At 33.0% G+C, this 144,179-nt stretch overlaps 7 protein-coding genes and 1 long non-coding RNA gene across 11 annotated transcripts; 1 reads left to right on the top strand and 7 right to left on the bottom strand.

The window, feature by feature from the left end:
• Positions 1 to 9,888: 9,888 nt before the first annotated feature.
• On the bottom strand, positions 9,889 to 13,286 carry LOC139906168 (protein FAM200C-like). The gene is made up of 3 exons (XM_071890523.1): positions 13,158 to 13,286; positions 10,207 to 10,847; positions 9,889 to 10,162 (listed from the first exon to the last, which is right to left on the bottom strand). The coding sequence occupies exons 1-3, from the start codon at positions 13,284 to 13,286 to the stop codon at positions 9,889 to 9,891; spliced, it is 1,044 nt and encodes a 347-aa protein (XP_071746624.1).
• Positions 13,287 to 52,395: 39,109 nt separating this feature from the next.
• On the top strand, positions 52,396 to 64,699 carry LOC121123020 (adenylate kinase isoenzyme 1). The gene is made up of 2 exons (XM_040718098.2): positions 52,396 to 52,684; positions 64,083 to 64,699. Exons 1-2 carry the CDS (start codon positions 52,633 to 52,635, stop codon positions 64,604 to 64,606), a joined length of 576 nt encoding a protein of 191 aa, XP_040574032.1. The 5' UTR covers positions 52,396 to 52,632; the 3' UTR covers positions 64,607 to 64,699.
• A 1,449-nt stretch (positions 64,700 to 66,148) lies between these two features.
• Positions 66,149 to 71,493, bottom strand: LOC121123390 (F-box only protein 39). Of its 2 annotated transcripts, XM_040718515.1 has the most exons (8): positions 71,140 to 71,493; positions 69,469 to 69,603; positions 68,486 to 68,810; positions 67,161 to 67,334; positions 66,886 to 67,100; positions 66,652 to 66,816; positions 66,428 to 66,594; positions 66,149 to 66,352 (listed from the first exon to the last, which is right to left on the bottom strand). In XM_040718515.1, exons 1-8 carry the CDS (start codon positions 71,491 to 71,493, stop codon positions 66,205 to 66,207), a joined length of 1,683 nt encoding a protein of 560 aa, XP_040574449.1. In that variant the 3' UTR covers positions 66,149 to 66,204. The 2 variants fall into 2 exon arrangements, with proteins under 2 accessions (XP_040574449.1, XP_071746684.1); XM_071890583.1 differs by lacking the exon at positions 69,469 to 69,603.
• On the bottom strand, positions 70,758 to 72,326 carry Jra (Jun-related antigen). Its single transcript, XM_040718517.2, has one exon. It carries the CDS (start codon positions 72,324 to 72,326, stop codon positions 71,640 to 71,642), a length of 687 nt encoding a protein of 228 aa, XP_040574451.1. The 3' UTR covers positions 70,758 to 71,639.
• Positions 70,758 to 74,939, bottom strand: LOC121123392 (N(4)-(Beta-N-acetylglucosaminyl)-L-asparaginase). Its single transcript, XM_040718516.2, has 3 exons — positions 74,367 to 74,939; positions 74,033 to 74,217; positions 70,758 to 73,967 (listed from the first exon to the last, which is right to left on the bottom strand). Exons 1-3 carry the CDS (start codon positions 74,865 to 74,867, stop codon positions 73,622 to 73,624), a joined length of 1,032 nt encoding a protein of 343 aa, XP_040574450.1. The 5' UTR covers positions 74,868 to 74,939; the 3' UTR covers positions 70,758 to 73,621.
• Positions 74,940 to 74,991: 52 nt separating this feature from the next.
• On the bottom strand, positions 74,992 to 78,517 carry Spg7 (SPG7 matrix AAA peptidase subunit, paraplegin). 3 transcript variants are annotated; one of them, XM_040718514.2, is made up of 5 exons: positions 78,370 to 78,517; positions 78,066 to 78,274; positions 76,567 to 78,002; positions 76,232 to 76,507; positions 74,992 to 75,629 (listed from the first exon to the last, which is right to left on the bottom strand). In XM_040718514.2, the coding sequence occupies exons 2-5, from the start codon at positions 78,254 to 78,256 to the stop codon at positions 75,238 to 75,240; spliced, it is 2,295 nt and encodes a 764-aa protein (XP_040574448.1). In that variant the 5' UTR covers positions 78,257 to 78,274; positions 78,370 to 78,517; the 3' UTR covers positions 74,992 to 75,237. The 3 variants fall into 3 exon arrangements, with proteins under 3 accessions (XP_040574448.1, XP_040574447.1, XP_040574446.1); XM_040718513.2 differs by having other exon boundaries at positions 78,066 to 78,277; positions 78,370 to 78,480; XM_040718512.2 differs by having other exon boundaries at positions 78,066 to 78,474.
• Positions 78,518 to 82,967: 4,450 nt separating this feature from the next.
• LOC121123507 (uncharacterized) lies at positions 82,968 to 85,211 on the bottom strand. The gene is made up of 4 exons (XR_011781481.1): positions 83,877 to 85,211; positions 83,436 to 83,818; positions 83,224 to 83,361; positions 82,968 to 83,168 (listed from the first exon to the last, which is right to left on the bottom strand). It is a non-coding gene; the product is annotated as an uncharacterized lncRNA (long non-coding RNA).
• Positions 85,212 to 91,645: 6,434 nt separating this feature from the next.
• Positions 91,646 to 118,633, bottom strand: LOC121122910 (glutamate receptor ionotropic, kainate 2). Its single transcript, XM_040717988.2, has 13 exons — positions 118,482 to 118,633; positions 105,076 to 105,220; positions 104,898 to 105,021; positions 103,757 to 103,900; positions 103,601 to 103,691; positions 102,325 to 102,504; positions 102,170 to 102,260; positions 100,063 to 100,215; positions 96,612 to 96,753; positions 96,471 to 96,548; positions 96,278 to 96,411; positions 94,102 to 94,376; positions 91,646 to 93,042 (listed from the first exon to the last, which is right to left on the bottom strand). The coding sequence occupies exons 6-13, from the start codon at positions 102,435 to 102,437 to the stop codon at positions 92,760 to 92,762; spliced, it is 1,269 nt and encodes a 422-aa protein (XP_040573922.1). The 5' UTR covers positions 102,438 to 102,504; positions 103,601 to 103,691; positions 103,757 to 103,900; positions 104,898 to 105,021; positions 105,076 to 105,220; positions 118,482 to 118,633; the 3' UTR covers positions 91,646 to 92,759.
• Between the last annotated feature and the right edge of the window lie 25,546 nt (positions 118,634 to 144,179).

Here is a 144,179-nt window from a genome sequence, read left to right as displayed (position 1 = left end):
GTGGTAGTCACTTGGTGCCAAGTTTGATGCATAAGACCTTTCCATCAGAGCTCTTGGAGCTTCTGGCGTTGTCTTGTTGCCTCCACTTGACCAATGCTGGTCGTTTTTGTTCATTCGAAAGCTTCAACCGGTGGAGTTGTTCACTGAAAAGGGCAGAATTTAGCTGGAACAAAAATCACTCTAGCCACTGTCGTGCAACACTAACCGAAAGTGTAATAACTCCGTATACATTCTAAATTTTCTTGGTCGCTTTTGACGCATTTTTACCTTTCATCCCATTTTTTTTCCACGAAATCTTATTATTATTTTTTCATTATTGAGGAGAGAACCGGTCATATAAATTATTATATGTATTGAGCATTTACATATGAGCTAGCCCATGAAAAACCAAGTTTAAAACCAATAATTTTCGGGGAAATTAATATTTTAAAGCAAAATTTGTCTGTTCATTGACGCCTAACAGCTCCCCCTAGTATTTTAATAAATAAATGAAGAGAAGAAAAGGGAATAAGCCCGTTTGCAATTTAATTTCTGTACTCTTTGTAGGACTCTTTGCAAATATAAAAAGAATAAACAAACTTAAAACAAAGAAAAGCAAAAATCATGAATGCTCAAGGACGACTTTGTACTATACATGTATGTTTGTATATTTTATATACCAACTAGACGCTGAAACAAAGAATAGACACAATAACCCTGACGAGATAAAGAGGGGGGGGGGGAGAAAGATATATATTTTTTATATAAATGATTTCGCAAATCCACGTAATTGGCAAATACATTTATATCATTTCTATGTTTTATGCGTCATTACTTAGAAAAATAGAAAAAAGGCCAAAACCAGTGGGGAGCAGTTAGCTAATTCGAACTTTTCCAACTATGGATTTATGGAATTCAAATTTAACCAATCAACATTTAGAACCATATTTGAATATAGAAATAATATAATCTGGCGGTATGTTATAAAAAAAAAAAAACTGAAAATCAACGTGGTCACCCCAAAGACAATATAAAAAGAACAAGAAGACACGTTCTTACCTATATTGTATTACGCAACCTTTCCTCTAGAAAGAAACAGAAAAAAGGCTGGATATATAGTGGGCTGATCTGATCTAGTGGTACAGATTTTCTTATTTTTTCACGTGTAAAATTTAAATTAGAGGTTTTATTAGGACAGTATTTAACAAAATAATCTGAAAATACAGCTTGGCACAACTTGTATTCATTATGTGAGCCCTCAGCTCTAATAATTGCCTCAATACGAGACAGACCTAAGTCCCATCCAGACATTGATTATGTAGTCAGACTCAAGCTTGGTCCACTCCTTCTTGATGGAGACTGTCGATCCTCTAGAGACTGGACATTCCTATAAGGAGTAGCACACATCCTTTCATCCAGATGTATCTAGATATAGTAGTCCAAGGGGTTCGTGTCTACAGTGGTGGGCGGCTACATGTTGAGTCCCAAAAGTCGAGAAAATTGTCTCCCATGATGGCCAAGGTCTTAGTGGTCTGTAGAGGGCTGCTCCTTCCTCTCCACAAAGATGGAAGGGTAGACTTTGTTTCTGCTGATCACTTGATTTTTTAGATCTGTCTCATGGAGCTGATACATTGTATGCATATTTGGTTGACACTAAAAAAATATATAATCTTCTTTGCTCTTTCCAACCGTCTAAGACTGCTCTGTTCAGAGATAAGATGTCTTGTTGCCCTCCTCCTTGATTTTTGCTGCCATCCCGGATTGAAAATAATAAAATATGTACCATTATATAAGATCAACCCTGTAATTAATACGTTCCAGAGCAATGAGTTCTTACTTGTGATCATCAATGCATCATTTAGGACTCTTAGCAGTTACTAAGGCTCTCAAGAAGTATATTTACTAAAAAATCGATTGTTATGCTTCAAATCCTTGAATGAATACTTCCCTGGGATGTTAATGGACTGACAGAGAGAAGTTGAAATTCATTGATCGCAACCGTTTCTTAATAAGGAAATAACTTTTATTGCTTTTTTTTGTATTCTTTGGACAATTAACACTTTAGATAATAGTCAATTTTCCAACAGTTGTGGACAATTCGCTAATTACCATATAATTAAGTAATTGCAAGTCTTTTTCCTTTTTTTGCACTTGAAGTTCGAGAAATACAATAAAAAAAGTTATATGTTTCATTAATTTTTATCTAACTTAAAGCTGTTCAGTTATAGAAACTTTATATAAAACAATTGTTGAGCCACATGCCACCTCTGAGCCATAGTTTACCACTCATGTACTACAATTTTCTATTTTATGATTAACTTGTTGCCTTTTCTTTTCTTTTCTTTTAGATGTAAAGTGATCAATCGTCTTCTTTTCAGTGTACACATTTAATTTTTACATCCAGTCCAGAGCGTCTCGGAACTTTTTTATAAATTCATGATATGTCCATTGGAGTAACACTGTACTTAATGTATATGGACATCAAAGACATATCTAAATTTTTTCTAAATTAAGTTTTTTTGAAAAAAAAATCAATTATTAAATTTTTCGGAGAAAAATTTCAAAAATCCATAGTTATTCACAGACATTTAGCTAATATATAAAGATTAAATATTTTGAAAAAAAATTATAAAAATAAATTTCAAATATTAAATTTCAAAAAAAAAAAAATTAATCATTAAATTTTTCGGAGAAAAATTTCAAAAATCTATAACTATTCACAGACAATTAAATTTTTTGGAAAAAAAGTTCAAAAATCAATACTTATTCTCAAAAAATTAAATTCTTAAAAAAAAAATTTCAAAAATCTATAGCTATTCTCAAAAAACTGAAATTCTTTGTAAAAAAAAAATTTCTTAAATGACATTTCATGTGATGTTAAAAATAAACCGAAAATCAACATGGCCACTAGGGGGTATCACGGGGTCCTCAAAATTGAGCTATCACACATTCTGACACCTCCAAATTTGCAAAAGATAAATAGAAATCATTTAAAAAAAAATCCCGGAGAAAAAAATTACTCCCCCCTTTTTTGTCCGGAAAGGTTTCTGTATGAAGTAAAAAAATAATTATGAAATAAACTTTTTATTCTTATCTATAAAAAAAAACTTTATGTGCTTTAACAAACGATATTAGAGAAAATTCTGCCAATATCTTATTTTTTTTTATTCTATATAAGTTAGTATATAGTAATGTGATAATTATCCTTAATCTTTGCTGAATGCTATTTTTAAACATATTATATGTAAATATATCAAACTGGGTACTGACACTTAGTTTTAAATTTCCTTAGTTTATATCTTGATTTTAAAGTTGACAAAATGTATCCAAGTCCTTGTTTATATCCGTGAACCTTACAGGAAGCCTCTGAAACTAGTTTCACTGCCCTTTCTACAGATTGGGAATGACATGGATATTTCTCTAATTTCAAAGGCTCATTCTTTGCTTTCATAAGTTATTTATCAATTGTAAGATTGGAGGAACTGAAGTAACTATCTTAGACCTATCAATCAATCATATTCATGAAATGATTTGATCCATATTTTATTTTATAAGTACTTTTAAGTACTCCCTCACGCCATATTGATTTTTTTTACTTTATTCTTGAGGAGAGAACATCTAAGTATTTATGTTCAACGCGTGAGTGTCCTTATGAAAGACTAAGGGTAGCCCTCAGGATTTGTTCTGGAATTATCTTTTATACAATATTAGGAAAAATGCCTGAAGGAAAAATTGACCGTGGCGGTATATTTTAAGCAAAAATCATATTTTTTAGGTAGCTCTAGACATTAGAAGCTACTTATAAATGCACCCTTGCCACTATTGAAATTGACACAAATCAGTAAAGTCTAGTTTTAAGGACAATTTAGTTTTGTTGAAAATGTATTTTCGTCTTTTACTTTTATAATTCAAAGGCTTGATTTACAATGTTCAGCTTGTAATTACATTATTGTGCTTTGATATTTTGGATAGAGTTTGATTGAAAATATATACATATAAGTGGTGAGAACTCATATTTACTTTAAACTACTGATAAGAACAATCTTATATTTATTTTTATTTGGAAACTCATAAAGGAGTCAATTTTCACCATTACATTTTGGCCGCAAGTAAGTTTCCCTTGAGGAGATATACCGAATGAAATATTCGCCGCCTTTTTATATTATCGGTTCACCAATTCGTATTTCTCCATTCACTCTCCCATCCTTCGACTACGCCATCGAGAATAAAGCCTGTGATACGGCTCACTCATATTGGGATAAACACAAGGTCTCCGTCGAGTAGCAGTCGTCGGCCATGTCCGATGCCTTCATCAAGAGGTGCTGTGGCGCCTTAAAGCCTAGGTTGGAGACCATGGTAGCAGCCAAAAGAAATTTATTTTGAAAAACTGAAAGATATGTGTAAATAAAAAAGTCTATGATAAAGCCTCAATTTTTTACTCCTTTTCATTTTTATAAAGGTTTACCTTATTTCTTCCTTGTCAAAAAGTCAAGGATTGTACCTCGCACAAAGTACATTAGATTTTAATTTGAAAGAGTGTTTTATAACTCATATCAAAGGATCATTTCTTCAGAACTCTGTATTTTGCAAAGTCCTGGAATCATCGTATAACTGTTGGCTTTTTAACTGCACATAGTCATGCATTTACACTCACATAAAAAATACATTTATTTGAGTGCAAGGAAGAAAAGCCGGAATAAATAAAAAATCCCATGACATTTTAGGGCATTTTAATTCCCTCTCGTTTCGCCATATTTCGTCTTGTCCAATGTTTTTAGTAGACATGAAAATAGTTAGCATTTTGGGCATGTAAAAAAACTAAATGTTCCCTAATAAAAACGCATAGCCAGGGTATTTATTTCAAAAACAGATCCAGACTTTAAACATAAAATAAAAGTTGTTCAAAATTCTGAGATATACATATACCCAGGTCTATGTTCACTCTGATCAGACCAGTTTCTTGGGCTCTGAAGGGCAAGTTTGATTTTTCACAAATAAATTGATATTTTTCATAAAACAAGATCCATTCCATGGGACTCAAAGTTTTTTTAAGGTATGGGTTGTAGATTCGAAAGTGCACCAAAAAACGAATTATTCTACGGACGGAAAAACGGAGAACGTATATTGAATACAAATTAGGAGGATAATCGTAGAGGAGATCATCTTAATATGTTTCTTCATTATAGTTGAAGGGGGAACATATTTCTAATTATAATGGCTAAAGAGATGAAATAACTTTTAATGTTGTCTATTGGCAAGTTTGACTAAATTCTGGAGGAATTTAAAAGATTAATAAAATAATAATAAGTTTTTTTTTTAAAAGCTATGGGTTGTCCCTTTGAAAATGCACCAAAAATTTAAAATCCAAAAAAACGAATTATTGTACAAACGGAAAAAGGGAGAGTGTATATTAAATATGAATTAAAAAAGGGGATTAAGTAAATATAGATAAAGAGGATTAGCGCCCTAGTCTTAGTATGAATTTTCATTATAGCTGAAGAAGGAAGATGGCAAGTTAGCAATGACAATGATAATAAATAAATCACAGGGTCAAACATTTGACAAAATTACTTTATATTTATCAAAATTTAATATTTTCACATGGTCAATTATACGTTGCATTTTGAAGAGTGTCAAAAGGGGGTGCAGATATAATTATATTTACATGAAATGGACAGAAAACGGCAAAAAATGTTATACACAAGGAGGTTTTACAATAGAAATATGCATATTATACATTCATAGTAGTTTGTTTTAGCTTAGAATTTTAACATAAACAAACTAAATATAAATAACATCTGATTAACTTTTTATTGGCTATCTTTAAGATGGTGTGTTTGCACAAGTATAATATAATAAAAAATATTGAAGAAGGTAAATGAATGCATTGTATAATTTTCCTGCACAAGGTCTAAATGTATTTTAAAAATATAAATTAAAAGTCTAGATAATTGAAGACAATTGCGAGAAGGAGTGATAAATAATTGAGTCTATATTCAATTTAGGGAAATTAATATATTTTACAGCTGTGTAGCAAATTTGTCGTAATCTGTGGTTAAGGGTTGCATAAAGCGTTTCGTTAAGCATCACTTCTTATTTCAATTAAGTTCTTCATTACTAAAATAATGAGTATCTAAGTATTAAATGCAAATGTCTGTGTGTATGTGTTTGTCCGAGAATCACTCCCAAAAAAACAACGAATGGATTTTGCTGATAATTTTCATGTAGCTTCTCAAGGCCATATTATTTTTCTAAAAACCAATTTTTTGACCAACAACCGTCTATTTCATATATATAAAAAAATAAAGAACATAAAATTGTAAGAATTATTCTCGCAGCATGCTTCTATGTATATTTGAACACTTTTTTAAAGGAGATTTTAAGATTTAGAGAAGAAGAAAAAAGAAGAGAGATTAAGACAAAAGATTTTTGATAAATCTCCTTTAAACATGCAGCAATAATAATTCTTAAAATTTTACGATCTTAATTTCATAGTGTCTCGGACTACAACGAGGAAAACGACTCTAGTATTATTGAATGATTAAATTTGGGTATAAAAAAAATAGAATAAAAAACTACCTCATATAGATTTTTTTTTTTCAACTTTCCTCGCGATGAGCTTGCTTCAAGATGAACTTATCTTGGGATGAAAAGAAGGAGGTGAATTTCTTGGGTGAAAAGAGCGCGAAATAAACAAAGAAATGGGTAAGAATTACTCCGATGTCTATCTTCAATTCTTCTACTCTAAGTACAACTCTCTCTCTCTTTTTTTTTTGGACAATGATGTAGCTGAAATCCTAAAGTATACATTAAAATAAAGAAATATATTACACGTATCATAACCTTTATGAAAAGTAAACTGATTCAAATCAATGTATCAAATAATTATAATTTTCTCAACAATAAAATATTTGGTTAAAAACAAGTTTGAAAGTGAATTATAATGTTCGAATTACTTAGTCAGAAAATGAACGATTTTATGGTGACTCCAAATACGTTTTTAACATATCTACAAAGGTACATATTATTTTTTGGTATACTATTGATGAAGGTCTACAAAACATGCCGCGCTAGAAGCTCCGAGAGCTCGGATGGGAAGCTCTTATGCATCACAACCTCCCACCTCCCACCAAGTGACTTCTATCTGTCCCTGTCTATAGTCAACGTGCATGTGGGTAAAAAAATTGGCTTCAATAGAGGCTATAACATTGGTTATCCGAGTTTTTTCCGCATAGGAAAAATACATTATGAACTTAAATTATCCTTGGCAACAAGTTATCAAACGGGGCATAATTGGTTTAAATCAGAAGATTTAACAGTTCTTATAAAGCATACAAAATTAATTTTACCCCAAACTATTATTAAATATCATTTTTTGGCATAATGTCCCAAAAGGTCCTATGGCAAAATGTAGATTCTGCAAATGGTCACTCGGCAAAATGTTTTTTTTTTTGGTAAATTCTCCTTCCTAGATAGTCACATATTATTGCAGCATGAATAATTATCAAATATATGTATGATTTTTTTCGGAAAAGTGTTCGTTCAGCAATGTAGTCATTCGGCAAAGTATTCTAGAACCTATCAATAACTATAAAATAATGGTGTTCCTTCAAGCAAAAATACCATACACTATGGCATTAAATTGGTGCCAAAAGATGAATAGTGTTTCGAACTTTGCAAAAAAAAAAAAACCTTTTACATGCTGAGTAATATGGGAAAAAGTGAATTACGTGCCAATTAAGTCCTCTTTTTTACCCCTCCTACATGATATCTGTATAAATTTGCACATTTTGATATTTGGGTACATGAAGATTAATGAAGAAAGAGGTGGTTGATATTTACAAAAGCAAAACAAACAAACATAAATGTTAAAATTGGGTATTTATTGAGGACATCATAAAAGAACTTGAGAAGGACAAATATATTGTCTGATGTACTTGATTAACGATTGATGAAGTGCATCAGATTTCCTTTTTTAACTCTTCAAATTAATGCATATGTATTAGTGTTGAGACTCGGTCCAAACTCGAACTTTTGTGTCGGTTCGTTCATAGTGATTTTTCTACGCGGATTTCGGTTTTTCAGACCTGGAGCTCCGACCGGGGACAGAAAATTGATTGTTTTTAAATTGTAAATCAATTTTTACTTTCTTTACCTTTATTTATATATTGTATCCTCTCCTTCAAACAGAGAAGTAAAAAATCCCCAAAATCAGTTGCTAATTGATCAATTCTTCCCAATTGTAGATCTATTATTCAATCATTTTTGGGGATTGCTCTCAAAAGGTAATTTTTTTTGACCAATCAACGTTGAGACACTCATTTGGGGAAAAAAAGGAGAAATATTAAAAGTTAACCACAAAATTACAGTGTAAATGATTGATTTAGTGAGGTAATGCCATGGACCCACTCCTGATTTATTATGAGTATTAAAAATATACCGCCCCAAACTGACAAAATTAAACAAGACCGGACTGATAGAACTAGAGTTTTTTAGATCGATCTAACCCAGACTATCTTAGATTTGGTGTCAAGGAATTTTATTCCTAGGTCAAAATTAGATCGTTTTCAAAATATGGAACCATATATTTTGTCACTATATACCACGTCCTTATCTTTATTGTATCACTCAACCTTTTCTCAAAAAAAATAAAAATAAAAAAATGCCCCAAAATTACTTCCAATCGATGGAATTACTATTTAATGCTTGGTGGTCAAAGCTTAAAAGGAGCTCATTTTAATTAAACCAATAACGGATGGAATACTGATTAGGAGGAAAAGGTAGAAATATAGATAGGTAACAACAATTTACACTGTGTACTTTTTTGCTTGTAAGGTAACGCCTTGATATTAAACTGATTTTATTCGGTCTCAATCTATGTACCAATTTTCCCTCCACTCCTGATTTATGAGCTGTATTATTATAATTATATTATAAAACATATTTAACTTCATATGACGTCACTGTAGGTTCATGTTAACTATTTTGAAGCACTGCTGACGTCATCAGCAAATCATATATAGAATCCGTTTCACTGAATTTTAAATAAAACCCATATTGCCCGAATTTCTTTAAAGGACCCAATTAATTTAGTCTACTATAAATTTTGGGGGTCTCAGACCGATCCACGATTTTCGGACCGAACTCTAACACTAATAAATATATATAGAGGGATTTATGAACATTTGTAAAACATGTGAATGAATCAATTTCATATTTAAATAGTTCTGATTAACTAACTAAGCCATTGATTAATGCATGGATATATTTATTTAATGCGTTAGCAATATTTATTTAATTCAAACTTTATCAAATTACAAAATGAAGTTACTCGTACATGCATACATGATGCACCTAGCTATTAGTGACTTGTTTGCTCCCCCCCCCCTCTCTTCTATCCCTTATAATAATAATTCATATCGACACTTTGGGTAATAAGATTTCTTATTTTGCCCATAACTTTTTTAATTTATAATAAATTTAGAAAAATTCCATATTCCTATAGTTGTTTTTTGAGACGCCATTTACTTTTTGATTTACAGCTCAACCCCTTATTTCAGTAGTTCTTAACCTTATTGGAGGTACTGAACCCTTCAAGCGTCATCAGTGTATTCACCAAACCCCTTCATGATTGGAAAAATATAATAAAAAAAATAAAAATGATATCGTTGAATATTAGTTTCAAATGAAAGCGTCTTTTACTGTTCCCTTTCAGACACAAGTTCAGAAATCCGTGGCTTCACCTTGGCAAGTGGCATTTCGTTTTCACAACAGAGTCTGCTCATTTTCTTTATTTCCATGTACACCATCCTCAAAAAAAAAAAAAAATATTTTGTCACAAACGGTCCAGGGATTTCCTTACAATAAGAGGGTATGGTACGATTTCATGACACCAAAACGTTGACAGTGTTATTTTCTGAAGAGTTGCAGTTGAAGCTGGCTCTGCTCACGTTCAATGATTTCATCCAGATATTCATCGTTCACGTTTGCTGTCGCAACACTAAACGTGAAGAGATGTATCACCCATGCTGGATATGACCCTGTAGTGGGGAAATATCCCTCGAGAGACTTTGTAAGATCTTCTAAGTGCATGGCAATTACTTGCTTCAGCTCAACAGAAGTACCTCGAATTCCGAGGTACATTTCCTTACACAGCTCTTTGAAGAGACGGTGCTTCATAGCACTATTTTTCACGTAGTTCACCCATTCAACAACAACTTTTAATACTTGCGTATGGTTTTTGTTGCCAACGAATGCCTTTGCAGAACACATTGCGTAATAATGATTTTTAGTACATCGGATTTCAACAGCTCTTCAAAACCAGAGTGTCGTCCCAGCATGGCTGGAGCTCCATCCCAACAAACTGCTGAAACCATATTCCATGAAAGATTATTGCCTCTGAAGAAGTCATTCACGAATTTCTTCACATCGACTTCCTTGGTTGTTGTACAAAATAGAAAATTTTCTTGTATCACATTATCTTTCATATAGCGCACAAATACGACAAGCTGCCTTAGATTAGAAATGGAAGTGGTCTCATCGAGTTGGAGGCTGAATTTTACAGGGCTTGAAATAAGATCTCCAACTACTTGAGCCAAGATGTTATTGCTCATGTAGTTTATTCTCTTGCTGATAGTGTCATTTGAAGGAGGAATTTGAGATAACTTATCTTCAGCAGCTTTTTCCTGCATTATATTCGCCATCTTCAACGCGGTTGGTTTTACCAGTGTTTCACCAATGGTGTGTTGTGTGTCCTGATTTGCGATGAGGTAGGCAACTTCGTACGATGCTTTAAGGATTGGTTCGTCGATGGGTATAAAGCGGAGAACAGGCAGAGATGGCTTTTCATCAAATTTAGATCTCTTCACCTTGAATTTGGCAAGTGTTGTGTTCTTTCATTTCCCATCTCCATGCAGCTTTAGGAAGTGTTTCTTCAGTTTTGCAGCTGCTAGACTAGAATTGCTCAATTTGGCTGTGCAAATCATGCATTGATGAAACTGACTCCCCTCACGTTCCTTTATACACGTGAATCCAAATTTTGTGTATTCATCAAACCATTTTTTTTGCTGGAAATAGTATGAGGGGATTGAAAGATTATTCATTAAGTGAAGATTTTTCTAAATGGCTATTTATACAAATTTGAACATTAATATTAATATTTGTTGTTTTATTCATAGGGAAAAGCTAAAAGTTAGGCGCACCTAACATTTTTAACGTAGTGTGACGACATTGTTTCCTTTTTTTTTAACCATACTTCTTTTTTATTTTATACAATACATTAGAAAAATAACAAGGGCAAATATTATGTACAAATTTTGAGACTCGAAAATACATTTTTAATTCAAAAAATATCATTTTGATATGAGGGAGGCTTAATCAAATTTCTTCTTGTTTAAAAGTTCCATTAAAATAGTCTCTTCTGTAATTACAGTCAAGTTAGTTAGTAAACATGGGGCTTGCCAAACCCTTGAGAGTGTCTCACTGAAGCCCTGGGGTTCGATCGAACCCAGATTAAGAACCACTGCCTTATCTAGTCCTCTTGAGCTCCAATAACACTTTTTGTGTTTTGGGTATAGAAGAAGCCCCCTTCATCTAACTCCCCCTGAGAATCTTTACTCCCCGTCTTTACCTGGTCAGATTCAAAAGAGGTATCTACCCAAAGTTTCAGCTCCGTAGGCCCAACAGTATAAATGTTCAATAAGACACACGCATAAATTGAATTATATATTCAAGATGATGTTCAGTTAGTAATTACAAAAAGAACGCGATTTTTAAATTTCATATTGTTTAAATCTCTGTTGATATGGTTTCAGTTGTATGTATGGAGTAGGTGAAGGAAGTACACTCCACAGGAATGAAATAATATTCATAACATCCGTGGGAGAAAAACAGTCTACGGGTTGCCAGCTCCAAAAAAATGAGCAAGATAAAAATGCAACCGATAAGTATAACTGATAATTATATTTATGATTCCCACACGAATCCAATTAACTCTATGTAGAGACGATTAGATGTAAAAATCCCCAATCAAATATTTCGTATTAATAAGCATATGTCCTTAATAAATAACTCAGATACACTTATATAACTACATATTAGATTGTGTTGTTTGTTATACTGGTACCAAGTATTATACCGAACCGGAACGGAGGCCATGACCAGTGATGCCACTCCTTGGGATTTATTATTCCAAGATCTTGAAATATTGACTTTACGTTAGGGTTCATTTGTATCAAAATGTGGAAATCTTGGGATTTTATACAATAATTGATTACTTTTGTTTGATTATATCAATTACATCTCTAAACTTTGTTTGTCTAAAGTGTTGAGACTTTACTACTCGTTTGGTCGTCTTCAAATCCTACAGTACTCGTTCTCGATTTATTCTGATTTTAACTGCAGCAAAAAAAATATATTAGAAAGATCGATTGAACATGTTTGAACTGTAGGCCTGTAGGACTTAATAATGAAAATTGAACAGGGGAATGGTATTCAATTAATCAAAGATACGCTTAATACGCATTTCAGAAAATGATTTTAAACATTTATCTGCAGATATAATTGAAGGTGAAGAAGAAAATGAAATATATAACTGATTGAAAGTGAGTGTCAATTCTGTTGTCGTTTATTATTTTCTTGGGGTTCCAGTGTTGATCCTTGGGATTTTTAGGGGATAATCTAGGGACTTAATTAAATTTGGAGTTGCATACCTGGTCATGAGTAGGATTTGTCTTTGTGGACACAAATTTTTTTTAATATTAATCGAAAAAATATTAATGAGGTCGTATTAATGAAATACAGGGTGCTGGCAAAAAAAAACTAATATGGTGTCTTGGCTACTCTAATCATAGATGTAGCCCCCCTCGGTGCAGCAATGATGGTACCCATTGTAGATGTAGTCCTTAGACATGGCATCCCAGTGCTGGTTGACAGAGACCTTGAGGTTGTTGATATTTGGATAACGAACGGTGCAGACCTTGGAATCAACATGTACCCAAAAAGTAAAGTCCAACCAGGACGGTAGTGGGCCAAAAGTGTCAAAAAAGAGTTCCAAAGACTCAAAAAAGTCTTGCAACGTTGGAGATGGGTCTCTTTTATGGTTGGTGTTATCAGGAGCCTCTCCAACTTCACGAGACTCTTGCCCCAGCCTTTATGATTGTTTTTCGTTCGGTTCTGACCGCAACACCAAAGTCCTTATCGTGCTCCCGTATCGACTTCAAAGGGTTGGCCTGGGCAGCCTCCTTGACTTCTTTTAGATTCATTTTCCTACCCGTCTCAAGCTTCCTATCCACCGTCTCCGATTTCATAACGGCATAAACGGTTCGCTTGAATCTCCATTGGTTTCTTTCCAGCGTCCAAAAGTGAGCGTACCGAAATTATTTGGTCAAGTTCAGATAGCATTTCTTTGACTTCTAATACACTTAGGAAGATCTAATTTTAATTCTATATTTATTTTTAGTATTTGACCGTAACAATGTTATCACATTCACAAAAATCTTTGATTTATATAGCAAAAACGAAGTTTAAAGATTTTTTCGACGCACCCAGTATTACAAGGGTATGCATTTACATAAGGAGACTGCTTCTGTTAGTTTTTGTTAAGGGTCTCTTATGTGGAAATCATTTATGTTCATTTTCAGTGTATTTCCAGATTTGAATCGAATATAAGCGATGTTATTCTAAAATGAATTCTGTTTGTTTTTATTAGTGATCGCTCTAAAGACTAAAGAACTCATCAGTCATCCCAGTTATTCGATTTTTTCAATTAGCCTTTCATTATTATTCCTTTATTCTTTCAATTATTATTGTATTGAGTAGTTATATGTTAATTATTAGTTAATTAATAATTATATACTCACACTTTATTTCTCTCTGAGTTACTTGTTTTGTCGAATTAAAATATATACTTTCCTCTATATAAAATATAACAAGAAGTTTTTCTTATTTTAAAAATGACAAAAGTTCCTCTTTTTTTAAATGGATTTCTACCTAAATCGTTCAGCTTAAACATAATTTAATTTTAGTTGCAAAATGTAAGTAATAATTTTAAGATGTCAACAAATTATAAAAACATTGAAAAGGTGTCAATTTTTTGGTTTACAGACGAACAAGTCTAATACATCCATTTGATCCCACACATGATTTTTTAAACGTGTACATGACCTTTGTTTTTTAATTTAAGTTTTTCTATACTATTTTTTACTTACTAATAAATGCTGCTTAGGTGAAATTAAGGGCTTGAAAAGTTCACTTAATTTCTTGTGAACTTTTCTCTAAACCTACAAATATACATTTCAAAAAAGACATTATTGAATTAACATATGATTATTCTTGAACAATACTTTTTATATATCAAAATTTAATAAAAAGTATTATTCAAAAATTATCATATTTTAGCTTAATGTTTTTTTGGAATTTTATAAGAATTGTTCCATAACTAGTTATACTATTGATTAGATAATTATACAATGTAGCTCGTGAGTTGAAAAATTAGATATAAACTAGAATTTTCCTCATCTCCCCCCCCCTATATATATTGTGGTTTTTTATATCCAGGAAGGAGATTTTCTTTATAAACTAATGACATATTCGGTTTTATGAAGGGCACATGATGAATGTTAAAAACTTCCATAAATAGAAAATAAAATATGGAAATAAGGAAGAATACAGCTTAAAAATATACAAATTCAAGGTTCAAAATATTACTTGTAAAAAAAAAGTCATATTTAAAATATATTTTCATAAAAACCCAAAAGAATAATGCTTTAGATTTAAATATTCCAAATATTAACTTCTCCACCTTAAGGCAATTTTCATCTTTCTTGAAAATATAAATAGGGCCTAATGGTTTTCACAATTCAGGTTTTGATTGGAGTATTGTAAATGTAGGTTATTTTGGAGGACTCAACAATCAATTTAAAAAATTATTCTCACTGCATGTAAATAGGTGTTGGTAAATATCTTTGCAGTCTTTTTTTATAAGGTGTTAGGGTAGAAAAATAGAGAAATTGAAATTAATTCTGAGCTCTTCTGCTTTTTTTAAGGAGATCATTAGGCTTAGAGAGGAAAAATATTCAGTTGAACTTAAGTTCGCTCCTCTTTCACGTTATTGTCAAAAATCCTTTGTCTTGTTCTCTCTTCTTCGAATATTATAATTTCCATTGAAAAAAAGTGCACAAAGATAAAACATCTTACAGCAATAATCCTTTGTAAAACAATTTGGGTATTTATTTTTTGTTGTATGTATACGAAATAGTCGTTTGTTAGTCAAAAAATAGTTTTTTTTAAAGAAAAATATCAACTTTAATGTCCTAAGATCCTCAAGAATTGAAGAATACTCATAATAGCCTGAGAAATGATTTTTAATATGTGATGAACAGGGTAGTATTTTAGTCTTTAGAGCACTCACTGTCTCTGCTTTACCTACACACGCCCGTTTCTAAATCTAATCTGAAGTCATATTAATTTTTTTTTTTTTCGTTTTATGTGTACTTTTTTTTTTTTTTGAGGTCTCGTTGTTAAAAATGAGTCATCATCCGACACACAAACAGAAAGACAGGCATAAAGGTGAAATACTTTCAGTGTGTACTTATCGTGACTTGTAATTTCATTCCCTGTAAAGTTCATCCCAAGATATTTCATTTCCACTTTGAAGAGGCATATTTAGAGACGTGATATGTTCAAACTCGTTAGCCGTTTTTGTGTAAGGCTGTACAGGGAGGCAGGAACCTGGAGAGGACTATTGACGGATGAGAGACAGCTATGTTTGATTTATGGTGTTTATGGATTATAAATGACGTCACTACATCTGCTCCTCCCAAACATTCTTCAAATTGTGAGAGTGATTCGATTTCTTTCCCTTTAACATAACGGGAGGTCCTGTTATTTGAATCAATGATTATTTGTATCTAAATATTTTTAAATATTTGTTAGACATTATTGGTTTTTGTGTTGTAGGAAATAATATTATGTGGATTGAATGTATATCAAATCCCTCATCTTTTCCTTCCTCCCTCCTTTCCTTCTCCACCCCTCATCATTAATTATAGTTAATAGTAATACTCGAAATGGGTCGTATAACGTAGCGACTCACGTCCATGCATAACAAATTGATTTTTATTAGAATGACACAAAGAGCTCTCTCAAAAAGTAGGGTGAGTATGTGAGTCAGCTAAAGTGCAAGATGAGAAACCCTTTCACAAAAATACAACAGAGTGACAGGTGTTGTCATACATAAGATGTTATATTCACTTAATGTATCAACCGAAACCAAGATTTACGACTAACAGATACTATCAAAATCACTCCTTCCGAGCAGAATGAGACTCCATAGGGTTCCCTTGTATTTCTATTTCCATTACAGTTCTTGGTTTTCGGAATTAAAAAAAATGAAAATATTGGAAGGTTAAATTTTCAGAAAAATTTGAAAAATAAAATTTGAAATTCTAAGTCTTTACGAAAAAAAATTCAAAATTTATAGATACATGCACAAAATTGCTTTTTTTATGTAAAAAATTTCAAAAACCTTTTTTCAAATATTTCTTTTTTCAAAAAGTTCAAAAATTCATAGCTATTCACAAAAAAATTAGAAAAAATAAATTAAATTTCAATTATTAAATTTTTTTAAAAATAAATTAAATTTCAATTATTAAATTTTTTTAAAAATAAATTAAATTTCAATTATTAAATTTTTTAAAAATAAATTAAATTTCAATTATTAAATTTTTTTAAAATAAATTAAATTTCAATTATTAAATTTTTTTAAAAATAAATTAAATTTCAATTATTAAATTTTTTTTTAAATAATTTCATATTTAAAATTTTCTAGTAATAAGCACAAATTCCTTTATTGGGGGAGGCTACATCCCCTCCAGACAACGCCCCTGAAAGAGGACACTTGGGGCTTGGAACCAGATCTGAAGTATCCAGGTACGGTATAATTAAACTTTGTTGCTATTTTGTAGACTTCTGATAACTCGATTGTGAGGATTTTTTTAAGGATTGAATTAGAATGTAATATATGGTAAAATTACGTTGAAATTTGCTGTAATAAAAAAGTTTTCACCAATTGTTGATTTGTGATAACTCGATTTGGAACATATACCGTTTTATTGACTCCTGATAACTCAGTTAAAATGCTTCTAGAGCACTGAAAGAAGCTATAAACGTCAATCCATGGAATACTCCTCATAGATCGTGGGAACCTTCTATCTCCAGGAGGTTATATATCTTCCTCAATCGAACCACGGAGAATTCTTCTAAAAACGTCAGCTATCATGTTTTATTGAAACCGTATATTACCTTGATTCGAAAAAAGGCTACTGCATTCCATGGCACGAGGCTATAGCTCAACAGGGAGCCAATGACTTTAGCACCGTAACATAAGACAGGCTGAACATAAGGATGAAGATGGAATTAAAAGCATTGCCTTGTTCTATGACGGGTGTCCGGAACAAAATATGAACACAATATTGCTTGTGATACTATATACTACTTCGTTCAGCAGGTGGTACATGTCCACACTGTCGAACTCTTCTTTTATTAAGCCCAATATGCCAACCCGAAGGTAGTAGGATGCATTCTACTATGGCGCAACCCCTCAAGGACACACTGCTACCATAAACTCCAAGCTAGGATTAAAGGCGCCACAGCACTTCTTAATAAAGGCCTTGGATATAGCCGCCGACTGCTTCTCGATGGAGGCCTTGAGGTCATACTAATTTCGTTGAAGGATAGCACAGACTCTCCTCTCTACTAAGCCCCGAATGCCCTAGTTGAGGGAGGGACAGTGAGGGGGAAAATGAGAACTGTTGACCCATTATGTTAAAACCAAGTCAACAATATATGTCCTTTATTCACGTGGTTGGCCTTGGTTACTGTTGAAAGCAGTTGCCGATGTCACCGTATATAACAAGACTTCACTAAATCATTCATATACCTCCTCACTGTCTAATCACTGATATTGAGAGCCTTGTCATACAGCCTCATCGACTTGGCCAGACTTCTAGATATTGAACCCTCCATGATCATAATTTGACGACGTCTATCACTGCCAGTGGACGTTCAAGGCTCTACCTTAACCTACCATGCTTTAAATCTTGTAAAGAAGACTCTGGGAGCACCTTATAACCTTGATAATCTCCTTCGAAGCCCACTTGGGCGTGGAGGAAATGAGACATCCTTTGCCTTTTCCCCTACATTGTGACAACCGTTAATTTTTGAAAGTTTGTTTTTTAACCGGAATCCAAATTGATTTAAACAATTTTACCTTGCACACTGTAGTACTAGCTTAATTGCTAGAATTTTAATAAGCATTTTTAAATCCTCTTAATTAAATTCTTGAGTTATTTTAAGTATTTCCTTAATGGCTGTGAAGATAAAAAAGAATACGAGGAGAACCCAAACATAAAACAAATTATGGACAATTATTGTCCACCTAAAATCTAAATTATCTAAAGCCCCCTTCAAACAAAAGCAACATACATAACGCATAATACTTTAAACAGGCATTTTTTTTTGCATTGATATAAATTACTATATTTATTTTGTTAATCGTTTATTCAAAAACAATCGTATATTAGCTTTTATCTCGTTATAATAGAAAAAATGATGTAATCTGAAGTTAAGAGACAATTCATAAATATATATATTACAAATGCAGGCGTTATTTGCTGTTTATTTACCACTGTTTCTAAGACTGTGTTTTTATCTACATAATACATATATAATTCAAAACAAGAATGAATTGGAAAGTTGAGGGATATATAGTTGTTGGGGATAGATATCAATTATACAATTGAAGGTTAAAGGAACAAGTTAAAATATTTTTCTGCATGATATATTGGGATTTTCAAAAAAGTGGTAACTTTTAGTGACTTAACAAATCATGCTCATGATAGAGATGTTCATGAAGTTTGACTTGTTTTTTTGCAAATACTTGTTGAAATTGAACATATTTGAATAGAATTTAATCAATGTATGTGCCATTGATTTCAATGGCACGTTCCAGGGGGGCCCTTGAAGTACTATTGCTCCTTGATGAAATACTAAATCTTCTTGGGTATCCATAATTTGTTTGCTACGCCTTTGAGATCCTCAATATTGGTGTAGTGATTTATGTTGGCGTTGGACTCTACATGGCACCAGATGCTGTAATCCAGAGAGTTGAGGTCTGGGCTCTGGAGGGGGTTGGGCAGAATTTATTGGACCAAAATGCTGATATTGTTGGCTCGCAAGGGAATATGGTGAATGAGAAAGTTAATAATTTATTTTTAAGAACTTCTTTACTGTTTATGAAACTTTAGATTGTAATATAGTTGAAGATGACAGTCCATTTGATTGTCCTCAGATGTAAAACAGGTCATCTGAGATATAGAAAACAGAGAATGTAATTTCTCATAGAATTTCAAGGAAAGAAAGGGAAATGTAAAAAGGCCATCGAAAAAGTTAGAAGGGATTAGGCTTATTCTTCAAATACCAAGGAATCTCCAACACATAATTTCTTAAAATGTGTAATAGTTGTGACGTGGTTGCACTATCAGAAATGTTATAAATGTACTTAGTCATTTGATTTATTTGATATTGGATATCCTTCGAAAATTAATTATATGTAAAATAACGAGAAATTTCTAAGAAATTTTAGTATTTGCTTCAGCATCTCTACGGAGTCTAGGGGCGTGTACCACACCCAAAAACCAGCCTCAATCATGGTGTGGTTTTCCATTCCAGATGGGGTAAAAATCAATAAAGACATATAACTGGACTTCTTAAAAAGCAAGGTACTTAAATTGGTCCAATAAGATTACAACATATTTTTTTTTGCTTCCAACAAGATAAGGTTTTTGCTCAAACTTCCAAAACCGTCCAGGAATGGTATGCCTCCAAATTTGATCATTTTCGGCCTAAATAATTTTGGCCTCTTTCATCACCTGATTGCAACTCCCTGGACTCTGCAATATAGACGACCGATTGGCTGCATTTGAGGCTCCATGCAGGGATATGAAGGAGGACATGGTGTGTGTCTATACTGTCAAGAGATTTCGGAATAATGCCAGACATTTACAATCAAACTTTAACATGTTCTACTATTAAATATTTTAATTATATAATGTTGTAATTAAACAATGTTTTTCACTAAATAAAACAACCTTGTAAAGGTAACGAGGTGTACAGGGTGGTATTTTTAAATACAATAAATTTACGGATAATGTATATTACAAATTATTTCGAGAAATTAATGAAAGTATTCATTAATATTTTGCTATTACATGTAGGGATCCATTATAGTGAAGTCACTCAATCAACCCAACCCCTTCCAGCTTCAAAAACAGCCTCCATCCTCTCCCTGAACCTGACAAGGTCCCTGAGAAGGAAGTCGTCCCTGTCAATGTTGCCACTTCCTCAAGAATGGAAGCCCACAAGGAGTCAACAGTGTTACGTGCACGTTTATTGGACTTTCTCTCCAAAACACCCCACACAGTGTAGTCCAAGGGGTTCAGATCCGTCGAACTAGAAGGCACAAAACCTAAAAATATGTGTTTGTCACGAATACATCCGGTTCCAATTATCCAATTTGCACAAACCGTACCCATTTAAAATTATAGCATGACGCCTGATTTATTAACTCCAATTTAAACGCTCTAACATTATTATTTATGGAGTAATTGGTGTCCTTGGGCATGCACCTGGCACAGGAAGTATAGAATAATTGACACACTACGTTCGTATTCGGAGGACATCCCAAAAATTTACTTTCTTTTCTAATACAATTTTGTTAGTTGAATCTGATGAGCACTGTTTCATTAATATAAATCTAAGTGTTATCAAGATATTGAGGTTTAAACTTTAAATCCTCACCCTGTATAAGGCCATTTTATTAAATGTTCCTATAATTGGTCAGATAGAGTCGTACTGATTGAGTATTAGTAAATATTATATGGTCCTTTAATCAACGGCATCACCAGGATAATATATATACATTTATTAATTTTGGGAGTGGCTAGGTTTTGGGATTTTTTTTTGTTAATTTGAAAAATTAAATTTTTCACAAAAAAATTTCAAATCCAACATTTTTGAATAAAAACGTACAATATTAATTTTTTTCGTATTTTTATTTTAAAACCCACAAACATTAAAAAAAAACTTTAAAAATACATAACTGTTCTCAAAAATTAAATTTCTATATAAATTTTTTCGATAAAAACTCAAAAATTATTATTTTTAGAGTAAATACATCCAGGCCCACAGGTTTTTGCAGGTGAACTTCTTGGCTCCAAGGCAAGTTACTTTCTAATGCCGCTGCTTCCTTGAGCATCAAAGACCCCTTCTAATACTCCATATCCACCCTGGCTCTAGGGTTTTGCAGGGGACATTCGATGGGGTCTCTGACGGCCAGTGAAGTGGGAAGGGGGGTGGAATTTATCATCTCTTGAAGCCAAACAGATCTCCCACCACACCCCGAGGGCTGTGGTGGATGATGGGGTATTAGAAGTAGTCTTTGATGCTTTGGGAAGGAGCGGCACTTCACATTCATCGTTCAAGTGTTTCATTGCCCCAATATAATATAAATTGCAGTCAAATTCGCACAATAATATTGGCTTCCAATAATATTACTCACAATTATCTTGCTCACAATGACTTTGCTTCACAATCATATTACCCACAATCATTTTGTCTCCCAATCAAAATGTATACGATGATATTACCATACAAACCTTTTTACTGCAATCATTTTAGAGTGAACCTAAAATATCAGTTAGAGGGAAGAGTAAACCCTAATTACGGCAGATTGAAGTGTCGCGTAAACAAACAGGAGAAAACAGAAGTGATTAATAAAATATCTCATGTCTAAATCCAATTTAAAAAAATGTTATATTTGTATAATATATAATGTTTTTTAAAAGTTTGTTCATATTTCTACACCTGCTTTAAATATATTTTGAAGTCAATCGGAAGTATATTTTCGACTATAATGGAGCAGAGCTTTTGTTTTTCGTTACGGAAGTAAGTATGTTCATAATGTGTACATACATACATATATGAATGAAACCCAGTGTTTAATAGTCTTAAAACTTGAGACATCTGTGAGCATTCTTTTCTAATCTATTTTCCCTGTATCGTATATATACAATATGTATATTGCACACACGAATACATACATGAAGAAAGTTAAGTTTTAATGATTCCAAATACGCATCTCTTCATTCAAGGATCAATAATTCCTGGGCCGTCAGAGGCTCTCAAAGATTTTCAGAACAGTGTGTTCCTTCAAAAAAATGTAAAAATAGAAATCGTGTTCTCCTACAATTAAATATAAGGAGAATAATTCGAGTTGGTTCGGGATATTTAAATGGGAATATTTGAGTGAATAAAAATTTCTGCGGCCTATTTAATATTATGTAGAAATATCAATTAAGAAGCGCTAGTATCCGGTATTGCCAGAAGCTATAAGGGGTCGGCTAAAATACAAATTTTGCCTTAATAATATACCAGGTGGTCCATTAAAATCTCAACAATTAGAATTTTAAACTTTACCAAGAATTTATTAATTAAGGATATAATTTCAAGGGAAATATTAATATAAGCTCCCTTAATCATTAATGTAACCGTCCTTTGCGGCAATGATGGCTTCCAGGGCGTGGCAGAAAGCCTGGTACCCACTGCAGATGTATTCATCTGTCATGGTGTCCCAGTGCTGTCTGACAGTGGCACCGTTATGTGTTCCAATCATAAGGCAGTGACATATACATTGTACTCTAGCAAATCGCGACCTCCACTTTGATTGCGACTCGGAGGCCTCACTTGAGAACTATGTAGGTTTCTAGATTTTTATCATAATAATCCAGTGAATATTAACGTTCAAATGAGCTATAACTGAATAAATTCGGTTGTTTCATTGTAGAGATGGTGGCCAAAAGGTAAAGTATAGCCGATCTGTTTTGCGGCCAGCAATGAAACAAGACAAGACCCGGTTGATGAGGTTCCGCCCGTCAACCAGACGAAGTTCCCAGCCTCCACGATGAAGCTGGGAATCAGACGGTAACAGGATATCCCCGTATTGATTCCTGAAAGCCCAGAAAATTGTGACTTAGGAGTACCAGGACGTCCTAAAGGAGGTGATCTTGCCCTGTGTGAAGTCCAACATCCCAGGAGAAATTATGTATTCGAGCAAAACTCCACCCTGGGGCACAAGAACAGAAACACGCAACGATGGCTCGAGGAAATTTTTTTGATTTCTGAAAATACGATTTGTGGCCTCCTTCCTCTCTTGACCCTAATCCTCTTGACTATGGTACTTGGGCAATGTCAAAATTAGGGCTTGTAATGTCTTAATTACGACAGTTATTCAGCTCTCTTAGAGGAAAATAACTTCTAGCGGCATTGGTATTATAAACGCTAATTAGGGGGAAACTATACTGAGGCCTTTGAAAGATATGAGAGCATAATTTCTTATTTCTAGTCGCCCATTTGCTTAAATTCCCATCCAAATGATGAATCTAAAACCCCATGATTCAGAATTATTGAACTGGTAAAGTTCATATGTTATAAGTTAAGGAAGATCACTAGAAACTTTCATATTCGATAAGAATCTTCAAAAAGGATTTTTAACGTTCAGCGTTTAAAAAAAATCTGAACCGTTAAGCGTTCCGTTCATTGAACGCACGTTCGATGGAATGTCGTTTAATTTTTTGTTCCTTTCACAAGTCTTCCAATATCTTAGTTTGTCAATTATTTCTAACTATATCATTATTATTCAATAATTGTTGGTAATTGGTCACAAGTTAACAATAGCTAACTATAATTCAACCAATCAACGCTCTGAAACCTTATAGGGGGGAACAATTCGACAGCTAACACGAAAATACACTGGATATCTTTGTGTTATTGGTGTAATACCATGCTACACTTTGATTGATATGGCTTAAACTATATATTTCTTCATTTTTTTAAGACATGGACCGTTTTTGGACTATGAAATCCCCCCCCAATATTTGAGAAAATAAATAAGAGCTAGTATAATGTAGGAGGGGGGTCGTTTCAAAAGTAACAGAGAGTGCACTACTGGCCCGTGTTTAGGTTATTTTTAGTTAGTACCCCCCTTTGGAAGAATACACACCAACTTTGAGCCAGATCAGTTTATTTCTGTCTGTTTCCATCACGACAAAGCAACTGCTCATACCTTCAGTTATCCACATCACAATATCATGGATTTTATCAATGATTCGAGGATTAGTAGCCATAAAAGGGTGTCCAGAACGTTCAACGTTCTATTGTACACATATGGCCACACCCAAAATTTTGGAACCAGTTATAAACTGTTCTAATCGAAGGTGCAAAGTCCCCATTTTGTTTATCAAGCTTCTTTTTAGTCTCCAGAAGCGTTTTGCCTTTCATAAAGTAATGTTTAATCAACGCAGGAAATTATTATTCGTCTATTTTTTGAAGAAAACTCCATATCCCTGTTTCAAAGGAGGAAATGAGAAAGAAATAGACTAATATATAGCTAAAATAAATAGATGCTACTAAGTAAACGTAACCTCAATACGCACCACCTCTTTCTACTTTGTACGGACTTTTCAAACCACCCTCGAACAATGTACCTTTGTATTGTAAGTGAAGTCATTGACTAAGTGAGGTTAGAGATAAGTAGAAATAAAATTTGCTTCCATTTACAAAACGGTGATAACTATGGAATGTTTTATTATTTTCCCCTTAATGGCACAATGCCTAATAAGTAGTTACTGGGTAAATAGAATGAGTAATGACTCAAGTAGAAAAATGAAGTGTACCTTTGATGTGTATCAAATATATATTTCATACTAGTGTTGAGACTCAGTTCAAGACACAATTTTGTTTTCGGTTCGGTCTAACATAATTATTTCTAGACAGATTTGAACCGATATTTATGGTGGACTAGACTGCGATCTCAGACCGTAGACAGAAATCAAACCCTCTTCAAACGATTTTTTCCGTGTTTGGTCTTTACAGATTTTTGTATTGTAAGTTGACATCTAACGTCATGCCATAATTACTAAAAAGGAATTTTTATGGAATCAAGAAAATACAACTCAAAACCAATTTGTGAATTGTTTAAATATTATATTTCGTTAATTTTTTTATTCAATAACTCCTTCTTCAGAAACAGTAACTGCCTCGACACGCCAACGAACAGATTGGCAGCTCCTGACGATGAAGGCCATACCCATAGCGGTTCATGTAGGATGTTTCATCTCGGAGGGAATCTTACCTTGGATGAGAGGTTTGACAAACATTATTCTCCTAGACGTCTCGAACTGCAAAGTCCATGGGATGAATGCCAGGGCAGGAGAAGGGTCACATGGAGGCAGGCCACCAGTTAGCAATATGTTTCCATTTCTTGGCTGTATGGGGCTGTTATGAACCTCTTCATGTTGTAGGCAGTTTGGATTGAGATCATAACGTTCTCTGTAGCCTTCTTGCCACTGACACCGACGTGGAGGAGATCACAAGGGCGTTGTCTTTTTTGTTGCTGCTCCGACATTTTCATATTTAGAGTCATTGGACACAAAGAAAGCTTGTTTATTTTTGTTTCAGCTGTCGTATGGTTGTCTAATAAAACATTGTAATTAAATGTTACTCAAAGTTTAGGGTTCCCATTCTGTATAGAATCGGTCTAGACCCAATTTTTCTTTGGGCCAATCTAAACCGAACATCTTTTAAGGGATCAAATTAGTTTGTTCTTCTAAAAATTAAAAGGATCTCAGACCGGTCTAGATATTTCAGACCGAAAACCAACACTAGTAAATAGGTATATATTGTTTGTATATTTTTATATTCTGCGGTTTTTTAAAAATATTAATATATTGTATGTATTCAATGAACGCGGTCATTATGTGTATTTAAATAATGAAAATATTTTATTCTTATCTTGTTTTGTAAATTAATATTTGAGATTGTCATTTGAGAAAAATGATACATCGTGGATACTTTTTAAATTTTTATATCACTATTATTTTACTGTCAATTATATATAGGGGGAGTAATCCATCTGTACCACGACTTTGACACGCTCCCTTGTGCAAACGCAGTAATTAGGTAGGGGCTTTTTTGTTTTGTGTTTATATAGGTTGATTAAACCATCAACAGTTTGGAAAAAATTGAATCAATGGACAAATTCGTTGCCCCAAATACTTGGACAAATCACCTTGAAATCTTCGCTGGAAGCAACAACATAACGAGATGGGGAGGGAATTTGAGTCGTCTAAAGGTAATTTTAAGGTAACAACAATGGAGGTTGAGGTGAAAGGTTGAAGTTCATGTCCCTGAAAGCCGGAATTCGTTGACATAATCCAACAAATTGACAATGAGGATCCAGGGAAGTCCATTAGAGAAATTGCTCGGGAAGTTTGGCTGTAAGATTCTGTATTCACTAAAACCTATGAGACTAGTCATACAAGATGAGGAAGGGCCAGATCTTGACAAAAAAAGCCTGTAGAAAAGAGTTCCAAGACAATTTTGACCACTTCATTTCGACGTACTTTTGGTCACCAAATTCATCGGATCTGAATACGATAGATTTTTTTTTAGACCAAAGACGAACTCATCAGTTGAATCAAGAAGGATTTCTTGAGTTTGCTAAGGGACAAGGTGGCGAAGGCTTGCTCGCGCTTTCAGCCTCTTATAGAGACTGTAATTGAAGCATAAATAACCAATTTATATAGGAATTTGAAACCCTTTCCATAAATATTAAGGAAAATGTTGAACTATAGCCTTTTATTTAGATGTCAAAATAGGAATTTATCTCATAAAACAACTTAAAATTCACTGTCTATCAAAAATCTATCCTTCTAAGGATTCAAACATTGTAACACCAGATTTAATTTGAAATGAAATATGGTGACTGTGTCTATCAGGGACCACCCGTGGCTTATATTAGATCCTAATATGAGCCAAAAATAGACCATTCTTACTTTCATACTGTAGACCATAAATTAACTATTTCGTTTGCAAAAAAAGTATATATTTGTTACTAATTAATTATCTTACTTTTCTCTTCCCGTTAATAAATCTCAAATAAAACTAATTGTACAAATCTTCCACTTTTCATAGGAATTTTCAGTCCCAATTAATGCAATTTAATTCAAATACTATTGTCTTCATTAATAATTGTCATCAATTATTTAGTATTCAATAGATATGTTAAGTTTTTCTTATTTTTAAAGTCATTTGATAAAGTTTCTTCAAGTATTTCAGGAGGTGGGGAGGGAGGAGGCTTGGTTTTTGGAAATATTTTGAAAAAAATCCGAAAATCCATAACTCTTCACAAAAAAATAAATTTTAAATATTAATTTTTTTTATAAAAAAAAATTAAAAAATTAATAGATATTCACAAAAAGTTAAATCTTTTGGAACTTTTTTTCTAAAATCCACAGCTGCTCAAATAAAATTTAATTTTTATGGAAAAAATCTTAAATATTAATTTTTTGAAAAAGTACTTTAAATTTTTTTTAAGCCCATAGCTATCTACAGAAAATAAATTTCAAATATGAAATTTTTTAGAAAAAAAATTCAAAAAATCCACTGCGTTTTATAAAATATTACATTTTTTGGAATTTTTTTTTTGCAAAAATACATAGTTATTTAGAAAAAAATGGATATTTCGGAAAAAAATGACAGATATTTATATTTTTTTGCTTTGCTGCATATTTAGCTCAAATTACTTTTTTAAAGAAAAAAATTAAAAAATTCATAGATATTCACAGAAAGTTAAATTTTTCGGAATTTTTTTTCTAAAATCCACAGCTGCTCACATAAAACTTAATTTTTGGAAAATATCTCAATAGCTATCTACAGGAAATAAATGTTTTGAAAATAAATTTCAAATATGAATCTTTTAGAAAAATAATTCTAAAAATCCACTGCGTTTTATAAAATATTACATTTTTTGGAAAAAAATAATTCAAAAATACATAGTTATTTAGAAAGAAATGGATATTTTGGACAAAAATGACATATATTTATATTTTTTCGCTCTGCTGCATATATTGCTCAAATTACTTTTTTTTTTTTTTAAATAAAAAAATTACCCATATTTTGCTTAAATTTTTGTCATCTTGACAAAAAATTTTTTAGTGAAAATAAAAATTCCTTCATTTGGTGAGGGCTACAGCCCCTCCAGCGAACCATTTTAAGAGGCCCATGATTTTATCAAAATATCAACAGAGGTCCTCGCTTTCAATTATGATGCAATAAGTGGCGTGATTGATACCACTCGTGTCGTATTCTTTCATTTGAGGTCTGCATTGTTGAAGTCAGCTATTTTGGAGCCTAAACAACCAAGTTTTAATATAATAAAAACCATTTTTTCATTTATATTAAGGAAAATAGTGAAATATTGGATGTCAAAATGGGACCAAAATCTATAATTTTGGCATTATCTTAACAAAAGGTATACATCTCTTCCCTAGTTTTATTGTTTATTTGAGGCCTAAACTGTATTTAAAACTTGTTATTATTAGAGTTGAGCAGTTTTTAATTTAAAAATACTACCTTTAAAAATTAGAAAAGGAAAAACGGTTGTTAAGTGTGTTTTTTTTTCTCTCCTTTTTTTATTCTTTAATGATTCTTTATCAATCGTGGTGTTAGCATCTCCCGCTGAAAGAAGAATTATCCCCTATTTTTGGTGTAAACTGTTTAAAAAGCGAATAATAAAATTAATATATATATGAATTTTTTATGTTATACCAGTAATTTATTTTTTACCTCCAAAATCATATTTCAGACACCTGATATTGACAAGGGTCTTAATTCAGTACAACCATATGTAGTGACGTTAATCATCAATATCCTCAATATTTTTTTAGAATTGTTAATCTGAAGAATTAATTTTCTTTTCCTTAGCTTTTTTTATTATTTTTTAACCCCTGAGTGGTAAACTTCCTTTCCTACTACATTCAATTACATTCTAAACCTGATTGAATATTTGTATGTGCTCATAAAAGATAGAGAGTAACTGTGAGGCTTTGTTTCAGAGTTATAATTTTAATTTCCAATTGGATTTAGAGTACAACTGGGGATCAACATCGGAATAATTCTAGCAAATGTCCTTGTTTATATTCTTTTCTCTTCCTCCCTTGTTACAGCTGATTGTAGCTGTTCTAATGAAACGTCATTACAGCTAAGCTTCTCTCCTCCAAAACATTATTCAAATTGTTAGGCTAACCTTATTGATTTTTTTTTAACATGCCCAAAATACACGCGATTTTCATCTCCATGTCCTCTTTCTTTCCTTACATTTCAACTCTATTTATCATATCGTTTTTCAATCTTATTTCCATAGAATAGATAAAAATTACCCATTACAATGGAAAATAAAATATTTTTCTTTATTTATTCTACTTCTTTCCTACTTAAACGATAAAAGTTTTTAAGGATTTTTTTCACTAGATATTACCTTAATTATACTCAAATATCATTGTTTACCATTGGCATTTAGTAATATTCAATACAAATGTCATTCTTTTTTATTTTTAAAGTCATTTGATGGAGTTTAATCAAGATGTATTAGAAATTTGTCCATTTTATTTAGTAAAAATATCAACTTTGATCCCATAAAAATGGCATCGCTTTTAATTATGATGCAATTTCTGACGCCAGTAAAAAATCTTTTTTCCCCACTTCTAATTTAATGTAGTACAGTTCAACAATAGGGAAGAATGAGCTAGTTACCAACAGCTTCTTTTTTTGCTTCTCTTTTTGGATGAAAGGTTGAGTGATCAAAAAAGATAACATCATGAATGTTAAAAATTTGGAAGCCTCGTAATTTTTCTTTCTCACAACCATTTGAAGGTTTGATACGATTCCAAAATCATTTATAAATCCAAGTTATGTAAACAATTTTCGTACATCAAAACAATTTAATGAGGCACCATTGAAGGTAGTTTCTGTATTTACTTCTCATGGGATCATCTCTATTGACAACAACAAAAAAGTATTTTTGTTCAAAGGAATGCAGTTGACAATTACAGGGACAAGTTTTTTCAGGAGCTTCCTTATTGCATTTAGACTTAGAATATTTTTATCGGGATGAATGTTGTTTATTTTCATTAGTTTGTAAATAAAAGGACAGAGAGTGGCGCCGTCTTCCGGCAAAATAACGCAACTCCCTGAATGGCAATACATTTAACTAGAAGCAGTACTCGGCATTGTCCAAAGATATTAGGCATCGGCTAAAAGACAGATTCTGCTTTAATAAATAGTATAGAAGATAACTCTCAAAGAAATCCTCAGTGTTACTCTCTGTTTTTCAAGAATGAAGGAATAATAATTTGAGTTTGTGACTAAAAGTTTAATATGATGGGATGAATGAGGAGTAGAGTTGAGTTCTTGCATCTGCTTTTTCTTCTTTTTTGTTCATAATTTAATATGTCGTCGTGGTGTTAGCATCTCCTTCTGAAGGGAGAATACTCGTCTCTCTTTGGTGTAAATTGTTTTAAAAGTTTATAATAAATATATACTAATTTAATTACAAATTAAAATATTTTCCCTGCACTAATCCTATTTTAAATGTAGATGGTTCTCCTCTTTATAGCAATAATTCATTTCCTACTCCCAAAATCATATAACAGGCAGCTGTTATTGTTATGTATTCTTGACTCCTTCCCTACCTTTCAATCTAATTGTTCACGTTATTATTATTATTTAATCTATCCTTTGTCTATGTGTAAGTACTGTGTGTGTCTTATAGTATAAATACCCTGACATTATTGTAAATACGTAAATATCTCAGAGCAGTAATGATTATGTATTAATAAGAATAAATACATGTTCCTATTAAATAACATGGTTGCCTTATTCCTCCACGTCATTTCTCTCGGGTTCCTTTATTTAATAGTGTGTGTCTCTTCAACCTCGTCAAGACACAACAGTTATTAACAAGGGTCTTAATTCAAGTGTACCATATGTTTCTTGCTCTTGCCTTCACTTCGCTCTCTTTTTTTCTTTTTTTACAAGCTACTCTACTCTACTCATGAGTAGTTTATTCTTTAGAACGCTCCCTAACAAAAAATAAAACCCGTGCTCCCCGTATGCTAAATACAAAACGCCTACGAGGTTCAATTCATTTTTAAATGCCAGCCTTAATATTTTATTCAAATCTTAACATATACTGAAAATGCATAAGAGATCAATAACAAAAAAATACAGAATCAGAACTGCATATTAGATGGTGTATCCACACGCCTGCAATATTTTATTAGCACGAATACATTGTCTTCCTTAAATCATGTCATATGCAAGGTTAATTGAAAGACAAGGTTATACCATAACGTGTTTACGACTGATGTTTGACTTCCACCACGCTTTTAATAGTGACGTAATTGTATACAAGTAGTTGCGTTTTTTGTTAACATTTTCCATCCTATTCTTGATTCTACATTTTGAGATGGTCTTCATTTTATTAAAAGACATTCAAATCCAACGAAGATCTTCCACATCGTAGTGAAGCATATAAAGCTAAGTCTCAGTTTCTACAGAGGCTCACTTTGCCATAGTGGACTACAGTGAGGAACGAAGAAGATTGTCGGATTTCACTCAAATCCATTAGGAAAATAAAATTGAAGTCTTATTAGTTATTCTGTATTAACTATTCAGCCATCATTCAATCCAAGAACAATATAGTCAATCCATATATACTGTAATTACTTATAAGTTATTTGTATTGACTGTCATTTGTTAGGATGGCTATAAATTATCATAAGCATTCTTTATCAAATAGAAGATACTAGATGAAAACTCCTTGGAGAATGTGTGGAGTTCAATCTAACAAAAGATCGTGTTACTTCGTCACTCCCGGCATTAAAGAATAGGTCATTGTGATAAAGTCAACATAATTACATATACTAAGGATCATGTATTTAAAAAAAATAATAATGCACATTGCCATGTAATATTTTAATTAACTTAAGTATCTTAAAACGAATACTTTATTGAAATAAAACTTATTAATCCACATTCAAACAGTTCCCATATTGACTCTTTGTGGATTTGGCACAAGAAGAAAACTTCGCTCCTATTAATATTGCATTTGTGTTAAAGAAGAACTCTTTTACTTCGAAAAAAATGTTGACCATCCAATTTCCGAGGAATTGCTAGACAAGGTTTTTAGACTTAGGTAGAACACAGGCACTCACATTTCGAAAGTTTATTGTTTAACACTAAATAATGAGCCTAAAAAAATATGTATATATATCACTTCCGTCTCTATTTTTTAACTAATGAAATCAGCAGTTTTTCGCACGTTACCTGCTATTTTTCTTTTTATGCTACTTTTGTTTACAATAATAATATACTAATAAATGTACGAGTGCAAATAAATTTTTTAATAATTTCATATTCTTCCTTAGGATACTTTTCCACAATTATTCTGATGAGTCGACATATCACATATGGTTCTGTATAAAAAAAATCCCTCGAAACTTAATGAAATTCTTCTATATTTTTTTGCAAAATTCCAAAAAAGATTCCGATGGTTGAAGCAGTCGCCTTCTTAACAATGTTTTAAACTATTGACTTGGAGGAACTTGGATGCTGGAAGTATTATACCCCAGAGTGCAACGATTTGGCCACATACCCAGCAACATAAATAAATCCTTCATCTTCACAGATTTTAGGAAGATGTAAATCATTAAATGTTATTGTATTTTCATAATTGTTTGGATCTTCCTCAATCTCACCTTTAATGATTTGATGATAAATTATATCATCAAAGTCTTGATAAAATTCCATGTTCTCTTCTGAATCTGCTTCGCTCAAAATAGGACCTAAAAGGAGATACAGGATTAGTATATATACATTAGTGCATTGGTGATACTACAACCTGTAATTTGTTGAAACATAGAAACAATAAATTGGTCTCCTTCAGCATCAGGATGAGAGTGGGTTCGTCCAAAATATCTTCTTCTTGAAAAAAAGTTTCCAAGACAATCTTGATTTAAAGGAGATGTCAATATATATGGAATGCCAATTTCATTATTTATGTATTGATCTAATTATATCAAAGATTTTTAAGAAATACTTATGCCCTTTTGGTAGGGATTCAAAGCAGATGACTTAGGCAACACCACTTCACCATTTTTATTTCTCTTAATTTGCTTCATTGTTCCAATCAAATTTATCATGCTTTGGAGAATATCCTTTTGTAAATCATAATTTACTCCATAGGAACATCCAAAGTCTTTTTTTGATATTGGTCGGAAGCTTTATCTCATCAAAGTACAAGACTGCTAAGTTTCCATTAGGAGTTCCGTTGGATTTGATTTGTTGAGCTATAATTATAATAATATTTGATTGTATTCCAGGAGCTGTTTTAAAATTTCGGATCCACCGTTTGAGGGTTGTTACACTAGGAACCGGAAGTAGACCACTGGATTGAATGTAACGGTAGGCTTTCGAGGAAAGAGACTTGAGTATCAGCCCTTTAACAAAATCCTCCTCATTCCATTTTCCAAACCTCTTTCCACTGATAATTAGTTTACATTGAAATTGAGTGAATCTCTTTTCCAATTCTCCTTTCATCGCTTCCTTAAATTTAAATTTGGATTTTAATAATCTATTTTTCGATTGAAAGATTTTCACTTTTTTGTCAAATCTGCATTCTGTTTCCTTAGTGACTCAAGTTATGGAATGAGTGGATCTTTTTTGGTATTAGAAGCCCTACTAATTTGTATAATCCGAGATGCACATGCTTGATTAGATGCGTTAACCTTTTCTAACACAAGTGTTTGAGTTGAGTTTACGTTAGTTTGGGAGAATCTGTCTAATATTTCCAAATATATTTCATTAGAATCTTCTTCAAAATGGTCCACTATCTTAATTCATTTCGTTTTCCTTGGAGCTTGCTAAAATCCTTCTCCAGGTATGAGACCTTCTTTCAATTTTCTTTTTCAAAGTAACCCCAGGAATTCCCCTTTTAAATCCCTTTCATAAGCATTTTCCTCAAAATGATTCTCACAAATTCTAGGGTATTTTCCTAAATGGTCCTTCCGACGACAAACACTTTCCCATTTTTTCCTCCTTGAGGGATCCATCCATAGGAAAATGATGATACATTGTGTTGTTAGGAAAACCCCAAATGGCAAATGCACAACTGACAGTTTCATTGTGCAAATACATTATACTTTTTCGGAATGGCGAATAGGTATTAGTATCGTAATAATAATAATCAATAATATATATATTATAAAATGTAAATAATACTCCAAGGATACCAAACTTTTCTCTCTTGGTCCAGAGTGTAGTCCCAGTTCTAAATGTTGGCCTTTTGTGACTTTGTATTTGGTAACCTTTCATTTCACAATGATGTCAAAATCTCCCTCCCTTGCCCAGCAGTCGGTTCGATACAGGAAAGTGAAAATTCTAGCAAGCCCGATTACATGATGGTCTAACCTTGTATTTCTATTAACCTTTATCATATGTAATTAATATTCATCAGGAATCACTATATACAGTGCACCTCATTCAGAATATATTTGCAGTCCACTCTTAAGACTGTATTTTTGTTTTGGGCGTATAATAGTGCATTCAAGTTTCATCCACTGTAATTAAACGGCACAAAAACTCGGATTTATTGCGTTTAAACTGTGGCAACAGTTCAATACTCGATTCTGTCCATTTTCACAAGAGGACAAACATCAACTCACTCAAACGATGTTACATAACAACTGCGCGTCCAAAATGGCTGATACTTTGGTGAGTAACTTTTAATAAATCATATATAGATGTGGCTAGTTTTTATTAACAAGTGCTACCATCTTCACGTTGAGGTCAAAAACTTTTCAAATCAACCTTTTAGATATTTTCTTACATATTTTTTGCACTGAAAACAAGGTCAAACTTTCAATTTTTAGGTAGATCATAAGGAAAATATGGAAAAAGAGAGAAGGGAAGACGTCAGAGGATTATTCAGACATATATTAACAATATATCTACATATATTTTGAAAATGGATACAAAATTGGTTATTTGATATGTCATATCTTATCAAATATTAGGAAGATTAGTAATGAATATATTAAATATTCACATGGTTCTATTTCCAAAACTTCAACATCTTATATGTTTTGCTTTTGTTGTTTTTTTTGTACAAAAAAGGCATTTAACGTCATGTGTACACAGACTTATGTCTAAAGAAGGGATCCGTGTAAAGAAAAAACTAAGTATAACGATCAGAAAAGGAAAAACGATTGAAATGTGTATGCTCTTGTTTAGGGTGCAGGATAGAGTAAAAAAACAACTTAACATACTTGTATGTAATATTTGCCGTGACGTGTTTGTTTGAACTAAAGTAATTTACTTAGACATTGTATCTAGACTAGAAAAACAACGTTAGCCTTACATGTAAATTATTGTACTGTTTTAGGGAAGTATATATTTAAAAAATATAATTATTTTTTGTATAAACCATAAAAAGTATCTTTCCTTGTTCTAAGCCAAAAAGGGGTCTTAATATTATAATAGTTGATCGACTTTTAAATCTTGGCGGGACTCTTACAAATCATCAAATTATTGGAAACCTTATTTTTCTACTCAGGAGTAAAAAGCGATGACAGCATTAAAATTATGATAACAGATAAATAATTACTTTGGAATTTCATTTATTGAACGCTTATATGAAGAGAAAAAATAAAACCCCTCGATTTTTTCATTGGTCTCAGTCATAAGAACAAAATTGTTATTCCGTGTCACTCACGTAAATTGGGAATAGAAATACTCGGAAGACTATGGACTAGAAAGAGATTAAGAGTTGAGGCAAGTTTGGTTATTCTACAGTCAAACAGGTATCTTTATAATTAATGTGAGCTGTCTCATTTGTGAAGACAAATTCAACTTTCTTAACCAGTAATTCGATTAATCTTAAATAATAGTTAAATGCAAATAAAAAGTTGCATGGTTGTCCTCAGGGAGTGGGCTTGAGAGCCCTTCCCCAGAAATATATTTTTTCGGACGCCCCTGTGTCAAGATAGGGGAATGTATCTAAAGAAAAGTAAAAACAGACAAATCAACCGTAATTGAAAGATGATTAGGGAGAGGCAAAACTTCGGAGGGCATATCCTAAGGGTACTTTTGATCTGTCAAAAAAAGTTACATTTTTGAAATCACAAGACCTCATATTACATATTTTAAGGGGAACCCTAGCTGTCAAAAAAATCTGTTTTTTAAATAATCAAATTAGCTGATTTCTTTCAATACCTCCTTTCCCAAAACCAAGACTTTGGAGAGGCGAGACCAAGGCACCCCCAATATTTTATGGGAGACAAATGTTGATTTTGATAATATTCTTAATTTTGTTCTTGATCTTGACAGCGAAATCAATCATTTCTAGGATCCATAACAGGACTAGACCATGCCCATTATAAATTGACCTCTAGAACCACATAAATACTTATTGGTATAAGGCTTAGACCATTTGTCTACAATAGCTCAAAAATGACCAGTTATATTTGTTTATAGATTTTATTATTCTATAATATGTCCAACTGTCACATTAAAAAAAAATAGCACACTTCATGTTGAACAATGCTATTATTCAAGTCTACATTGATTCATTAATTCCGCATGAGTGACTAACGGATCCATCATTTTCAAACACGATACAATAGGGCTTAAATGCATATATTTTTCCTTCTTCAAGTGATGCAATCTTTAGGGTTTTTTTTTTTGTTTTTAAATGCTAAAAGCATTGACATTAATTGCTATTAAGCATATTCTTCGCATAAGTTCATAACAAATATATTTTGTATTTCTCATAGTTGAAATCAAATTAGTACATATTGATATGCACTATAACACAGGGTGTTTATGTAAAAATAAAATAGAATCATAATGAAATTGGTCACCCTGAACGTGCTGTCATGACATTCTATTAGATACGTTGAAGGCACCATTGTAAAGAAGAAAATAAACACAAATCCCACACTGTACAGAGTGCACAAGCTATGTATGCTGCCATTTTGACGCGCTCTCTTGGGCAAACGCGGATTCTAAGGCAGCTAATTTTTATAATTGTTAGATAGATTGTTCAAACTTGCATCAGTTGAAAAAAAAATTGAATCAATTGACGCATTGGTTGTCTCAAATATTTGGAAAAAGTAAAGAGCCTTCCTTGGAATCCACGCCAGGAACGACAACCTGGACGCGCTACAGACCAAGGTAAAGCCATGGATTGACATGGTTGCCAATGGGATACTTTACATGTGGCAGGATGACTCAGCTCCCTGCCATACCTCAAAGCAAGTCTCCAAGACAATTTGGACGACTTCATCATGCCGAACTTTTGCCCTTTAAACTCGCCGGATCCAATACTTTTTTGTGTGGAGCTTGATCAAACAACAAAACAACCAAACTCCTTGCAACACTAAACACGAAATTATCAGTCGGATCAAGAAGAAATTCCAGGATTTTGCCAAGGGACCAAGTGGTGAAGGCAACCACAATCTTCTTTAGATTCTTAAAACCTTTTATCATTCATAGTGATAAGAATATGATAGTTTATAGTGTTGAGAAATATTAAATGTTTAATTTAAAAAAAAATATCAATTTAAAAAATATACATCTCCAAGGATTTTTGTTCGATTTTGAATTTTTAAAGTGATACTATTTTTTTATGGGAATAAGTTATGAAAATCTCAAGAAGAGTATTGTTTTTCATCATTTTTCATGATAAAAAAGAAATATATCAAGTTCAAAACAAGATACAGAATCAATAAAAACACTTTGATAATGAAAAAATACACTTTTACATAAGTTTTATGATTCGTACTATTCATTTGGTTATTGACTTAAGGGTAAGAAATGACTCTGAACGAGAATTTCAAAAATTATATTTCCGAAATATTAGATTTTTTCAGAAAAAAATTCAATAGAATTAGAATTCAATAGGACGTAGAGACTGGAATTACTTGGATGTCAAACCACAATTATATCTAATAAGGACTCACACTTATAACCAGCAATGCTAAATCATTAGATCAGCTACAAAATGCTGATACTAGGGGGAGAAGGAAATAAACAAGGACAGAGGCAAGAATTACTCCGACATTGATCCTCAATTCAACTCGGAGTCCAACAAGGACTAACAAACTTTATAACATATCCTCAGAATTTATCTCCGTTTTTTAGGAGCCCCACAAATGTTCAATCCGGTTTTGTATGTAGTCAAAAAAGAAGTTAAATCATAGGAATGAAATAATAAGGATAACAGCTTATGAAAAGAAAATAAATTATTCAGTAGTTCAATTCCAAAAAATGGGTAGCTAAAAAATGCAGCTAATTTGCATCACTGTTTATAACTTGTTGGACTTCACCCAGGGCAAGCCCACCTCTTTGAGGAGGTCCTGGTACTCCTTGCCTCCATTTTCAGGGTTTGGGGGAACCTATACAGGGGAATCCTCTTCCCGTTTGATACCACGATTCCCAGTACCATAACAGAGGCTAGAAACTTAGTTTGGTTGACGAGCGGCACCTCATCAACCGCGTCTTGTCTTTGCCTTTTGGCCTCCATCTCTACAATAAAACAACCGAATTTAGTCAGTTTGAACTAATTTGAACGCTTATATTCACTGGATTATTGTGTTAAAAAATCTTGAAACCTAGTTCTCAAACGAGACCTCCCTAACACTATCTAAGTGGAAGTCCCGATTTCCTCTCGTACAGTGTATATGGTACTTTACCTTATGATTGGAACGCAAAACGGAACATAAATAATGGGTGAACGTTGAACAAGAAAAAATTAAATTGAACGGAACGCCCTAATAGCAAAAAGCTGACAAGCCTGATTTTAGGGATGTTAAAATTGTGATCATAAATTTATAAAAACTATTAAAATCTGAAAATTAATGTGCTCTTATGAATTATGTCTCCCTTTTTTGAAAATTCAATCGTATTAGCGAGCAAGTATCATTAGTTTTTGATAGTAATTTCTGTCAACAGATATATCGTCTATCAATGTTGTCAATATACACTTCTCTCTTTTATTTACACCCACTAGGATTTAAATAAATTTTACGTACCTACTCATTGATAACCTCCGTCTTTCATGAGCACACGCAACAATAAATAATTTATTCTTATACGTTCTGTGATCAAAAATTAAATCATAACAGTTTTGGAAGATACAAACCTTATAGAAGATTGTCAACTGCAAAAAACCTCTCCCGTTTTCTAGGACATATTTTATGCACCTCTGACATTATACTTTGATTTAAAAATTTTGAAGAAATTAATCATGTACACATATTACAATATTTTTTCGATTATGACTAAAAAAATATGTCATAATGTATCACTCAACAGTTTTGAATGCACAATATTACTGCAACTCACATTTGCAATGATAATGATATTAAATAACTAGTTGCTTTATATAAAAAATTCGCATATCTTCTAGTTCAAATGCAGACATTCCTCCAACGCAAATGTATTTCCTATTTGGTAAATAACTCCAAGTACATCATGAAAAACTATTGCTCCATTAGGAGATGAGCCTACTAAAAAATGTATTATTTGTAGGGTTGTGTGACAGTTCTATGACAACTGGCCGAAAACATTTTTGGCGAACATTTGGGAAATTTGGAAGAAAGTGATATTTTTACCTGATATTATACTTCTTAGTTAAGTCGCATAGAATCATATTACATTCGAACCATATGTCTTTATACATATAAGGATCATTAACGAATATAATTAATTTAAAATATTTTTCTGCAAAGGAACACTTTTTATTTTACATACATAAATAGTTGATCTTATCTATTGGTACACATATTATTATTTTCAATCCAGTATGGCATCCAGACAACGTGTCACGTTCAGTAAGACATGTTTTCAAAACAAAAAAATCCATTCAGGGCCATGGTGTTGATGTTGTGTAGTCAGCCCTCCCATTTTTGTGGAGGGGAAGGAGTGGATCAATGTCGAATGCTTATATCGAACTTCTCGGTATTAAAGTGCTACCTTGAGCTAGAGAAAAGTTTGGGGACAACTTTGTTTTCACTCGAGACGGAGCTCCGTTTCATCATGCCACTAAGGTCCAAGCCTTTCGGAGAGACAACTCTGCGGAATTTTGGTACCTCAACATGTGGTTACAAGCCCCTTGCTCTACTTTATCTAAGCACGTTTGGAGGAGAGAGTGTGTGCTACTCAGCCTAGGTGTGTCCAGTCTATAGAGGCTTCCATCAGGAAGGAGTGGACGCAGCTCAACTCTGACTTTATAGTCAAAAGGTCGCCAAAGGATTTAGATCTCCTATTGAGATAAATTTCATAGCTGATGTATCACATATTGAAAAAAAGTTGTGCCGAACACTATTTTCAGATAATTTTTTTATATAAACTCCTCACAAATCATCTCGTTTAAATTTTACTCTTGAAAAATTGAAAAAAATAAAATGTGTATCACTAGAAATGATCCCCCTTATGTTACGGGATGTCACGGGTGTGCCAGTCAGTCGCTTGTTTTTGAAAATATAAATTAATAATGATAACAAATAAAAAGAATTTTACCATGGATTTAATTTATTAAAGTTTTTCTGAAAGTCAAAGCAGAGCTGCATAAAATATGTCCTGCCGGTCAGTAAAAATCAAATAAAAACGAAAACTAATGTTGTTATCTCACAATTTGAGGATTTTTTGGAGGGATAGTAGTTATTTATCATGACATTTCATTAAATTAGCTTATTAGGAAAGACATATACAAATATCACCCTTCTTATATAGTAAGGACATATATATATATAGGCATAAATTGGTCCAGTATCAATCCTCAATTCTACTCTGAGTCCATGAAGGAGCTTCACTTACAGCTCCCCTATTAATCCTCAGAGTTACCTGTTTGTCTTTCATGCACAAGTGTTTACTTGATACTTATATGTTCTCTCTTCAAGAATAATGAGCATAACTTTGCAAAATAAAAAACAGTAGAAACTACAAAAATAATATTATTATCATCCATGGTGTAGACTATAAATACTTGTAATGAAATCATCACAAAGGCATACAATTCATTAGATGTCAGTTTTGTTTTTATAATTCATATTATGTATGAAGTATATATTTGGTCAACAGATGTGACAAATCATGAAAAGTGTTGTGTTTTTCTTAGTAACACATTATTGCAAGAGAAGGAGCCGCCCATCAGGGATCAATCATTCAAATATTAATAGGCATATTCTATGCCATTTAAGATACACACACAGAGAGAGCTGTACACCTGGATGACGATGAGTGTACTCGTCATAAGGATGTTCTATATTTATTATTATTATTATTTATGAAAGCTCACGTTTTTGCAAAATTATATTTTAATTAAATACTACATGGGGAATGGGATCATTATGTTTAAACACGTGGAGAAATGTGGGCAAAAAGACAACGTCGTCATATATACGTCTTCACAACTTTATATTCCCTCACAACTTTTTTTCCTCAATAAAAAAAAAAGAGGCCCCAAAATTATTTGGTAGCAGTTTGCCAAATCTTCTGTCAACTATGGAATAATTAATTATTACCTCCGCCAATGAAGTTGAAAGGAATGTATGTTCTTGCCTCTGTTTGTTTGTTAGATTACGGCAAAAGTTACGTATTGATTTAAATCAAGCTTTGTAAGAAGATTATGTATGGTCACACTAATAGGTCCTTAAATTTTTGATAGGTCAAGGTAACACAGAATGTAAACAATGCATAATCGACCATAACTTTGTAACAAATTTGATTTTAGGGGAGGTTTTGCACTCTACGAAGCGCCTATTGTAGTTATTACATACGCCAACGAAGTTGAATGGAGGGTTTTACTCCTCCTTGTTTATTAGTAAATACACCTTTGTTAATCGTTTTCTTTCCTTTTAGAGGCAAGTATGGGCTTAATTCACAACACAAATTATTAGTGGACTGCAAGTATGATTTTATTAAATGTGACTCGTTTCAACTTAAACACATACACAAGTAATAATATGGACAATGTTAAAGAAATATAAGGTTAGACCATCACGTAATCCGGCTTGCTAGAATTTACAATCTGATGTATTGTACGGACTTTTAGGGAAGACAGGCAGATTTTAACAAAACACACAACCACTCATCTACTATGACGAATATTAATATAATGAAGTTAAAGTTGTAAATAACCAGTTAGTTTGTTTGTTTGTTAGGCACCAGGATTACGGCAAAAGGTAGAGTTCGATTTTGATCAAACTTGGTACGACGATGATATATATTAAAAACCAAGTCAGAAACACCACTCAATCTTATTTTATGTGGAGGTATTGCGCCTTTTTTTCTTTTTGGAGGAAAGTTTGCGTAGTACAATTAATATAACGACGTGTGAAGAGAAGATGTGAGATTAACAGAGATGGACAGATACATCGAAAGGTAAGAGGGAATGTATGTTATTGTTATTTTTTCATTTTCGCTTAAACACAGCCTCTTAATAACATCGGAAGCCAAAAAAAAATCAAAAAAAATCATAGCAATGCGCCTTGTTATTTAGTCGTCTACTTTCTTAATTTCAGACAGATCTGTTCCACCGTTTCGGACTCCATGAAAGAAAAAAAAAAATAAGCAACACCATAACCATATATTTTGTACTGCCTATGACTTTTTGTTGCTAAGGGTTCTTGTAGTATTTGGTTAGTTTCAAACAAAGCGTAGTGACAAAAACATCTCTCCAACTTAGAAAAAAAGGACAATGTTTTAATAAGAGAGATCGAAGGTCCGCCGTTATTCAACTTATACTTACTGATGATCCAACTTTTAAGAGCATAGAGATTTCTTACATCCTAAACATGCCAGAACAAACGGTTAAAAGCAGCATAACGAGCCCTAAGGAGTGGGACAGCCCCCTGGAGGCCGTGAAGAGGGAAGTGCACGACCCCTAGTGCAGCAGGACGGTAAGGAACAAGGAGTTCGTCAGTAAAGTCCAGGAGATCATATATGCAGATCCCACCACCCCTAAGCGGAAAACGCGGCTAAGATGCTGTGGGTATGGTAGTAGGAATCCGTCCCCAGCCATAAGTCCAATGCCACCCAGGAGTGCCGTACTGTTCCCACATTGGCCCCCTCCTCACCAGATTTGAACCCCCTTGATTACTTGGCATGTATGGTCCTATGTCGAGAATAAACACACATGACCCCTCAGAACACCAAGTACAGCCTGGTTGCCGCTATCCACCACACATTCGCCTCTCTCCAGCCGGTGTAAGTTCCAAAGGGCGTGCTCCCGTTTTCGAACCCGTATCGTTGTGGTTTTGGAGTAAGAAAGTGGTTTCATAGAATAAATGTCTTCTCTATAACCTATTCAACAATTGATTTCTTGATTTCAATAAAAGCTATATATTCAATTTTTTTTTTCATGCAGCAGATTTAATCGTTCCACTCTGTATATAATTTTTTCTTGGTTCTTAATGTACTGGCTATGTGTAAGAAAAGTGGTGTTGTGAAATATGAAGCAAAGTCTGTAGTTGGCATGTATTTTGAGTACTGACTAGTTGTATCGTTAAAATTTTTCCTAGATACATTCCCAATAAGTAGTATTTGATTGATCTATAAAAAAACTAAAAAGACTGCAGTCCAATCATTTTTGGTAAACAGCAGAAATGACGTAATTACTATGTCCTTTCAAATGTTTAACACAACTTCTTTCAATAGAAAATATAGCTGAAATTTAAAGTACATCTTTAAACCAAGAAACGAGTTACTTTTATTCTCAGTTAGAGGAGTATTTATTCATTATTTTTCTACTTTCAAGAAAATAACAACTGTAGCTACTAGCTGGAAACTAGAATACATTCATGTATTAATGATTATAAAACGAGAATTGTGATACTGGAATGATAAATATTTCAATTATTTTCAGTGATAAGATTAATGTATCCAAAAATGGTCCGCTTTGACACCTCTTTAACTTTTCTTTGAAGGGAGAAGATGTTTTACATTTTCCGAGGAGTTTCATTGTAAAATTAACCAGAAATCCTTGAGGAGGATGAATGGATCTTAGACAATTAAGTTGAGGTAGGACATTTATCTCCTTTCCTTCAGAAGTCGTTTTTTGAACGGCAAAAAAGAAGTATGGGACACTTGGCGCTCTCCTCCTCCTAAGAAACAAAAACATTCACAAGGCCCTTTCCATTATATTGGGACTAAAGAACTGGTGGTTCTTTCTGGAAAAGTACTTGGGTTTTATTAAAAATATACTTCAAGGCTCCATCTTTAAAACCATCATGCTATAATCTGTTGGGTGGTCTCTCCAGAGGTGAAGACATTGATGGGGTTCAATCGGAAGTTGGGATGCCTCAATACTGGTCTGCAAATAGAGTGCTCGGATTTTCAGACGAAAAAGAGGGCAAATGTTGGCCCCAGACTACAGGCGATAAGGATTGATAGAACCTCCAAGAGACAAGAGGAGGCTACAGATGAGGCAGTTTTGAATTCGGAATTTATTAAGTTTTTAGGTTTTAACTCGGATGAATGATTTACAATACACATATATATTTATATATTCCATAATAAATTCAAAGAAATAAAGTATTTACATTATACTTAAAATTTTATGATAATAATCAAAATATCTTTATGAGGTTAGGACAACCTTGCATTCCTTGTTTAACTTTCCTTTCAATGTCAGGGCTCCTCTCCTGCTGCCTGTTCATAGCAATGGACAGTATCATTTTATTTTATTCAACAATATCCCATGCTCCGTTCAAGCATGTCTTCACCTCAGCTTTCATACCATAGCTATGATCAGATTCCGATTTAAAGACAAAGATTATCATTGGAACATCATCGGGTTTTAGACACTTTTGGGCCTTTGGTCAAGTTCCAGAAAACAGAAGAAAAAACTCATATCAAATTTATTGCTCAAAATGTTGAAAACCTAAGCTAAGTAACTGAGAGATGACATTGTAATTCCTCAACCTAACATTCGAGTTTTGTTACTTGGTTTAAAGCTTTAGAAGTGTGTGACTTGAACTTATTATTATATCATCTAGCTATCATTTATTATACATTTCAATTCTAGCTATGATGGAAGAATAGCTATCTTAATAGCTAGAACCGTAAGAGCAACTTATAAGTCTTTAGGACCGTCGAATTGTAAAAAAGATCGGACCCATAAAAAAAGACGGAAATTATTAGGACCGATCCAACAAAAGCAATAAGTAGAATTACTTGATGGACAAATAATATAATTGACATGTCAGGGACACCAGAATCAAATTAGAGGTGTCAGAACAACGATAAGGGAGGGAAAGAAGTAGAAAAATCAACAAGTTACTACAACAAAATAGATAGTAAATGTGTATGTAAGTGGGATTACGTCGTGATATAGTCACATTGTACAAATGATTCATTTGAAGGAATACCTAAATATGTACTCAAAACAGGTTTAGTTACCATGAAAAGAAAATAATGGGAGGGATAGATGGGGAATATTGACCACTTTATTCCTAAAAATATCATTAATAACTATATACAGGCGCTTATATTTATAGCATACTTGTATTTAAAAACAAATTACCGGGTGTATAAGTGAAAAATATAAAGTTTGAATTTTAATAATCTTAATTTCAGAAAAATAGGGGAGCTACATTAACGAAACTCGGTACAAATGTTGGTAACTATGTTGAACTCATTTATAATCTGCAATATAGCCTCAATTGAATTTGATAATGACCTGAATGCTCCAACGGAAGCTCTGACGGTTGGTAATAACGTAATTGGGGATCATGGAGCTCCAATGCTCATTAAAGGAAGGCTTGAGAGCCCTTGTCTGCCAGGCCCTGGCTTCTTCATGTGACCAGAAAAAAAAATTGAGCAGGCTGGCATCAAGTGAGTATGGAGCTCACAATGTCTTTGGGCAGTACGGAATGTGTACACTTTTCTGTATGTGTACCATCTTGTTGAAGTAACACATGCAGACCCAGCCCCTCATCCCGAAAATCTGCTTAGTCCTCAACATGTCGACGTAGTCAGTAGCGTTAAACCTGTAACCTGTTTTGAACCATATGAGTGACATACTAACTCTATTGGATGAAACAAATCCCAAGCATATCCCTGATACTGGTTGCTTGGTACTCATTAGGGTGCAGGTTTTTCCTAGATTTCAATACCGTCATAGTAAATAGTCTGCCTGCTTGCCTAAAGTCAAGTTTTGGAACTCTGTTGGTGTGTTTCGCTTGAAGGACAGTAAAAATCTGGATTATTTTGTCTCTCTGTGAGGGCATTTTTCGATTGATTGTGTTAAATTTTTGTAAGGGGACGGGGCTCTATAAAGATAAAATACATAGAGTAATGGTACTGAGAAATAGCTAGGGAAATTCTTTGACGATATAAAAATGAGATTTGACCAAAAAACAATCCAAAATATAGTATTTCCCGCTATAATTAAACTCCAACAATTTTATAGTATTTCGTATACCCGTTGTAAAAAAATATCACTTTTAAGAACAATAATTAGGCCTTTCAATCTATTAACGATCATGTCTTTGATTCATCTCCAGAATCAAAACATATATTCACAATAACTATGTAAACCTATTTTGCAGGCATAAAATTATATCATTTGAGCAAACGAAAAAGTTACAAGATTCAAGAAACTAAAGTTTGGAGCATAATCACGAACATTATTCAATTTAAAAATCAATAATGATTTAATTAGAGTCAGAATAATCACTCAAACCCATTACCAACATCTTGAAAGGCTAAATAAAAGTATATTTGAATTTAAAAATTGGAATAAAATATTAATATACTTCATAAAATATTATGTTCAAAAATAATTTATTAAACTATTGCCATCTCTAAATTCATATAATTATGGTAATAAATTATACTTATTACAATAAACATTTAAAAGAATAAAAATATTTGAAGCGGCCTCTATGTTTATAACATAACTATTATGATTCGAATGTTGTGGTGTTTCTTTCTTCTTCTTTTTTGACTGAGTCAACTACTTCTTCACATATTGACTGTATGTATTTTATCTCTACGGGGGTGTTAATTAGAGCTGTAGAGGCGGTTCATAAAATGTCCAACTCCGACTGCAGTATTTTGAATGTCATTGACTCCAACTCATAATTTTAATATATTTTATAGCCTATATAGTTATATTGAGTCATTCGAGTTTAGAGACTATAAATATATATTTGATTTATAGCTATAGGTACTTAAAAGATGGAATATCAAATATTTGACATGATGAACAAGAAATTAAATGGATCAAAAGTTATACGACTTATATCTATAGCTCGTTATTTCATAAGTTTCTGAGTATTACTTATGCACTAGTAACCAAGAAACCACAGTTCACACAATCTCTCACTTCAACGTTACACTTGTCACTGATAAGATTAACTATTCACAAGACTTGGACGTAACGAACTAGCATGGCTAGTGGCCACCCTCTAATTAACAATAATATATACTTTTAGAGATGTTGGGGAATTGAGATTGTATAGACTACACCATGCAACAGCATTTTGGCCACCAGTCTCAATATACATTTATTATTGTTATTTAAGCCGTAGAACACAAAATTGACCATTACAACTTTCAACCTTTAGAGCATGGTATTTAAAAATCAAGTTTTAAGGGTATAACTACGATTCATACCATATTTCGACATGAAAAAAACTACAGGGTGCGGCGAAAATTCTATAAACTTTCAATCTAGAACTTCATCAAGATGTATTTGAGCAAACAGTTGTAATAGGTTATGTCAATAAAATAAAAATAACTAATATGATATATTAGCTACCATAATCATCGATGTAGCCCCCCTTGGTAGTAACGATGGCTTCCAGCGGCCATAGGATGCCTTGCACCCATTGCAGATGTAGTGCTCAGACATGGCATCCCAGTGCGGGTTAACAATGTCCTGAAAATTGTTGATATTTGGGTGACAGACGGTGTAGGCTTTTGACTCAACATGCACCCAAAAAGTGAAATAAAATGGGTTGGCATCTGGTAACTAGTGGACACACATTTTATTTGACCAGAAAGCCAAGTTGTCCTCCAACCACTTCTTTGTGTTTTTAGACGTGTGTGCAGGCGCACCATCCTGCTGGAACACCACGTTCATGTCCGAGTAGTTGGTTTGAACCCATGTTGGTTTCTTACCAGCGTCCAAAAGTGTGCGTACCGAAATTTCTTGGTCATGTTTGTATATTTTTAGTATTTGACTGGAACAATTTTACTGCATTCACAAAAACATTAATAAAGGTAGCAAAAATGAAGTGTAAATATTTTTTTGTTACACCCGGTATATAATGAAAATCAAATATATATTGCAATAATATCCCGGGGACAAAATTGAAGTTTATCTGAGTTTTTAACTAATTAAATATACTAACATGATTAATAATTTAGGTGTAAGGGGATTAGAACAAGTTTATAGATGCTTCATATTCAAAGTAATTGATTAATTGATAGATGTAAATGCATAAGCTATTCAATTTTCCCCCGTAGTATTATTGTAAGCTACATTCAACGCAACCTAACCATCATATTTTATGAAAATTCCTTAATACATATTAAAAACTAAATTGACAAAAAATCAATCAAAATCTACCTTTCTTTATAGGCATTTTTTTAAATTGAAATATAAGGTCTATATTATAACTTCAGCTAGGATATAAAGTACTTAAAAATAAATAAAAAGATATTAGCTGTTAAGTAAAGTCCTTATATTTAATCGATTTTTTGGTGGTTATATAGATTTTATAATTAATTGTAAACAAGATAAAGTAATAAATAATTCATTTTTCAACAGCAGAAATGTTTACATCAATTGGTTATTTATTTTGATTTACATCTATATAATTCTTTGAAGGGGAAAGAGGGCACTGAATCGTTGTTATATCCTAGGAACTTGATTTTTAAAAGCAAAACTTTTAAAGGTTGAAATTTTTTATATTCATTTTTGTGTTCTCTAATAAAAGGGGGTGTTCATCCAGCGTGCGTTCCAAGACCTTCATTTTGTTGCATAGTCTTATAGAACACGTCTGAAATTTGTTAAGTAAACCTATAAATTCGTTTCAACTTTTAAGTATAATAAATTAATCGTCCTTATTAAATAATAACTATTATTTATATTCAATTAAAAAAAAAAAAAAACTTTTCGAACACTCAGTGTATGCCTTAGACTATAAATAAGTTTTAAAATTTATTTAATTTGTAATTTATTAATCGGTACAAATTATGGTACTCCTGACTTCACGACTTCGAATTTGCAGCTCTACAAGTGGTAAGCTAGAAGGGCTGTATCCCCTCAAATATCCCCCCCCAAAAAAAGGGGGAGGGGTAAATCCTAAAAATTTAATTTTTCAAATTTTTCCCAAATAGCTATGGATTTTTTGGTTTCTTTCCAAAAAAAATTTATACATTTGAAATTAAATTTTTGAATTTTTTTTTAAATTAAATTTTTTGTAAATATCATTTGATTTTTGAAATTTTAAAAATAATTTTTTTTTTTCCTTAAATAGCTCTAAATTTTTGAACTTTTTTGAAAAAATTCAATTTTTTTGTGAACAGTTATGAATTTTGAAAAAAATTACCCCCCTCCAATATAATCCTATGGGTGCCCCTGTTCTTGTGTAATAGCTTGTCAGCTGATGAGAGGAATTATCAATTCCTTCCATGTATTTTTGTCTTATTAATCTCCTTTATAAATGTTCAGATTTCCACTACGCACTCGGTATGTAAAAACAAGATTATTTGTGTGTGTGTGATCTTTTAAAAACATATTATTTATTTGATAGATTTGATGATGTTAGCAATGAAAAAAACAACATTACAACGAGGAGAGATGATCAAAACGATAAGTGTGTATGTAGCTATAAAATAATCTTTTAGAGAACATTTCGTGTTTCTTTGTTCATTACGATCAATTTAATGCGAGATACTTACAAAGATTCATTTCCTCCATTCCTAAAATAACTCAAATAAAATGGTAATATTTTCGTATGGACAGTACACACATGTACATGCAGTGTGCACAAGCTATCTGGACCACGAAAATGATTTTTTCAATTTTCTCTCCTACCAGTTATCAGATGTAAATAAAAACACCAGTTTCTGAAAGCTTGATGTATTCGAAAATAACATTCAACCTCAATTACAGCCTCTATGCGAGGCCAAAAGTATGAGCAGGCCTTTACTACTTCCTCTTTTGGAAAGTTCTGGAATTCCTTCATGATCTGACATATAAGTTCATCCTTTGTGTTTAAACAAATTCGGTTAGTTTGTTGTTCGATCTCACCCCACGCAAAAAAAAAAAAAAAAAAAAAATTACATTGCCTTCAGATCTGGCGAGTTTGGAGGCTAAAAGTGCAGTGAGATGAATTCGTCAAAATTGTTTTACACACATTTGATACTTTTCTTCGAGGTGTGGCAAGGAACCGAGTCCTGTTGCCTCATGTAAGGCCTCCCCTTAGCAACAATGTCGTTCCTGACTGACTTTGGTGCCTAGCATGTCCAGGTAGGCATCACTGTTGACTTTGAGGCAATGCAGAACACATGAGATGGTATGACGCGGCCTTTGACCTCCGTCCACATTGCAGTTGCCTCAAAATCACCTTAGAGGCCCAAAATTCCCTCCTAACCTTTCAAACGAACGCCTTACTGAGTCTCAGAGTTAGAGCAATTGTTATGTTATCCCTTCCAGTGCGGATTTCAAGGCGGGTTCCATGTCTTTTCCAAATATTTGGAACAATGAATTTTTCAAATGATTCCATTTTTTTCAAACTGTTCCAAGCTTTCTAACAAAAAAAGAAGTTATGTTCCTAATTGCTCGCGTTTTCTCAAGAGAGCGCACCAAAGTGGTAGCATAGATTGCTAGTGTACCGTCTAGATGAAAATAATATGATAATAGAAAAGGGAGCTGAATATATTTTTTTAATTTTCCAATGCACTCATCATTATTTTTTTATTCTTTAAGAGAGAACATACATACAAGTATATATTAATCAGAAATGCGTGAAAGACAAGGATTAACACTGCAGATTTATTGCAAAGTGTTAAGTGCAAGTCCTAGTTGGACTCGGAGTAAAATTAAGGATATCTGTGTGATGTCTTCCAAACTTTACTCTCTAAGACACACTGAAGTCGACGGGATTGAGATCAGGACTGGAAGAGGTCCAAAAGCTTTTGTCCCAGAAGTCAGCAAATTGTTTCTTGCAGGAGTTTTGTGTGTCTTCGAGACCATATGGCTGAGGGCACCGTTTTGGGTCCACACACAGTTGTTCTCAGAATAGTTAGCCATCAGCCAGGGTAACATTTTCCAGAGACTTGACAAATGCTTAATCTAACTTAAAAACATTTCCTTCACTTCCTGCCTTCCTTTTGACTCCTTTTCCATTTTCCTTGGACACCCGAATGTTCCGGACTGTTCTCACAGTCACGCCGACAATGTCTGAAATTATTTTTTCATCAACGCCCGCGTCGAGAAGATTCGAAACCCTTTTTGCCTTTTTGATTCTTGCTCACTCATTTTTCGTCCAATTTTGATCAAATCAAAATAATGCACAAAAAAAAAAAAAAAACCTATGTATCGGAACATTGTTACTTGAAAACTTAATTAGAGCAAAAAAATACACCTCTTTAACAATTTAATACTCCTAATAGAAGCAGAAAATTCACTCTTCCGTTTGTCAACTCCAAAAAATATTAGCAGACGAGCTAAAAATAGAGCTACGAATAAAACATTTTCACTGACGTTATAAATTGCATCATAATTGAAGGAGAAGATTTTTCAAGGGTTTAAAGTTAATCATTTTACTACATGAAATCGACATATTTCCAATAAATGAAAATTCATTCTTATGAATAAAAAATACTTACCACTTCGTGTCAATGGTAAACCGTGATACTTGAATATAATTAAAGTAATTTGAAGTGAAATTCCCATTAATATGACAAGATTTGTAGAATTATTATTTTTTTAGATCAATTATAAACACGGCAAATAGGATAATTATAGAAAAATATCCTATTATTTCCAACTTTCATAGTTAATTTTTTTTCTACAAAATGCTAATAAGATTGTATAACGATGTAGTAATATATTTTGAACACATTTAAGGGTATAATGGGTATATATTTGACATCTAAAAGTTGACTATTTTCCTCAATATTATTGAAAAATGGGGTTCATTGTTATTAAACTTGGATGGGGATGCCTCTCTCAAAATGGCCGACAACAACAATGCTGACGTCACGTGAAAAAGTTCTATTAGCATCACTATTTATCAATTTGGCTCAAAGGGGGTCGATTCTGACACGAGGATAACAGTGTGAGAGGATTTTTGAGTAGCAACATATTGATATAGATACAAATGTCCGTCTATCACATTCAGTGTAAGAGACAGTAACATATTTTCTTATGACAATAACAATAGTAAAAAAAGAACAATGCATGAATAATGTTGGCCAGAAATCATTGTTTCTAATATCTTATCACTCTAATTGACATTAATGTAGTAGAAAGTCGAAGGAGGATTAAAAATAAATTGAAAAAAATAAATACGTGAGAGATTTTCATTCTTAATCAATTCATCTCTCTGAGTAAAAAGATTTTGATAATCATTTAATACTTTTGATTGTGCGATAATTATCTTGGAGGAAAAAACAAAAATGGCTTCTGATAAGTCTGTTTTGAACAACATAGCCATTGTATGGATCGTTGGTAAGTTATACTCACATCATAAATAGATTATTAACTGTTACAATGTACGTCCAAGCGCCAAGAATATGCCCTAATATGATATATATTTTGAAGCTCATATTAATTATAAAATAAATGAGATGAATATTATTTAAAAACATATTCATCACTCTAATACACCTGTAATTTTCAAAGACTTATTCCCCTAGTCCACCTATGTACAGTGTGTACGGAATTTAGAGTAATCAAGAAAAAAGTTAAGACATAGTTTATTTTTGAAATTATGACATTTCAAACACTGTACAAATAATTTAAATTTAATTCTCTGTAACATATAATAATTTCATCCATGATGGTCACCTAAATCCTTCACAGTTTCCGTCAGACAGCGACGAAAGTCCTTCACGAATAACTTCATGTCCGATTTGGTGCATCCCTTAACCAGTGAAGCCTTCAGGCTCACGAAATTCTTATGAGGCTTTCCACATTCCTTTGTCTCAAGAATGGGCTAAAGGCATACTCTGTAAGATTCAAATAAGGGGAGTTTGGACGTCATTCTTTGACTAAAAGTTTGGAAAATTCCCTGTGAGCTTGTCTTGTGTGCTCTTGTTGGTATTTGAGGGGTCTCCGTCTTCTGGGAAGATTCAAGGTTCGTTCCCAAACTCGTGCTCGGCCCAGGGCTTCGTTGAGCATTGGAAACGTGCTCCAGGTAATTATTGCCATTTACCTTGACATCAGATGTATTATCACACATACCTGCCCCGACCATTACAGACACAGGTTTTTGGGATCCGTAGAGACATTTGGCATCATTTTTCCAATCCTAGCTCCATACACAGTTATTCTGGATGTTGAAGGCCATTTCCACGTGAAATTCTTTTCGTCCATGAAAACAGCGTGGAGTTCGATTGAACCTTTATATCATTGTGACCTCAAAAAGCATTTGGTAGCGCTATAACCATCAAATTCTTCCTCAAAAGCTTTATACTGTGCTTCTTCACCTAGGTTCGGATGCACCTCTTGTCAATCCTTCGTATCTTCTCTCTCACAGCCTTGATGCCATTTAGCACCCTTTTAGATCATGCCGACCCTTACCAGGAGCATTTGGAATCTTCATGTCAGTTAAAACTTCTTCCAGATCCTACAAATTTTTACTTTGCTAGCTTTAATGAACTTTGAAATGACAATGGGTTTTTCCATCTTGAATTAACTGAACCATCACTTTCGACTGGTTCTTTGCTAGGGTCATCTTCGTCCAATAATGTTTTTATGACTGAAAGAGATCAACCGGCCTTGTCAAAATGAATACGTAGAGAATGCACCTGATATGACGAAATCTCGATATATTTACAATTGCCATAAAATTTCCGTACACCCTGTGTATATAATTTTTAATGTTGAAACTCAACTACTTATAACTTATAGTTCACCTGCAAAAAAACTGACATAATTTAGAATGAAATATTAACACTATTAAATAATTAACACTAGTATTTACATATATTATATTAATATTGGATTTCAAATTAACTTCTTTTAACCACTAATAATCATTATCATTTATCAAAAGAACCTAACGATATTTGATCCTTATTTTTTGTGTGAGTGATTCAATCTATAATAATTAAGTCTCCACAATTCAAACCCTAATTAAGGGATATTAAATATTTTTTGCACCTGTTTACATCCATAGTAAATTTATATAAGCTTTGATAATAGTCTTAATTTTAACAAATTAGAATTAATTTGTTCAAAAGTTGGACCTTAATTAGAGTCAAACAGAAATAGATGTACATTATTAGACCAGTTTTTTTTCCAACTTTTTTTCGCTTTTTTGGTTTGGCTAGTGCTGAAAGGTTGACATATGGTATAAAAATTACATAAGCCAAATTTTATTGTCTTACAAGGTCATCTTTAGGTCGCACATCTCGATCAAATTTTGAAAAAAGACAAAAACTCTTTACTTAGTGAATATAGATACTAAAAAAATTTTTTTAGTTATATTCTAAGGAATATTTTTGATAGACATTTTTCTAAGCTATAAAGAGTTATTTAATTTTTTGAAAAAATAGTTCTAGGGGGCAAAAAAAGAAAGGAGAAATAACTTAGTAAAATTTGATGATCCACGTAAAATGTCCATCATTTTTTATTTTTATATTACATTTTCCGAAATAACATATAAAATTTTTATAAAGTTATTCTCTTTTTTTTGCTCCATTGGATAGCTTTAGAAAACAGCTTCCTTTTTACCTTTTATAGTTTAGAATAATGTCTTAAATAACTAAAATATACAAAATAAAGATTAACGCTGTATTTTAATCCTTATTGACGAAATAAATAACTTTTGTCTACTTTCGAAATTTGAACTAGATGTAATTGGATAGATGTGATCCTAAAGATGACATCGGAAGAAAATAAAATTTAGCATATTTCATTTTCTTACCAATTTTTCCAATCTATCCGTAATCGAAATGGGAGAGAAGTTGAAAAAACACAAAAGAAACAGCCTTGATGTACATTATTTGGTATTTGTTTCTGTACAAGCAAAATATGCAATTAGCAACTCAAAAATGAGATTGGTAATTTTAAATGTGTTTTTTTTTTTTGTATTTAATTGTAATGAATGTTATTGTAATTCAATATGTATTTTATGAGCTACTTTATAACTTACTAACACACATGACAAATAAAGGAGGATCAGTGGATTAACGCTTTAAATTTAAGTGAATAGGATTTTCCAGCCAAAGAACCTAATGATAGCATAGACAGAGATGAGTAGTTTGTATTGACATTTTTTTAGTAAATTAAAATTATTGTTGCGTGTGCTCTTATTCTTTTTACTTCATTATTTCATCGGTTGTCGTGGTGTTAACTTCTCCCTCTAAAGTAAGCCTTATTGCCTATCTTTGGTTTAAATTGTTTTAAAATGTATAATTCATAAATATACCTAGTGGTCCATTAAAATCTGAACAGTTTGAATGTCAAACCTTCAACAAGATATAATTTATTAATTAACAATAGAATTTCAACAAAATTAATATTGTACATGGGTGTGTATCTGAGCTCTCTTGATTATTAATGTACCCATCCTTAGCGGTAATGACGGCTTCTGGATAGTGGCAGAAGGCCTGGTACCCGCTGAGGATGTATTCCTCTGTCAGGCGTACCATTGCTGGCTGACAGTGGCTTTGAGGACCTCGGTGTTTGGATGACGTACAATAGAGGCCTTCCCCTGGACATACACCCAAAAGGTGTAGGCTAAAGGGTTGGCATCAGGGTTGTAGGGGTGCCAAAATTGTCAAATAAGAGTTCAAAAGGCTCGTTCAAAACTAGGTTAAAAGAGTCTTGCAACGGAGGAGATAGGGTTCTTTCATTGCTGCTATCAAAAGTGGCATCTCCACCCTCGCAAGGCTCTTTACACCCACTTTTTTGATAGCTCTCTGGACAATCTGGTGTAAAATGAGACGAGATATCTTGCATGGGGTCTCATAGACTTGAGGGATTACCCTGGGTGTTTCCTTAAAATCCTCCGGGTCCAGTTTGGCCTTTTTGACAGAGCCCTTCATCATCTCCGACGTTTCGGACAGGCTGACGGCGTAGACATAATTATTGAAGACGCCCAGCTGCTTGAAGTGGGTGAATGGAGATTCGTCGATCACGTTGAAGTGGCATTATCTCAACTTGTACCTAAACTAAAGAGCTCAGGTTTGCTTTGTTTTGTAACTACTTGTATATCGACATATGAATTAATTTCAATCACTCAAATTTAAGTAATTATTGAATTTGGAAGTCTTCATATTGTAATGCATATTAACAAAAGTCTTAATTCAGTATTACCATATGTTTTCCTTACACTTTCTCCTTGTACTTTTTTTTTCTTACAAAAATTGCAACTCTAGGCATAATGTAGAGTGGGCTCAAATAGGTGTATTTTAGTTTTCAGCTCATAACTATTCAGTTTCAAATATTATTATTATTATTTTTTTTTTTTAATACTTAAATTTAGACCATTCAGGCTATTAAACTGTATAACTTGAATCATGTAAAACATGATTGATAGGAGAAATATATGCTTGAAAAATATTAACAGAAAAAATCCCCCATACTAAAGTTCTTGAAACTCAAACAAAAAAAAAATTCTAGATTTTTTTGTCTAGAATAATTCAATCAATTAAAACATATAGCTTTAGGAACAATGAGGATTTGTTTTTCCTATCGAAATTAGGCATCCCAAATAAAATCCCTTTTTCTAACGCGGGGTCAAACGGAGCCAAGTCCCCAAAGTAGAGATATTACGGGTCTTGGAACGAAGTTCCTGGGGGTTGTATAAATAAAGTTGTATTATCTGAAAGGATCCCAGACCCGAACTGGGTAATCTTAATCCGAATCCTGTTTTATTTTAGTTTGAGTAAAATACTCCTTTAGTTCGTGACAAGTACACGTCTATTTTTAGTTTCGGATGAAGTTTCCTCAAATAAGTACGTCTATAGATATGAGCTGATCCGGATCCGAGATGATGTAGATCCATCTTTACTTCAAATGGAAAAGTACAAATCATAGACCCCCCCTACAAATATATTTTTTATTTGTATCCTCATGATTAAAGATCCAAGGTCAGAAACTCATTTTTCCATTAAAGATCAATAATTTTAGGAGTTTAATCATGATGTGTGTTTACAAGGCATGATGTTTTATACATATAAATATACTCACATACACAGAGAATTTCATTCTGTACTTACAATATGAGGAGAATGTCAAATACTCATTGACTCAATTACTTTTAAAATCAATATACCAACTAAATAGTTTTGTCCTACGTGGAGGACAAGATGAACTAATGTGTGGTTTTTATTTAATTCCTTTTCTTCTTTGAGAGTCGTTTCATACAACAAATGTACATATTCACCGGCCAACACAGGGGTTGAGCTGGAGGGGATGTAGTTTCCATTAAAACAAAACTTTTACGTCAACACTACTACAAATTATCGCTTTTTAGTAAACATTTAAATCATAAAAAGCTAAAACAAGTTTTTCCAAAAAGTGTTTTGTCTCTTCTAACAAAACAGCCAAAATAAAATTCTGCAGACGTCGCTAACATAAAGTGCAGTGTACATAAGTCATACTTCGAATAGAGAAGTTTATAATGAAAAAAAAAAAAAAAGAGTGCGAGGAGAAGGTGCGAGAGAGACATATGGTAACCCTGAATAAGACTCTTGTTAATAATAGGTGAAGTAACAAGGTTAATAGAAATACAAGATTAGACCATCATGTAATTGGGATTGCTAGAATTTTCAATCTGATGTATTGTACTGACTGTTGGGCAAAGCAGACAGATTTTGACAAAACATGCAACCACTCACAGTTTATGACGTCACTATTGCTAGAATTTTCAATTTGATGTATCGTACCGGCTGCTGGGCAGGAAACACAGATTTTGACAAAACACACAACCACTCACCTCCTATGACGTCAATATTATCAGCGTGGTGGCAGTCAAACATTTGTTGTACATGCGTTATGGTATAACCTCGTATTTCTATTGACCTTGGTGAAGTAAAAAGTTCTGTGCGTTTCTTTGCTTTATTTTTGCAATAAAAGTTAAGTTAGAACTATCCAATTTAGATGGTTCCAAACGGGTTTCTTGCTAATATTCATTTCCTGGGCAATGGAATAAGTGCTCACATGCCAGTCCAACTTGACGGTTTCCATTATAGTATCGACATCTTTGATGTGCATATTAGCAGGACAGACTCTTTGGAACCAAGGCTTTGCTGTTGCATTCGATACTTTATTGGGTCCATAAAGAGCGAAAAAATATTTGGCCGCCTGCTCCGCCTTTTCACATTGGCCGTAGTGATGATGAGGAATGTATCGAATTTTCTCATTTTTTAGTTCCATTTTGGAACGCTGTAACACAAAACTGGCTTCACCAAACACAAAACCGTAAAAGAACTTTTTTTATGTGTACGTTTAACCCTTAGGTTTACTTTAAGCTTTTTTGATGCAATGTATTAATCGTGAGATATAGCTCCTAAAATATATCTAGCGGAAACCCTCATCACTTTTTACTTAACGCTAATAAATTCTACGGAGGGAGAAGTTAACAAAACGACAACCTAATCAATAATGGACAAATAAGACGAAGGAGCACACGCAACAACAGTTTTTCTCTTTCTTGTGTTTAAAGGTAGTTTTTTTTTATTACAAACTAATCAATTCAAGATATACATAGACGGTTATTCCTAAGTTTTAAAGGTTCCATAAAGGGAGGATCCATGCAAGAGACCTCAGAGTCTCACGCCAGACTGTCCAGAGAGCTATAAAAAAAGTGGGTGAAGAGGCAAGTTTTGAGGCCAGCATTGAAAAAAAAAAAACCATCTCCTCCGTTACAAGACTCTTTCGAGTTCTTTTGAACACCTTTTTAATATTTTTGACCCTTATAGCCCCGATGCTAACCCCCTTGACTACACCTTTTGGGTGCATGTCCAGGGAAAGGCCTGCTGTATCCATTATCCAAACGCTCGAGGCCCTCAAAAGAGCTCATTTAAGAGCGGCTATATTAATAGTTAAGATAGCTCAGAGACACATCTATTTATAGTATTATTATATATATTTTTTAAATGTTATTTTTAATTAATAAACTTTATCTTGCTAAAGTTTAAAAGATTTAATGGCCACTCGGTAAATATAATTTTGTCTGATTCATAATTATATCTCCAAAACTTATGAATAACCCTGTAGATATAATATGTTCCATATTTCGACCCAAAATTGACCAGTCCTATCTAATTAATAATATTATTGCTGAACAAATAATGTAGGCGGGGGTGTATGAATAAATACTTAAAAATGCATAAATATATATGCATTGTGCAGTATATATCCATTTGAAACCTTGGATTGTTTGAAAATTACTTGTAAATACATAAATGATAATAAAATGAGTGATGGCAATTGCTGGAAATAAATAAAATATAGCCTCCTTTCCATAGTTATTGTCATTCAATTAACGATCATTCTTTTGAGTTCTACCTATCCATGGAATTCTATATAGATACACGGAATAGTCACGCATGCAGCCTAGTTTGTTTTTCTTTCCTTTCTCTCTTGAAGGAAAGGAGTAAAAAATAGAGGATGACTCATCTTGTTCTTTTTTTAACCAATCAACCCTTTTAACTATATTCCCCTCATGTGGGAATAAACACTCTACGAGATTATTCTGGAATTGTATGACTAGTGATGGAAATCGTGTGTATTTTGGGGATATTAAAAAAGAAATTCAAAAATCAAACTGGTAACCCTGACAATTTGATAAATGCTTTGGATTAGACCAGCTTAGCTGTCATGACGTTTCAGTACATCAGGTAACAGCAGCTGTTGCAATTGAGGAGGGGGAGAAGGAAATAAACAAGGGCATTAGGGGAAATTACTCTGATATTGATCTTCAACTCTACTTGTAGTCCAACAAGGACTTACAAGGGATAACTCTGCAACTAATCTTCAAGGTTACTCTTTTTCTTTTATTAGCACACACGAATGTTCAATCAAGTTTTGAATATAATAGAAATAAGCTCACCACTCAGGAGTTAAACAATAATGATAACAGCTAAGGAACAGACAAATCATTCTTCAGATTACCAATTCCAAAATAAAAATAAAAAAGGGGTCAGCTAAAGAATACACACTATTTACATCACTATGTATGACCTATCTAACTAAGAGTTTGAATGATGTCACTTTGCATTCGACCTCCATCAAAGTGTTTTGCTCTCATATTTACATAATATGTATGAGGGTCTATCCTTTCTTGAGACATGGTCCTTCAGCGAGATCATGGAAATTCCGGGATAATATAGTCAATAATAAAAACTGTGAAATTTAAGTAATTTATTTGATACATGCGGGAGAACCTGGCATTGCCTTAGTAGTTAAACGTCAGCTAACAGACAAACTTTCCTTTAATATTATAGAAAATAAATTCTCAATAAATTATATATGAGGGTTACTCTCCATTTTCCATGAGCACAGTCACACGTAGCTACTTAATAATTAGATGCTCTCTCTTCAAAAATGGCGGAAAAATAATAACAACTTGATATTTTTTTGAATATGATCCAAGGAGTACTTTAGTATCTTGAGCGCTCCCTGGCGGGGCTTTACCTATACACACTTGCTACTAAACTTCATTTAAAGTAACATTCATTATGCTTTTGTTACATACATCTTCTTTTTCTTTTTTAATGAAGATAATTGAGATATAAAGTAGATTTTTCGCAGAAATAAATCCAGCATGTAAAAATAAGTGGTCCCTTTTAGGCTTGACCCTTGAATATTAGCCTCAATGTCCCCCTGATATCCGTGTATTTCATTGAAAAAAATGGAGACCCTTCCTCCTCTCTTCCGCTCCCCCAATGTGTTTGATCAGGGGCAGCACAAAAAAAAAACCCTTCAAAAAGTGTACTCAGAAGCTCAATATCTAATTATTAAAGTATGTATAGCAGTGATGCATAAAACATGAAACTACTCAGTGTAGATATTCCTAAAAAGTAACGGAATACTTCTTTTGCAAATCCACTTTGGTTGTTAAGTAGGTCATATGAAGGCTTAGACAGGGATCCCAAATCCTGTCCCTGTCACTACAAAATAAATGACTGAAGGAGGGATATATTTGATACAATGGAGAGTCTTGCCTTTAATCCCCTCCATATGAAGATATGAATGTCCTTCCTCTTAAATGGGATCCTTTACCCATGAAATGAATTGCTTTTTATGCCTGGGAAGTAAATTGGACTTATTGAATACCTCCTTTGTATGAGTCCCATTCTCATATCAAGAGGAAATTAAGATAGAGGGCTTGGCTAAGCTTTTCGGTCTTCGTACGTGAAATCTTTTCCTGCATTTCAGGATAAAAACAACAATCTAAGATTTTCCATGGTCCAAAAAACATACACAATTCCATTAGTAAAACATAACTTCACAAGAGTGAACCATTTACATGGGACTACATCTGCCTGCTTATTTTTTTCTATCGCTAGTACTTTTCTTCTTGTAATCCTCAAAAATTAAAAAATAATGATAACAGCTTTGCAAAATGAAAAGCCTGTTTCAGATTATGTACTAGAAAAATCCACTCCCAACTTCTAAGAAATATTTTATACACCTCTAATGAAGAGGAATACTCAATGATGAAAATCTTGTATAGATTTGGCATGTTAAAAAATAAAGAAACCGAAAATCAACATGGTAACCCAAACAAGTTGAAGAATGTTTTGGAGGAGAGAAATAATAATGCTCATGCCGTTTCATTACATCCATTACAATCAGCTGTGACAGGAGAGGAAGAAGAAAATGATATAAACAAGGACATGTGGTAGAATTACTCCCATGTCGATCCCCAATTCTACCTTGAGTCCAGCAAGGACATACAATTATAACTCCGCAACAAATCCTCAGGGTTACGTTCCGTCTTTTATGAGCCCTCACGAAGGTTCAAACAGGGTTTGAATATAATTTAATCTATTTAGGAAAGGATGTTCCCTTTTCAGGAATTAAATAATAATTACACCTGCTAATGAAAAGAAAATTCCTTCGTTATATAACCAATTAGAAATTAACGGGCAATCTAAAAAAATACAGTGGATTTACATCATTGATAATACTAAATATTTAATAATAGCCTTCCAAATGGGATTTTCTGCACCTGGAAACAGTATTAATATGCTCCTGAAACATCTTTCAGAATAAATGCAACTTTTGGTTTTGTTGCAAAAACGTATTTTCTTGGAATTATTTCCAATTTTTAATCAAGTTTTGGTAAATTTAATCACTTGCCTTCTCTATTTCCCTTATTACAATTTAAGGTATACACGTTGCTATAAATGTTATATTATCTGTTATACTATATATCACTCTCAATCTCAACACAGTTAATTAGTACATTTTTAGTACCAAAATTTCTTTAAATGTAATTAATATTTTGTAAAAGTTTTTATCGAAAATGAAATTATAATATTTCAACTAAGAAGTAATCACAAATTAAATCGTTTTGATGACCAAATCAAATTTTGTAATGATTAATTAGCGATATTTTGAGTCCATGTTGACTGTCTATCAATAAATAAAATTCACTTAATATTTTGGGTTTACGTTTAACCCAAGTTAAAAAAATGAGCTTCGCTAACGGAGTGTTTAATTTTTACGGAACATTTTAAAATCACATAACCTACACATTTAAAAATTCCCGAAGCTAAGTTTCCATGCTAATTTTGTGACACTTTGCAACTGTACCTTATAATGGATTAAAAATATTAGTTAATGTTTTCATAAATTCAACTTTTAATTAAATGAATTACATATTAAATTAATTCAACGGATGCTTCCCTTGTAAATAGTTTATGTCTCTACATAATTTCTTGTAGGTATAAAACCCCGAGATATTCCGAGAAAACAGGATTCTGGAACAGAAATCTTCATTAGATAAAGTAATGAAAATCTAACCCCCACCTCAATCCAATTAAACTATGAACTTATACAACTTGACCAAAAATAAATTAATATGGGTAGTCCATCATTAAAGTTATATGCGATTATTAAATGAGATATATGAATTTGGTGGAATTTTAAGTATTCTCAAATCTTAAAACTTACAATAACGGGTTATTAACTTAATATTTGGAGTTTTTTTCATATATAAAATAAAGGTATTACAATATATGTATTAGATATGTAAAAAAAAGTATGAATTTATTTAACAAACTTCAAAATAATTTTGGTCTGCTTATTAATTCATATGATCGTGTCAACTAGCACTCAAAGCCATAATGGTGATTAATTTGTAAATCAGGGGCGTCCACAGGATTATATTTTGGGAGGAGCTAGGTTTTTGGATTTTTTGAAAAAAATCAAAATAACAAAAAATTTTGAGAAAAAATTAGAAAGATTAAATTCTTTTTTCAAAAAAAATCAAAAATTCACAGTTCTTCACAAAAAAAAGTTTTCCAAATTAAATTTCAAATGTTCAATTTTTTGGAAAAAAATTTTAAAATCCACCACTGTTAACACAAAATTAATTTTTTTGTTAAAAAATTTCAAAAATTATATTTCAAATATTTAATTCTTTGGAGAAAAATTTCAAAAATCCATAGTTACTCATATAAAATTAAATTTTTTTCAAAATTGAAGAATTAAATTAAATTTTAAATATCTAATTATTTGATTTTTTGTTTCAAAAATTAAATTTTATAGTAAAAAGCTGAAATTCCTTAATTTAAGGGGCTACAGCACTTCCAACCCACCCCTACGGAAGCCCCTGTATATACCTATTTGGAGCTTATATTAGTCATAAATTGGACAATAACTACTATAAATTTTCAATCCATGTACAAATATATATTTATTTATTACATTTATTTCCTAGGCGGCCCTGGAAGTGGAAAAGGAACACATTGTGAGACTATTATGGCCAAATATGGATTCACTCATTTATCAACAGGGGATCTTCTTCGTGTCGAAGTAATGTCCGGCTCAGACAGAGGACTCAAACTATATAACATTATGTCTGGTGGGGACAAGGTTCCTAATGATATTGTTGATGAAATCCTGGTAGAAGCCATGATTGCAAAAGCCTCTGAATCCAAAGGTTTCTTAATTGATGGGTATCCTATTAATGTTGCGCAGGCGGACTCTTTTGTCCAGGATATTAGAGAACCAAATTGTCTTCTCTTTCTCGAGGCCAATAATGAAGTATTACGCGGAAGGCTTAAGGCTCGTGGTAATTTTGATGATACTGACGAATCTATCAAAAAAAGGATTGCAACTTTTAATGATGAAACTCGACCCATCCTAAGCAAGTTTAATAAGATTTCAAAATTTGTGAATGCTGAGAGAAAGCCTGAGGAAGTCTGGACGGATGTCGACAAAGTTATTAGTCAATTGCTATAATAATATTTTGAATCTCTAAATTATATGTATTGTACAGTGTGCAAAAGTATATATATTTTTTTTTTTCAAAAAGACAATAAAACAAGTTCTATAGATGAATTTTTTTTTATTTTTGGTTCATAATGAAATTTGATTTTGAAACAGTCTTAAAGTCATATCAGATAATACATTGTCAATGAGTTCCAATAATATCTGGAGTGGACTAAGGGTCAATCACATAACTTAATGTAGGGTGAAGTATATCTTTTTATGGTTAAAAATCAAAATGTATAACCTAATTGACTTTTTACAGTATTACTCTAATTTTTATCATATCAGAAAATCTTTGTCAAGTCACGTGCTACAATTAATATCACTTCCACGAAAACCACATTTTTGAACTGAAATAAAAAAGTTTTTGATGAAAAAAACTTGCATAAAGTAATTGTTTTATTCTTGGAGTGGCACAAATATTTCTTTTAACCCTTTTTCAACAAGTCAATAACAAAAAAACAAACAAAAAAAGTACCAAAAGTAATGTTAAGATTGAACATTTTATCCCTTAAAGTTAGGAGTCATCTTATTGGCAAAGGATGCACAATATTCTACGTACCGTTTTCATTTTTCACTGAATATTATAAATTAATTTTGCCTTATATAATAGTAGCTAGCATATTTACAATGTGTCTTTGAAGAGCTGATTCTAAGATATTCATCATTACAAGTATTTTTTAATGTTTTATTTTAAATTATGAAATGTACACATCATAATATTTGGTATATTTTTGAATAAATGATAACCCAAATTTACATTTAAATAGTGAAATAATAGCATTAAAATCATTTATTGGATACATATGCCAGAAAATTTATGATTTTTTTATAGGCGCAACTCCATTTTGTTTGATGAAAAAGAGATGCAAAAGTTGAAAATTTTTTCAGAAAATGAAAGATATTTCAGTTAAACATCAATGTTTTGTGTCTGAAATTTATATGTAAACGAATTTCCAGACAAATGTCTACAAGACTTATATAATCGACGAATCTGATATTCCATTGAAAATCCATTTTTTGCAGCCATATTGCACTTTTTTTGCTCATAACTTTTTTGATTTTGAATAAATTTAGAAATGTCCTTATTCGTGTAGCTGTTTTTGAGACGCCAGTCACTTTTTGATTTATAACTCAACCCCTGTCTAGTCCCCTTGAGCTCATTTTTTTGTGTTTTGGGTGTAGAATTAGCCACGCTCGTATTATCCTCTCGAAAATTGGCACCCTGATTAAATTAAAAAGAGGCGCCTATCCAAATTTAAGCCTCCCAGGCCCATTGGTGTCGGTACCCAACACACAAAGGACACACAAACGGTATTTTATGTATATATGCAGATAATTTCGGTACATTATTTAAGTCATTCAAGCTACCCAACTGTATATCCAAGAAAACTTTAGAATCTCGCCATTAGAATGAAATCATGCCCTTCCCACTAGTACTTATACAGCTTGAGTGCCACAAAAGAAACCTGATTGCCTTCAAAAAGAAATTATATTCCCACAGCCTGGATATAACTTTACACTATATGTGATAATATATTTATAACTATAGAAGTACTATAATAAAATTAATAAGTAGCATATGCTTCATCAAACCCCTCGTAAAAGTAGGGAACATTCACATTGACTGGAGTAAGTTTAAATTGTTTATCACTCAGTGCATACCAACGAAAACCAAAAATTTGTGAGACTTCTCTTTCCATGTCTTCATAAGTTCTATAATACGGAACAAAATATACAAAATAATCTAAAAACCTCTCAAATGATTTTGCAAAAAATAATAGAACACACCTGCTATTTTTTCTAAGCCATGAATAAAATTCATCTGACCAATCCAAACTCCTTTTCCAGTCACATTTAAGGATGATAGCAGTTTTCCTTACGTGAAAATATCTCAAATTTTTGCCGGTGTAAGCTAATAATAGAACTGTGGCAGAGGAAATTCGCTCACGAATCATCTGTAATAAATATTATAAATAGTTATAGTGATTACTTCAAAGATTGCATTTTTGTACCAATGTATGAAGATATGGACATTGTCGCACCAGATAAAGGTATGCTGAATCCGGACGATTAACAAATCCTCTATGAGTATGAAATCTAGGAAGTCTTTTATGAGCATATATTTCCAAGTCTGTTTTATACATTTCCACCGTTAAATTAATTGCTATTGCTGATATCTATGTTCGGGTTAATATTATATGAATCATTAAAGAAATCCTAATAAAACGCTTATTATAGATACTCACTTTGGAGTAGGGTGTATCGTAAACGATGGATTTTATTGGCGCCTTGTTTTGGAAGGTGAGTTCATTCTTATGTTTTCCTTCAGTGATTAAATGGACTCTTAATTTAGGATTACTTCGTCGGCATTGTCTCCAGATTCGATAATCAACTATCACAGATCGACACTCAGTATAGGCATTTGTTAATATTTGAACATTACGGAGTTTCTTCATATCTCCTTTGATGAGTAATTAGAAATGGATTTAAAAGGATGAAATAAGAAATACTCTAATCTTACCAAAACATTCCACTAAATCATCACTTATATTATGCGGAGAAATCGTCAAGGACTGTAAGTTAATAAATGTGGCTATGGCAAGCATAGAGAGTGGACTTCGAGATATATTTACAATTTTCAAATTCTCAATCTGTAGACAGCATACTTCACTAACCTCATCCAGAACATGGGTGGCTAATAATAGTTTTATTATTTAAAAAAATGATTCAATTATAATTAACTCATGTCTTTGACATCAGCGATACTAAGGAAAAATCGACACCGATTATGTTTAAGATCTGGTCATTTTCTAATAAGCAATAATTAATCACTCTAAAGCAGTGGTTCCCAAAGTGAGGTTTGCGACTCCTCTATGGTCGTGGGACACAACGGAGGGGTCGCGATATGATTTCCAATAAAGAATAATATAATTGCAATTCACATTACATTGAGTGGCATCAAAACTTACATATTTTTTATAAGTTTCTTCTGGATCATTTTAAAAAGTATTCAAAGGAAGATAGTGCTCCAGAAAAACATAACTGGATACGCCCCTTTTACCTCCACAGCTAATCATCCGTCGTCTGATATGAAAGATGCGTTTATAGAACTTTTATGTGACCAAACAAAAATCTAATTTTGATTCTAAAACACTTGACGAATTCTGGATTTATGTGATGAATGAGCTAAATCAGATTTCGATTTACTTATACCATTTGGGTCAACTTATTTATGTCGGAAGGATATTTTACGTATATTCACATACATCAAAAATAAATTCAGATCGCGGCCACACGTGGAGGATGATCTTTGAGTTGCTATGTCCAAAATTAAACCTAGAATATACCTACTTTGCTCAGTATACAGTGTATTTACGTCACATTAAGGCCTTGAATTGTTTACAAACCTATTTGTACATCCACAGCCTATAATACTATTTGTTTGTGAGTCACAATTTTGACTTTATTCATCACAAGAAAGAGAATTGAGAGCATAGAAATGATTCCACGTAGTACATATTTCGCGGATTTCATATTACAATATATTCGTTTTTTTCGTCGTTGTATTTTTGGGTAACTCTGGGTTGAACTTCATAGGATTTATATGGCTTTTAAGTTATTTATTTGTAAAAAATGCACTCTAAATTTTATATCCATACCTCAATGAGAGGTGTAGGGATCGCAAATTGTCTAGCCACATATTTCAAGTGTCGAACTCAAAAAAAGTTTGGGAACTACTGCTCTAAAGTATCTGTAGAGTGTTAAATATATTACTAAATGCTACTCAAAAATGTTAAAAAAAAGCACATCAATCATCAAAACCCACAACTCATAATGTATGCATACCATCAAATGTATCCAACTCTAAATCCTTCAACTCAAGCTTTTTAATCCCTGGTAAATAATTTAGCAAGTCCTTCATATCCTGTAAAATGGTTCCACCCGTACCATAGATATCAATTTCATTAGACTTCCTTGCAAAATCACAAGGAAAAACGTAAGAAAAGGATTGTATTTTAGGTAGTGGCCCGTTGAATTCGCAATATTTCGAGATAAGTTGTTGAAAACTTACGACGACGTGTAGATTTTTTGTCGGACGAAAGGATAGATGTTTCAGCTTAGGAGCAAGGCCATTCAATGCACGACTGGCTTTCAAATGATTAAGTACTTCCTGTGGAAAAAGAAATGAAACACACTCAATGAAGGTAAGGATTGGTAGTGCTGTGTTTGTCCCTATTTAGACTGAAGACTCAAGTACCGTCCAGATCAGTCCTAAAACTTGGTTCCTTCATGAATTCACTCAACTTTATTTCTTCATCTGTTTCCAGGGGCATCTGCAGAGGATGGCTGGAAGGGATGTAGCCCCCCAAAAAAAAAAAAAAAAAAAAAAGAAAATCTTGTTATAATTTAATTTTCTGTAATAGCTATGTATTTTTGATAATATTTTTTTCCAGAAAATTTAATCTTTGAAATTTCATGCTTGTAATTTTTTGTGAAAAGCTTTTTTATTTTTTTTGGGAATAGCTATAGATTTTTGAAATTATTTTCGAAAAAATGTAATATTTGAAATTTTACTCAAAAAATGTTTATTATTGGATTTTTTTCGAAAAAATTTATAATATCCAGCCCTGCCCTTATATATAAAATCCTGGGGACGTCCCATTTTAATCAGTATTAACACTACGAAGGATCGACAGTATTAAGAGCTGATAGGACCGGTCCTAAGCCCGGAATTGACTGAATAAATACGAATTGACACAACACTTATGTTTGCTACTCCGATGTCCAATAGTGGGCATAAACAATAGTGATATTTGTTATTACGGTACCTCATAAAACTTGCCAGCGTAATTGAATCTGGAATTCGTAAATGTACTATCATGAACGACAAACTCCGACCAAATGGTGTTGATATAAACCATTTTACTCCAGTTTATGCAAGTTAAAGATGCAACCAATCTAGTCTATAGATATTTAGATAAAAAAGGACATTTGTCAGTTCATTACAATGATAATCCATAATTATTGTTATTGAGGAGGAACATATGTGCATTAGGGTGGATTGTTTTTCAACTTTCGATTGCCGCTAGTGCTGAAAAGGTGTCCATTGGTATAAAAATTAACTATGGAAAATTGCATTGTCCTACGAGATTATCTTTAGGTCGTACACCTCGATCAAATTATGAATAAAGACAAAAATTATTTACTCAGTAAATATAGATATTAAGAAGACGTTTTTAGTCATTTTGCATCAAATAATTTTGATAGACATTTGATGAACCCATAAAAGTGTTGTTCTAAACTTCTTCTATGGAATACAAAAAAGATAAAAGTTAGGAAAATTTGATGCTCCGCGTTTCATTTTTTACATTTTCAGAAGGGAACTTTCAAAATGTTCTAATGTTATCCACTTTTTTGCTCCATAGGGTAGTATTTGAAAAAACTTTATTAATATTTTTGATAGGTTAGAATAATGCCTACCTTAATTTATTTATGCAAAATAATGATTAATGCTGTATTTTAATCATTATTGACGAAGAAAAGAACTTTTGTCTTCTTGCGAACTCTATGCGGATCATCAAATTTTACCAACTTTTTCTCTTTTTTTTTGTTCCATAGAAGAATTTTAGAACAAAACTTGTTAAAACACTTTTTATAGTTACAACAAATGTCTATCATAATCATTCGGTGCAAAATAACTAAAAAGGACTTTTTAATATTTATATTTACTAAGTAAAGAGTTTTTGTTTGTTTTTATAATTTGACTGAGATGTGCTACCTAAAGATGACATCTTAGTAAATTGAAATTTTGCATAGGTTATTTTCATAACATATCACAGCTTTTCTGAACTAGCTATAATCGAAATTCGAAAAAAGTTGAAAAACAAACCTCCCTAATGAAGATATTTGGTAAGGAGGAAATAGAATAGCAGGCTCTATGTGTGCACAATGACAATAAGGGAGTAGGAAGATGAAGTCCTGATCATAAATATGTACATAATGAATAGCAAATATCTCCTTTGTTACACAGTTATTATAATACATACATATTCGTGAATGATAGACACTCAAAACTAATAAACATCAACGAACAACGAAAAAACAAACAAACGAAGGGTAATTTAAGGAAATTTATTAATAAAAATATTGAACGATAACTGAATCTTTTATAATAATAGTAAATAAGTTGGAATAGAATTTGAATAAAATATGTATTTGAAAGAATTTTTTGAAAAATCGCAATATAATAATAATTAAACTCTTAAATAAATAATATACACTCATTTTTTGTGAAGACAAGTCTTTGGAGCTCAGCACAAAATTCATGTGAATAGTATAATTGCATTATACTTTTAACAAACAAAAACGCGTACGCAGACATATTAATAACCTTAGATGTTGAGAAATCAAACAAACGGACAGTCAAACTGTCCGGAGAGGCAGTTAGTTCTACAGACTCTTTTTACGAAAATAATGTATCAATGGCTTCAAAATCTCACTTGATAAGGAATGTACTGAAATATTTTTTGTAGAATCAAATCCGGTAATAAGGCCCAATCCCCATAGTATCGCGACTTTTGAGGCTCAAGGGTTTGACACTCCTTTCTTTCAATCCATTCTCGCTTTTTCCTGACCCTCCGTGTCTCTTTTTTAACCACCGAGGTATTAGAAGAGGCTGACTTTGCCTCAAGGACAGGAAGAGAAGGATTCAGGAGATTTAGCCTTCTCGTTGGAGCAGAACTATACGTGGTATAACTGTCATTCCCTTCTCGAAGTCGACGTAACGCCGCGGAAGATGATGAAGAGAGGCCCAAACGATTGCCTGATGTATTGTAACGGGTTGAGAGAGGCATAGTTTAGCACCCACTGCTTGGAACAATTGCAATAAAAGGGAGGAAAGAAACGAAGCTCTGACTATATATTTTTGGCACGAAAAACAGATTGCTTTCTTATTCTATACATTGAAGATGCGTTCTATCATTTCTCCTCCTCCTTTGTTCTACGCTTCATGGAAGGGAGGTTGTCCGTTGACCATGATGTCACATCCAGAATGGATATGCTTCATCACTTCCTGTTTTAAATCACAGACTTCTTCTTTGAGTCTCTTAATGACACTGCCCAAGTCCACATTCTCCACCTTGAGTTGATTGACTTTATCATCAAGTTGTGAAATGCGCTCTAATTTCCGCTTTCTACACTTGGAGGCAGCCACTCGGTTACGGAGTCTCTTTCGCTCCAATTTGATTTTTTCCTGGGATTCCATATCAATGGGCTCCAAGCTGTTGTTATTTCCACTGCTATTACTGAGAGAGTCCAGCGGCTCTTCCTTTATGCGAACGTCATCCGGGAGTGCTGTTTCACTTTCCCCATCTTCGCTAACCATATCATCCATTCGAGGAGGTTCGCTCTCTTCTGCAGAGGAGTGAAGCTTTTGAAGTGCCTCTTCAAATCCCTTTGCATAAATTTTTTGCTCTTCTGTCACACTGCGATTAAAGAGGCAGTCGTAGGGCGAAGGAGTGTTGAGGGTTGGGTTGCGACTTAGAAATTCCGTCAATTCCGGAGATGTCAGTTTCAACATTTGCACGTCAGGAGATGTAAGAATCTGGGACATCTTTGCCTTCTTATTATTGATGCTTCCATCATTGCTCAGGTCCAGGGTCATTGCAGGTCGTTTGCTTCCAGACATGATGTTGATGTTGTCACTCTGACAGATACAAACAGAATGAAACCTTTCTCTCTCTTTCTATCTAGTCTTATTATTATTTTACCTTAGCGCCTTACACACTCTCCCTATTCTCTACTTCATTATGAATGATAAAGCAACTATTATGAGTCATATATTTCCTCAGAACTTACGTCACTTTTCTCTCTTCCCATTGGCTCACAACATTCGCAACGTCAATTACGTAGGATGCTCTACATAGCTTAAGAGTCAATTTACACAGGGGTTCACTTCATCTTATAGATACTCTAATATCTAATTAGTAATTACCATACTCACATCCCCCCAATTTCCCTAAAATATACTAGATAGTTGCGTCATCATTTATTCCTTAACTACTCCTCTGAAATATGTGCCTTGGTTTCTTGAGCGAAGCCTTTGTTAAAACAATAAAGGCAAATAATATATTTGTTCCCTCTTTCTCCGGCCATCCTGTACAAAAATACGTATTAAAATATATGGGGAGTAATTCAAGGACCCTCTCTTTTGTATTCATAATACTACTTGTAAAAGAAGAAATAGAACCTTTCTCTAGACTTAATGTATTGGGGAAATCCCTTCAGATCCTTTCTGAGAAACATTTATGTTTTAAATTTTTCGTCATAAAATAAAAATATCGCAGGCTGGAAGTGTTGGCAAACTACAGCACAACCTAGATTCATACTATTTAATATAATAATACCCCCACCTACAGAACAGTTAGTGTAAAAGTAAGATAAGCAGCCTTCATGAATTATGTATGTGATCAAATACTCTTTCGATGTCTTGTTATCTAAAGCAAATATTATATTTTTCAAAGTATTTGAAAATGGACAATTAATTGTTTTATCAGGTTTTTTGATATCCTAAAAATACAACAAGACGCTCAGGGATTTTGTATCAAATGAGGCCATCTAATCGATCCAGGGGGCCCTCCCTGTTGCATATCTTATTTCAGCGGATGGATTCCTTCTTCCTGTAGCTCTAACAACTCAACTCGTATGCATTTTTTGGTTGTTGTTTTTTTTTCAAATTTTCTTTTGAAACTTCCAATAAATAATATATAATTCAAAAGGTGGTAATGATTAACAAGGATCCGTAGACCTATTAAAAAGTTTTGTGTGTTTATTTGAGTTACAATAACTAATCATAATGTATGATTATGTAGTCAATAAGAGTCACACATACTATAAAATACACTTGTCGATGAAATGATATTATAGTACCTCTCATCACGATTTGACCAACATTAAAAGTATTTTATATGCTCTTTTAATTCCTTATAAATCGGATAATGAGGCCTCACAATTCGTAGCAACAATTTTTACTCCCTTTTCATCACCAACGCAAAAATGAAACTCTTCCATTCCATTACATGCAGCTCCGTAGGTTCTATTTTTACTTAAGGCCACAACAGCACCAAAAAATTTAGGAGATTTATCAAGTACACGGCGAATTGCATTCCTAGCTGCCATTTTTGGCTCTACTCCTCGGCGCATCTCTTCAACTGCAATGAAGGATGGAAGGAATCGGAGCATAACATCTCCATCACCAGTTGCAGCTGCTCCTCCTACTGAGGAATCTGCATAAGCACCTGCTCCTGGAATAGGAGAATCTCCAACCCTCCTATGAACGAAGGAACATTGTCATACATTCACATGAATAATTATTAATAAAATTGATTGACTTACCCTGGGATTTTATGTTTAAGTCCATTGGTAGATGTACCAGCAACTATGGTACCAATATTGTCTATAGCGATCATTCCAATGGTGTCGTGATTATTGATGTTTGCCAATCTCTCCTCTTGTGTATCATCATCGGATGAAGCGGGATGAAAGGGGCCGCAATTTTTTGTATGGTCTGGTGATACATTCTAATAACGAAAGGATAAGCATTAGTACAAAATGGGAATCTCTAATAAATAATTAAAACATTAATTAATTCTTTATTATGTCAAGCTATTGCTGCACTCAAAATTTTAAAAAAGGAGACTAGGTATTTTAATTAAGATAATATCTTTACCATCCAATAATTAGGCTGACAATGATTGCTTCTCCATTGTCGCCAGATTTTCTTTGATACGGGTGTACTCAAAGATTCTTCCTTAAATCCCATCTCAACCGCAAATTCTGTTGCAAGCTCTCCCACCAATATACTATGATCTGTGTTCTCTAAGACTTTTCTTGCAACACCCACCACATTTTTGACTCGTCTCAAACAACCAACTGCACCGACATTACCCGTATTTCCGTCCATAAGCATGGCATCCAATGTTGTCTCGCCATGCTCATCAGGAGAACCTCCATAGCCTACTGTGTTGTCACATTGCTCTGTTTCGCATATTGAGCAACCTATTTCAACAGCGTCTAGTGCGGATTTGCCGTCAAATAACGCGTAACGGGCTCCTATAGACGCATTTACAAACGACCATGTATTAATAACAATAGGAGCGGATGTTGAACTTGCAATTTGTGGCATAAAGCGGATAAAAAGTATAAAAAGAACATGAAAAACACTCTCCATACTGCAAATCTATTTTCAACTGTAGAATATTAGTAACCTAACCAAAGGTCACTTTTCTACGGCTACCTAAATCATTCTTGTGTTTTCTAATAGTGAAGAGGGCGCTAAATAAAATGTAAACATATTAAGATAATTCTATAGCTATTTATTAATAGACTGAATATTTTACTTCATTCTGAACAAATAAATAAGGTTGTCAAGAATACAAATCTGAAAGAATATCAAGGGATATGACGACCCAGGGAAAAGAAAAGGTCATTTGACCAAATCTGGGGTCGAGAAAAAAGCTGATTAAAAAAAACAAAAACTAAAGTCCCCTCCCCAAAAAAATATAATCCTGCGGACGCCCCTGCGACTGAAGAATATCCATTTATATACTAGTCTCTTGAGAAGATCCCAAATCTGCTTGTCTCCGAAGAGAGGCTTCGTAGTCGGACGGACTGATGAAATTCTTATTTTTAAATCTTGGAGGACCTAAAATCTCAACTACATCATCGTAATTTAAGGTTTCTTTCTCCAACAACTTTTCTGCTAACTTTTCTAATAAGTCTTTATTCTTTATAAGAAGTTCTTCGGTAATTTTATAGGATTTGGCAATCAGTTTCCGGGCCTCCAAATCCATTATTCCTTGTAACTTTCTACTATACATAGGCTTTCCTGTCGATGGTTCATAAGATACATTCCCAACAACTTCATTGAAACCAAATTCTCTTATTTGAGCATAGGCCATCTTCGTCACTTTATCTAAATCATTTTGAGCACCTAGGAATTCATTTATATTTTAAAATCATATTATTTAAAAGTAATTTTACTCTATAAATAAAGATGGAAAAAATAAATAATAAGCAAATTGCTGCATTAGAATGAAGTCAGGTTATTGTTTCGAGAGAATCAAATTTAAAGTTTTGAAATACTGGCTTTGTTATAAATACTGAAGCATTTTCATAGAAACTGAATCAAAATTATAACAAAAAAAGAAAAAAAAACTTCCAGCCTCAATAATTAGCTTAATTACATTACTAAGAGAATTCCCATAGTCTCATTGTTATTTTTTTGAGTTATTTGGCAATTTTCTATAATATTTTCTAATTAATTTTTATCTACTCCAGTCAGAGTTGTTTACAAGTAATTTTTTACGTGTCTGAGTCAAATCCCACACATCCGATACCAGTCTTTGAAGTCAGTTAAGATCTAGGAAAAACCCCTAAAAATATCCAGATAACCTAATTAATTATTATTATTCATAAAACAACTATTGCATCTATTTCTTGTCATAAATAAGATCTATCTAGACAGTAAATTGTACTTTTTTACATTGAACCTGATTTCATTCGTATGCAGTGAACTGCTCCGTTTAAATATACCCGTAGTAATCCTGTTAAAGATGACAGACTCTGCTACCCTTCCACCTAGGGCCATACACATACGATCCATCAATTCTTCAGGAGAGAAAAGTTTCTTGTCTACAGGAGTATATTGGGCAAATCCAAGAACCATTGAAGTACGAGGAAGGATTGTAACCTTTAAAAGTGAATCTGTATGCTCCAAAAGCCATCCAACCAATGCATGTCCAGCTTCGTGATAAGCAATAATACGTCTCTCCGGAATTGATATGGACGATGACTTTTTCTCTGCACCAGCTGTAAGAAAACAAAAAAAAATTTCGAAATGTATGTTCCATTTTTTTTCTCTGTCTTACCAACCACCCTTTCCACGGCATACTCCAAATTCTTTAGACCTATTTTAGAATGTTTGTACCTAGCAGCATGAAGAGCAGCTTCGTTTATGAGATTAGCTAATTCAGCTCCACTAAACCCAGGAGTAAGCGTAGCTAGTCTTTCAGAGTATTTGGAACTTTCTTCATCTAGAACAACACTTTTCATGTGTTGCTCTAGAATTTCTTTACGCTCAATGACGGTAGGAAGATCAATACTTATATGCCGATCAAAACGTCCTGGGCGCAGGAGAGCTTTATCAAGTACGTCCGACCTATTGGTAGAGGCAAGCATAATGACTCCATGTTTCGAAGACATACCATCCATTTCAACAAGAAGTTGATTCAACGTTTGTTCAGACTCTCCACTTCCACCTCCTCCTCCAGTGGAGGAACCCGATGTTCCACCTCGCTCCCTTCCCACAGCATCAATTTCATCAATGTAAACAATGGAAGGTGCTCTTTTTCTGGCTTCTGCGAAAAGACTTCTGACTCTAGCAGCACCCACTCCTCCAATCATTTCAATAAATTCTGAACCGTTCATAGACAAAAATGGAACTGAGGCCTCATTGGCAACAGCTTTTGCCAATAATGTTTTACCACATCCTGGAGGGCCTAACAAAATAGCTCCTTTGGGGGGTTTTGCTCCAAGCTCTCTATATTTAGTCGGATTCTTCAAATAATCCACAAATTCCTTGACTTCAATTTTCGCTTCATGAAGACCCGCTACATCTGAGAATTTAGTTCCTTTTCCACTCCGAATTTTAGAGTTGATGAGAGTAAAGTCTGCTTTGGTAATACCAGAGATTTGATCTGTCATTTGAAATCGTACACTTTTCATTATATAGAAAATTGCAGCAACAGCGATACAAGCTATAATGGCAGCTATGAATTTAGAAACATCCTCCATGCCACGATCATAAACGATGGAAAGCCCCCCTCCTGGTCCTATCCCCAACTTATATTCAGCGTCACGTATCTTATCTTCTAAATTGGTGGAAGGAGGTATTTCTAAGCGAAATACATTTTCCAAGCTGTTTAATTGTTTTCCTTTGTAGATAGCGGAAGGATACAGGTGTACAAGGGCCCTTTTTGATTGAGGATAAATCACAACTTTTTCCACTTCCCCAACAAGAAGCATATTGTGATAGAATTCCGTCCAAGTGATGTCTCTTGCGATTCTATTGGATGAGGTCTGCGGTTGTTGAGGTACAGGGCTTGATGGACTTCCGCCACCCATGGAACTTAGAAGAACATAAAATATCATGAGAGGAATAGCCATTTGCAAAAAGGATCGAATGAGGATCTTTTTCTCCTTGTTGATCTCTTCTTCACTATTCATCTTCTCCTCCTCTTCTTCCTTCTTATTAGATTTTCCAGACTCATCTTTGGACTCAGCGTCCTTCTCCTTCTTATCGGATCTGAAATGCAATAGTTTCTGATTTTTAGATATGAAGTATAGTGACAAAGATTCTTTCACATACTTTTTGTCTTCCTGAGAGAGAGATGATGACATGGAGAATAATCGCTTCTCCAGAGATTGTACAAATGTCGGAGAACGCATCAATATTCTTTCCAAGCCCCTAATCTCCCGTCGTAAATTAGGGCTCGCCCGGAGAGTCGAGTAGAGTCTTGGGCTTACCCTTGCCAAACTTCCCCATTTCATTCCAAACATTACCTCTCATCCACAATACTACTTTTAATTGCGTACACACAAAATGAAGATGATTCAAATTATTATATACACGAATAGGAATATTTATATATCAATTATAATATTAATATTACTTAAGGACGAAGTTTCTAATGTTATGCAGGAAATTATCAATGTTACAGACAGTTTATTGTAATGACGTCACGTTATATAAACTTCAATGTTGGATAATAAACAACAACTTTGTTTATTTTGAAATGTCTGTCACGTGATCTTTTATTTAGTTATTTGACTGACGTCATGAATTGCATCATAAATGAAAGAGACACCATCTTGTGGGCTCATAGTTGATATTTTTACTTAATAATAGGAACAAATTTGCAATATATATAACTTCATCAAATGGGTTTGAGAATAAAAAAATAACTAACATCTCCATTGAATACTACTTGATACCTATGAAAAAACTAATATTTGAAATAAATCAACGTAATATATACTAAAAATGGCTAGATTTGTACATTTTTTTGATGGATTAATGATGAAAAATTAAAGGATAATTAGAGAAAAATAACTGATACTTTCAATTGTAATAGAGGGATAAATTTTTGATACACAGTAAAGTTTAAGTCCTCCTATGTGCAGGTCCTGTTTTACATATAATAGTTTCCTATTTGCCTTATTATTAATTAAAAAGGTTATTATAATGGAAAATATGAACAATGCTGACGTCAAATGGAAACGCTCTATACAAGAATACTCTAATTAATAAAATAATAACATTTGATCACAACATTCCATTAAAGATGATAAAAATAGAATAGGCTAATAGAAGTACATTTATATTAACCTTGATACTAAGTAAGTATTTTTATTTTATCTACATGATAATTATATCATGTACACTATTCACGTAACTATAACTTTATTGTATCACGTAATCTCTTCACAAAAAGAAACAGAAAAGGGCCCGGAATCATCTAGTAGTAATTGTCATATTATTTATCTACAATTTTTAAAGTAAATACCGCGTATATATATATATATATCATAATTCTACATAGTATTTTATGCGATACTGTATTATAAAATTACTTATTTTTTTATTATTTTTTATAACAACGTTAAAACAGTTTTATAAATCAAATCAAGTACGAAATATGCTATTAATATTTTATTAAAAGCGTAACAATACTTTTTTATTTAAATATGATAGCCAAATTTATCATAGAAATAATAAAATGGCCAATATATGTATATAAATACGACGAAAGATCAACAAGAAATTGTTTTCTCTCCTTTTGGAAACGGAGCCTAAAATATTTATAATATTAGGTAAATATTTTTATCATTTTTTAAATTACTTTATTTTTTGAAATATTTATCGAAATAATAACAATGTATTAACCTAATTATTTGAATTTAGGTATGTCAATAGATAAAAAATTGAGATCTGGATTTGGAAATATTAATCTAGTTGCAGAATTATTATTACAATAATAATATAAAATATAATTAATTAGTATTGTAGGCTCATTGTGAGTCAGTCTATGCATGGATTACTAAACATATATAGTAATCTATGGTCTGTTTATATGAAAACTAATTTTTCATGAATAGATGGCTTATAATTAGCCATTAGAGATGCACCGAACCCAAATTTTCAGCCAACTTCGGTTCTGATTTCTTATTATGTATAAAGAAATTTCATAAACAAATTACAAAATTGTTTACTTTTTTTAATGTTTAGCTTTTTATTAATTACGGATAGGAAAAAAATACATAAATTTATCAATCATAATTAGTTGTTAATGGTATTGTGACGGCCCTTATTTAGGACCGCGGTCCAGTCCCACTTGTCGGTCCTTAAAGAAGGTAAAATTGATCCCTAGTGACGTCAATGAGGGTATTTTTCCTTTTTTTTTTAAATTATTACGTTACATAATAGAATAAAATAAATTACAAACTAACAATATAATAATATGCTCGTATTATATTGTATTATAATGAAAATATGAATATTTTTTGCAAGATATGTACAATATTTTTAATATATACCTTATAATCTTATTTGAAAAAAACTTGCGATACTAACAAAAGGCTATTTTCTATTATTTTACTGGTTTGGCCCAAATAAAATCAAATGGTATTGATTGTCTCCAGTTTCTGACTAAGTTGTATATGCTTTCTCAAGGAATTGAAATATGTATGAACCAGTGATCCAGTCCGAACTGGTGTATTTTTAATGAACCTGGGACTGATACTGATGACTCGAACTTGACTTAAAAAATATGTACTTCACTTCAGGTAACCACTCAACCCAACTCCAACTGTTACAGACTTTTTGAACGACTTATGATACAATGTGGTTATTCTTAAATTGTTACTTCCAAATAGATTTCCCGTACAAACCTGCAAAGTTGTATAATCTTTCTATGTATTCCACCCCCCCCCCTTTTTTTTTTTTTTTTGAATTCGTTTGAACGATGTCGTCTTCTCCAAGTTTATTAGAAATACATGTTTATACCATAACGCTTGTACGACTGATGTTTGACTCCACCCCGCTTTCAATATTGACGTCATAGTAGATGAGGGGTTGTGTGTTTTGTCCAAATCTGTTTTTCTTGCCCAGCAGTCGCTAAGATACATTAAATTGAAAATTCTAGCAATAGTGACGCCATAGACAATGAGCGGTTAAGTTTTTTGTCAAAATCTGCTTGTTTTGCCCAAAAGTCGGTACAACAAATCAGATTGAAAATCATAGCAAGCCCGATTACATAATGGTCTAACCTTGGATTTCTATTAACATTGGTCTAGTCTAGCTATTTTATTGATTTGTAACTTTAATTTTCTTTCCAAAAATGAGCTCAAAAAAGTCATATTATCCGTATAAATAGTTATGCTTATGTATCGCTGGAATCGGGATTATTGAGCCAATTCCAATACTTCTAAAAAGGCCGATTCTTGCCGATTCCTATGCATTGGTACACCCCTACTTTAAATACAACAACATTATAACAATTTTATATATCAAATCAAGAACCAAATATATATTTATTCTATATATTGTAATCATTCTTAAGAATTGAGTCCATAGATGTATAAATTTTACTCTAAGCATAATTCAACATACACAGTCAGGAAAGAAAACATTAAAATATGGCAAATATACGTTTTTAATAAACACTGCATAATATATTGTATATATGTATATATTGTATAATGTGTATTGTATAATATAACACTGATACGGTGGTCATAGTTAATATTTACTATATACTCGTACATCAGACGGTGATTTCCACATTTAATAAATCATCTCAAATTTAGTTATCCTTAATAGGTATAATTATATGGACACACGAGTCAGCATGCTCTACCTGGGACTATATACGAGGTGTGTTCAAAAAGTAAGGCGACTTTTGGAATTTCGCGGGGAACTTATATTTAGTATCCTAATTTTTTTAATGTTCCTTTAATTGGTTAGATGGAGTTGCACTGATTAAATTGTAATATTAAACATTATAGTATGACAATTACTCCATCTAACCCAGGAATCTTTTGTTGAAATCCATATACATAAAGTATAGTTTTTTCTCTAGGAATCACTGGGGCGCGAACGTAGAGTATATACGTATTTTTTTAAATTTTAGTACATTCGAAAAAGAAGACGTATTTATTGTTTAAAGCTATATAATATGTCTAGTAGCTTGTTTGTGAGAGGCATAATGGTTAGAAGTATTTTGTTTGAAGATTTTTGACTACTCAGGTCTCTTCGAATATTTATTTTTTTCATATATCAAGAGTTATTCACATAATATTAAATTTTTTAGAAAAAAATTTCAAAAATATACATCAATAATCAAGAAATTAAATAATTTAGTACAATTTTTTAAAAATCCATAGCTGTTTGAGACAAAATTACTATTATTTTTTTTAAATTTCAAATATAACATTTCGAAAAAAAAAATCAAAAATCCGCAGTTATTAACAAAAGATTAATTTTTTTGGAAAAAATTTCAAAAATTAAACTACATATAAATAATTTTTTGGAGAAAAATTTTAAAAATTCATAGATATCCACAAAAATTAAACTTTTTTGGAAAGAAATCTCAAAAATTCATAGCCATTCTCAAAAAATTTAACTTTTATTGTATAAAATTTCAAAAATCCCCAGTTGTTCACAAAAAATTAATTTAAAAAAAAGAAAATTCCAAAATTTATTTAATAAATATACATTTTTTGATTTAAATATTTCATATATTAAATTATTTGGTAAAAAAAATTTCAAATATTAAATTTTCAACCAGAAATAAATAAAATAATAATAATTTGAGGACGGAGGGTGGCTTATAGCCCTTCTAGCCCAACCCCTGTTCATGCCCCAGGTTACTATCAACAGATGCTAGATAGATGTGGCTATCTTTTATTTACAGGTGCTGACATCTTCACATTCAGTTTGGAATCTTTTCAGACCCCCCTCGAAGACGCGGGCTTATATGTTAGATAGAAATAGGAAAACCTATCGGTTTATATCAAGAAAAATATCCAATATTTGCATCGTATCTCTATAGGATAATATTCTTCGAAATTTTGATATTTACTTAATTATTCCATGGTATTATTGTTACTTTCACACCAACTTTAGTTTTAGTTTGCTCATACCCTACTGTAAAATATCGTTTTATCTGTATATATTAAGTGCTTTGAATAGAATACTCTAGATATAGAATAATGTTCGTACCGTTTAATAAAAAATATATATATAAATACAAAGAAATGATTGAATTCACTGTAAAATTGAATTAAAAGTCCAAGCTATTTGCTTGTTTGAATCTACAAAGCATAACATGTCGATTTACTTAGGTAGTTATATTCTGATTCACATTGAAATCCATCATTTTATTTGTGAAATCCTTTTCATCCTAAAAAACTAGAGAAAAAAACCATTAAAGTTATAGCTGCCAAACCCATTATTCACTCCTTACTTGGTATACAATCCACCGCATCTTGGAGTAGCACATGCTTCATATGACCATTGATTTCTAAATCGGGAGGAATATTGTGCATCATTGCACGTATGACTAAATGGTATGTAGCACCAACGAGCCCCTGTATAATCAGCCCTAGAAAATAATGGAAATAAGTGATGAGAATATAATTAATTGTTTGAAGGGATAGTTAAGAAAGAGTCACCCACGATCTGCAGTTTCCTTGAATGCGTCCATAGCTATCAGCAAAAGTAAGAGAAGAGCATTGACATCCACAGTTTTGCACAAGAGAAGGGGCTTTCAGAATGATGCCATTCTGAGCGGAGGAAAGTGTTAACATTCCGAGGAATACCCAAATTGGTAGCATAATTAATTTTATTTCTTTCAATGTCAATCAAGGCAGCAAATCAACTAATTTCTTCATCAACCAACACTTTGATATTTATAGGCAGACACCATGAATTGTTGGTTGAAACAGGTATGCCCATAATATATCTATAGGCATGCAGATCCTTCTATAACAAGGGAATTCAACCATCTGCCTACTAATTACCGAGTGATCCATTAAAATCTCAACACTATGAATTTTAAACTTGAACAAGATATAATTTATTAATTAACAATAGAATTTCAACAAAATTAATACATACTATAAATAAATGTATATCCGAGTTTTCTTTATCATTAATGTAGCCGTCCTTAGCGGGAATGATGGATTCCCTGCAGAGGCGGAAGGCCTGTCACCTGCTCCAGTCCTCTGTCATGGCTAAAGCTGGGCTGTTTTGTCAAATAAATTACTGTTTTGAGATCAGAAAAGGAAAACAGTTGGTAGAATTTCACTTTTTTCTCATTTATTCATTCTTTCTCGATTGATTGTTGTGCTAATACCTCCTCAAGGAATCTTTTGTTCATTGAGTCCCTTTTAGCTTTGTAGAATAAAATTAGTGTAACTACTCATTGCATGAAATATCATATTAGCGACTTTTATAAATATTTGTTAATCACTCTATAATATAGAAATTTGGAAGTTTTTTAATGATTTCCACGAAGTAAATCAGGTATTCCTGAATTTGAAAATGTCAACTACTTTTTAATTCACTCTTCCAGAGTAATATGAAATATAGAAAATTTCATTCTTATACCAGTATCACGTAATATTTTATCCTCCAAAATCATAACTTTTAATCTATGGTACCATATTTTTCGCTCCCGCTTTTTACACATACTCCCCCAGCAATAGTCATGGCTGACCTACGGCTTTAGACTCACCATAGACGTACAGGAAGGGACGTGAGGGACCTCACATGACGCCCCTCGTGTCGGTTTCATTTTCAAAAGGGAAAAAAGGGAGAAAAAAAGGAAGTGTTGCATGAAAAGTTTTTGTAATTTGAACAAATACACTCATATACCAGGGGGGATTAAAAATCCTGTATATATGACTTCCCTAATGTCAGGGCTCCGTTACGTCTATGTGGCTGACAGTGACTCTAAGAGCCTCGGTGTTTGGATGACAAACACTGCAGACCTTACCCTCGACATGCACTCGAAAGGTGTAGTCAAGGCGGTTGACATCAGACCCAAAAGTGTCAAAAAAGAGTCTAGCAAAAGAGGAGATTGATTTCTTTCCTTGTTCATGTCAAAATTGGCCTCTCCACCCTCACATGGCTCTTTCTACCCACTTTTTTTTATAGTTCTCTAAACAGTCTGGTGTAAAACAACGAGATCTATTGCAAAGACTCCTTTGGACTTGTGGGGATTGGCTTGGACTGTTTTCTTTAACTCCTTCGAGCTCAGTTTGGCCTCTTTTACAGAGCCTCTCTTCCTCTCCAGCGTTTCAGACTTCTGAAGGTTTAGATGGTGGTCCTGTAGACGTCCAATTGCTGGAGTGCGCGAATGGAAATTGGTCGATCACGTTCAAGAGTCATTTTCTCTTGAAAATAAGACGTAAGCTAGAGAGCTTAATGTTTTCTTTTGTAACTAATTGTTTATGCTTTAATATAAAGAAATATGAATCAATTACAATCACTCAGTCTTAATTAACTATTGAATTAGTAAGTGTTCAGATTTCAATGGATCATTCAGTAGCAAATGAACGGATTGCTTCGTTTCTTAAATTCGAAAAAATTTCAAAATCTAAGTAGATTAATGGTCTTCGTTGGTATTTATTACATAACCCTTTCATAATATTTAGATTAATTTATTTGATATTTATAGGCTTAGATATATAACATAGTAGTTAATTGTGTTCTTATTTTCCTCTTTTCACTTGCTAAGGAACATGTCATTATTTTAAAAATACTACAAAGGCTTCAATAATTGGCAAGATGGATCTTGCATAATCATTCTTGATGTATGTTTAGTTAATAATCTATCTTTTGTTCGTATAAAAAACTATTTAGAAAGAGTTATTGAGGTATTAAATAATTATAATTAATACCAGGTGGAAACTTGAAACTTACTTTCTTCTATTATATTGATTTGAGAGTTTCTGTGCGAAGAAATTTGTATGTAAGAACTGTATAGGACCATTCTGAAGCACCTGCTTTTCTTTGAACTTTTTAAATCAGACGAGAAATGTCATTGCAGTGAGATTCAAGGCTTAGGGCATCTACTCTTCTTTGAGCGTATCAGACTCCAACATAGGTGGCCAGGCTGACGGGAATGGCTTGTTAGACTTTCTACAATGTTAAGAAGACGCAAGACCACAACGAAACTATAGAGAGGGAGCAGGGTGTCAGGACCCCCCATCATTAATGTAGATGCCCTTCAAGGACACCCCTGATCTTGTTCCCGAAGGATTACAGGCCAGGGCAGCTATATACATCGAAGTTTTCAAGGACAACCTGTTCTCCTGGCTCCAGGCAAATTTCTCCTACGGCAATGTTGTCTCTCAGCAACATGGAGCCCCAGCTGACACTGTGAAAATTACTCAGTCTTTCTTCGCTAACAACATGGCCTTCTCGTATAAGAGAATGTTGCCGCCATAAATTCCAGATGCCAATGCCCTCGACTTATTCTTTTTGCCCATACATCGAGAGGAGGGCCTGTAACATCTGTCACATAAACGTTGTTGACGAGGAGGTGGCTGCCATGGACCCAAACTTCATTTTCTATACTTGTAAATCTTTTCACAAAAGGCTTGTCGCCGTCTGTGAGGCCAATGGCGGCCGAATAGAATAAACCAGTTTATATTGGCTATATATCAGAAAAAAATTAAATTAAGATTTTTGTTAAATGTATAATTAAAGAATGATAGGCGATTTTCTTTTTTCTTTCACAGGGTGTAAGTTTCCATTATCCACCCTGTATGTACAGTATATAATAATACATATATTTTGGCATACATTTATGTGAGTGTGTATAATTCAAAATAAGAAATGATACCCAAAATTTCTTCTTAGAAATAATAAAATGGCCAATACATATTAAGGTGTAGTATTTTTCTTCTTTTCCGTGATTGTTATTCTCCTTGGCAATCGAAACAGTCCTTGCACAACGAACTCGATGATTTCCATAATTTTATCCACATTTTCGACAATCGTGCTTCCTGAGTATGACGCACCTGTGATATATAAATTTTTGCAGTTATAGTATCAGATCCATAAACACTATTCACATTTTCAGCCACTTGGCTTGTTTTTTCACATTATTCGAAGGCAAACTCTAAAATATAGCTTATTTTCTCTTTGCTATTGTCCATTTTTGACGCCCACTCAAATGATACCCAATTAAGCAATACCAAAAAAAAAAAAAAAATTGTACGAAATCTATCTTTCTAATCCATCTAGGGTAAACCCATTGCACTTACATAACGTGAGATACACATTACTAAAGCCATCTATTGGAAAAATAATAGATTTCTTTTTAGTGCACTTATTATGTAGAATGCGTCATTTGATTATTTGAGTAATAGCGAGTAAGAAGCGAAAGCTTCTCCAGATATAAAGAATATTGAATCTACAGAGGAGGAAGGGTGTGTGGTTGTGACAGTCATTTTTGTCAATTACATTATGGAGATTTAAACTGTGACTGAGATCCCAATCCGGACCGTTCAAAGATTCTTAAGACTCTTCGGAAGACTGATGGTCCCAGATCTGTCATTAGCTGCAAAAGAGTTAACCACAATAGAGCTAAAACAGTCAGGAGAAGTGAATTCATCCCAAAAGTTCAGATCATGATCGATAATGACCCATACAGAAGCTTCAGATCCATTGCAGAGGAGTTGGAGACCAGAAACGTGACCCTGAGAGCCTGTGTTGGAATATCTGAGATGCAAGAGCTACGGCATGCAAACTACTCAGTTTTATAGTGATGTAGTCAAAGACTGCTGAAGGTTGTAAAACTTCTCAACAGATTGAAGCATCCAAAGGAAAGAGGAGTGTTTTGATTCTTCTCTAATGAGAAGAATTTATGTCAATATCAAGTCCACAACAGGTGGAATTATAGTTGAATTGCAATGAACGTAAGAACGTCCCCAAGGTCATGAAAACTAAGTTTCAGGCAACTGTGATAACATTTAGGGTCGTCTCAATCTAAAGTGATTTCATTCCACATCATCTCTTCAAAACTGTTCTGAGAGTCAATATGGACATCTATCTGAAGGTAATTGAGGAAAATGTACTGCTTTGGATACAGCAAATCGTTGGGTCCGACAACAAGACTCAACATCTTGTCATGTTTCAGACGGTCGCTGAAATGTCTGAGTGAGCACTGCTATGACTTCATTGGGAAGAACATTTGCCCTCCCTTCAGCAGTCCAGATCTTAATCTAATGGATTATTTGTGTCTGGGTCTACTTTGAATCTCAAACAAACGACATCTAATTCAATCAAGAACTCTCTGATTGCCTCCATCAAGGAGACAGTGCCCAGCATGCCAAGGAACTAACTCGTCAACGTCTGCTCCTCCTTCCGGACCCAGACCCAGGTCATGATTGATCCTGGGAGCCGATACATTAAACTAGCTTTTTATTAACATTCATATGTACAATTCCATGAAATTTTCAAGTAAATCTGCCAAAAAATGTGGCCTCAATGACAATTAATTTTTTTTTTGAAGAATGAATTGATTTGATCTTAACATCCTGTATATTACTTTGTAGAAAAACCCAATTACAACATACATCAAATTGTTTTTATAATTATGTAATTCAAATATGGACACTCCAATGTGTATACATATATAATTAACAGATATACATTCGTCACTTAAACTAAAGTGGGGTTTTTCCTCAAAACGATATAAGAGTCTTATATAAGAATTGATTATGTAAATAGCATCATCAGATACGTGCTGCCGTTATGTAAAAACATAAGAAGCCGACAATGAACCTGGTAATCCTGAAAATTCGAAGAATGTTTGAGAATAGATCCGCTTTGTTAGGATATTTATTCGATCCGCTGCAAGAAGCCGTGGTAGAAACGTCCTGCAAGATTATATTGGGGGGGGAAGGCTTGGTTTTTGTATATAAAAAAAAAAAAAAGAATCAAAAGATGAAATTTTGTAAATAAAATTTGAAAAATAATTTTCTTTCGAAAAAAATTTCAAATATTCACAGCTGTTAACAAAAATTAAATTTTTGGAAGAAAATCTCCAAAATTAAATTTCAAATAAAATTAAAATGTTATATTGCTTGAAGAAAAATTTCAATATTTCACATCTATTCACAGACAAAATTAACTACAGCCCCTTGCAGACACGCCTTACGCGTATTACCAGAAATGGTAATCGGTGTCATTTTTTTTTGGGTCGTCCGTTCTTTTGGATTTACCAATCTCAAGGGTGAATTTTACTTTCCTTAGTGGTTATCATTAACATTTAATTGATGAAGAGTTAACTTCCTTCTCTAATACATACAAGCAAGATATTATTGATGTATACGAAACCAGATTGAACATTTATTCGATCCGCTGCAAAGAGCCGAGGGAGGAAGGAAACCAACACAGATCCCACTCCTTCTATAGCAAGTATAAATAGACCAGAATTACGTGAATTGCAATCCTCAATACTACTCAAAGTCCAACCAGTGACTTACACGAATGACCAGGAAAACTAATCAGTGGGATTTTTTTAGCTCACCTGTTCTTTTGGATCTGGCAACTTGAAAAGTGATTTTTCTTTTCCTAGGCTGTTATCATTATAATTTAATTCATGAAGAGTTAACTTCCTTCTCTAATACATACAAGCAAGATATTATTGATGTATACAAAACTGGATTGAATATTTGATTGTGTTCATAAAAAACGGAGATTATCCCTGAGGATTTGTTGTGGAGATATTAGTGTAGGTCCTTGTTCGACTCAGAGTAGAATTGAAGATCGGCATTGCCGTAATTCTTGCTTAACTCCTTGTTTATTCCCTTCTTTCCCTCCCTAACAGCTGCTTGTAGCTAGTCTAATAACGCGTCATAACATCTAATTTTACAGTAGTTTTAGTATTGGACAGAGGTGTATAAATTATTTCCTAGAAACCGGAAGCAGCTTGTTCTACAACAGTATTTTTTATTGTCTAAAGTTGATCTATATTATTTAATTCTTGAGAAGGGAAAATGTAAGTTTAAAGTAATAATTAGTGCATGTGCTAATGAAAGAAGGAGAATCCTGAAGATTTGTTGTGAAACTATTATTGTAAGTACTTCTTAGACCCAAAGTATAATTGAGGATTGATGTCAGAGTAATTCTTGCCAATGTTCTTTTTTCATTACTTACTCCCCTCCCCCCACCACCTCTTCACAGCTGCTTGCAGTATATCAATGATACGTCATGACAGCTAAGCTACTCTCCTTCCAAATATTATTCGAATTATCAGTGTAACACCCTTCATTTTCGGTTTTTATAGTTATTACATGCCCAAAATACACACGATTTTCATCACTGCTTATAACTCACGAGCAAGCCTGCATTGTTACTCTTCGTCTTTTATTTACAGCTTTGCAACAAATCTTAACTGTTATTTTTCTTCTTCCACCTTCTAGTGATTACTTTAGATATACTTGGGTATTGTTCTCTCTTCAAGAATAAAAAATAATGACGTCAGCTTTGCTAAATAAAAATCCTATTCAGGTTGTGATTACACAAGGACCGCGATCTTCCATTGCCATATTTTCTCCCCCAATGTGATGATCAACTCATGGATTTCTCCATGAATTTTTGTAATTATACCCCTTGAACGAACATTAAATCAGAATATGTATTTAATAAACTAGACTTGGGAGTGGATTATAAATGAATAGACAACATAAATCTCTGTCGTAAATATAATTGTTATTTAGCCAATTTTTTTAAATTTATAATTAATAATTGTTACATGCATTGTAGTATAACTGGGGCTTCCGCAGGGTGTGGACTGGAGGGGCTGTAGCCCCTCCCAAATGAAGGAATTTTTGTTTTAGACTAGAAAAAATTATCAGTCTCTGTAAGAAAAAAATTAATCAGACAACAGTGATTACAAAATTATTTTAAGTATTTCTTTACTAAAATTAAAAGGATCATTTGACAAAATACTGCACCTGAGCAAACATTTTACTGATTGAAATTTTCTCAAAAAATTCATAAAAACCATTCGCAAGAAAAAAGAATGATTCACGCTGCTGCATGTTGGTATATATCAATGCGCACTTTTTATTAATAATATACATAAATGTATTGGTACACAGATACTTTTTTTCTTCGCTAGTCATTATTTGGAGATATAATAATGAGTTATGGTATAATACAATATGCTTTACTTTTTAGAAGATGCTCATTCGAGGTCAAGAAGACGGATTTAGCTTAACTGGAGAAGACTTTTATAATATGGAGTTTTGTTAATCCAATAATTTGTTTATTCTAGTTCAAAGATTATGATATTTATTCTGCGTTATTTTTTTCATATATAATTAATGTCTCATATATATATTTTATATCAAACTATGGAGTCCAAGTCAAGTCTTGAGTCCAGGTTCCCACCTCTGACAAGAATTGGCCAATCGATTTTAAATCATACATTTATAATTATAATAACAATCATAAATATATAACTGAAAACCCCGGCCTCTTCTCTATTGTGGGAAATTCAAAAAAGGAAAAATCAAAGAACAAAATAATTTCTTGTTTCCCCACAGCAATTTTAGAGTGTGAGCTAGGTGTGTTTCATCAATCACTCTCTTTATTACATCCTAGCCTATGTCAGTAGTAAGAAAAAGACAGAGCTACCTCATATGAAAAGCGACATCTTGCAAAAAAGTGTTAAAAACCTGCACCATTGTATCTCCTGAGGCTAACAACATCGTTTTGCTCCAATTATAAAGCTTTAGTTCAACTCTCATATTATTGTCAAACATCCTTTGCCTTATTCTGTCCTCTTATTTTCTTCTCTAAGTCTTATAATCTCCTTTAAAATAAAGCGTGCAAAGAAACATACCAACATGGAAACAAAACAATTCATAGAATTTTACATTTATTTTTCTAAGAAGTAGTCGTTTGTTAGTCAAAAAAAGGTGCTTTCAAAAAATAAGATGACTTTTCAAATTTTGTGAGTAACGTGCATTTGGTGTGGTCGATTTTTTTATGTTAGTACACTCGCCAAGAACAATTATTTACAGTTTAGGGTAAATCATATGTTTGTTTGTGAGAGGCATAAGGGTCAGAATTATTTTGCGTGTTCGGCGATTCCTTGCAATTAAAAAAAAAACATGGATCAAAGAATTTGCATCAATTTTTTTTTTGTAAAAATGAAATTAAGTGCTCCTAAACATTTGAAATGTTGACAGTGGCATACGGTGAAACTGTTCCGAGTAAAAATAAAAATGTTTACAACTGGTACACACTTTTCCAAGATGGCTGAGAAGATGTCAATGACTATCCTGGCTCTGGAAGCTCAAGTATGTCAACAACCAATGAAAACGTTGAAGGAGTGAAGGAAAATAATATCAGAAAAGTGGCTGAGGAGCCATTACATTTTTTTGAACGGGTTGGGCATGAGGCGAGTATCAACAAAGTTGAAGCTGCTTATTTTTGGCAAAAATAATTGTCGCATGAGCATCACTAATGAGCTGTGACCAGACGTCAATGATGATCATAACTGGATCAATAACTGGTGATGAATCATGGGTATATGGTTATGTGACTTTTCTTGTTCCTAAAAATGAAGAAACCTTTGGAAATACGTATAGCAAAAATCGCGAAACAAACAAAATACTTTTAATCTTTATGCCTCTCACAAACAAACTAAATATATTATATAGCTTAAGCAGTAAATATATGTTCATGGCGAGTGTATCAAAAAAATTGAGCACACAAAATGTACGTTGGCAACGAAATTTCAAAAGTCACTTTACTTTTTTAACACACCTCGTATTTATAAATAGTTTCACAGGATAAATGCTAATTTAAATTTTTGTCCCTTTTTGTCAGTAATTCATTGTTTCTCTCTTCTTCTCCTCCCCAGATGATATTAACGAGGCTATCAATTCAGTATTACAATATGTCTCACTCCCGCCTTCTCCTTGCCCTCGTGGAATAATTCAAAATGCAGCATGTAAATCCTGACGGTTGCTAACTTATCCATCTTCTTTTTTCTTTCCGATGTCTGTGGGGAGGGTTCAACATTTTTTCACTTATATAGATCAACAAACTTATCCCGATGCCACAGGCGTAGAGCATTAAAGCACCTTGTAAATGATCTAACGTAATAGGCTCATTCACTGATTCTTCTTCCTCTTTCATTTCCTTCTTATTCTTATCCAATAATTCCTTACCCATGTTTTCAAACTTCCTTCGGAAGAGAGCACTTCTTCTCCAATGCTCAACCAGACCCGCTTCCTTCACTTTTAATAAGCTGGAGGGAGGAAAAAAAAAATTAATAATATAGTCAACAATGAAAATATTCTTATTTTTAGGAAGGATATTTTGTGACGTCATATGGTTAAGGCTTATAAATTAGTTGGAAGTTTTTGTCTAACACTCAGGGAGAACTCAGTACTAGTAGTAGTATCGTAGCCACAATGGGCATACACGCCCAAAGGGATGACTCTAACTGAAATAAAAATATAAATTGTAAGAAAAATCGAATGCATTTTATAGCTCGCCCGTTTTTTTTTTTTTTTTAGTTAGAAAACTGGAGAAGGTATATTCTTTTCCTTAGCGGTTGTCATTATTATTTAATTCATGAAGAGTGAACCTCCTTTTCCACTTCTACTAGATGGAATATTTGCGTGTACTCATGATAGACGATAAGTAATATTGAGGATTTGCTGCGGATTTATAAGGGTAACTCCTTTTAAGACTCAAAGAAGAATTGAGGATTTCAGAGTTATCATTTTGATTTGCGGTCAGGTCACAATATATCCCTTTAAAAATGGGTGGGAAATATCCGGGAATGAATAGAGGTGTCCACATGGGGTGGCGTGTAGGGGCAGTAGCCCTCCAAAATTAAGGAATATTTGCTATTTGATAAACATTTTACGCGAAAATAGGGGTAAAAAATCTATTTAAAAGATTCATTTTCGTAAAAAAGATAATTTTGGCAAATTATAGAGAACAGAAAAAAAAATAATATTAGGAATTAAATTTTTGAATTTTTTTTTCCAATAAATTAAATTTTCTGTGAATAACTATGGCTATTTGAAATATTTTTTTCTAAAAAATTTACTTTTTTGTAGACAGCTATAATTTTTTGAAAATATTTTTTGAATAGCTGTAGATTTTGAAATTTTTGTTCCAAAAATTGAACAATTGAAATTTAATTCTGGAAGTTTTTTTTTCTCACAATTAAATTTTTCAATTTTTTTGTGTATAGAAATGATATATATATATAAACCTGCGGACCCTCCTGATGAATGCTCTAGGAATGGTTTTATTGCTATAGACAAATGTCTATACTAATTAAGAAACATACTATTCATTAAACCGATCCAGATATGGAGCATTTTTTCGAAAAACAATTGCATATTCGGATGGAAAAAATGCACCACGTGCCATTCGAATATTAGATTGAGACTCTGGTAATGTGAGGACTGTTGACTCTAAAATATCTTCATCAAAAATAAAACTCATTCCAGGTTTTTCTTTTACAAGTTTGATACATGTCGTGATGTTGCTACATTTAACGTCTTCAGCATTATGCGTCAGGGCTTTGTTCCAGAGACGTTGAAATATGTTGTCCTTGGAATCCTATAATTGAAGAAAATAAGATAATTTAGAATATATATTCATACAAAATAAATATTTGGTACATTCTATAAGTTTGCCCAAACGTCGCATTCGGTTAAGCAAAAAGTTCTGAGCGTTTTTCGCTAGATGTCTTTAGTGAGCTATATCTCACGACGAATACATTGCCTCAAATAAGCTTAATGTATGCTTTAAGGTGAAGCGTACACTTTAAAAAAGCTCATTTACAGTTGTGTGAATCCATTTGCGTGTTGCAGCGTTCCAAAATGGAAGAGAAAAAAAAAAGAGAAAATTGGATACTTTCTTCAGTATCACTACGACCAAGGTAAACAAACGGAGCAGGCAGCCAAAAATACCAAAAAAAACCATCCTATTTATGCGCCCAATAAATTATCGAATGCAACAGCAAATCGGTGGTTCCAACGATTCTGTTCGACGTCGAAGATGTCGATAAAATAATGGAAATCGTCGAGTTGAACAGTGTGCACTTATTCCATAGCCCAGGAACTGAATATTAGCCAGAAAACCGTTTGGAACCATCTAAATTGGATGGTCCTAACTATGATAATTTTATTGTCAAAATAAATAGAAAACACGTTCATAACCTTTTACTTCACCATTATTATTTTCTCTTTCTATCTTGAAATTTGAGGCAGCGATTGTAAAAAGTCGAACATCGATTATTGCAAGCTTTTAAAAATAAGGAAATAACATTACTTAGTGAAGCAATTATGCAATTTTTTTTCTCGAGATAATCGGACAATTTTATATTTGAAAGATCATTGTAAATAGAAAGAAGGTCTCATTATGCGGAGTAGGTTCTGAATTTGTCTTTAATGTAGTATGAGGGGGAAGGACTTTGAGTACATGTATGGGCAGAGGAATGAGGTCATTATGTGAAGCAAGGCCACTTTTTCTTGTACCTACATTTGGGTATGCATTAGAGGAATAGTTCCCAACCTCAACTCTTAAAAATAGGACTGTAGACCCGGGGCTTGAAATAATAATAAACGTGATTCCACCGTGTACTCCTATAAAACTTTATTAGCAAACCCTAACGCCCAATCAGTGGGAGTCTTGAGCTTGTTTCTTTGCAACGAGATGACCCCATCTGGTGCTAACGGTAGATAAAGCCACCTGAGGTTTGTTACTTATGCCCCTTCTACTACTTTGCCTTGTTTTGGTGGCTGTCACTACAGAAATCCCCGTTTCACATAGATAGTGTGTTGGTAATGGCGACTGGGTTTTCAGGGCTGCTTTAGATATCTCTGGGTAATCTGGCATGGTTTTAAGCCAAAAACCTGCAGAGTTACTGTCTTAAACACTATTTGAAACCCGCTTTCATTTGTGATCTCCAGTCTTCTTTTTGCGCGGACATGGTGGATTCAGCTAGTCTGTTGACAGATGGCTCACGTATCCATTCCTTGGCCGTTCGCAGGTCCTTTGAGGTTGGGAAGTAGCTCTCAAACTCCTTTCACATCGAAGACAGGTGATCTTGCACTGGTCTGACACAGAGAAAATATTATTTTCTTCTTCTCCTACCAACAATGCATGAAGTAGTATGCCCCTATTTATCGTCCCGGAATTAGATAATAAATAAAGCAGTGATAACTAATTAGTTCTTGTGTGGTGTAGTACTGATTGATCTACAGATCGGTGAATAAGATGTAATAAAATACTCCATGTGAGACAAACTTATATGGTCCTCGACATATTGAGACCTTCCTTCTACTTTCATGAGCCTTTTAATTGCTAATTGTCCGAATATAAAGTTATTTTCCTATTATTAAAAGATTGCGAGGATTGAACTTTATCTTTCCGCTATCCCAGTCTCCAATTTCGAGATAGAAAGAGAAGATATGACGTGCGGGGAAACTTATACAGTGTACCTGAAAAATTCTTACTCTAAAAACATTTTCGAAAATGGAACCCTTCAAAATGATGATCATGAGCGGGCTTTTGACAAGACCATCAAGGTAGTCAATCGGCGTTTTTGCTAATGGAAGCGTCAAAAAGGATCGTAAACTTCCCCCATAGCCTTAAATACAAGAAAATATATAAATTTGTCAAAAACAGTATAAAATTGAATTGAATTACTTGCAACAATGCAAATAGAGAAGAGAAACCAAGAGCCCATGAGGATTCTTGAGGATGTTTTCTTTGGGTGTATAATTGCTAAAATACAATGATTACAAAAGGAATTTTATGGGAAACGGAAATATTCGAAATGTCCCATACTTTGATTAAAGAACGACCCCCAAATATTCAAAAAGGAGGTTTGAAATGAGAGTGTCGTCTCGTGATATGATAATTTCAAAATGAAATGATACGATGAAAGAAATCCAATGAGTGTTAGTATCAAAGCAATCCATACATTTATCTAAAATGGAATTTTGATCAAAATAAGTATTAATTATGGGATTGTAAATACTAAGGGTTTTTATCAAATTTTTTCCGGCAAACCAGGATGTCCAGAATTATTATGTATTTGCTAGTAGTGAGATCAAATTTTATTATAGTGACGTTAAAGTCAGACAACCTTACAATGTTATTATCAGGCTCGGATGTTGAACGGACGCATGAATGGCGTTCACGCTCTCCGTTCATTTTTGAACGAATGAACCGGGAAACAAAGAACGGAGTTCATTTTGTTTTAATTTATATTGTTGCTAAATAGTTTTTTTGCTTGATTATGAGTATAATTATTAATATCTGCGAGGGTGCATAAAATAAAATAAATATATATTCAGAAATTATGGATCTTATTTTGTGTGTAAAATTATTAATTACTATGTAAATTGATTACTTTTTATAAAATGTCTCACAGCCTATCATTTACTAATTAATGGCCGAAGAAATTGTCGTGTATAGGTATTCTATGTTAGATTAGAGTTCGATTTTCAATATATCCATTCATTTCTAATTTTAATTTTATAAGTACTTTAATAAAAATTGAATTTTATTTGAGACACAATGATGAATATAGTGTAAATCAAACACTTATGTACATGGGAATGCATGCAAATGTGAAAGGTAGCAATGATTTAATTGGCTGATTAAAAGGCTGATTTTTTTTTTAAAAGGAAGCCCGAATTTCTTAAAAAGTAGAGGTTACAGGACAGTTTCCTCTCTAGTAATTATGATCATATATCCCATTTCAGCAAATCAAGACTATCAAGCCTTACTCATCTCACCCTAAGAGGCCCCAGAGCGCAAATATATATATTTTTAGATAAAACCTGTATCAAGGGCTCTATCTTGAAGTTCAATAATATCCTTATTAAAATAAAGCAAAGTTTGTCCATCTCTCTGACTGTGAAGGACACATTTTGACGAACCCGTGTTGCTAAAGCTCAGCACCTCATATTTCATAGACATATACGAGTCACTTATAGACATTAAATTCAAACTTTGTAGATTGAGTTAAACTACCCAAGAATTTGAAATATAATTTATAACTTTTGATTGATTTGAAAGATGTGTATTGGCCCAGATATGTTCTTTTAAATAAAATCTTTCAATTTCTCATTCTTTTGTTTAAACAGTCAATTTAGGGTACTTTAAGTACAATTTTCGGCACATGCAGAAAGTTAATAAGAATGATTTGTTGATAGAATTGGACGATAATTTGTCGATGAATATAAATATAGTCCCACTCAATTTTGAGAAAATTCGTTCTAGCTTCCTTTTTTCTTGACGGTGAAACTATATATAATCTAAAAAAGTAATGAATGTGACTTTTTATTAGGTTTGGCAAAGAGGGCGTGTAGTTGAAGTCCAGCACATCATATTGAAAAAAAAAAGGAACACTCGTACATATCTGCTTTTTAAAGCAAAGTTTATCGACACTTAAGAACGCTATAAAAATATTACAGTTTGATCTTGGAGTTCCAGAAACCTGGAATGAATACGTATAATTTATATTCCCACATGAGGGGAATGTGAAAGAAGGGATTGGTTAAAAAAGAGGGAGAAAAACGTCTATATCCGTCTCGTTTATAATTTATCCTTCATATTGATACGTTTTCTATCTATTTTATTTTTAAATGTAGATAGCAAAAGCTTGAAAGGTGATGATGGACTTCTCCTTATTAGGTCTACCCCTAGGTTAAGACGTTGTAAAGGTTCAATATGTAAGGGAAAGGCAATATTTGGGTGTTTCAGATGCAATGATGCCCAATATCCACATTGTTTCTATAATAATCACAAATAATAGACATTATACCAGTATTTATGATTTTTTTGTTAATGTAAATACAAAATGAACATATTTGAATATGTGTAATTTTTTTTTTTAAAGATTGAATCCAATAATTTACTAACAAATATAAATCTAATTCAAATATTTATTTTTACAAATAAATTCTACTGATACTGGCGGTAGTTTAATTAATTAACCAGCAACTATCGGGGTCCCGGGATCATTTGATAGTTTTTATAAATATTATTATCATATTTGAGTCATATATACATATATATATAATTCATCCCGAAATTATTTCTAACTCCCCTAAATAATTATGGCAAGTAATGGGTTAATTATTTCCTCCTATTTCTGTCTACTTCACGTTGTTATCTTTATTGTATCACACAACCTTTCCTGAAGATTAGAAATATAATTAATTGGTTAGCAAAAGTAGTAGCAATATTAATTATGGTGATAGTGGATATGATTTCAGATAACAGGTTGATAGTGGAAAGGCTTCCTCCATATTACTGGACATGCCAAAAATCTAATTATTACGAAAATGGGAGCAATTGTGATTATACCCTTTTTAATAAGGATTGAAGAGTACTAGAAAAGGAGTACATAATCCCTGAGATGAAAAATACTTAAGATCAATTAAATCAAATTTAATTATAGCACAATAGACTCCTGCAGAGAATTGGGGCCAAATACTGGCAAACGCAGTAGACAAAATCAGTTGGTAGTTGGCTAATTCGAGAGCAATTCTTCCCAAATATGGAGTTACTATTCAATAATTGTTAAAAAGTGTTCACAGCAACTTAACAAGAACTAATTCTAACTCAACCAATCAACGTTCAGGACACCAATTAGGAGGGGGGGGGATGCAGAAACACCGGCTGCTGACAACAAAATACACTGTGTTAGCGAGATAACGCCGTTTACATAAACGCAACAATATACAGAGTGTTTCTGCCGCCCCCCTTCAAACTTAGTCTTTTGAACGTTGATTGATGTAATTAGAATGAGCTCTTATTAAGAGCTGTAGACAACTCCAAACTAGTTATTGAATAATTATTCCATGACTTTGTCCGAAGAAGTGGCTCCCGGGGACAATTTATATTTTTCGATTACTTCTTCGAATTTCTTGATTAACTCTGCCGTCTATACGTTATTACGTGTATTATCTAAGAAAACTTAAATACAGAAATAAACAGGGGAAAAAATGATCATAAATTAAATATGAAAAATTAAATTTTTTGGAAAAAAAAATTCCAATTTGAAATGTCTTTGCTCTGCTGCATAATTTGATTTTTACCCCCGCTATTTCTGCGTAAAATTCATCCCTACCAAAAAAATTCTGTTATAAAGCAAAAAATTTCATAATTTTAAATTTGAGTCCACCCCTAGCGAACTTACTTTACAAATTTGGGAGTAATTCCTAGGTTTCGACGTCAAAAATTTGATTTAAATACTCTGTGCAATGCAATGATGCATACTTACTCCAAAAGGATTCAACATGGCTCTCCACTTGGCCACAGGCCCCGTTTTCCTTGTTATAAATGAGGCATGGGTATTATATGTTCCTATAGAGAAGTCAATCACCTTGCTTCTTATATATGATTTTGTGATTGCTGATAAAGCACAGTCTACTTCCTATGATATCAAAAATCCTTTATTTAAAATCAAGTCTCAATATCTATATTTATAAAGTAAAGTTAGTCTGTCTGTCTCTCTGTTTCTTTAAGGTGTCTGTTAAATTCTGAATTGAACATGGAGCGTTCTATTAGCACTGGAATTTTTACTCTTGTTTGTCAGTTATTGTACTAAGTGTGAATAATAATTGGGCAGATCCACATTCGCCCGGATCTTTATACCTAAATTGTCGCGTAACCAAAATTTGGGATCCCGATCAGGCTGTAAGTTACATTTTTACTGATAACTCATCCCAATACAACATATAACTATAATTGATTACTATTAGAACATTGTAATTTGATTTTTATTTGAATTATTGTTATAATAATAATGGAAATGTGGTTATCTTGATATCATCTCGCAACCTTTCCTCCGAAAAGAAACAGAAATAGGCCCAAAATCATTAGATAGTTAGACAATTCTTCAAACTATGGAATTATTATTCAATAATAGTTGATAACTGTTCATAGATTAATAAGAACTCATTTGTATCCAACCAATAAATATTAAGAACACTGATTAGAGAAAAAGAAGAAGAAAATTCAACACCTCTATGCTCTATAGAGCTGTAAAAAATATGAATTGAAGACTCTTTTTTTTTCTCAAGCTTTTATCTTTAGTCTTTAATTCTTAAGGAGGGAACAACGAAGTATTGAGTTACTACGTGTAAGTCTACTTTGAACAACGGAGAGTAACACTGAGGCTTTCTTGGAAAGTTATATGCCTTATTATTAAAGCAAGATTTGTCTGTTCGTCATTCAGATTTAGAAACACTTGGTGCACTTTAAACCCGTAAAAAGGAGCTAATGACGCCATTGTGGTAACAGTAGCAACAAGAACAAACGGACGACGGTTCAAAGTCTTAAAAAAATGAGCAAACTATTTTATAGTTATGTATGTTCAACTTTATAATCACTGATATACTATAAACTACTCATATTTTTTTTTAAATTTGTCAACTTCGAATCAATATTACTATTTACTGTAGTTCAATTTTTTTTGTCAGTCTATATGAACCATAAAATATGTTTAAGCTATAAACATGTACATAAAATTGACCAAATTTCCATAGAAAAGTAGTCTAATTTTGAGATCCCACCCTGGGAGCTATGATAAAAAAAACCAACACAATTTTTGCCACAGTGATACCCCTACATATTGCCAATGTTTCATATTTATAAGTTTTGATCATTTTTTTAATATTCTTGATCAAGTACTTGCTTAGTGCATTTGAGATTTGATTTTTTAAATCAAAATTGAGGTAATAGGAAATTTAAATATTTTACTTTTGACTTCATTTTTTGGAATCCTCGCACTTCAAAATAATTAAGTACTAAATTTCAAGAGGTTTAGCTCTTTTAGATAAAAAAATATATAAGAAAAAATAGCGTTCGGTAAAAGGATATTAAAGCAACGTTGAAAATTTTGGTACAATACGAGTATCAATATCTCAGAAATGACTTCGAATTATGTGCTGAAATTTGGCAAACTTAATATACTCCTGAATTTGAGTTTGTGTGCTACAAATCATCCAAATCTGAGAGGGTGGGGTGACATAAACTGGTCGATTTGACATGGAATTACCCTATAACATATTTCAAGCCATTGCATAGCTTGAACAGTATTTTTTTCCATCAAGGAACACATTAAAATTAAAACACGAATTTGTTTATGATTTGTTTTGCAAATATCAAAAGTACCGTCACACTAAGCACATTAACTTACATACTAATAACAGATTGTCATGAAATTTTTACGGCTGTCCTTTGAAGGTTGAGGTGAATATAAAATAGCCCCATCTATGTGGGAATCACATGACTTTTCATCCCGTGTTTTATCTTCTTTATTATTAAAGCAAAGTTTGTCCGTTCATCAACGTCTAATAACACTTTACAATGAAATATCAACTTACTCTCCTTTGAACCATTCCGACCATTCCATTAAATGAAAAATTACCCTCCTCACTCATGGCTCCAAAATTCCCATCGACAGACACCTTATACCTGATGTGTAAGGATCAATTCTTTAGTATCCATTTATTGAAAATATTAAGTAAAATATCCATACTTTAAATCATAATTCATTTTTACCCCAATGCTCTCCACAACGTTCTTATCCACTCCCAAAAATTCCTCCGGATTTTCATTATAGAAATAAGGAAAACCTTTATGTATGTACATTTGATTGGCCGACCATTCATGTCACTAAACTTTTGAGGGTAGAGAACATGTTCTTTTGGATAAAATCCTAAAAAAAAAAAACAAACTAATAATCCTTTACTGGTGATGACTATGTCAGTCCTTCATTTTTAAGTCCAGCCCAATCCTAAGACTCGTCCTTAAGATCGTCTGTACTTCGGACTGTCAGTACTAGAACCAGAGGCGTTGCTAGCATTCACCATTTGAGGGGACTTAGACGTCAAAAATTATCAAAACCGTTATGTAATCACTTATAAAAATAGGTTTATTATATATATAGATATATACAAATTGTAGCAGAGGGTGGTTGGGATGCAGGGCTGAATAGAGGGGGATAGAAACAAAGAATGAAGGTAGAAGAAAAAAGACAGAGAAAGGGATGTACACTGAGAAGGAAAAGAGGTTGTATTTTGTTCTAAAAAAGGTTCTTATTGACATTGAATTCCAAAAAACTATTACAATAAAATGCTTAGTCATTTTATTGGATACTGATCTGTTCTACCATTTTGGATTTCAATGTCTGGTAACTCCAAAACAACAGACATATAAATATAACCAAGATATTATATTAATATTTCTTTTTTTTTTTGGGGTGGGGTAGGTGTCAAGCGCCCCCTCCCCAAAAAAAACAGGTTAGCGATAAAATAAGTTGTAGGACGGATATGCAGTACTGAACTGGACCAAACCGAGTCTGAACTGGACGGGTCAGTAGTCTTCAGTCTTAAAGAAAGACTGGCACAACACAAAATGATACAAATATCAAAAGTGTATTTTGTACATTGGTAAAACGGGTTTCATGCGACGTCAGCATTCATTAATTGATGTCAACCATATCGAAGGCCTAAACAACCAAGGCTTATAGCAATGAAAACCCTTTTTTCATTCATATTCATATTAAGGAAATAATGAATGTTCAATTAAGAAATTTAAGGACATAAACATATTTTGTCATTCCTTATTTGTTTGGTACCGTCCAATGCATTCTTAGGACTGGTCCTTCAAACTGTTATGAACAGATAAATAAAAAAAGAAAAAAAGTTGAGTGACGTTATCAAGGACGAAACTTTATTAGTTGTAGGACTGAGCTGGACAGGACTGACACAAAACTATTGATGACACAGCCTTCAAGTCAGTAGTACACCTACGGGATTGATTTTTCACCCATGTTTTATGTATTTTAGAAGTAAACCCACCACGTGTACCCCCATTTGGGTCCAGGATATAAAAAGGAACAATCTGAAATAACATGCCACATCTGATAATTGTGCAGAAGGAAATTGTTTCATAAATGATTTCCTTACGTTTGAGTTGAAAGCCTGAACTTTAGCCATGATTAGATTCATGATATCCTGTGCTTCGGCTCTCTGCTCTATCAAGGAAAAAGAGTATTTTGGCGTGAGGATGAAGTAATAAAATCCACTGCGGGTTAATTTCTTTTCCCATATCTAAAAATATATTAACTATTAATTAAAAAAGATTAATATCCGCTAGGTGGTGTAACAGTTTGTGGTTTGTATTTTTTTTAAATAGCACATTCTGAGAAGATTTTTCACTGCGCCATCTATTTGAGTAACATACACCTATATTTTATATTAAATAATAACATGATGATTATGGGAGTTGTATTATTTTGCCACTTAGAGGGCACTACTCTCTGTAGCTTTGTGTACAAGGTAACACCAGGTGAAAACATGAAACTTACACATTTGGAAAAAAGAAAGAAAATGGTCTACCATTCTTTAACTATACATTTAACAAAAACCTTCATTAACCTTTTTCTGATACATAGTCAATGCATATTGATTTATTCTATTCGACCACTATTGGCCTCACAGATGGCAACCAGCCTTCTGCGAAAAGAGTTGTTAGTATTACGAATGAAGTTTGGGTGTATAACAACCATATCCTCATCGATAAATGCCTTAATTCCCGTAACTTTCAGGCGACATATGCTACAGGCCCTCCTCCTGATGTGCAGTCGGAAAGAAAAGTAGAGAGGATTGACATGGGGGCTGTATGTTGTCCTGAAAAGCGTTGATGTTAGCAAAGTAGGTCTGAGTAATTTTTGCAGTGTGAGTGAGGGGCCCATCTTGCTGAAAGAAGACGTTACCTTTGGAAAAATATTGTCTGGACATTAATGATGCTGTTTTTTTCGGAGTCCTCTGCCATCTCTATGGTCTAGCCTTTTCTTTACATTGTAGATGGTCTTACAGGCTATTTTTGTCAGCTTGGCCCTCTCTGTTGGAGTGTGATCTGTGGGAAAATGATCTCTGTCATCCTCTCATACGCTAACATATCTTATATGCTAATGATATTTAAAAAAAAAAAAAAGAAGGTTCATACTTGCTGTGAATTTTTCAAAAAAAACAAACAAACAAATATATATATATATATACTCCTGCGAACGCCCCTGAAAATGCATAATATATTATATCTACTTACATATTGAAGGAGTGGGATCAAATTATTCTCCTTTCCCAATATGATATGCATTTGACATTTATTCCGTTTTATTTCCATAATGTTCTTCTTCCATTCCTCTTGATTTGTAAACATAAAAAGTGCTCTAAAATTAAAATAATACTCAATTGATTCCCAATTATTATAAAATATAATTAACCTGTTATTTTCTTGGAGTGACATGGATAGATCCCAAATATTTAATTCCTTGAATCTATTCATTTCTAGAATAAATGTTGTGCAATTACCCGGAACCATGGCCAAAAGTGCATGTATCATCTTAATATTGTCTTGTTTAGCACCATCTAATATATGTAAATGCATAAAACATATTAGTTAATAGGGAATGAACAAAGTAAAAAAATAATAATATTATCTTCAAGGGGGTTTGGAAGTCTGTAATTTGTTGTTTACACGCTGTTTAAAAAAATGACACAAGCTGTATTTTATTTGAATAAAATATACTTAGAAATTATTCCCTATATTATAATAAAAAATGGTAGCATTTGTAATAGATGGGAACTTTGGGCTAGACGGAGAAAAGATACAGACTTCAAAACTTAAATAAAAATGGTCCAGAACTCTGATTTACGACCCGAATGCTTTGTTTAGTTTTGATCAAACCAGATTTTTTGACTCTGGAGAACACTGGTTGTTGTTTTTTTTTCCAAATTATAATTATATTTCTGTCATGAAACAAAATTGATTCCCCCTGTTTCAAAGTTTATTGAGAAGGAATGAGTTGTCACTTGGAAAATGCACCAAATTATTGTTCTAACCAATGTTAATAGAAATACAAGGTTATACCATAACACGTGTTCAACTGATGTTTTGACTTCCACCATGCTTGTTAATATTGACGCCATAGTGTGTGATTGGTTGCGTGTTTTGTCTAAATCTGTCTCTTTTGCCGAGTAGTCGGTATGATACATCAAATTGAAAATTATAGCAAGTCCGATAATATCATGGTGTAACCTTGTATCTCTATTAAGCTTGTGTTATACCATAACGCATGACCAACAAAAGTTGACTTCCATCACGCTCTTTAATTGTAACGTCAAAGAGTATAATTGTTACCAAGAGTAGCTATATATATCACTTTTCTGTATGTTATTTGAAGAAAAAGGTATTCCCATTGGTCCTCAAGATCCACAAGAAGTCGGGCAAGGCTACCCACGTCTTCCTGCAGAATGGATCACCCGCCCACACAGCCAATATTGGGGAGGTATGGAAGAGAACATGGAGTTTTGGCCCAAGAACTTCTGGCCTACTCAGAGCGCCGATCTGAACCCTTTGGATTACTCTATCTGGTGGTACTCGAGTGAAAGGCCTGCATATCACGCCACAGCAATATCACAGACCTAAAATTCTCTGTGGACAAGGAGATGAAGCTCACGAAAAGGAACTACATTGCCCGAGTGTGTTTCACCTTCCGTGGCCGCTTGAAGGCCTAATTGAGAGCAATGGAGATCCATTTCATACATCATATCTGTCATTGTATTCTTAATAAATGTCTTTAAGTAATCTATCATGTCGGACTTAATTGAGACTCAGGAGGAGCAAAAGTTTGCTCCTGTTGATTAGTGGTTCACCCATTTCGTACGACCTGGTATAAAGCCATCGCCAACACGGCAAAGATGGCGGAGCCAACCATTATTAAATAATATTATCATTCAGGGAGTTGTGCTATTTTACTGCAAGATGGCGCCACTTTATGTCGCTTTGTTTATAAACTAATATCAGTAAACAAAGCACATTCTACATTCATTCTGTGTATGATTCTTTAAAGTTATCAAGTATGAAGATTGGAAAAGCTTTAATACTTTATTTTGTCACAACTACTTGGCACTGGTTTGACTCAAGCAGTTCGAAAATTAACACAATATGGCAGGATATCCTGTTTTTTATTGTTTAAATTTATTTCGTGATTGCAGCAGACAGTAGTTACTCCGATACAATTATATTTGAGCTTATTATCTGAACTAATTATTACGCATAAATCTTATGCATATTAATTACAAAATTTGTTAATATGAAAGTGAAATCCTTAGGCAATGGTGTTCTTCTGCTTCCAAACATATTTAAGAAATTATACTTTTTCAGTAATACCTATAGACATGGGGTTTGTGCAAGAGCCCGAAAAAAACGCTACAGCGATACTGATGTTATTACTGAATTAAAACAGTTTGAATAGTGATAAGTCTTTGTTTTAGACTCTAAAAGACATTGCAAATCATACATAGATATTTGTCAGAGCATTTTTATTTTTTCTTGAAATGTTCAGTAAGAAGGGATTGTAAGAAAATAACAATTTACGTACAATCACGAAAGTCAGAAGTAGCACAATGCAAGTGCTTTATGGACTCGCTCTTCCTTGGTATTCCGGGGTTTTTCGTCTATTTCGATGATATTCTGGGGAGTTCAGAGTCACTCAAGAAACATTGGCAGCTACTGTTCAATTGTTGTCGAAACTGCGGGATGCTGGACTTTGTCTCTCGGAGGAGAAGTGTGAATGGGGGAAACCCACGTTAAATTTCCTTGGACATAGAGTTAAGCAAAGGGAATTTCCCCTTTAAATGATCGAGTAGAAGCAATAAGGGATCTTCCTCCTCCTAAGTCTCGATAAGTACTCCAGACTTTTCTTGGTATGCTGCTATACTATACCAGATTTCTTTCCAATCTCGTACAATACACAGGCAAACTATATTCATTGTTGCACAAACATGCAAAATTTGATTGGGAAGCCGAGCTTAATGATGCCTTTTAGAAAATAAAGAGTGCTCTGTTTGAGAGACTTTGTTAGCTTTTCATGTCAAATGTGCACCTCTAACGCTTACAACCGACGTCTCGTTGATAGGTATGGGTACGTTGCTCGAGCTGTGGAGTATTGTCGAGTGGGCTCCGTTAGCCTTTTGGTCCAAATCCCTCACTCCAGCACAACAGAATTATTCTGCGTTTGACAGGGAGCTCCTAGCTGTAAAGGAAGCGTTATCACCCATCCCCTGGTACAAGGAGGGGGTGAAATTCACAATATTTACTGATTACAAGCCGTTGGTATCGGCTCTGGAGTCTAGTAATCCATCCTGGACTTCGAGACAATTAATATACTTTGCATTCATACCAGAGTTTTACTACAAGATCCTTCGCAAGTCTAATTTTGTGGTGGCGGACACTTTATCCTGGCTTTTAGCATTGGTCATAGCAGAGTCATTTCCCTTCCACGAGGAACTTGGACGTGACCTTGTATTGTGTGATTCTCACAGTTTGGATTTTAAATCCAAGCAAATTACGATGAGAGATTTGTGGAATAAAAAACTCTTGGGTTTTCGTTCACAAGAAAACTTTAGAACTATAGTTTTGTCTGGATTTCCAAGGACGATAATTTTTTCAAAACCCACACGGGCTCTCACATCCCTTGTTGAAGTTAACTCTTCATGAAATAGCAATGTCATTCGCATGACCATGTTGGAGGGCTGACGTAAACATTTGGACCGGTGAGTGTTTGTCCTGTCAAAAAAATAAGCCCTCAGTGCACACAAAACCTTGTGGAACAACACCATTTAATCAGAATCCCGATAGGCTAAATACCATCCACGTATACCTCGTTGGGACACTGCTTCTATCAAAGGAATATCGTTTCCTACTAAAGATTTCGGATAGGGCTACTAGACAGGATAGAAGTACTTCCTTTACAATACACTAAAGCAGAAACTATAATCAGCACCTTTATTGCAGCATGGGTATCGAGATTCGGAGTCCCTCATACCATAGACTCAGATTGGGGAGCTCAATTTACTGGTTCACTATGAAAACACTTGGATCAACTCCTCATTCGAGTACCCTAGTCTCCACCTCTTATCACCTTGAGCCCCACGGTATTATTGAGATATTTCACATGACATTGAAATCTTCTCTCACTTCAAGCATGAGTCAGGAAAGTGAACTTTTGGTAGACGGTCTTTCATTCGTGATGTTGGGCCTTTGTTCTGCCATCCCAGCTATTCCAGTAGCAACATTTTTTCTTATATTTTCAGCTCCGAGCCTACCGTCATCATTAACCGAACACACTGGTGCTCCCAACGATAATAGATTGGTTGAGAGCTTCAATGAGATAAAACATGTGACACCAAGAGTTATCCCCGAGCTTCCTACGAGAGTGAGGGTCGTGTTGGAAGCTGTTAAGAAGTCGGATTATGTTTTGGTAATAAATAAGCCGATTAAACCATCCCTGGGTCCTACATATTTGGGCCCTTTTAAAGTCCTGTATATGTCGGCAGAACCTTTAGTCTGGACATGGGATATCGAACCAACTTCGTGTTAATTGACCGCATGAAACCCGGTTTCGGAGTTAGGGTTGTTCTTCCTACATACAAGGACGACTCTCAGTGATAAGAATCTGCATTTAAAATTATATACTTTTATTTAATCCATATTTCGTTTTACCTTATTAATGTATCTCATTTGAAGTATTGGTTTTTATTTTGTACATAAATTAATGGGTCGTAATTGATGGCGACTTTTTGGGGAGTATTATAGGACTTTTAAGACAAAATAAGTTGAGATCCCTTTCATATGTTATTTAAAAAATTTGATGAAATACATACAGTTTTATGTTAGTAATTCTAGGTGGCGTGTTCCTTCATACATATGATGATCCTTTAAAAATTTGAATCAATATATAGATCCTCTACTATATTTTCTATCAAGAAATAAATTACTTGAATATGATTTCCAGGGTCCTTTTGGTATAAACAATAAATATATGCACCTACATTCTATGCAAATAGGTATTTATAACTTTTGAGCACGTGTGTATTTCCTTATATAATTTCCAATATACATATATTTTTTTAGATAATTAATCATAAAGCCTTGATAACTAATTCATGAGTGTCCCCCCAGTTCCCCTCCAATTTTTTTATTCCTTCACAATTTATGTAACAATAATAATTTGGCTTATTCGGAACTTCCAAGTGAGCCATTAAGTATTCATTCTTTGTATTTTCAATTTGCAGTTGAATGGAGATAATGTCTTGTGATGAAAATCATGTGTATTTTGGGTATGTTAAACAAAAAAAGCGAAAATCAGCATGACAATTTGAAAAATGTTTGGAGGATAACAGTTTAGATGTTATGACGTTTCATTAGATCAGCAGTGAATAGAGAAAAGGGGTAGAAGGAATTATCAATGGCATTGGTAGTAATTACTCCGATGTTGATCCTCAATTCTACTCTAAGTCCAACAAGGACTTACTATTATATCTCCACAACAAATCCTCAGGGTTACGCTCCGTCATATAGGAGCATACCAAATGTTCAATAATGTTTTGAATCTAATTAAAAAAGGATGTTCACTACTCAGGAATGGAATAATAAGGAAAACATTTGAGGAAAAGAAAATTACTTTTTCAATTTACCAATTCTAAAAAAGTGGCCAGCTAAAAAATACACACGCTATACATCACTAATAATGTCATAGGTTCGTTGGTTTGTTTTCCTTCAGGATTGTATTTTAAAGAAGAGACAAAAAATTTGAAATGTTAATTTTTTTTTTGGAAGAGGCTAAATTCAATCGAATAGCCTTTAGAATGGCTCTAGAAAAGATAAGCTGTAAGATATTTTTTTCGAATATTCTGACATTTAAATATATTTATAAAGGACAATAAGTTTATATAGTAGTGACCAGGATCGTTGCTAGCTATCATTATTTGAAGGGGACTAGCCCTAAAAATTATTAACACCTTAATACTAACGTAATAGGCTGAGGAAAAAGTCATTGTGTATTTTTTGCTTTTTTTTCCATTTCTAAGTGTTAGAATCGTCCGATTTAGCCAAGTACGCCCCGTTCTGTTTGATAACTTGTTGTCAACGAGAATCCAACTTCATAATGGAACGACGTAGCTCAATCAACAACACTCTCGGGAGAAATAATTCAGGATGCACACATTTTTGAGGACAAGCCAGAGCTCCGGGAGCTCTGATGGGAAGTTCTTATGCATCCACCACACAGTCCAGACCTGACATCAAGTGACCACCACCTGTTCCTGTCTATGACCATCGTACTTGGGGGTATAACTTAGGCCCAAAGAGAGGCCTGTACAAATTGTTCAAGTTTTTTGCAAATAGGGACAAGGGATTCTACAAGAACGGCATTTTTTTTATGTTCCTTTTATTGGTCAGATGGAGTTGAATTAATTAAGTATAAGTAAACATTGAATTGTTAGATTTACCCCATGTTACCTAGGAATCTTCTGTGATGTCCATATACATGAAGTATATTTCTTCTCTATGAACAAGCGGGGGCCAAACCTACGCACATATAGTGCAAAAGAATAATTTTTCCCGAGCAAATGAGTTGCGTCGTTCCATTAAAAAAAACTTAATAAATTGTAGTACCTTCAATAGTTGCTTTTTTAAACACCTTTTTTTTTTGTTGTAATCCATTTTTGAACAATCAAGGGTTGATTCATATTAGTAATTTTCTCACCTATCATTGCTTCACTCTTTTTTTTTTTCAAGGTTCAATTCCTCTAAATTTTACGCTATCCAAATATCTTCCTTCTAACATTTTCCACCCTTCACTTTTTTGAGGTTTTGTGATTGGAACCATCGACCGAAACCTCAATAAATGTTGTCACATATATATACTACCCCCAATTGAAGTAAGGGCCCAATAAAATATCAAGTACTTCCTTAAATGAACTTGATAGGGGATTAACGGTCAGGAAACTAGAGAAATGTTGGTTGGCATAATGCTAAATTGTCTCAAAAACTGACTGTCAAAAAAAAAAAAAAAAATAGAACAAGAAACCAAAAAAAATAAAGGTTATCCAGAACAAAAAAGAAAAAATGCAGCAAAATGTATTAAAAAAATAGGATTAGTAATTTTAAATATTATATATGTTTAAAAAAAGTGAACCAAAAATGAGTTTCTCAATTTAGCTTCCAAAGAGTTAAGGTTGAAATGGGACAAAAAAAAAGGTCCAAATTGAATATAAGAATATTCTGAATGGATACCAACTTTGAAAGTTAAAAAATAGAGTTATTTAGCTATCAAAATAAATCATTGAGGTTGCGTTAACACTCGGCATGGATTGGAATTCTTTTGAAAAAATTGCTAGATTTACAAAATCCAAATTCAATGTGCAATCATCATTTCGACAATTTTCCAAGGTCCATCTTGATCTTATCTAGTGATACAAATTTTAATATTTTCAATTTTTGAAGAGAAAAATTTAAACGAGACTTATTTCCTAAAATCATAAGAAAAAAATGTTCCACACAACTTTTATTCAATATGTGAGCCCTTAGTTTTAATAATTGCTTATATACGGGCCTTAAATCCCTTGCAGATCTTGACTATGTAGTCAGACTCGAGCTTGGGCCACTGCTTCTTGGTGGAAGCCTCCAGCAACGGGACACTCAATTGAGGACTAGCATACACCTTTTCCTCCAGGTACATATAGATAGAGTAGTCCAAGGGGTTTGTGTCCCATCACAATTATGGATATGTAGAAAATGATTGATTAATGTAGATTTTTCAAATTATTTTGTAGCTTCATATAGAAAATACAAAAAGTGAGAAGGAATGGTTTAGAGGACACTAATACGTCATTTTAAATAACATTAGTGAATAATTGATAGGATGTCCATTAGGATAGTGGCAACTTTTACCTATCATTACCTTTATTTGATCAAAAACAATCAAACACTCATAAACCATTTACAGGTAATTGATATAAATATATTAATCAAATGTTAGCGTGTTAATTTACAGTGCAGATCTTAATATTATATATTTTTATTATAAAAAAAGGAGTGCTCTGTACGAATATCAGAATTACTGAGTACTAAGTGCAGTTCCTCCTCAGTTTATTCACTTATTAGAGTTGCATAAAATATGATCTAGAACGCGTCCAATACTTTCTCTAGTTGCAACTAGAATATGCTCTTTTTATCTTATTACACTGTTTATTTTATTAAAGAATGTTTGAGGAGGCAACATGTACGTATTAAGTAATCAATAGCATTTGTGCACATAAAAGAGGAAGAAAGAAACAGTGAGTTGGTATGTAGCAATAAATAGTTATGTATATCGTGTGTATTTTTTTTGTTTGGTCCATTTTTTTGGGAATCGGTAATCTGAAGAATGAATTTTCTTTTACACAACTGTTGTCCTTATCATTTGACTCCACAGTAGTGACCTTATTTGCCTACTCCATTCAACTATATTTATAACCTGATGGAACTGTGCTCATAAAGCCGGACAGTCACCTAGAGTATTTGTTGCGGAGTTTTAATCATAAGTCCTTCTTGGACTCTGAGTACAATCAGGGATGGGTATCGGAGTAATTCTTGTCTTATGTACTTGTTTATTTCCTTATCCCCCTACTCCCTTGTCACAGCTGATTGTAGAGGACAAGACATTCTTCAAATCTTTTTTAACATGCCCATTATACACACAACTTTCATCACTCATCATGGGGTTACCTCACTAACACAAGACATTCTCGTCACCTGTTAATTTTTCTTTACCTTTGAGAATGAGGTGTGTGTGTCGATGGCTTATAATAGTTTGTTTACAAAACGACCGAGAGTGGCGCCGTCTTGTGGCAAAATAATACAAATAATATATTTGTTATTTGTAAATTCAAAGTTGTATTTGGGGTGCAAAAATATAAAGATGAATACCCATTTTAATTTAATTATGTTGAACCCCCAAACTACATACTGCCGCACCACCTTGAGGATAATTATTATTTTTAAAGTTTGTTCATACCCTCGTTGCATCATGATCATTGAATTTTAGGAGTTTACTTCAACTCATAGTAAAAAAGAAGAGAGAAGTACTTTATATGAAATTTAAATAAATGAATGTGCCGAGTTTGAAAGTACTCTTTGGCTCACCAAATTATATATAAAACAGTTATCAAGCTGTCATTATTCGTATTTTATTCTTGGAGAGAGAACGTCAAAGTATTGAGTAACTATCAGTTAGTTTTTTGTGAAACACAGAGGGCAACACCAAGGATTTGTTGTAGATTTATCTTATACATTATAAAAGCAATTTGTCGACCACAAATAGCTCTGGGCAATGCCGGATACTACCCCAAGTAATACATATATAAAATATATTTATCATTCAGTGAGCTGTATTATTTTGCCGCAAGGCGGTGTCCCTTTCCATCGTTTTGTAAGTAAACAAATATATATGTAAATATTGCTCATTCCCCCATCAAAAAATCAATTAAATTTTTAACATATATATTAATAGAATATTCCTTGCCTAATGGTAATTAAAAGTTTGATACATATTGCATGACAAATAAAAAAAATAAATAACTACAGTTCTATTAGCTATAAATTAATCATTTATATTTGAGCATGAAAATGGGATTAAAGAATGTTTGGTGAGACGTACATACCATAACTTAATTATCATATCAAGCAAATGGATCTACCTCATGTGCATGGCTAAGGTCTTCAAAGACCTTACCGTGCCCTGATCCCAGTACACGACTCTATTCTATCTTGGCGGCATTTGCCTTTTTGTTCGGCACAATGGTTGGTACTCTAGGAAGAAGAACAAGGGAGAAAAGAAAAAGCAAAATAAACAAAAGGGAGAAAAGAAAAAGGAAAATAAACAAAAGGGAGAAAACCTATGTACGCCTTATGCCCATTGAGATAAAGTACACAAGAGTCAAGGTTAATAGAAATACAAGGTTATACGATAATGCTTGTGCAACTGAGGTTTGACTTCCACTATGCTTTTTAATATTGACGTCACGGTGTATGAGGGGCTGTGTGTTTGTCAAAATCTGTCTTTCTTACCCAGCATTCAGTACGATACATCATATTGAAAATTTCAGGAAGCCCGATTACATGATGGTCTAACATTGTATTTCTATAACCCTTAGGACGTACTACTGATATTTACTGACTCCTGTTGTTTGTGAAAAAATACTATTATCGTCTAGCTCAGGGATTTTCGACCTTTTTTAGTGATGTACCACTTGTAAAATATGTTACCTTAAACCCAAGTACCCCCTAAGCAGCACAAAGCATTTTTAGTTTCAATGTGCGGATTTTTTGTGGGAGGAGGCTACAACCCCTGCTCCCTTCTCCTGAGGATGCCCCTGAGTTATGTACCACTAGTAAAATATTCTTTCAAAATCACTGCCCTAGCTAATATTAGAAAAGAAGAATTAGCTGCTCTGAAAGGAATTATAATGATGCATTTAAATATCATTGGTTCGGAATTCAGTATTTCTAATTAATTGACCACAATTTCTGCTAAACGTTGTTCTCCAAAGTGTAGATTAGGCTAGTCTGGCCTTCCAAAGGAAGACAATATTTTTGGCCAAAGGCTACCTTTGAAAATCAAACTCTTTTTCATAGTTGAATCAAGGGTATACCAAGATATCATTTAATCGTATAATTTCTTAGCAATTACTATTGACTTATTTGAACATCAATTCCAATTCATGTTAACTCTGAAAAAATATTCCCATAATATAAGTTTATATTGTTAAACTGATAAGGAAGATTAGGAACAGAGTAAAATGTACAATGATCTAGCAAATATTTTAGACACAAAGACTATCAATTTGAATGAACATAATTTCCTCTTGCTGTAGCTTAAAGAAAGATGCAGTTCCATACCTACTTGAGGGTGTTCAGCAATACCACTTCAAACAAGTGTAACGTTTTATGGAGCAGAAACTGGTTGTATCTACTTCTACATAGACTACGCTGTCCAAGTTGCATTTAACACCTTTAAACATATTACAAGAGAAAGATCATTATCGCTTGGTCCAATTTTTAAGTTAAATTCATAATTTGTTATCGATTCTATTTGAAAAAAGTATTTGGTTTAAGATACTTGAGTTTAATAAAATCATTACATAAAAATGGATAATACGAAAGTTTAGAACTACATTCAATTTTTAAAGTTGTTTGCTTCAAGAAAGTCGGCATTTGAATTTATTGATCTCTCCTTATCCCTTAAAACGCTCCCTATAGGTATGTTAAAAGTGGTATGAAACTTACTATTAGTTATTCGTGATCACTATATGTAATTATGTTGCACTTTATCACAACGACCTATTCTTTAATGCCGTGAGTCACGAAGTAACACGATCTTCTGTTAGATTCAGTTCCAAACATTCACCAAGCAGTCTCTATCTAGTATATTCTAATTGACGTAGAAGGCTTATGATAATTGATAGCCATCCTAACAAATGACAGTCAATACAAATTAGTAATTACAATAGATATTGATTGAATGATAGCATTGATCCATTATATTTGCCTAATGTATTTGAGTGAAATCAGAGAGTCTTCTTCGTTCCTCGCTGCAGTCCGCTATAGGAAAGGGATCCTCTTGAGAAACTATAAGTTAGGTTCATATGCTCGGAACTCCGTTTTTTTTTATATAGATGGAGTTGTTAGATGAGAAGTTACTCCAGGAGACGAATGGCCTTATCTTTAATAGCGGAAATGAGGATTCCTAATGTCCCGAAAGGCGGAGTAGATGAGGAGGATTGATGAAATGGATGACTGAAGAGAAGGAGACATTAACAGCTGACACACCCTATCGTAGATACATTGAGTGCTGTTAAATTCTGTATTAAGTCTCCTTTTTTATATGTCCTAGTATGATGCATACAACTGATGGCTAATTGAATCATGCTGTCATGTCGGATGGAGCCAGAAAACAACCGGTAAAATTCTTTGTCGGACCGGATGATGATTTGAAATTAAAACTAGATAGCGGAATTCCTTGGTCATGACTAAGGAGGACTATTTCAGGTTTAAAAAAATGTGGATCCATATTTTGATACTTTTCGTTTAAAATTATATATTAGGTATGCTGTAAAGTTTGCCGCACGTCAACGATTATATATAGTCACAGTAAGAGACAACTAAATTTTGAGAGCTCACAAAACGTAAATACCAAATACATAATCGATACTGGCTTTGGAATTTCTTGAAGAACAGAGCTCAAATTGGTATAATTAAGTAGGTGTTATAAAAATGCTTCATACAACAAAAAATCCAAGGCCAAGATTGATGGGGGAAAGTGCATTATTGACCATCCTCTTTGAACTGTTTGAGATACATCTTGCTGAAATAATCTCTTTGTGGCAAACAGTCCATAACATAAATAGCACACATTAAAGTATAAATGCAATATATATTAAATTCAGCATGTTCATACATTACGTATTTTTGACTTAGAGAAGAACGGATATTTCGTTTATGAAAAATGACTATAGCCGGAGATTTACTGTCTAACGATTACCAATTCCAGTTTATAGTTTAATGTCCTTGTAGATATTAAATTAATATAGTAGCATTTAAATGCTTCAGTACCACAGTACAAAGATTGGTAACTTTGCCACTAACCTTTTGCCGCTGATAATTATGCCTTGAGAAGATTTTGCCGCATGACATATTTGCGGCATTTTTTAGATTGTCAGTTCGAACTTTACTAATGTATCTGGATTAGATTAAGCATACTTATTCGTCAAAAAAGTACCAGGAATTTTTAATTTAAATTGCCCACCCTGAAGGGATTTAAAAACATTATTTTTTCTTGTTCGACAGCACTGTCTTTCATTATGATGCCAAGTTTGAGTGCGATCTGTTGACCAGTTTGCTTGTAACAGCTGGATAAGTCAGTCTACCTCAAATTTGCCTTTAATTTTGTGTTGCGAAATAAATTTCATTTTTCTGACGGTTTGAAAATGTTAAAATATATTTTTTGGTGAATCAATATTATTATTAAAAAACGTGAAGACGAGTGGTACAAAGCGCGAGAGCTATGAGATCGCAGAAGACATGCCGCGTTCTGGACGACCTTTTTCCTCTAACACCGAATTTAACATGGGCGCAGTGAATGAAATTGTGATCAAAAATCGTCATACCAGTGTCAGGGAGTTATCACATTGCCTTAACATCTCTCACGACCAGAATTATGGAAGAAAAACTCGTGGATTTTACACGACGATAACACACCATCCCACAGAGCCACGATTGTGAGCGAATTCAAAGACAAACATGTAATAAATAGCCTCGATCAATTACCACATTCACCAGATTTAGCTTAGTGTAAAAATCATGGAAGGAGCAAAAGGTGTTAGCATATGTGGATTACATACAATGGAGATTACATTGAAGGTGACAAAATAAAAGAAGACATAGATCAGTAGCTGATCGATTAAATTAAGTCATATGCTAAGTTGCGTCGCCAGTCCTTTGGGGGGGGGGGGTACTTGAGTCCCCATAAAAGTTTATGAAGGCCTACGGTATTCATATTCAAAGGTATCTTTAGTATAATTATGATAAATTGAATTTATAAAAATGTTTTGGATATTAAATGTATACAAAATTATAGATAATTCTTTAATTCCTTCATTTGAGCCTCAAAACTTTAGCAAAAAATGAATTTCTGGTCGACTACTTTTGCTCGTCATCAATTAAGTCCCAATTACCGATTAAATAGTTTTGTCATACAATCAAAATACTAAAGTATATCAACATGCGATATCTTTAAATGCTCACCATACAATCCACTGGTCCAACATGGTCCTATGAAATGAATAAAATAAATACAGAGAACGAGTTTCTGAGGCCAACACATTTCTCTGTAATTATATCTTACTCGACTAAAGGTTGACTCACAACTCACTAGATAAATTTCTCGTATTATTATCAACTTTTTACGCCCCCAAAATTTTCTTGTTTTCACTTTTGACGGTTATTCCATTTTTTTTTTTTTATTATCTTCCGTGTGAAGCAGATAATAGTATCACTCATGAGAGAGAGTAACTATTATACAAGCATGGGGCGTGTATTTAAAAAAAATGTATATGTAGTTTTTGAAGGACCTTTCTTTTATGATAACATTTCCAAAAGTGTATAAAATATGTCCTAGAAAGCGGGAGGGCTTTTTTAATTGTCAGAACAAGTCAAAGTATGTTTATTCTAAATTTTTATTAGGTGCAGTCAAAATGACTATCTGGTAGTTCGTCTAAGGAAAAGTTATAACTAGTGATGAAAATCTTGTGTACAATGATCCCGTTTAAAAAAACCCCGAAAACTAACATGGTCACCCTAACAATTTAAAAAAATGATTTGGAGGAGAGAAAGAATGATGCTCATGACGTTTCATTGGATCAACTACAATCAGCTGACACAAGGGAGAAAGAAGAGAAGGCATTAAACAAGGGTGTTTGCTAGAATTACTCCGATATCCATCCCCAATTCTACTTCGAGTCCAGCAAGGGCTTACAATTATAACTCCGAAACAAATCCTTAGGGTTACGCTTCGTCTTTTGGGAGAAAACACGAATGTTGAATTAGGAATTAAATATAATCGAATCTATTTGGGAAAGGATTGAAATAATAATGACAACAGCTAAGGAAAAGAAAATTCAGTATTAACTGACTAACACAAAAATGTGCACTGTATTGATTGTCCGCCGTCAATTTCTCTACTTTTTCCTCTCTAATTATTGTTTGATTGGACACGAACGAGTTCTTATAAAGCTATAAACAATTATCAACTATGTATTATTGAATAATAATTATATGGTTGGAGGAATTGGCCAACTATAATGTTGTGTCGGTCCTTATTTAGGAACGAGGTCCAGTCCCAATTGTTGGTCCTTAAAGAAGGTAAAATCAATCCCTCGTGTCGTCAATGAGGTTTTTTTTCCTATTTTAAATTATTCCGTTATATACTGGAATAAATAATGTTTAACTAAGTAAGAATAAAATATATTCGTATTCAATTTTATTATCATGAAGAATATAATATTTTTTGCGAGATATGTGCAATAATCTTAATATATGTATATCTCATATATCTTATTTGGCTTTATAAACCATGGATATTTGTATGAAAAATTCAAAAGACCGACAGTTAAGATTGAGAGTGCTAAGGACCGATAGGGCTGGTCCTAAGATTGGACTGTACCGAATAAATAAGGACAGACACAACACTAGCCAGCTACCAACTGATTTGGGGCCTTTTTTCTGTTTCTTTCCAAAAGTGAGGCTACGAGATACAATAAAGGTAACAACGGGTCCAATGTCATTATAACAATCCTTCTTATGTTCTAACGCTAATACTATTGGATTATTCATTGATCCTATTTTATTTAGGCCCAAATTTGTGTAAAATGCTCATTAAATTCATCTAATTTTGGTTTTGTAGCCGAAAGTTCTCGTATTCAAATTTACTGAAATATTTGTATCTAAAGATCCAAACCGACCCCAAATCCTTGAAAATGGGGATCCCTTCTATCTTTACAGTTAACAAATAATTTATGAACCAGAAATGTTAGAAAAAAAAAGAAGAATTAAACTTGACTGCTTAGTAGTTCTGGTGTAAATATAATATTATTAATATATGTATTAATCACTAAATATAATTGCATATATGCAAATAATAATTAAGGCCAAAATATACATTATGGCTTATTTTTCGATCTATAGGAATAGAAATCCTAAATACAAAAGGATAAAAAATAAATAAATGGATGATTAATTGCATTAAAATGAATTATATTCTTTGCACATATCGGAAAATATTACTTGACATTCAAATCAAGGATTGTGATCAGGGGCGTCCACAGGATTATTATTTTTGGGGATAATTTGATCGAATGACCCTTTTTTTAGAAAAGAAAAGAAAAATTCATTGTTCTATCCTTAAAAGTCCTTTATTATTTTTTTTTTTTTTTTTTGGGGGGGAGTGGGGCTAGAGCCCCACTCTTCAGATGCCCCTGGTGATTGATCCAATGACAAGCACAAATCCGTCAAACACTTTTAATATGGTACAATAGGTCAATACTTTAAATATCCTTATCAATCCAGCATGGGCCTACAATTAAAACTCCGCAACAAATCCTTAGGGCTTCGTCTTTCAGGAGAAAACACGAATGTTGAATTATGAATTAAATATAATTGAATCTATATGGGAAAGTCGATAACTCTGATATTACCATATAAGGTCCATAATGTTAGGAGTTTTCTTAAGTTCAATCGCGCAACTTCTCTATTATAACCATTACTGTTATATTATTTTATCGTCTTTTAGTTAAAAATATAATTTCCGTAGAAAGTGATTATTCTTTATAGTCTTGAAATATGCCTTTAACTTGCATGGTTCCTTTTTGCCACACTGATCAAGCATCTGGTTGAAAGCTCAAAGATAATTAAATAAGAATTATTAGATACTGTTACAAAATACAGCAATATCTTTGTTTAAATACCGTTATTATTAATTATATAGATGGTAAATCCATTGACATATCTCTATAAAAAGATTTTTGCTCTCTTCATTATCAACATGAAGAACTAAAAAGCCATATCTTAAAAGAAAAATGACATATACACTTTAGGGTATAGAAAAAGAAGTGACTATTAAACAACTAGAACAAGGTTAAACAACAAGAAAATGGCTGGATAAATAAATAAACATATATATACATATATCCCTTGGTGACGTCATTGGGGCGAGTCTTGGAATTTGATTCTAGATAAATTTAAAAAGTTAAAATTTAAATGAATAATATCATTATCAGAGAAGTGGTTAAGCGATATTTCTTAAGGGATATTTTACTAAATATAATGGCACTGTAAGTTTTTAAATTTCATAAATTATCAAACAGTAAGGATCAAAATGATGAGTACAAATTCTAGTTTCATCAGTATTGAATTCGTCTTTTCTTCGACATGTAAGAACCCCGGCCTTACCTCTTGCAAAGTCTTTCTGGAATCGGTGGTATGAAACACCTATTGGGTATTTACGAATATCAACTTCACAGATTCTTTTAGTTTGAGTTATTATTTAATTAAAATTAAATAATATATGAAAAATCAAATATACGATTATATGACTTGTTAACATGTGTTACGTATATGTCTTAATAATTATGAAATTTAAACACTTACTAGTGGCATTTTATTTTGTTAAATATCGCTTAAGAAATATCGAGTAACCACAAATTTTTACTGTTTAAATTTATGTAGTATTCATAACCAAGACTCGTCCCAATGACGTCGTCAGAAATAGAAGGAGATATATTTATCAAATAAATCTCCTGTGCTTATCCACCTATTTTTTTTGTCGCCTTACCTTCTTCTAATAACATTGAGTATACTGTCAATGGCTGAGGTGAGGCGTAAATATAAAAATGACGAAATGTAATTACTGGCACTCAACTTTTTGAAACAAGATTACATTTTATATTTGTCAGAACTAAACAAAAATTAGATCCTGAGATTATATGTAGGTACATATTTAAGCAAATATGCTCCCTCTCTCTATATATAAGTACAGGGGAGGACGATACATCTTGGATGATAAATTCTTCAAAAAGGAACCAAAATCATGGATATCAAATCAGAAACATTTTTAATCAATTAGGAAATGGAGATCAAATCAATTTGACTAGAGGAGATACATGAATTACTAAAGATGAAAACAGGTTCATCAAGAGATGATCTTCTCCAATACAAGAAAGAAATGATGCACTACGAAGGAACTAACAATCCCATTACTAAGCTATGGATATTTCCTCCAAAATGTCTTCCTTCGATTAGGTTTAATAATAGGTCCTTTCCTTTATACCGACTAATAAAGGCTATCTGAGATAAGAAGTTCGATTTGAAAGGGATAGAAGAAAATCCTATAAAAGAAATTAGCTCCCTCTTCGATATAATTTATTAATACTTGTTAAGTTCTTTTCGAGCACTCTTTAAAGTTTTGCCTTCAAAAAATGTAATTTTCCAAGAGCATATTGCACCAAACGATCCATAATGCCATGATTGATTGCTTAGATATCACAAATGAGGGGTTTCAATGCACGATGGGATAAGTCCGTTCCTTTGCATTCATAGTTCATCACTTTTTAAGAATAATTTACAATTATTATTGAATGGCAGAATTATTTAATACTTATTTTCAAGGCCCTATAGAGAGGTTGTATAGCTAGTATCTATCCAGATGTTGAGTAATCTATAGAATAAAATAGGTCCTGAGTCCAAGTAAAGTCATGAGTCTTTGATTTGAAGATCCAAATGAGCTGCAAGTCTTCAAAAAGGCAGCGCATCTTCGATCTTCTAGGTGCTAGAGTTGATGCGATGAAGATTACGGACATTGTTAAGTGTTCTTGGAGCCTGGTTTTAAGTTGACCCGGATCAAGAAAATAAAGGAGACCTCACCAGGATGTCAGGAAGCGAAGAATATAATTTAAAAAGGGATACAAAGTTCTTGCTAAGTTTGGGGAAGAATATAAAGCAGGATCCCACAAAGTCAATGACAGAGGGCATGAAATCCAGAAGGCTCGAGAAGTGCAAGAAAATCCTCACATGGATCAAGGCAAATGGGTCAATTGTGAACATTTTCTCGGTTTTACAAAACTGACTTTACTGACTTACCAAACAAAATAAGAGGTCCAAGGGGTTTACCACACCAAATAGGTGGCCCAAACTAGACAGAAAATCGCACAGGAGGCCTACTATAATGTGCTTAAGTACACCATCTTGCCATGGCTGATGTATAACTACCAGGAGGGTAATTACGTGTGGACTCAGGATAGCGCCTCCTCTGGCACATTCACCAAGTGCCAAATGTTTTGCATAAATAAATTGGCTCGATTCATGTACAAAGAGATATGGCCCCCTCTTTCACCAAATTTGAACCCACTGGACTTTTCTATATGGGCCACTTTGGAGAGGGACATCAACAGGACCTCATACACAAATGTGTACAAAAATCATCCATAGTGACTGCATGGAAAACTTCAGGTGACGTGTAATGGCTGTGATTGATAATGAAGGTGACCATATTCAGTTATTTTTCATTTGCAAAGACAATGTCTACATATTTTGTTAACATTATTTTTTTTGCCTATTATTGAAAATATAAAATTATTGATATATTTCAAAATCCATCTCTCGAGCCCACGTTTTGCTGCCCCCCCCCTTCCCCTGTATACTTATTAATTGACTAATGGTAGTACTTTGCATTGCTGAGAGTAATTTAGCGTCGTCTAAAAGATTTTCGTTTTTATAATATGGAAGATAAATTCCTAAGAAACCTTCAGTGCCCCTCTTAAATTAAATTTTGAGAAAATAAGATGATTGGATGGATGATGAGGACTTTAGTCTCTCAAGTGCTCACTAATAAAAACAAAAGAACCAGTGATTCCTGTATTTTAAATACAAAAGTCTGAGTCGGTACATAAAATGTCCTATTCCCACTCCAACACATAATTTACCCAATAATATATTTTGTAGCCTATATTCGGTATATGAATGTATACAGTTATCAAATATTTTAAAAATTGGGGGCCTTTCCTGATTGCGTGTTCTAAAATGGGTTGCTATATTTGAAAAGGTGGGAACCACTGGTCTTTACAATCACAATTCCCAAACACTTGTAAAGTCTAAATTATGTTGTGTAGAGCGTAGCCACTAGCCATATTAGTTCATTACTTAATCTTGTGAATATTCAAACCAGCAGTATAACGTTGCAGTGAGAGATTGTGTGTATTGCCGTTCTTGGGATTAGATTGCACAAATTATGCTATATTTTATATTGCAAATATTGTATTTATACCTCACCCAATTATTTTCTACGCAGAACTAATGTCTACCATTAGCTCTAAATCCCTAAACCAAATAACTGAATCTCAGATCCAAATATATCTTTGCGCTGTTCCGTTTTTAGTCATTTTGTCAATGAAGAGACAGTATTTATATCCAGACGTAAATTTAAATGGTAGACAGTAGGGGATATGAAATTCCTTGTATTTTGACGGTTTTTGTCTACAAAACCGGTATCCAGAGTGGGACCAAAAATTTGTAGTAGCATGATTAAATTAGCTATAAATATTTAGCTACATTTTTTATTCAATATATCCTCCTTCACAAACAGAAACAGCCTCAACACGCCGGCGAGAAGGTTGGCAGCTATTGACGTTGAAGGCCTTTTCCATGGTATACCACGTTGTCATGATGGAAGCGAAGACAAATTTGGAATGGAGATCCGTGAGAAATTATTTTCCAAGTTGCTACAAACTGCAAACTCCAAGGACTGAGGGCAGGGCTGGAGGAGGCCACATGATGTGTGCTCATCAAAGAAAGAGGGTAGTATCCTCAGTATGAACACAGAGTAGAATTATGGATCGGCATAGGTGTAATTCTTGGAAATACCTTTGTTTATTTCCTTCTCTCCTCCTCACTTGTCACAGATGATTTCAGCTGATCTAAGGAAACGTCATGACAGCTCTACTGCTCTTCTCATGCCCAAAATACAAAGGATTTTCATAACTAAATATATGGCAATGGTATCTGCAGCTTTCTTGGGGTGGAGGTTTTTGTTATTGCTCCGATATTTTCACTCATAGAGTCATGTAATAAAACAAAACTTATTTATTTTGTTTCAGCTGTCGTTTGGCTGACTAATGAAACCTCGTAATTAAAAATAAGGGGAATAAAATCGGGGAAATATCAACCATCTCAGACCGGTCTAGGATTTCCAAATCGAACCCTAACACTAACATAATATCTTGTTAACATTAATGAAGTTATGTCATTTTTGAGAAATGAGATAGGTCAATATAATAAAGAAGGACTGAAGTAATATACAATTATATTTATAATAATAGAATAATTATTCGTAACTTTTATATAGGTTAGGATGTATATTATTGATACATCTATTAAAGCCAACCAATCTATTAGCAAATAATGGAAATTTAAATGTATACCATGGAAACAAAGTAATACTCATAATTTGAGAACAAACAGTTTAAAGTTAAAGCGTAAATAATTAATTTAAGTTTCCTGTAAAAAAGAATACGGGGTTTCCAAAAAGGTATTTTGTAACCGTAATATTGATTAACTTGGATTTTTTTTTAAGTAGACATTTTTTGAGGTTAAGTTCTGAAATTTGTAGAATTCTGTCATGATTTATTATATTTTAAGGTGGAGAAAGAAATATAATACAAATAGGTAAACAGTTCAGTTTTTATATATTGATTAAGTAATGCATTTTATGGTCTGAAAACCCATTGGAAAGATCGAGTATCCGAAGCCCGTTCAGGCCTCATAACTTTTACGTTGTACAACTTTAGTTATATTGTAACCTGGTACTAGGGATCCAATTCTACGATCTGACCTATCTCTAAGTGAATGTACTTTCTTACTGGCTCCTTTATATTTATCCTAGTTGTCTGTTACTCTCAGTCTCAAATACGAACAGACAATAAGGTTTTGAATGGTGTTAAAAATGGTAGTTTTTGATATTGAGAATGTATTTTGTTACAGTCATGAGAAGAGATATTCATAAATGAGCTATAAAATACATTTATAAAAGAAACAAATCCAAGAATTTATACACAAGGGATCCCTCTCTGTCGTGCTCCAAGAATGTTAGCCTCTCTATTCCTTGATAGCCCGCTACTATCCTTGTAATCCATTGAAAAAAATAAAGACCTTTCCTCCCTTCTATAGCAGCCCCTAACGTTTTTAATCAGAGGCTGCACCAAAAACAAAGATTTATTTGGGTAAAGTTATAATCAAATTACCGTAGGAAGACAATTAGATTAATCTTTTTCTATAATTATGACTATTATAAAATAATTGTAGTGGAACAAAGAGGATTGAAGAGCCCATTAGTGTACTCCAAATCTAAATATTAGAGGATTAACAGTAAAAAATCTATAAAATTGTCCTTTAAATGTATACGAAACGTTTTAAAATCACACAACTTACTCATTTGAAAATTCCCAAAACAAAGTTTCTTTCGAAATTTTCCAAAAATTTCCGAAAATTTATTAGAAACTGTCCACCTCATAGACACTCTAATTATTAATCATGTGTATTTTTTAAATAGACTTATGATTATGAAAGAGGAAATTCTGGAGTTCAATGTTGATTTTCACTTTGATAACCTGTAATTAACAAATCATAAATTGTTTTTATAATAATGGTGGCAAAAACAAACATACCAGCATTATGTATGATCATAATTACATGTAATTTTCTACATATGTCTAAATACTAATAGGCAGAGATAAAATGGGTCTTGGACCAGGATGCAAAGTACCTGGGTACGATATATTTGTATTATCCGAAAAGATCCGAGAGGTGAGACCCGCAGCAGCTTCGAGTAAACGAACTTTTACTTACATAATAAAAGATTCGATGGATTTTCCCAATCGTGAAAAACTTATACCAGGCGGTACATTGAAATCTGAACACTAACTAGTTCAATAATTAATCAAGGTCGAGTTATTGAAATTAATCCATATTTTTATATATTAAGGCATAAATAGTTAGTTACTAAACACACCAAAGCTGAGCTCTCTAGGTTACGTACAAGACGAGAAAAGTACTCTTGAACATGATCGACGAATTTCCATTCGCACACTCCAAGCAGTTGGGCGTCTCCAGTAATACAGTCTACACCGTCAGCAAGTACAAAAAATTGGAGAGGAAGAAGGGCTTTGTCAAAAAGACCAAACTGGACCCGGAGGAGTTAAAGAAAAGAATCCCAGGCCAATCCCCTCAAGTCCATGAGGGCCCATGCAAGATATCTCGGGATATTACTCCAGACTATCCAGGGATCCATAAAAAAAGTGGGTGAAAATAGCCTTGTTAGGGTGGAGAGGCCCCTTTAACATCAGCAATGAAAGAACCCCATCTCCTCCGCTGCAAAACTCTTTTGAACTCTTTTTGAACACTTTTGCCCCACCCCATACAGTCCTGATGGCAAACCCCGTCGACTACAGCTTTTGGGTACTGGGACGCCATGGCAATGGACTACATTCGCAGTTGGTGCCCACCGCCGCCTGGGAAGCTATCATTACAACTAAGGGGGGCCACATTAATGATTCATAAATGTCAGACACACATCTATTTATAATATCAATTTTGTTGAAATTCTATTGTTAATATATAAATTATATCTTTGAAAGGGTTCAGACTTTAAAAAAACCACCCTGTAGTATTGCTATAATTCTTCATCCTAGTAATGAAAAATATATTATCAATAACGAACGCACACTTTATTTATTTTGATTAGTCAATGGATCAGTTGCATCGTATGGCCATTCTAGACAGCTTTACCTCACACGTCGTTACTTTTATTGTATCACACAACCTTTCCTCCAAAAAGAAAAAGAAAAAATACCCCTAAACAGTTGGTAGCTATGCAAATCTTCCCAACCATGAATCTACAGTTCAATGATTGTTGAGGATTATTCGCAGTCTAAAAGGAGCTAACTATATTTCAAGCAATCAACGTTCAGAACACGGATTTTGAGAAAGGAAACAAAAAAATCGACAGCTGTGAACAAAATGCACCGTATAATTTTGTGTTAGCAAAGTAACGCCGATCTCACAATCAGAAATATGTAAACTCTATTTAGTTGTTTGCTGTCGAAGTTTCTTCTTCTTTACCTATAATCTGTATTTTTTACATTGATTGGTTGGATAATAATTGTTTCTTATGAAGGTGTCATTAATTATCATCTATTTCTTTTAGGATGAGAGGTTGCAATTAAGGTTTGTAATATTTGCCCAAATATACGAGTTATTAAGGGTTATTTGTTTCGATGATATTCTTCATTACTTTTTTGGTATTACAAGTACGAAAAAAGAAATCGCAGAAAGTTTGTCTAACTCTTTACAATGAAAATAAATGATATTAGTTACTTTTTTGCAGAATGAGTTCAAAACAGTTTGGTGCACTTTTCTTCGCAAATTGTGATTCTGCAATTTTTTGACAGAAATAAAAGATAAACGACTCATTTAGACTATTTGTTTAATGCCTTTAATATGTTGGTATGTTATTTGAAGTTTATAAAACTTTTTTTTTTTCATTCATAATAATAGATTTCAAATAATATGCAGGCGTTATATTAAAATACTTGAGCGAATACCCTAACGCTCGCCCGCACCAAAGGCGTCTAAAAATTAAGAAAATTACATTTGTTAAAAATACTTGTTATGATATTTGAATGGAAGTTTGATACCCTTCAGAAATATTGAATCATTTTCTACGAAATTAATTTTATATCTTTCCTCATATTTCATGAACAGATTTCAAACTATGTGCAGATTTGATTGTGACACTCCACATTACTAATATAACTTGAGCCACTTGCAATACAATTTAGCTGTGATACTTTTTTCATACGGTTTAGAAGTCAATGCAATGTTTTTGATCATTTGAGTATCTAAAGTAGTTTGTTGTGCTACAATCTGTTTTTCTGCAAAATCAAAAATCAGATTCTTCGATATCACTTGAAGAAAGGAACCTTTTTATGAAACTTTTGAAATGAAGTATTTAAACTATAAAATTGAAATCCCTGAATCCCTTTCTATAGAGAGAATTTCTTTTCAAAAAAGTCATTTTCAAATGGCTATAGAGATCACACAAAAGGTTTTTGAAGACTGAAACTTTTTAAACATAAATTTTTAATCAATACACAACAGAAAATCAAATTTATAGATCACCCTGAAAATGGAATACCCTAGTACAGGGGTTCTCAAATGGGGATACTCGTGCCCCTTGTGGTACTTAGAGGAACTCCAGGGGTACTTTGCTGTAGCCCCCCTGTCCACAAGCTGAGGAATTTAGATTTCTTATTAGAAACATTAAAAAAAAAAATTTAAAGAAAATATAATATTTGATTTTTTTTTTAAATTTAATATTTTAAATTTTTATAAAATTTTCTATGAACAGGTATGGATTTGGAAATTTTTCAGCAAAAACATTTAATATTTCAAATTTTTTTTCCAAAAATTTCATGTCAATCTGAATATCTGTGATTTTTTTTCTCTTTCCAAATAACTTAATTTTTTGAGAATAGATATTGGTGTTCGATATTTTTTGAGAACAACTATGGATTTTAGAAATGTTTTTCCAAAAAAATTATATATATATATATAATTCTGCGGACGCTCTGTCACTGAAGCTAAAAATCGTTTGTGCTGGTAAGGGGTACTTGGGTTATATAAATATTTTACATGTGATGGACCATTAAAAAAAGGTTGAGAATCCCTGCCCTAGTACACACTCTAATATAAAAGTTGAAAGAGTTGATTTTTTTTTGTGACCTTTGACTTTCAATATTATCTTAGATAGGTCAAGATATGAGGTTGTTAGAAAAGTTGGCCTGAAATAGCATCGACAAAAGGACTGAAGGGAATGAGTAGACATACAAAATTATAAAGGAAATAATTAGGTCTTCATCTACAGCAGGGGTCGTGTAACTTTTTTTAGCATTACTCCATAATGACTTGGGATAAAATTAATATACCCCAAGACTAGTTGCATGATGTTTATTTAATTTAACCCTAGGAAGTAAGAGTACTTCTTTATGACATGGAAATAACATCCACTCCTATTACACCAAAAAAAATCTATATTACTACATTTGGGTAATTTACCCCTATTCCCTGACCACTGATCTAAGGTATTACACCGACTGATATATAGTTGTTATCTTCTCATGATTTAAAATGGTTATTTTTTATTAAATAGTTTTTAATATTTTGTTTTATTATCTCTATTTAAAAATTTAATTATTTTAAAATAAATATAAAGTTCAAAAAGAAACGAATTTACTTATTAAATATTTAATAACTAAGTGAATTTTACACTATAAATTTAAATAATATTGTTAAAATACGGCCAATAATGAAGACATGTGTTTCACTTCTTTTGTTTCACTGAAACAGGAGCTTTCGTTTTTTTTTAACGCTAAAATGTTCGAATAAAGTTGGAATTGCATGATGCACTGAACGCCACTTTTGTCCTTTTGGAGACTTCTCCAATAACATTATTTCTTCAAAATGACCCTAAAACGAATAATTTAAGTATGAATAATTAGAATATGAAGCACATTGACATCCTTATAAATCAACCATTAATTTAATTTTGACATACCTCACATAGTAAATTTTTTATTATTATATTACTTGCCAAACTCTTTAGCCTTTGGCGGCAGTCCAATTCGCACATTCGATGGCCTTGATCCACAACTTCTTTCAATTGCTGTCCTTTGGAAAATCTTAGATTTTCATGGACGATAAGCCTGGATACTGTTTACTCAAAGTTGATATATTATTACAATACACTGCACTACAAGTTACCATTATGAAAATTTAAATTGCAATTAATAAGTATTTGCTAATTATGACAAATAATTAAATTAAGCCCACAATGCCTTCAAAACCACTCAAATCGAGCTAATTGATTTCAGCTGACAATTTTAAGCCAATCATAAAAAAGAAGGAAAAAATATGTTCTTCATCTACTGAGTGTCCACTCATTCCCTTAAGTTCATAAGCATGAAATCATTCCCAAATTAACACCCTTGTTCATCCCCATTTTTATGCTTAGAGACTTGGAATATAAACAAAACTTGTTCATTTTAGTTTCAGCTGTTGTTTGGTTGCGTCATAAAACCTTTTAATTTAAAATGACGGGGGGAAATCGTAATCAAATGCTATTGCAGTTTTGAGTGTCTAAATTGTAGATTTATCTGAAGATATAGGTCAAATTCAATCCTACAATAGTTTGTATTCATTCCAGAGGCAAAGGATGAGCTTCTAAAAAAACTTTTTGACCAGATTGTGTCTTAATCTGAAGCCCTTCATTGAACATAGTGAGCACCACCAAAGGTGATTACAAAGAATAAGTTAATGTATATAATATGGTCTGCTGCAATTCTGCAGATTTAAACTCTCATATACAAACACAAGCCAGGGGTATCCACAGGGGTGGCTGGAGGGCCTTAGCCCCCCCCCCCAATCAAGAAATTGTATTTTTTACTAGGAAATTTTATAATTGCTTTTTTCCCAAAAATTTAATTTAGTTTTTGCAATTTTGTTTTTCCAATAAATATTATATTTAAATTTTTTTGCCAAAAAATTTAATTTTTGTCTACAACTATGGATTTTTGATTTTTTTTTTTCCAAAAAGTTAATTTTTCGTGGACAGCTGTGGATTTTTGAATTTTTTTTTTAAATTTAAAAAAAAAAATTTTTTTTGTGCGGTTCCGTAAATCTTTAACTTTTTTTCCCATAAATATAATTTTTGAGAATAGCTACGAATTTTTGATATTTTTTCCAAAAAATCAAAATTTTTGAATTTAAAAACAAACAAAAGATAAACTACTTATCACAAAAAAAATATATATATATTGTGCACGCGTCTGCTAGCCATTTGGGACTTAAAAATCGATGGTTGATTCATGATTTAATTATCAATTAATAATCAACAAAAATAATCAAATGGTTATTGTCCCAATTGGCAACTGAATTATATATGAATATTATGGATGAAGGATCTGTATACATTTGTTAAGTTATCATTGCACATTTGCCAAACACATTTCCTCTTAACAACTTAACAATATGGTACTAATCATTCTTCCTTAATATTTGATGTAAAAAATTATCAAAAGTATGTAAACCTTCTATATAGTTTATAATATCGACAATGTTTTATGGAATGGATGTAACTTGTGTTTTTTGGGGTTGAGTTCAATTCAATGATTAGAAAAGGAAAAACCATTCGTACCTTACCTTTTTATTTTGCTAATGATTGTTCATTCTTTGTTGCAATGGAATTTAGGAGTGAGGACTGCAGTCTAGTCAAGTCCCATCTAGTCCATTCTCATTCAGTCCAGTTCCACCTGACGGTCAATGAAGAAGGAAAAATAAATGCACTGTGACGTCATGGAAGGGTATTTTTTTATTTATCCATCTTGTTACATAATTGAATAAATTATATGACAAAGTAAACGAAGAATGAGCACTCGGTAGAGAGCCAAACCTCCACGTAAAATACAATTGAGTTATGCGTATCTCAATTTAATTCAAAGTTAGAGTTGAATATGAATTTTTTAAGCTTTGTACTACTTTGACTGCTCAAAATTTAATGGCTTCTTGCTGTGACCATTCATAATTTTCGTACCAAGTTTGTTGAATATTGATCTATAATTTTTTCCATAACCCTGATGACTAGTGTTGTGTCGGTCCTAAATTAGGACCGAAGACCGTGGTCCAGTCCAGTCCTCTTCCTTCTTTTTTAATTATTCCGTTACATAATAGAATAAAAGGCATAGCTAAGGAACAATACAATATGTTCGTCTTATAATGAATAATATTTTTACAAGAAATGAACAAGTATCTTAATAGACATTTCATATATCTTATTCCGCTTAATACTCCATCGATATTTTTATGAAAAATTCCAAGGAACGACATTTAAGGACCGGCCCCAATGATAGACAGTCCTTAGGACCGATATTACCGGTCCCCATTATGGACTGGACTGGACAGAATAAATAAGGACCGGCACAGCACCACTGGTGACTAACAAACAAAAAAAAACAGAGGGAAAAAAATATTACCAATTCAATGTAAAGGTAAATAATCGGTAAAGTAAAAAGTTCTGAAGGTTTTTTTTTGGCTTTATTTTTGGCTTTATTTTGACAATAAAATTAACGTAATTATGATTTAGATGGTTCTAAACAGTTTTTTGGTTAATTTTCAATTCCAGCTCAATTGAATAAGTGCTCATATGTCGGTCCAACTTTACGATTTCCATTATTTTATCGACATTTTCGACGTCCATATTACCAGAACGTAATCTTTGGAATCACTGCTTTGCTGTTGCATTCAGTACAAATGATTTTGGCCTGCTCCGGCTTACCGTAGCAATATTGAAGAACGTATCGAATTTTCTCTTTTTTTACTTCCATTTTGAAACACGGTAAGACAATACTGGCTTCACCAATCACAAAAAGGTAAATCAACTTTTCTTAAACTTGTAAGCATACTTTAAGCTTTTTTTATGCAACGTATAAATCGTGCGATGTAGCTCAGCAATGACATCTACCGAAAAACGCTCAGAACTTTTTACTTAATCTAATATAATTTTCAATTATTTGCATTTTCATAAAATTAAATGAGTGACCAAATTCTTTTTAGTGCAATATGTATTAATTTAATTGACATCACCTTAAGAATTGAATAAATAAAGTTATCAAAAGTCAACACGGAGCATTTATTTGTATTTCTGCATTTGGATTTTAATCAGATCCCCCAAAGGAATTATTTGTAATGTACTGATAAAATTAGGAAATCGCATCTTCTTACAATATTAATAAAATTCTGATCAAGATAAAGGTCATTATATAAACACACTTTTCTGTAATATTACTATGAATTTTCTCTTAATGTTCTTCCGTTTAATAATTTTAAATTATTTTAGGAATGTAAAACCAAAATTTGAGTTATATTTAATGTACCAAATATTTGCAAAAGGATGGAGAAGTACAGGAAACTTTTCTTGTAAAATTATTTTAGAGAATTATAAAAGGAGTAGGTTATGTGATTTTTTAATGTTCCGTAAATATTTAAAGGACACTTATTTTAGAGTTTTTACTGTGCATACTCTAATTATCAGACACTAAGCTGTTAACTACAATGACGGCCCCTTCCCATTCGACCCCTGAGCTTCCCATCACAATTATATTTTATTATTTATAATTCTAGAAAACAATTAATCTTCTTACTAAAGGTATTTAATTATAACTTCAGCTACGTATTTTTTTTTTTTGGTGCAGCCTCTAATTAAACATATTTAGGGGCTGCAGAAGAAGGGAGGAAAGGTCTTATTTTTCCAATTAATTACATGAATAGTAAGGGCCTAAAAGTTATAATATTCCAGACCCACGTATTAAGGCGACCCCTTTTTTTCATATAAATGTTGAATATATTCTTAAAAAATATATATATTTTATAGCCTATTTAATTTTTTTATACATTAAGTATAACGACAATTTATCTCAATATCAAAAATCGCAATTTTGAACTAAATTCTAAATATTGATGTCTATTAGTATTTGAGACTGAAAATAAGCGGCAACGTACGATTAGATAAAGGAACCATTAACGAAGAACATTTACCTATTTGAATTCAGTAACTTTCAATCATATCAAATGGATGACATTTACACGTAGGAAATCACGTTGTTAATAGTGATCATACGTGTGAGTGCTTATGTATGACAAAGAGTAACGCTGAGGATTTGTTGAGGAATTATAGGAGTAAGTGCCTGTGGGACTTGGAGTAGAATTATTTGATTGATATCAGAGTACTTAATTTCTGCGTATATGTCCTTGCTATATAAAGAGTGAGATTTTGTTTATTTCCGTCATCACGTCGTTACCTTGATTGTATCACGCAACCTTTCATCCATAAAAAACCTCAGGGAAAAGGTCAGAAATCATCGGGTAGTTTGCCAAATAAGTTAATCATACCAACTGGGATTGATCTCTTATGTACTCCCAGATTATCACCATTTTCATATAATTTATCCACAATTTTATAAATGAATAACATAAATATATATATTTCATAATATTAAAATCTTACATAATATTTTATTCGTTACTCTATTATAATATAGCTAATTAATATTTTATTAAAAGCATAGCTATAGAATTGTATTTCTATATGATAGCTGAAACTTTCTTCATAGAAATGTGAAAATGGTCAATATATACAAAATATATATTTATATACGACAAGGTATCATAAGTATAGAATAAATAGCTTATTATTGTGTTTAAACTCCCACAAATCTGGATCAAACGAATACTAAGATCAACATATGGAATCTTGGATGGTCGTAAATTTACTTCTCAGTTACAGATTTAGGCAGGATGTATTTCCTTTTATGAACCGTGTAAAGACAGTGGGGAAATGGGTGATCCGGTCATCCAACCCTTCGCTGAGTACCCCCATCTGCTGGAAATACATGGACTATTTGTATCTCTAAATATGAATGGTCACATAAATAAATCCGTCATTATTCTTTTAAATTATCTGTGAAAAGGAATTTGCCTCCAAAAACCAAGGGACTGTACAATGTACTTTTAAATTCCAAGGCAAATATTGCAAAAAAAAAAAAAAATCACTTTAAGAAAGCCGATTCGAGTAGAACATTTTAAAGGCATTTTAATAGATGCCACAACAAGATACGTTTCTTTGGAAAAATTTTATTATATCTTTTAAATTTTTCGTAGTATTTGTGTCTATTTTTTCGATATATTTGTTAATTCTTTTCATTTTTATTTCTGCTTCCAATATTGTAAAATATATAGAATTTTTGAAATTAATACATAACAAAAAGAACGGAAGAATTTGGTCTATCTCTTGAGGTTTAATTTTAAACTAAAACGTTTATTTATATTGTTATAATTCAATTCCTTCAGGTATTTTATTTATTTATTAATTGTAATAAAATGTAATAGGTTATAAAAAAAGAAGGTGGAGCTAAAAAATACAACCAACATATAGAGTGACATTCTTGTGCTATTGGGTCCTGGTTTTGTTACTTGGTTTAAACTTTAAAGCTTTAGTCCATCAAATATAGAAAGGGAATCAAACTCCATTTTATATGTTCTGGGAAGTTTCCATAAAAAAATAATCTTGAATACAAATCAAGAAGGGTGAAAAATCCCAATTTATTTTTTTACTGTATATTAAGTACCAATATTTCATAGACATATTTGAGTCAATTATGGGTTTTTATTCAATTGACTAGGATCTGTTAAGATAGCTAATGAGTTTAGCAATTTTTTTGAGCCTTTATTTGGTTTAAGAGACATAAATTGGCCCTGATACAAAAAAAAAAATAATGGTAAACATCAATTTTGGCTTGTTTAAGGGCAAATGTGACCCAAAGGGTTAATTAGAATAATCCTTGTTGATAGAAATGGACTATAATTATGAGAATAAGTCTGCAAATCAGGAGTGCTCACAGGGAGTGGGCTTGAGGGGCTGTACCCCTACCCCCAAATTAAGGAATTTTTGCGTTTTGATAGCTTTTTTTTCGTCGTTTGGGCAAATTATACAGCAGAGGAAGAATTTGTAATTGTAATATTTGTAATTTTTTCCCAAAAATTTCATAATTGAAATTTTTTTCCAAAAAATTTAATTTTTTGTGAATAGCTTTGGCTTTTTAAATTATTTCCCGAAAAATTTGAAAGTTTACCAAATAAATTTAATTAAAGGAATATTTTTCCTAAAAAATTTTATTTTCTGTCAATAGCTGTAAAATTTCCATTTTTTTTCAAAAAATTCAATATTGGAAATTGAATTTTGGGGTTTTTTGTCTAAAAAGTTCAATTTTCTTCGAGAAGCAATCGATTTTTAGACTTGTTTTGCAAAAAAAAAAAATTATGAATTAGTTCCGAATTTTTGAAAAAAAAATTATAAAATATTATTTTTTGGATGTATATTTTTAATTTCAGAAATCAATCACCCTGCAAATGTAGTTTAGACGTAATTTAGAGAAAATACTTCTTGCTCGTTTTTTTGTTGACGGGCTACTATTGTGAACAAAAACAAACATTTGTTATTGGAAGAGAGGGATGCCTTTGTTCATGTAGATTTAATGTATATCTTTATAAATACAAATATTTACGTCATTGAATAAAGAACACCAGCTCAAAAAGAAGAAGAAGGATCCAGAAAGCCCTCTATTCATGACGTCAGTTTGACGTATTTCAAAGTTTCAATAGACTTTCTTTTTGTGAAAGTATGATGCCCTTAATGTTGTTTTAGTTATTATTTTTCCTACTCCTCTTTTCATTCCAAATACTATGTAGAAATATTCCACATTCGTTTTCTTCTACTGCTTCCATCCCAAAAAAAGGAAGAGTTAAAAGAAATAAAGAGTTCAGAAGTGAAAGGGAATCTGAAACCACTCAAGGGTACTCAAGTTCAGAATGTTACAATAAATAACCTGAATGGGGACTCGGGAGTGTGCAAACCTTCAGAGAAAATCATTTCCCCCACAAATGGCTATTAATTTCCACTGAATGATATTAGTCAGTCAATAAATACACATACAATTTACTAGTAGAGTTGTACAAAATATGATCTACCCATATATAAAAATAAAAGAAACATACAATCATCATCGTAATCCTGACAATTTTAATAATGTTTGAGAGGTGAACAATTGAGCAGCTATAAGATGAAAGGAATAAACACAAATCCCACTCAGTATCCTAAAAAGATATTACAGGGAGGAAAGCTACTCAAAGATATAGTTGGATCCGGTCTATACCCAAGCCCAAAAAAGACCGTGGACTGATTCTTCAAGCCCAACATTTATTTCTAATGTAAAATAATTTCTTTACAACTAGATTGAACAACTATATTTGGGGCATTTTTGGCATATAGCATGGTTCAAATGGATTACATTTGATGCTTAGATGTTCTTTTCTCAAGAATGGAAGAATAATGATAAACGCTTAAGGGAAAAAACACTACCAACAAAAATAACAAAACTGGCATGCGAAAAAAGACTAAATAATTACATCCCTTGGGATTTTTTATGTTTCTTTAATTGGTCAGATGGAGTTCCACTGATTAAGTATAAGTAAACGTTCTAAGGTTATAAGTCAATTACTCCATCTAACCTAAAAATTGTCTTTGAAGCCCAACGACATCATCTGTATTTCCTTTTCTAGGAGTGACCGTGAAACGAGCCTATGCATATTGTGATTAAGAGAATTATTATTCCCGAGTGCGTTGCCCATTCAGCTGTGTTGCTCTTTACATAATAATAGTTTGGTTACATACCCAAGAATGGTGGCACCATCTTGCAGCTAAGAAATTTATGCAAAAAGCATCACATTAATTGCTTTTGTTAAGTTATTTGTTTATTACAGTAACTAAGTACAGTGACGTCATCTACAGATAATTTTTTTTTTAGTTTGTTAAAAACCCATTGGACAGATTTAATCTATAATTTACATTTATTTAAAATAACTATGTAGATTGTTTAAGAAATAATTGAATGTTTCATTTGAAAGTGTAACGAGATCCTGGATTTTTTTAAATTGATTAACATCACTTTTCTTTCTATCCCTGATAATTGAAACATATATTTGTTGACTACCTACAGGGTCAAACATATAAATCTGGATAAAGTTTGGCTTCATCAATATGAATAAGAAGGGTATCACAGTCAATTTAAGTGTTAAATATATGAGAGGATGATAATCTTGGCAACCTTTTGGTTTGAATGTTACTGCAAAAATATCAAGAGCAACAATGCAAAGAGTGAATATTGCCGAATTAGCTCGAGTAGGAAAATAAACGATACCAGGGCTATCATCGACTCCAAAATGCTCGTCTACGATGTTCTTAAGCATCTGAACGATTCGGGCAACCTAAATTGTTACCAAGCTCCTACAATATGGAACCCTTAGACTTCTACATGTAGGGGAAGGCTGTGTCGAGTCTCCTATGATGACCTTGAATATCAGCATTGTGCATAAGGTCAAGAAACTGGTTTCTGTTTAAGTCAAAAACAACTGTGCCAGCTTCAAGTACAGAATCGAGAACGTGGTGGGTAATGACGGCAGCAACATCGAATAAAATGTTATTTCTAAGGTTAAATAGAGGCCATAGACTTTGAATCAACTCTGTTAGATATATTTATATGATCAAACCATGTTGAGTAAAAAATATTAACTCAAATCTAAGTGCACTTTTATTGCATTATGTGCCGATGATCCACGGCTTTGTTTCTTCACACAACCATATATCATATGAAGAAAAAAAAACACTATATAGAAGATGCGAGAATAATAGAGGAGGAGGCTATTACGTCATAGACAGTATAAAGGAAATTAAAAGAAAGCAAAAAAAAAAAACCATTCTATTATTATACTCCCCCCCTCCTCCCCCCCATTTCTCCTATTTGAGATGCTAATTTTAGAAACATCATCCCTGCTCTTGAACATTTTCTATTTCCTGAACTGATTGTGAACACTAGTAAGATGAACCCAAATCCTCTCCTCTACATAAATTTAAATAAGACCATTAAGCATTCATTTGACATCAAAAGGATTTTGGGAGCATCAATATACATCCAAATATTATAATTATTGGAGTATACACATAACTTATACAATATATATTCTAAGTGTATGGTATGACGTCATAGGACAAATGACATCATACCCGGCCCGAAATGGGATCTAGCTATTTGAAAATATATATGTACAGAGTGTTGCATGGAAATTGGGACACTTGAAGCAACAACTTCATTCTTTCAATTTTCTTCACACACTCCTTGAGAACAATTACTACTCATTGCGGTCCCGCTTGGCAACAATGATGGCCTTCTAACGGTCTTTTAAAGGCTGCACACCTGTTAAAAGTAGTCTTTTCACTCGTGCCCTCCCAGTTCTCATTGACGGAGGCATTCAATGTGTCAATGTTCGGCTGGCGTATGACGCTGGCCCTTCGCTCTACGTACGGTCAGATCGTTAAGCAGGTTCAGAAATGTAGAGGAGTCACATTTACTTTAGCCCTCTACTGTTAGTTTTGCCTTTAAGACCTTCTTTTTCATTCTCCCTGCTGGACAATGTTGACTCGGGACTAAAAGTGTACAAAACAACTCGTAGAAAGCAGGATTGACCATTTTTAGTTGGAAATATGTGCAGGATTTTGTCTTTTACTAAGCGTCTACATAAAATTCTAGACACCTAGAAAAGTCACACATAATTTTTAAGCCCACACGAGAGGAATAGATACGGAGTGATTGGTTGAAAATAATGGAAAAATAGTTGACGCCATTTTTACACCATTTCTTCAAGATGGGAAATAAAGAAAAACCAGCTAAGCTACGAGTGGGATTAATCATTGTGTGTAGAACTCCATTGCTTTAAGTCTTTAAGAAAAAACATCTAACAAATAACTAGTGAGTTTACTCATGAAAGACAAATTGTAATAATGAGTAATTGCTAGCGAGAGATTTTTTTTACCGTGAGAATGACGGATGAGCTAAAAAAATATAACCAATTAGTATGACAAGTTATAAATGCAAGTCCTTGCCAATGCTACTTTGTTGCTTTTTGTAACCTAAAGAATTCTATAATATTTCTTTCATTTAAATATAAAGTGAACAAGTAAAAATAAAATAAAAGTCCTCCTTGAACTCAGAGTACAATTAAGGATCGAAAACAGATTAATTTCTCCATATCTCCTTGCTTGTTACGGAGTGGGATTTGCAAGTCTTTAACTTTAATATCATAGCTGCTAGCGACTAAACTAATCAAACGTCATGACAGCTAAGATACTCTTTCCTAAAAACATTCTTAAAATTTTAAGAGTGACTACTTTAATTTTCTGTTTCTTTTGTTTTTACATACCGGAGATACTTGATCCGAATATGTATATTTTTATTTTTTTTACTTTGAGAGTAAACGTGCAAATCAGGAAAACAAGCAGTAACTCAGAAGTTTCTGACACAATTGGTTCACACAAACTTAAGTTATAAGGGTTAACAGGAGTGTCCTCATTTCCAATGAACACCCTGTAACTATATAATAAAAAGGAGAGAAGAATGATGGGGAGAAAAGTGAGGTAGAATCAAAGGAAGAAAAAGGGTGGAATTTGCAACGTTTCTTATACTTTTGCGTACGCAAAACTAACATTAACCGGCGAGCCCGAAAATTGAATTGGGCTGGGGAAAAAAAATTATAGTTCGCGGATATATATATATGTAAATGTTTGGTAAGATTTTTTGATCCCATTATACTCAGTCATTGAGTTCATGCTTAACAGTTTAGCAGCCACTCAGAGTCTTGTTTTAAAATAACAGTTTACATCATGTTTGCTTTGTTGTTGTTTTTTTAAATAAAAGATTGGATTTCGTGAGTTATTTATTTCTTGATTACATATAATATATATTTATCATTTAATCCTTCTTTTGAAAAAGAGGATTTAATTCTGTTACATTTTGAAAATGAAAAATAAGATAGGAGTACCAATGTCATATGTGGGCTTCCTGGATCTAATGGGTTGTAAAATATACTTATGCAGTTCATTGTGAGGGCTTCTAATGTATTAAATATACCAAAGGTAGATTGGGAAAAAAAAATATTTGTTTTACGTTTGACAATTTGATTCCTATTATTTTTTTTTTATTAACCAAAAAAACCTGTTATCATTATTAACAATTATTAAAGAGAGAACATCTATGTATTTTGCAATCACAAGTGCGAGTGCTCATAAACAACAGATGATAAGCTGAGAGTTATAAGGTTAAGTTCTTGTTGAACTCAATCTGGAATTGAGGATTGACATGAGACTAATTGCTATCAGTGTATTTACAAGAGGAGTAGTGGACTTGGGGGTACCTGGTAATTTTGCCTCAAGGATATTTCTTCTTAATATATAAATAACTTATAAATCTTTATTTTTGGTTCAAAATGATTTTCCCTTTTAATTTATCCAATCCAAATATTGTATAACATTTATTACTATAAAATGCATCAAATTTTCTGTTGGAATAATGATAGAATTATGCTCTAGCCTCAAATTTTCCTTGTTTGTCAATCCATGAATCTTTTCTAGTCTGAATAATCTATCCTGTTTAATAATAATTACTAACGGAGAAGTGATTACTAATTATTCTATTCGAATTGTGCTGTGTTCATTTACTTTTAATTTTTATTCTAATTGAATTACCTCTTTTTGTATCTGGTTCGAATTCATTACAGATTATTTTTGGTGTATGGATTTAAATTTTGGGAAAATGATTTCATCATTTTCCCAAAGGAAAACAACCATTTGATGCATTTTATTCTGATTAAGAAATTCCAAATAAACAATTATTCATAATATAAATTAAGGCGAAAAATCCATGAAGCAAAATGGCTTTAAGGCAAAATGCCCTGAGACAAAATAGTTAAGGCAAAATTATCTAGCACTGGACTCTATCTTCATCCTTTCCCTCTCATAGCAAATGGTCGCAGCTAAACGTCATGACAGCTACGTTGTTCCCTTCCCAAACATGTCAGGGTTAGCATGTCATTTTTATAGTTTATTTTTGTTTAAACTACCCGCAAAACATAATATTTACGATTTTAGTTTCAGGTAATACATAATTAGGGTTGTAAATCCTAATCATTTTTTAGAGTGCAATTTTTGTTTCTTTTGGCAATCTGAACAGTGTATTTTATTTTATTTTCTAAAGCTGTTATTACAATTATTTCTTTCTTGAAAGATAACGTCTAAGTGTATAGTATTATCTCGAGTGATTGTACCTCTGAGAAGCTGTTGGAAGGGTAAGTCTCTGTTGGACTCGGATTATAATTGAAGATCAAAAACGTTGTAATTGTTGCCTATGTGTTTGCTTGATAAGGAGTAGGACTTGTGTTTATTTCCTTCTCTCATAAATGATCTGTGTAGCTAATCAAAGGAAACGTCAGGATAGCAAAGCTGTTCTCCCTCAAAACAGTTTTCAGGTTGTCAGCGTTACCATGTTAATTTTCAGTCTCATTTTTTACTTTTCTAAAATGATTTTGATTTACAAGCTTATACCGAGTGGTCCATTAATATCTCAACACTTTGAATTTTAAACCTCAACAAGATATACTTTATTAATTAACAATATAATTTCATCCAAATTCATCTTATAAATAGACGTGTGTCTGAGCTCTCGTAATCATTAATCTAGCCACCCTTAGCGGCAATTATGGCTTTCAGGCGGTGGCAGAAGGCCTGGTACTCGCTGCAGAAGTTGTTTTCTGTTGTCATGGCGTCCCGGTGCTGGCTGAAAGTGGCTTTGAGAATCTCGGTGTTTGGAAATCGGAGAGTACATGCCTTTCCCTCGACACGTACCCAAAGGGTGTAGTGAAGGGGGCTGTCATTAGGGCTGTAATTGCTAGTGTCAAAAGTAGCCTCGCCACCCTCACAAGGCTCTTTCTACCAACTTTTTTTATGGCTCTATGGACAGTCGAGTGCGAAAACACGGTATATCGTGTATGGACCATCATGAACTTGAGAAGATTGGCTTTGAGTTTTTTCTTTAGCTCATCCGGGTCCAGTTGTTCTCTCGACAGTTTATTCAGTATTAATTTTTGGGAATTGTTCGCAGCTTAACGAAAGCTCATTCGCATTCAATCAATCAACGTTCAGAACACATATAAGGTAGAAAAAAATAGAAATCTGACAACAAAATAGAGTATACATGTACGTGTAAAGAGATAATAGGGGCTGTTTGATATACACGAATGGCCACTAGACGCCTTCTATTCCATTATAAACTGACATTATTTCAACTTGTAAACATTAAAATGAAGTCAGAATAAAGTAGAACAATTCAAGCTACTCTGTGGCATCCT

The sequence above is a fragment of the Lepeophtheirus salmonis genome, chromosome 8 (genome assembly GCF_016086655.4).
Source record: "Lepeophtheirus salmonis chromosome 8, UVic_Lsal_1.4, whole genome shotgun sequence".
Classification (NCBI taxonomy): domain Eukaryota; kingdom Metazoa; phylum Arthropoda; class Copepoda; order Siphonostomatoida; family Caligidae; genus Lepeophtheirus; species Lepeophtheirus salmonis.
This window is presented reverse-complemented; position numbering and strand designations above follow the sequence as displayed.

What these genes read in the sequence shown, in the direction of transcription:
- LOC121123392 (XM_040718516.2), bottom strand. Translation starts at nt 74,867, where the DNA reads ATGGAGAGTGTTTTTCATGTTCTTTTTATACTTTTTATCCGCTTTATG. An exon ending in GTCAGCCTAATTATTGGATG is followed by an intron (nt 74,218 to 74,366) that starts GTAAAGATATTA and finishes TTTCGTTATTAG; the next exon opens with AATGTATCACCAGACCATAC. An exon ending in CTTAAACATAAAATCCCAGG is followed by an intron (nt 73,968 to 74,032) that starts GTAAGTCAATCA and finishes CTTCGTTCATAG; the next exon opens with GAGGGTTGGAGATTCTCCTA.
- LOC121123020 (XM_040718098.2), top strand. Translation starts at nt 52,633, where the DNA reads ATGGCTTCTGATAAGTCTGTTTTGAACAACATAGCCATTGTATGGATC. An exon ending in AGCCATTGTATGGATCGTTG is followed by an intron (nt 52,685 to 64,082) that starts GTAAGTTATACT and finishes TTTATTTCCTAG; the next exon opens with GCGGCCCTGGAAGTGGAAAA.
- LOC139906168 (XM_071890523.1), bottom strand. Translation starts at nt 13,286, where the DNA reads ATGAAATCGGAGACGGTGGATAGGAAGCTTGAGACGGGTAGGAAAATG. An exon ending in ATAAGGACTTTGGTGTTGCG is followed by an intron (nt 10,848 to 13,157) that starts GTCAGAACCGAA and finishes GCCAAATTCAAG; the next exon opens with GTGAAGAGATCTAAATTTGA. An exon ending in GCAACAAAAACCATACGCAA is followed by an intron (nt 10,163 to 10,206) that starts GTATTAAAAGTT and finishes CGTGAAAAATAG; the next exon opens with TGCTATGAAGCACCGTCTCT.
- LOC121122910 (XM_040717988.2), bottom strand. Translation starts at nt 102,437, where the DNA reads ATGTACATACATAAAGGTTTTCCTTATTTCTATAATGAAAATCCGGAG. An exon ending in CCATGTTGAATCCTTTTGGA is followed by an intron (nt 96,754 to 100,062) that starts GTAAGTATGCAT and finishes ATTCCATTTTAG; the next exon opens with ATAAATGTATGGATTGCTTT. An exon ending in CTGGATCGGTTTAATGAATA is followed by an intron (nt 93,043 to 94,101) that starts GTATGTTTCTTA and finishes TCCTCCCTCCAG; the next exon opens with CTTATTAAAAGTGAAGGAAG.
- LOC121123390 (XM_040718515.1), bottom strand. Translation starts at nt 71,493, where the DNA reads ATGCCTCTCTCAACCCGTTACAATACATCAGGCAATCGTTTGGGCCTC. An exon ending in TGATTTAGTGGAATGTTTTG is followed by an intron (nt 67,101 to 67,160) that starts GTAAGATTAGAG and finishes TACTCATCAAAG; the next exon opens with GAGATATGAAGAAACTCCGT. An exon ending in ACGATACACCCTACTCCAAA is followed by an intron (nt 66,817 to 66,885) that starts GTGAGTATCTAT and finishes ACCCGAACATAG; the next exon opens with ATATCAGCAATAGCAATTAA.
- Jra (XM_040718517.2), bottom strand. Translation starts at nt 72,326, where the DNA reads ATGTCTGGAAGCAAACGACCTGCAATGACCCTGGACCTGAGCAATGAT.
- Spg7 (XM_040718514.2), bottom strand. Translation starts at nt 78,256, where the DNA reads ATGTTTGGAATGAAATGGGGAAGTTTGGCAAGGGTAAGCCCAAGACTC. An exon ending in TGCCGTGGAAAGGGTGGTTG is followed by an intron (nt 76,508 to 76,566) that starts GTAAGACAGAGA and finishes GTTTTCTTACAG; the next exon opens with CTGGTGCAGAGAAAAAGTCA. An exon ending in CTTTAACAGGATTACTACGG is followed by an intron (nt 75,630 to 76,231) that starts GTATATTTAAAC and finishes ATGAATTCCTAG; the next exon opens with GTGCTCAAAATGATTTAGAT.